This window comes from Pelecanus crispus, chromosome 2 (assembly GCF_030463565.1).
Source record: "Pelecanus crispus isolate bPelCri1 chromosome 2, bPelCri1.pri, whole genome shotgun sequence".
NCBI lineage: Eukaryota > Metazoa > Chordata > Aves > Pelecaniformes > Pelecanidae > Pelecanus > Pelecanus crispus.
The window spans coordinates 19,924,171-20,068,349 of NC_134644.1; the positions used below are offsets into that span (position 1 = coordinate 19,924,171).

The following is a 144,179-nucleotide window of genomic DNA, read 5'->3' on the forward strand; positions in this document are numbered from 1 at the left end:
AGAGGAGGCTCAGGGGGCACCTCATGACAGTTCTCCAGTACATAAATGGTGGCTAGAAAGAGGACAGAGGCTCTCTCTTCATAAGGAGCCACAACAAGGGGAAATGGGTACAAGCTGCACCAAGAGAAGTTTCATCTTGATATAAGAAATAAATTTTTCACAGTCAGAACACTCCATCACTGGAACAACCTCCCCAGGGATGTTGTAGAGTCCCCATCGCTGGAGGTTTTTAAGACTTGACTGGGCAGGGTGCTAGATAATCTCATCTAGGCTCCCCTTCCCCCAAAAGGTTGGACTAGATGATGTTTTGAGATCCCTTCCAACCTGGGCTGTTCTATGATTCTGTGAAAATAAAAATAAAAAATTATTTTCAAGAGTTACTGCAGAAATAGTGAATGAGGATTGAGCAGAGAAAAGAACTAGAAAGGTCCTAAAAAGGCATCCAAGAAAGGCAGAATCTAGAAAGCTGTTGTGTGGCACCTTTGTAGTCAGCTACCTTTTAATTTTATTGTATAATGTATTCACTGCGGCAAATGCACATCGTGCTTGGGTCTTTTACCTTACACTGGAAGAAATTACAATTTTTTAAAATAGTTTGCTAGTTCTTCACCTCTAATGTGGCAGAAAGTACAAGCAGACACACAGAGGAAGATAGGGGATATGGGAACAGTTCAAAGCCCCAGATGAGTCCTGATACCTGGGATATGTTGCCTCTTGAAGAGGCAAAAAATATTACCAATTACCACCTCTCTTGCCAATACTTTTCCTATTTGAATCTTGGTGGGAACCTCCCATAGCTACACATCCTCACATCTGATGACTCTTAGCTCTTTACCTGTAACTGCATGCCACTCAAAACTTGCCAATACACCATTTTACCATTTCTCTTAACGTGCAATATAGTTATACTTCATGTCCTTACCAAATATAATCTACAGTTAGCAGAATAAGTTTGTCCGTAACCACATGATCTCCTAGGGCACTCTTTTTTTTTTTTTTTGATGCAAAAAAACAATAAACAGCCTGTCATTAGCAGAAACAGACTGCTAACATAGATCTATTTTAGGTTACACAATGAATACCTCTGACACTATCACACTTTCCAGACACTGGAAATTCATCCTTCACTTTCCTTGATGAGATGCCAAGTACTTTGGGAAGCTTCTTTCTTACACTAATTCATGCAAAGCATGAATAGAATAGAATAGGATGTCAAGGAAATTAATTTAAGAAAAATATGAAAACAGAAGTAATTAGAACAAGAAACCTATATGGATGACCTCTAAGATAAAACTTATATTCTGAAAACTTAGAACACAAGAAATAAATGTAAATAAATCGTGAAGTCTGGTTCTTATTTAAGGATACTGCTGCTTCTACCAGCAAATTCTTCTATAGCATTAAAAAAGGATTCTAAAGTTGGAAGTTCAAATATAAAACATCTGGGAAAGAGACTACAACACACTGGAGGAAGAGTCACATCTCAAAAATTATTAAAAATATTGAATGAAGGATCCTATTTTACACAGGAAAATATCTGGGAGGAAAAAAACACCCAAAAACCAAAATAACCAGATTTTTTTACATAAATGCTGGCCTCGCAATACATAAAAAATATTATACTAGATAACATACCACTAAACTGAATGGTTCAAGGATTAACAATACAAGTATACTTCAATCTTTGTAATGAAATCAACCATCATTAGTAAAATACGAACATCATTACAATATCTTATTACATTACATTTCAGTGCCCTAAGTGAAGTGAGTTAAACTAATCACCTACTGACCAAATGATCACATCATTCTTGCAACAAAACAAGAGTTATTAGCTTCAGAAAGGTCAGACTTCATTATCTTGCTCCTTCCATGGAGAATGCTCCAGGCTTGTGAAGGAGACAGCACTTCCAGAAAAGCTCGCACTACTGCTATCTCTACTATGTATGACCTGCAAAAAAGCATTCCAATCTTTCATACACTCATTTCACAACCCTTCACTACCACTAGAAATCTCACACGCATTACTTACAAATACTGTTGAAAACTTGACAAATGAGTATAACACTGCGGACGTTATGCTGTGGACTGGACACAGGCCAGATGAATCATGACTTTATTAAAACATGCAGCTTGTTAATTGACACAGTGGACATGTGATCAGTTAATCAGAAAACTTTCATAAAATGATTTTGAATTAAGGTTTCTATGTGGGACATCAGCATACTCATATCAGCAGCACAGACCTGGTGATCCTCATTTCCCTTCTTTTTCAGGGTCTCTAATAGGCCCCAGTGGACTGGGGGCAGAGGGCTGTAAGAACTCAGCAAGTGAAGCTGACTTAATGGATTCTGGTTTATTTCTGCAATCCTCAAGGCCCTCAAGATAGCAGGTGCAAACTTAGAATAATGAGCCGTAGACGAAATAATAATTGGGCAAGTTCTATCTTGTAATCGATCTGCAACTACTTTAGCAACAGCTGTGTGCGTATCCAAAATATATCCTGTAGTAGTGTATACAGAGTGAATGGCAGCTAGACAGTCCTCCTCAGAGCACCATCCAGCCACCACGTCCTGCTGAAGCTTTTCAAGAAGATCTTTCCGTAGCTGGAAGCGGCCCTGATTTTCCAGCTGGTTATATAATTGTGTCACCAGTTGTCCATCCTCGCTAGCAATCAGATGCAAGTATCGCTCGAGATTGGAGGACTTCAAAATATCCACTGCTGGTGAAAAAGTGGGAATTAATTTTCTTCCCCTCAAATCATAAACACCTGTTCTTATGAAGTCAGTCAAAACATTGTTTTCATTGGAAGCACAAATACATTTTCTAATAGGAATGCCCATCATTTTAGCATACAAAGCGGCTAATATGTTGCCAAAGTTTCCTGTAGGAATGCAAACATCTACAGGGCTTCCAAAAGGAATAATATCTTGATGAACAAGATCAAGGTATGCAGAGGCATGATAAACTATCTGAGGAAGCAGTCGTGCCCAGTTTATGGAGTTTGCTGCAGCTAAAGCTGTTCCGTATTCTACTGTAAGAAAGCCAGTATAATCAGAATTAGTAAAGATTTGCTTTATAGCTGTCTGGCAAAAATCAAAATCAGATTTGACACCTACTGACCAGGCATTTTCTTTCTGACAGCCAATCATCTGTGATTTTTGAATTGGGCTTACTCCATCCTCAGGAAAAAAATTCATCACAGCAATTCTCTGTTTGTCAGTGTCATGGAGACGACTAAAGCCATCTAGGACAGCACTCCCCGTGTCACCAGAAGTAGCTACCAGAACCAAGTAATTGCAGCTTCTGGGAATGCAGTATGCAAATATATGTGGCACCATCTGTAATGCAAAATCTTTAAATGATGCTGTTGGTCCGTGAAACAACTCAAGGAGAAACTGATTGCCCACCAGATGCCTAACTGGGGCAATTTTAGAACAAGTAAAGTTTTCTCCATAAGCAGTTCCAATAATTTCTGCCAGCTTAGAAGCAGGAATATCAGCAGGATGTATGCATCTTTCGAGTATCACCTGGGCTCTTTCAATATAAGTTGCTTCTATTAGGCTTTGCCATTCTCCAGCAGTGAATTTTGGAAGTCCTCTCTCAGGAACAAAGAGTCCTCCATCAGGGGCTAAGCCCTCAGTAACGACGTCACTGAAATATTTACAAGAGTCTTTTTCCATACTCCTTCCAGACCTACTAGACCTAGTTGAAATGAAAGTTTCCAGTTCTGAGTTTTGGTATCTCTTCACAGCATCAAGTACCTTTTCTGCTACAACCTCTGCTGCAACATCCCCTCCACAAAGAACACGGACGTCATACCACCTTTTGTAGAACTGCTTCCTAAACTGAAGTATGTCCTTGAGAGAAATACCAGGAGACTGGCCCACGATGCGATCCACTTTCATTGATTTCAGCCTGCTCATAATGACTGTTGTGGGCACATCCAGATATACAACTATTCCATTTTTCTTCATATGCTGCATGCCAGCAGAATGCATTGGATTGGACCCAGTAAGGGAAATGACACTTCCAGATGCTGAAAACTTCAACAGGGCTTTTCCTTCCTCCTCTAAAAATTGCTCATTACCAACATCCTGCAGTTTTTCCGACACACTCATGTTCCAGGTTGTTTCAAGGACATCGTCATCTATGTCTATGACAGGGCAATCTAGCTTCTGAGCTACTATTCTCCCAACCGTTGTTTTCCCAGCACCCGGAGGTCCCATCAGGATAATATTTTTGTTTCCAACAAGAGAATGGCTTGAGAACCATGACTTCCATATCTGTGCAAATGCAACAGGTCTTGAAAGCATGAGTTTAAACATGCTAGAAAGACTGGTTTGAGTTATTAGTCTTAAAGGCTGATACTGAACAACATGAAACATCTTCTTCTGCTGGGTTGTTGGGGGTTTTTTTCCAAGCCAACTTGACAATCCACTTAATTGCTTCAAAAGGAAAAAAACCCAGTAATTAGTCCTTCAGCAAACATCTAGGAAAAAAACTAAATTCAAATTCAGAAATTCAGAAAAAGAATTCAAACACAAATCCAGTCATGACTTCATCAGTGCCAGGGAGGTATGTTTCAGAATAAGATTAATTCCCCCTCTCCTGCATAGCTTCAGCTCACTTCCACTGTGTGGTGGTGCAGCCCCCCACCCCGGGCCACCCTGAGATCCCAGGATATGACCAAGATAACTACAACAGGGCTTAAGTGCCGCGACTTGGCTATCAGACACTCCCTGTCCACACCTGGGCCATCTGCTGCCTGAATTGTATACCACAATGACTCAGCACGAATTGTGGCCAGAACGTAAAGTACTGTCCAAAGCCAATCATCTCGAGATCCTACAGAGAGAGATCCAAAAGGGAGACCTTTTGAGCTCTCCGGGACTGCAGCGGGCTGTGTGACCCAATATCTCCCCCTGAGCTGGGACGCCTCTCAGGGCAGATTTCGCGAGGACTGAAGGATCATCTGTCAACGATTTCATGAGGACTCAAAGGCCTGATTGCACGAGGTTCACCGACCGTCCGCTGATGAATGCTGGCACATAGAAGTGAGTAATTCATGAGACTCAGGAAAAGGGAAATTTTAATCACGGGTTAAGCTCGGGCGGGGTGGGGGTGCAATTTAACTCAGAACTGTTTGTCTGTCTGTGTGTGCATGATTTGATTTAGAGCTGTTTGTGGTCTGTCTGTGTGTGATTTGATTTAAACCCCATCTGTGTGTGCAACCCTGCTGTAAGTTTCGGGTGACCCTTGCCATCCTCGAATATTTAACTAAGTCACTACTTTGATTGTAACAAATTCCATGAAATTGCTGTTTTAAATTGGCTGATGCTTAAGTGCTGTTAAGAATTATACAACCTAATTCTGTGATCTACCTACAATATACTAACAAATCCCAAATTACTGCTAAACCAAAGCCATGTAAAAAACCATATTCGTGACACACTGACAAATCCAACTTCAAACAGTCCATGTCCTCAGGGTAAACAAAGACATCCAAACCTAACACTACAATACTATTTGCAAATAATATTGTTTATAGGAATTAATAAACAATTAGCTTTTCCTCTAGTAGACTTACTTTTAAGTATGCATTTACAAATAATGATTAACTAAATTACCTTCCTTCTTGTAATGAAAATGTTAACAAAATATCCATTTTTCCCACCTCCCAAGATGCCTTTGATTTCTTATATTGTCCTTCTAAAAAAAAAAAATAAATGCAAGACAGACTCAAATACACAGAAAACTCACAGACTTGTGCAACAGCAAGGCTGGAAGAGCTGCATCCAATTCTCTTCTGAAGGGATGGCAAACCAAGTAAGTCATTTGTGAAGAACTCCTGTAACGGAACTGTATTAAGTGTAGTTTGTGTAAAGTAAGAGAGAGAGGAAACACATGAAGATGCTCTACCCTCAAAAAAAACCTAAAAACCCCAAAACAGTAGGATAGTTGGATCTCCAACAACGATTAAGCAAGAAGCTCTCAAGATGGTATTTTGTTTTCTTAGAGTAATCAACACCAGTATCAGCATGAATTGCAGCACGATTTGTTCATGTTTAGGGCAAAGGGGGAAGAACTTTGAAAATATCCATAAAGGAACGACGAGGGGGCAGAAATCAGCACAAATTTGCACAGAAAATCGCTACGGAGTCATTTTTCATTTTAGGTTGGCAAACAAGTATCACTTTGTTATTGTTATTTATTCATTGTTCATGACTAAAAATGCTTAAAGAAAAGTAACACTGAACTTCCTTTTAGGAAATTAATGAAATTTAGATGTAAAAATCCAACTTGGTGCTTACTCATCAAGTCTAAAAAAATATATACTTTTTTATATATATATATTTGCAATATATATAAAATCAGCATGTTTTAGAAATTATTACTTTTAGTTGCTATAGTGTGCAGTACAAAGAGATGGTTCACTAAGCTGCAAGTTGTACTTCTTTTTTTCTCTCCTGGCACTGTAACACGTAACCAAAACGGCAATCAGCAACTTCTAATAACTACATTTAGAGACTCAATCTAGCTGCTAGCACCCTAGCATTTGCTTTGCAATGTTTATTAAATTTTTTTTAGTTTATATATCAGCTACTTTTACCAGTGAAAAAAAAATTTAATGAGAAAGTGTTTTCCCACATTAATCAAGAAAGACTAAACAAAACAATTAAAGGAATTCACTAAAGGCTAAGTTCCAAATCCTTCAATTTTTCTGTGCCTTTTCTCTAGATGGTCTCCAGTCCAACAGCCTTTTATCACTGTGGAGAGCAAAAGGAGGCCTGGAACTGCAGTAGAAGGTAGGTGAGCACCAAATGGGAACTGCGTCATCTTCCAAAGACCTACTCATGATTAACCCATGTTTACAGTCATCACACCAGTCCTTTAAGACCCTGCTGTTCCCCACCGGTGTGCATAATATCAAATGACTCCAGAGACACAGGTCACAAACTTCAAAAATGACACAGAAGCTCAAGTTTTGTAAGAGCAAACCACAAAACCAAAGACTCTTCACTTCCAGATGCTCCTTGCTCTAGATTCTGCTCTGTGTTCCCCGGTCTGTCTTTTACACTCTACTTTCTCTACCAAACTATTAGCATACGTTACAAAGTCAAAGCACTTCTAGTTCTTTAAATCTTTGCATTTGTTCAGCTCTGTAAGGAGAGATGAGCTTGCAAACAGTTAAGTCCCTGTGTTTGCACCCAGTGCTGTGACATGATGAACATGCTGAAATGACAAGGCATACATCAGAGTAAAGATGGGCATATCACACTGTGCATTTTTTTCCCCACTCCTTGTAAAGTAGAAGGGAACGGTCATGTGTAGAAACAATATAAGGTTTTTGTAATAGTTATTAAAAAGAAAAGACAATCTGTGAAGAGCAGTTGTAATATTCAGTACCATTATAAAGCTGTGCCACTGTACTGTACCAGTAACGCACTCCAGTGAATGCAAACATACAGAGCTACAGGGCCAGAAAGAGGTATTTGTATTACACGTCCAGATAAAAATAAGTTAAGTTCAGTATTTTAAAAATTTTAGAGACAATATTTTAGCAATTTTATTTCCTGAATGTAAGAATCACTTCCTGTGTTATGTATGAACTAAGGGAGTACAAACCATGCCAAGCATAGTGGCCTGCCTACCATGTCCAGTTGCACTACAGATTCACTTTGAGGTGCAGTCACTCAGTACATGCTACACAGCTGCTGCACATAACATCTGGATTGCTTTATGAATCTAGGCCACAGGGACTTAAATCCCCCCCCCTCCAAAGTACAGGTGTAGACAAGGAAGGAACTAGACCCAGATTTCTCTACTTACAAGCTTACCATGTTTACATGAAGTTACAAGCAGTCTATGGTATCGTTTGAAATCAACTTGGTTAACCTGGTGCAAAAATTTGCAGGGAATTTCTTTATTCATCTGCTCAATCAGTTTAATCTATTCCAGTATAATTCAATTTTGCACCCATATAAAGTACATACACACAGAAGCTTGCAACCATTAAATTCGGCTGTTTCTTTGAAACCATTTTTTATTCAATTGGCCAAACCTTACTGTAAAAACAGCTCGGATAAGACTATATATCTCGTAGAGTTCACCAGTCTAGTTAGAACACCAAACCAGCCAACTTTAAATATAGCCAGTTCTCCCAAAAGAGTGGTTTTGGGGATTTTTTTTTAAGCAGAGCTTGCATCCATACCTCTAACGAAATTTTAAGTTTTGACAATACACCTTGACCCTTCACTTGGACTGCTGACAGCACCTACGTATCATCAGCAAATACCCGCAGTGCTAACAACCACTGCTGCTGTCAAGAGCGATAGTGAAAACCGAGCTTTGTGACTGGTATAAACACAAGTTTGCAGCAACGTAAGGTAAGGCTGAAATTCAGTAACCAAACAAGTCAGTGGCAGCTTGTAGCTGCCAAAGACCTCAAGGTAGGTCCAGACTGATAATTATCATGTTTCAAAACTGTTAACACAGGACAACTTCCATTTGACTTTTCTCAGAGCTGTTATGCAGAGACAAAACCCCAAATAATCCCAAACTAAACCATTCAATTTCAGCTGTCCCACGATCATCCCACAGACCAAGAACCTGCAAAGGTTCCCGCCTCACCGTTTCGACGCCCCGAAGGTGTCAAAGCGCCGGTGGGAAGAGGGGAGGGGGCTGGGCCGGGCCGCACCGGGGCAACGCGACACCACAGAGCCGGGTCGGCCGCGCCCGCCCGGCCAGGGCAGCCCCGGGCTCCCACCTCCCCTCGGGCGCGGCGGCGACCCGACCCGACCCTGCCCTGCCCTGCCCTGTCTCCGCGGCCCAGCAGGGCCCGGCTCGGCTCGGCTCGGCTCGGCCCGGCTCCCCCCGCCCTCAGGCGCCCTCAGCGCGGCGCGCGCGCACGTACCGGCGGGGGCGGCGCCAGCTGCCACAGGTACGGCGCGCGCCCCACGCGCCCCACGCGCCCCCAGCCTCACCCCACCCCCCCAACGCGCACGCGCAGCCGCCTGTCCCGCCCCGCCCCCCTGGCGGCTCCGCCCAGAGCGGCGACGCACGCGTAGGGAAGCCGCCCGGCGCGCCCTGAGTCGGCCCGGGTGGGCTTCACCCGCGCGAAGTGCGCCTGCGCGCCTCCCCGCGCTGCTGGGGGCGACTGCGCCTGCGCCGCCGCTCGTGGCCCTAGCGCCTACCGACAGCGGCGCGCTGCCGGAGGGGGGCGGAACCTACGCCATCACGCTTCCGGTCCCTCACGGCGCTGTTACCTAGCAACAGGTTTCCCCAGTAACCGCGGAGACAACAGCCTGCGGGCCCGCGCTTGCCTCGGCGGCGGCGCCGCCCACCCGAGCGGGGGGCGGGCGGGAGGGAGCCGTTGTCTGAGGCGGGCCGAGGGCGAAGAGGGAGGAACGCGAGGTGCCCTCGGGGAGGTGGGCGCTTCCCCGCGTCCGGGGGCCCTCGGCCGGAGGATGATGGCGCAGCGTGCCCAGGAGAGCATCTATAACCTCCTGCCGCGCCTGGAGGAGAAGCCTGCCAAACCTCCCAGGTATGTGGGTGTGACTGCCGCTTGCAGACACGGTGACTAGTTCTGGCAAGGCAATAAATCTTACGGGCAACAGGTATTAAAAAAAAAAAAAAATCTAGTTTTTGCGTAGTTATTGCTCCTCCTAATGAGTCACTAACTAACATCTGAGGGTTTACAGCCTGTTCCGTGAGCTGATGATTCAGTTTGGTATCTTCGATGCCATCTTGTTCATCGACAAAGAATTTACAAAGCACTCTTTCCACGCAGAGGAATTACATGACATCTTTGTTATTTGCACTTAAAACAATTTGTCAGTGAACATCTGAAAAGTTGGGGATTTTAAAATTTTTTCTCAGTGCCACACTTCCGTTCTTTTCAAGTGTCAGGCGTGCCTTCTGACATTGTTTCTTTTGCTTGTCTTTCTTACCCCTTACCTTAAAAACATTAAAAATGCCTTTTGCCCCCCTAGTATTATTCCTTTGAGAGCTTTTGTAAAGTTATAATTTGATAATTATGCAAACATATGTTGTTTTCTCAGGTCCTTATTATTTTATATGAAAGAAAACTGCTACAGTTAGCATTTTCAGTCAAAAGATAACATAGGTCATAACTCAATAGCGTTAAAATGAGTAGAAATATTAGTGACACTCCTTAGAACAAAGATAGTTATCCCCTTTCAGGTAAGAGGTTCAGACTTGTGAGAGTCCTAGTTCTGAAACTTTTCCTTGTAAAAATAGATAATACATCTTTTTTTGTTTCCAATGTGAATGAAAGATTTGGCAGACAGAGGAAAGTGAAATGACAGCACAGTAAGGCATGCAGCACACTAAATCCATTCCTGTCTTAATACCATTCAGGGATTTAGACACTGCATGACCATCGGGTTCAGTTTAGGCAAGGGGTTCCTTAGGTTGAATGCCATCTGATAAATCCCCTTCTGATCTCATTGACTTCTGTTGTCAACCTACTTCCTGCTTTGGTTTGCAATGTGCCAAATATCAGCTGGTAACAACAGTGTCGAACCTGGTTAATAGCATGATCTGACCAGTTTTAACTAATGCATACAAAATCTAGGGTCTTTTTTCTCAAAGGAAATCATATATATATTTCAGTCTCAACTGACCAGGTGCTACTCATGAAACCAAGGCAAGCATCCTCATTTTCCCCAACTTTGACGTCCCAAGATGACATCTAAAGAATAGTAACTGTCGTCTTACAAATATTGTCTTTTCTTCCCTTGCCAAATAATGAATGGATTAAGATTCCCAAGTCCCCTGTAACCGTGTTTTCTTCCTTGCAATCCTCTCTAACCCTATGTTATTGGTGTATGACAGCATTTAGCCACTTTCTTGGCCTGAAAAGTCACTGAAAAAATACAACTGCCACATCTCTCTGTCCAAAGGAATGCCTATAGCTGTCTACAAAAGACATCTTTAAAAGACAACTGTAAACATTATGCCAATATGTAATAAACTCAGTACTTTCTCCTTCACTTTCTTGTTCAAGACTGTGTGAACCCTACTAGGTTAAACTCCTCATAAAGTCACTACCTTTCCCTACTGTGTGGCTACAATGCCACTCCTAGCAAATGGTGAGGAACGCAGTAATTTATGAATGTGGTGGGTTTCTGCCTATGTCTATGGCTGTTTGTCATGAATTTAACAGAAAAAGTAAATAAAATCTCATTCATTACAATTGGGGTATTTCTGGAATTATATACAATCCTATGTACATAATCTTTCTGATTTTGGAGACCAAATCTCCAGAACACAAAGTAACTCCACATTTTTAGTGAAGTCCTCTTACATTTTCTAACGTTATGATCAAGTACAAATACATGTATCGGACATTTGCAGCTCATATACAAAAGCCTTTATCAGTGTTGCTACTATGACTCCCATTCACTGCCCCAGCATTACATCGTTTCTTTCATCCTTTTTCAGTAGTTCTGTAAAATACGTTGCATTATATGTAAATTTTTTGTTCTTTTTTTCCTTACCTGAATACATGGTACAGTTTTTTCATAAACACTTACGTTTTTTCTGTGAAAGAGAAGCACAACTGTTCAGCAGTCTAATTTATGTCTACCATAAATTAATACGACATGTTTCCTAAAGATGGACAGATTTTAAAAGGTACAACAAGGAGCCTTAGCTTCAGGAACAGCAAGTTCTGCTCCTTCAGGAAAACATCTGTGACAGCTCAGTCCTTCAGAGAGAGGCAAGATGCCAGTCATCAGCTAATGATTGGAGAACACATTTGCATACTTTTGATTAAAGTAGAAGTTACAGTGTCATATGCAACATTACACCAAAACAGCAGTGTGTGCATACCATGTGCATACAGCTTTTCATATTTGAGCCCTTACTGATTTTCACATTAGCCATTTCAGTTAGTGCCAAAACCACCACTGATTACAATAGTTCAGGATCGTAGTTTGGATCTGTGTAATACAAGAAATATACAGTTTGCTGTGCTATTTCAGAGCAGTAATCCATCTCATCTGATCTCTTATAATAATCTGTAACAGATGGTTCAACAGGAACATTGAGACAATGATACACTGGACAGTAATAGGATAAACTGATGATCAAGGACATTCTGTCCAACTCTCAACTACATTTGACATGTTTTCGGAAGCATGAGGTTTTATATACCTCTAAAATATGTTTCATCCCATAGAATGAAGCAGCGAATGTTCTCATTAATACAGGTCTTGTCTTTTTTTGAAGCCAACTGAGCTTTTCCTTAGATATGTTCGATTGCTGTGTTATGTAAGGCCCTACACTGTACTGCAACTGCAGCTTCTGAAATGGCCAAGATACATTGGCATTTGCCTCTTTCCCATACTACAGACTTTCAAATACAGAAAATCCAGCAAAATAGGTTCATGATTACTGTTTTCCTGTAGATGCTCAACAGCTGTGTATTTTGGATGCGTTTTGGAACAAAAGAAATAGCCTTAAAAAAAACTTTTCAAAATCGAGTTAGTTAAAAAATTAAGACCAAAGTGTGCAATGCATAACCTCATAAAAATAATAAATTCACATTTCTGTTAGAGTTTTAGTAAGCAACACTAAAAGCAGTTTATTTTCAAAATGTAGGTTTTGTTGCATTTCAAAATACCTGTTTTCAGTATTTATATGAACAGTGCACCCAGGAACCATTTCCCAAAATCTGGCAGTACTGAAGAAGGAAGAAGCTAACTTCAGAATCAGGTACAACTTGTCAGTGCAGAGCTGGCTTTAGCCTCAGTATGGAGGTTGTATGAATGATGGCCTTTATTTGGGAGAGAGTACAAAACAAAATAGCTTAGGCTTTTGGCATGAACTACTGCAAAAATGTATATTCTTTGAAGAAGTATTTTTAATAATTTTCTGACCTTTAACTTCTTTATGGCTATTTTTTAATGTCTAAGGTATATATCCACATTTAGACCATCTGTGAAATGTGAAGTAGCGAAAAATAAAGCTCAGTGGAAAACTATGGGACCAGCAAAAGTTGCAGTGCCATCTCCAAAAAACTTTCTGCAGAAACATTCAAAGGAACCCAAGCTACCAGCAAGTAAGTGTAGACATTAAATACATAAAATGTAATGCATTTTTTTTAATTTTAAAATGATAATATTAATGTTGAAAGTAACAGCTAGTTATGGAGAATCAATTTTTTTAAAAAAATTAGAATAATTTTTGTATGCTGGGGCAGTTTCCATTGTTCCTTTTATAGTATCTATGATACCAAAATTATTTCTCTGTTTTACAAAAACGTTTCTTATTTATTGTGTAAAATACTGAAACAAGCAACAAGGGAATTACATATGTGATTAGAAAATACAGTAAGCATTTACTGTCATGTGGTACAAAACCAGCTGAAATACAAAGAAAAATTATACCTCTTTTGGCTGCAGCTATTCAGATGTTGAAGATATGTTGACGATATGTTCTATCCTGCTGATATTTCAGTTTGTAATGATGTAGTTTAGATTTGTATGCCATTCTTTTCTGCAACTGATCATTAATATTAAAGTAAATAATATGAATGGGGATATTAAAAGTGAACTAATTGTTTTCAATGCTTGAAGAGATATGGGAAAAGCATGTGTGTGCTTCTTGTATGTTGGTTATAACATAAGCTTTTACTCTTCAGCACTCATTGTTGGCTCTTAATCCCATAGCATTAAATTGGCTGGCAGTGTTCAAAGCTTAAAATTTTTTTGAGAGCTGCATGTCACAGAAATAAGAAAATTGGAATATTTTGTTGCAAAATGCATTCTATCTTTGGGCACAAACCATAATTCTGGGTATAAGGAGTTGAAAGTTCTGATGTTCAGCCTCATGGCCGGTTCTGCAAGGGTGGAGTGACCTTCTTAGTGCTGCTGGAGTTCTAAGTACATTGCTGTCAGAATTTGTAATTGAGTTCTAAAGTTTCAGCTTGAAATTGGTTTTAGCCTGGAAAAATAGAAAAGCTTAACGTACAGTATTAAAAAAAAAAAAAAAAGCTGTCTAAGAGAATGTAGGAGTCGAGCATGCAAATTTGCATGGCACATGCAAATGGCTTTAGCACTGAAAATATAGGCTGTCCCAGGAGGCTTTGGAGGTTTAACGCCTGAGGCAATATGGATTATTAGAACCGTAAGGTATGCTTTGGTCCCAGAGGTCCTGTAGGCATCCGGGGTCATTTTTACATTAAGTCTTCACTTTTTCAGGAAATCTGAACAGCGTTCAGTATACTGGAATGTAATACTGCATGACATCTGAGCATGAATGCTTCCAAGCTCAAGACCTTGTTAAATTACCACACTAGTGTTTTAGATGGGCATAGGAAAGAAGGCTGATTCACGTATAATTTGGAGCAGTCCGTAAGATCCCTTTTAAGTACTTGCATTATAAAATTAGTGTTATCCAATTCAAATTTGCTATATATTGAGATACAGCACTCTGACCCATTTTTCTCAGACAAGCAGCTCACAATATTTCTATTTTAACTTGTTGATTCGGGGCTTCATAATAGCAATATGTGCTTGGGTGTTTGCGTTTGGAGTCAATGTACCAGAGCCTCAAAATGACTATGACACATCATAGCTTTGATCCAGACTAGTAACTTCATTGCCGTGATTAGATCGTAACAGATCTTGAGAAGGAACTGTTATCATTAACTCAGAAAGTTCTTGTATCTTTGTTGGATGGAATTTCGTACCTACCTCAGAGAAGTTACACTGCTCAATCACCTCTTTAGAGCATGGCACTTTCATCACTTGGAATTTAACCAGTTATCAGTTGTCTAAGTGGGATTATGGCATTCTCTTTATGGTATCTGTGCTGCCTTCAAAGCTGGGTTTGATCCAACTAGCTAAAAAATAGATTGCAAGGACAGAACAGAAAGATTAATTTTTTTTCCCTAAAGTCTGGGATAGTGTCATTCTTTTAGAGTCTGATTACTCCCCACTTCCTTACAAAAGGTATGTTTCTTAACCTTCAGCTGAATCTTGTTGTATTACTGTGCTCTGGCATTCATTTTAACCAAGCTTGGTTGCTGGCTCCAGAAGAAGTGGGGGCTCCCAAAACGGCAAGTGTGCACCGGTGTACTGCAGATAAGGGTGAGCCAGTGCTCACTGAGAAGCTTCAGAAATCTTGTTTCCAAAAGGACATCCTAAAAGAAATAGATTTAAGTCTATGTGTCCTACAGTACTAAGTTATGGCAAGCTATCAGGCTGCAAAAACAAAACCCAGGAAAGCACTGGTTCATGGGGTCAGTATCAGGAAACCAGCTCTTGTCACATGTGACATGACAGTTATTTTCTGCCAAAGAAGAACATGAACTCAGACAACCTGAATGAAATCATTATCTCTGATAATGACTGTGAGTTAGAGTTATATCTAGTGGGAAGTATGGTGGGAAATGAATTGTCTTTCATCACTCACCTGAAGCAAGACTACTCAGGAGACTACTGACTTTCTGTTGGTGCCTTGGAGAAAAGATTGCACTAAAAAGTAAGAGTTTCTATATTCTCTGGAGAAAGGATTGTGAGAAGTTGTTTATGAGTGTTAGGGAGCACCAAGAGCAAGGCTTTTCCCTAAGGGGAGGTGAGGCAGAAATAGAGGGCAGCCACAATACAGGCTGGGCAAATGACTGCACCAACAGGGTGCAGTCCCACCACACCAGAGGCAGGCAAGCAGAGCAGGTGGTGATGAAAATGTGTCCTGTCAATGGCCTAGAGACCACCAGGCAAGATGGGGTAACGGGCCAGGTCCATCCACTGATTCCACACAGCTCTTCAGGAATAGGACTTGGGGCAGGCATGGCTGAGACAGCTCAGCCGGGCACTGACAGCCCAGGGCTGAGCTGAAATGGGGTTCCTGAGCCCAGGGGTATGGGGTGGATGCCCCAGGTGAGACTCGGCAGGGCCATTAATGCCTAAGGGCCCTGACAACAAGCATCTCTAGTAAAAGTAGTTTAACTACATTTGAAAAAAGTCCTGTACTACTACAGTTAAGAGGAAATGAGTGGCATATTATAAGGCAAACCCATCTAAACCAACATAGAATTTCCTAGGTTATGAAACTTCTGTTATGCCAAACAAACATATTTATTTTTATCATAGTACATTCCCAGTCAATTCTTTCATTGTAGATACAGTTGGTTTCTATTTTTATGTAATTTTGTACGCAACTTTTCCCTTTTGAAAAATGTAGTGACGTTAAATTGCAAAGCTCTTCATGGTTATTGCTGAGAATGTTTACTTGCTCAATTCACAGGAAAAAAAGAACAGGATAGTAAGAAATTGCCTGCATTGTCAGTGCCACGGAGGACAGATCACCCAGTTATGGGAATTCAGAGTAAAAAGAATTTTATAAATACAAATGCAGTTGCTGCTATCACAGGATTGCCTAAAAAGCCTCAACCTGTTTATGTTGATAGAAGACAGGGAGATAAATATCTGCTTGAAACTTCAGGACTTGTTCCAAAATATATTAAAAAAAAGGTAAGTTTTATTAAATTATAGTGGAAACACTAGTAGCAATGCCTATTTTAGGTTCTCTATTGCATTCTCCTTTGAAATGTTTATGATTCTTTTTGAGATGTTTAGATACCACTGCTGTTTGTGGTAGACCTTTGAAATTCATCAAGGAGAAATCACTGGCACTGGAGTTGTGCTTTGCCTTTGCTCTGTATTGATTTGCTTATGCTCTCAGCAAAAAATTGGCAGAATGATGCTGCTAAAGCAATAGCATATGTGTTGCATTGGGAACCCAGGGAGTATCTAATGGGGAGACGAATGAAGTTCTGTAATGAATGAATGCCGGCTCTTCAGGAAAGACAGGCAGGGAAGAAGAGGAGAGGTTGCCCTTTGGATGAAGGAGCTGTTCAAATATGTGGAGCTCTTCTATGGAATTGGTTGAACTTGTGGGTCAGGATCAGAGTTAAGCGTCAAAAGCATGTTTGTGGGGTTGTGAGGTTGCAAAAAGAAATTGAAGTGAGTTGTTTATGCATTTTGCTCAGGCTACAATGACAATCACGTTTGATACTTCTAAGAACACAGTGATTTAAGATTTTATTGCTCAGTGGCACAAAATCAGGTGAGGAACTGGGTGAAATCTCTTTAAGCAACTTGAGGAAATCTTAAGATCACAGTGCAGCTTCTTACAGAAGACTTCACCCTCCTTGGTATCTACTGAAAGGACAACACAATGGGATGAAAGCAATCCCAAAAGGTTCCTGGAGCATGTCAGCAACAGCTTCTTAACATGGACGGTGGATAAGCCAACCAGTGGTCATGCTCTTCTGGTTCTGCTACTTACAAATGAGGAAGAACTGGTCAGAGTTGTGATAATCAACAGTAGTCTTGGTTGCACAGGCCATGAAGTAGTTCAAGATCCCCTCCTCCTCAGGGAGGCAGGCAGTAGTGTACAGACCCTGTACTTAAGGAGAGCAAACATCAGCTCATTCAGGGAACTAGTAGGTAGGACCCCATGGGAGACAGCTCTGAAAAGCAAAGGAGCTTAAGAGAGCTGGCATGCCTTTAAGGACAACCTCCTCCAAGCACAAGAACAGTCCATTCCACTACTGAGGAAAACAAGATGTATCAGGAGTCTGGCTTATCTAAATCTTATCTGCTCATGACAGAACATTATGCAGAGAGAGACATGACATAACTCATGACAGAGAAAATGCAAAAAAGTAAACCTGCAGCCCTTGCAGTACCTTTGCATGGCTAAACATATACATAAACAATGCTAGTTGTACCGCTACCCAACAGTAAAAGATTTGTGAATCATTTAGCGTTTGGTAGAAAGTAGACAGACTCTGGTACCTTCTGGCAGAGCTAGATAGGCTTCATTTTACAAAGGATAAGGCAAAATAGATGTGTTCCCCCAAGTACATCTGGGATATTCAGAAATTGTTTTTCCTCCCAGAAACACAGTTTTGCCACATCCAATATGGGACAGTTTATCACTCCTAACTAGTCCAATTTTCATGTATGTCTTAACACTATTTACTCTCTTCTGTGGCATGCAATGTTCAGCAAAAATCAGGATACAGGAAGACCTTTCAAAGAAAGTATCTAAGGACTGTGTTTCAGAACCTAGAATACAACACCGTATAAAAATGTAAAATAGCTTGCTGTCATTAACAGGTTTCAAACTCCTCACTCAACCATCAGTTCTTATAAATAGACATTTTGGTTTTTAGATTCTGTTGTCTTCCAAGGTTGCAAAAAGAAATTGAAGTGAGTTGTTTATGCATTTTGCTCAGGCTACAAAGACAATCACGTTTGATACTTCTAAGAACACAGTGATTTAAGATTTTATTGCTCAGTGGCACAAAATTCCATTTCAAGCTGTCTTTGCAAATGTAATATACTATGGATGACAGGTATGTCTGTTTCCTTCTTAAAAGCACGTATAAGAAACTTCTTCCTTACCTTTATAGGATTATGGTGTTACACCAAAATATGTAACACGGAGAAATGAAGAAATGAGGAGAGCTCAGAAAGAATATGAGGCCAGTATCTTGGAGCATCTCAAGAAAAGAGCCATGAAACAGCTATCTGATGAAGAAAGGAGAAGTCTCCTGCAGGTGTGTATTTTGATTTAGTGTAATTAGTAACGTGTACAAAAGATTAATAAAGTAATGTAAGTCTACATAAATAATAAAAGTACACTAGATTTTTAAAGTGAGGCAAATGAGTTAGCTACTTTTTCACTAGATGGAGCTGTAGAACAGTTGTAAACTGAATTGAAGGGAGCTGATTTAGCTACAGTTTCAGTCCAGTTTTACAAGTACTTCAATTCTGTCAGATTCCTATTCCCCCTTAATGACTTGGCATTTCAGTGAAACTTCAACGGAATGCAGAAAATCACCTGTATGGATTTAGTGACAGTTCTGACTCTCTACTTGTGAATCATGGAAAAATCCAATTTTTTTTTCCTGATGCGTAACATTGCCACTTTTATTGGCAGTTTCTGTCTTCACATTGTGACCTCACTGACTAAAGCATGAGGTCATGCTTTAAATTGTGGCAAAACCAGAAAACAGAATTAAATTGCAGTATATTTGTAGAACTATGACTGGACAAATTGTATTTTGTCAAGCTGTTTTGGATAATGTCTTTCATACAGTTTTTATTGCACAAGATTTTTCTAAAGAGAAATAATACCATAAAAGAAGTAGAGTGGAAAAAAGACATTTTAAAAGTACATCCAGTCCTTGAACTGGAATTTCTTGTGACCAAATTTTAGCCAAATTTCCTATAAAAATGAGGCTTACATTACTGTGATATGGGTTTATCAGTCTGTCCCTTAATAACTTGATCTTAGCAGCCACCTGAAACAAATTAGAAGGTGGATGGACATCTCCAAGATGCTAAATTCCCACAAAAAAAGCCAGCAGAATATCTAGAGAGAAAACACGGTGTCTAACTCACTTGCAAAGATTAACTGGTTAATCAGAAAGATCCAAAATAGCTAGCTAGCACTATTGTCTCGTGCTTATGCAGCAAGCAGTAGAAGCTAGGAAGGAGTGTGGGAGAGAGGTGAGGGTATTGCATTGACAGAAATATAAAGAACATAACAGCAAGGTTGAAGAATAAGGTATTTTTATGGTGGGAAAGGCATGGGACGAGCTGATGGTCCAGCAAGTTAACTGCGCAGCAAAAATATATGTGGAAAAAGGCATGAGTTCAGCTGCTCACAGTTCTGCATTTAGTTTGATTAAAAATATGTTCTATATATTTAAAATACAAGGGTGCACTGAAATATTTTTTAATTGAAAAGTTTTTAGATTGTTTTTATTAACTTAGTATTTTCTTTTAGATTTATCAAAAAAGTTTGCTCTTTTGTGGGCCAGATTACTTATACAGTTATATTGTCAGGAGGAATTAGTGTCCCCAGGGTATGTGGCTTCTGCCCAGTGCTCAGCTGTAGACATATGGGAATTCCTGCCTTTTAAAATAATTGACATTGCTAGTGAACACATGTGCACTATCTGATTTGAAAGAATATGTGGCAATAGATGTCTGAGAACAAAAGCAAGCCTCATGAACTTATGAAAATAAAGGGAAATAATTTGTGCCAACATTTTTTTAACTCTCCATTATTCTTACTCTGGTTGGGATTTTATGAGAATAAAAGAGTATGTTGACAAATGCAGTACTTATTTCTTACTGATCCAGCATGTATTAGTATTCCTTATACAGAATTAGATACTTGGTTTATGATCTAGCCCCTAGTCCATAGCAATAGTGGTCAGCATATTGCATTGCTGTCGGAGGAGCTGTGAGGGAGATTTTTATGTAGGGAGTCATGATCTGCTTTTGATCTCTCCACTCTGTAGGGATAGAGTAAATTGTGACAAGTGCATGCTCTAATGTGTTTTAAAACTCACTGTTTTCAATGATTTCCAAACCAGTTTTTACTAATGTACACAAAGAATAATTACTTAAAAGACGCTATGAATGACTATTCTATAAAAGTTTTGGAAATACTGTATTTATTTCCATGACTATGTAATTTGTAAACTATACCTTACACCTGGTAGACTAGGAGCTTTATTTAAGTACTCTACAGCCTTGGATTGCAAAGCCAAGCAGCATTACAAGACAGTAAATAAATAGGCTTGTTGCTCTTAGTTTCACATGTTGAGGTAGGGTTTTTAAATTGATCTAGATATTTGTATATGAAGATTGTTGGTGTAACCTTTATGGATAACACTTAGATGCTTAATACGAATATGCAAAAAGCATGAATTGCTATGCAATAAATACACTGCTTTGAATCAGTAAAATATTAGTTCATATTAAAAAGTATGTTTTTCTTAGCATTGACAGGGAGAGGTCATTTTTTCTGTTAAATCAATTCATACAGTAGACAAAATCAGACAAGTTTTTAAGCACAAGAGTCCTTGAGTTCTGAAATAGAAGCAACAATCTTCAAAGCTAAATATGTATTAAGAATAATTCCTCTAAATTTAACATCAGTATGTTAATCAACTAGCCAATCTGGGAGAAAAGGTGCTTAACAATAGTGGAGAAGAAGGACATGAGGTTGGAAATGACAGTGTGCCATAAAATCAGTGTGTCAGCTGAATCCGGTTTTAGTTGTGGAGGAGAGTTGAAAACTTTAGTTTCCAAGAGAGTAACTTCAGTTCTTCATTTCCTTGTATAGCAGCATTCAAGAGAGGTACCAGTTACTGAAATTATTGTTGACAGAGTCAGTGACAGCTAGGTTTTCTAGTCCAAATGATAAGTTGCCTATAGATGTTATTGTAAATGTAGATTAGGAAAGGAATGCAATTATTTAGAATTTTTTCAAATTAGTTCATAGAAGTTAAAATATTGTGGGATCAGTTTGGTGTCTGTGGTCTGAGCAAAGTCTCAATTACGAATAATGAAGCTGGTGGTGAGATGAACTGAAACTGCTGCTGAATTTTGGCTGGAGTGCCAAGTATTGGTACTCTTGTGATTACTTAATGTAGGTAACACCACTGTGTGTGATGTGGTGGTATCTGTGGTAGCCAGGTTGCTGTTTATGGGGAAGTGGTTTCTGTAGCGCAGTTTATAAAATATTTCCTGTTGCATTTTGGATAAAAGGAGGCATTTGAGTGATATGAGTTTTGAGGCAGCTTGTATGAATCCTAGTAGTTCCTCAGTGAACATTCAAGCATTAGAGACAAAGTTGCCTACCTGTGGATCATTGAAAGCATAGAAAGTCTCTTATATAGAAGAAGGAAGAGTCACTCTTCATTTACCTTGTGCAGTTTTTCTTGAAGATACTGAGGACTGGAAAGGAAGTGTACAGGCTTCCTTGAGTTCCTGCTAGGCTACAGAGTTGACTGTTAGTGACATTGACATACTTTTTTTCAGTTTAGCATTTTTGTAGCTCATCCTTCATTGGCTAGTTTAATTATTGTTCTGTTGCCTCTTAAAGACTAATTTTTTCTCCCCAAGGCACAGAGTTTTTTAAAGACTATTCCTTATATTGCATCTGAATGAGTCAAAATTATTTCTGTTGCTTTGATTTTTAAGCATTTAACTAATTTGGTCCAATTAAGATGATTAAAGATTATCTATATAATTATCTATTATTTTAACGCTGCAGTGACACATCAAATGCAATATTAACAAAAAACCCTAAGTAGTTTATGTGCATATTATTCCTAATGAAGTAAGCTTTTCTCATGTATTTCCTTTTCATGTAATTGCACTAGGGACTGAAAAAGAACTGGGAGGAAGTGTATCATGAATTTCAGGGTCTTTCAGTAGAAATAGACACCATACCCAAGAAGTTATATAAAGAAAAGCTGGAATCACAGATGAAACAACTGGAGCATGATATAGAAGTAATTGAGAAGCACAAAGTTATCTACATTGCAAATGAGTAAGGACTGTTTTTCAGATATTGCCTCTTTCCTCCTTTTCTTTTACTCTATCCCTACATCTCCAAGAACCGCCCCCCTAAATTCTCAGAAGAAATTGACACCGCCAACTATTCAGAAGGAAATATTCAACTAATATAAGTATGTAGCTTCTTAGGAAAGTTGTTACATATAGTTCTCATCTGTATAATTCACAAAATGTTTTGAAGTAAAATTCTTAATTAAACCTTGAGTATAAAAACATGAATTTAGTCTTATTCTCTGTATCTTTATTAACTGCTAAGATCTCTATAAACATCATACAAAAAGCATAAAAAATACTGTTTCATATGTTTGGAGCACTTCTTTCCTTGCATAGCCAAAACAAAGTGAAATAATTGGCTGCTGAAGACAGCTTGGTAAATATAACTTCAGGGTGGGATGGCTTCTGGACTAGTTATTAAAGAGCTGTTGCACTTTGATTAAAAGCTTGAGCAACTGTATTTCTAAACAGCTTGGCTTCTGCATAACATTTTGTGTACTCATTTTTTGTTACCAAACCCAATTTTTATAGTGGAAGCTCACAATAATACAGACTTCATGCAATACAGATACCATATATACCTTGCTGTGTGTGTTTATGTATAAATAATTGTGTAATACTATAGTAAATCTACAACTAAAGTAGAAAAATGTGTTTTGATTGCTATTATGTGTGTAATGTTAGAATGAAAGCAATATACTAGGCATGTGAGTCAAGATCTAGGCAGAAATTATATCAGCACACTATATTGCAATTATTTGCATAAAAAGAAAAATTGTTTTTCTTTCCTACTGCTTAACCTTTGCTTCAGAACATGGCTCTTTCTGTACAGTATCAATCATTACCACTAGCAGCTGTTGTGACATCATAGTATCTGACATCGGCAGAGGATGAAGTAGAAAATTTCAAACGAACTATTAAAAGCCAAATTTGCACGTACATTAAGTTCCTTTCATAAATTTGTCAGGGTTTTAAAGACTTCACAGTGATTCTAGGCTATATTTCTTGTGCATCTTAAACTTGTCTATGACATACACTAGGAAAGTGTGGGCGAGCAGGAACGTGTGTTTTGTTCTTTGTAACTTATTGTTAAGCAATCATGTTTATTTTTGAAAGGTATAAGCTGGAAGAAAGCTGTGGTTTTGTAAAATACAAATTTCATTTACTGTTTACTCAAACGAATGACTTATACTGTTTTTTTTAACAAAACCACACGAATTATAAGCACTTAATAACATGTCATGTTATCTCCTAGTGAAGTACAAGATGCCTTTCTTAAGAAATGCAATATAATGAAACATGGCTGTTTCTTGTGGCTTAAAATAAAAAACTAGATTTGACTCCCAAACAGCATGCATTCCCACTGCCTCACTCTTAGCTTTTAGTTACTTGCAGATCATTTGGCTGAATTAGGCTGAGGATCTGGATTTGTTTCTTCCGTTTATCATCAGTGCTAACTTTATGGAAATGCAAAGTAGGTGATGGCCTGTCACAAAATTTGGGACAAGCAACTAGGCCACACTTGGAAACATTCATCATTCACCAATAATAATGACTTCTTTTTAAAATTGTCAGAAGGATATTAGTGTATTATTGGGAAGTTAGGAAGTGAACGGGAAGGGATGCAAGGAGTATTCTGGCTTAACAGGAGAGGGAGAGACTAAAGCCAGCGCACTTCTGTAGCTGAGTGGGCTGTCACTAGTGTCTTTCAACAGTACTGTGGGGTTTTTTGCATAAACCTCATATAGCGTTCTGCAGGTAGCTCTGCTGCCCACGGGATGTTCCCCTCCTGATACATGTGAATAGCTCCTGTCATCCTATGGGGAGCTTGTAACTCTTTCCATCTACTTTGATGTGTATTCCATGTGACCTACCAACGCTTCTGATTGTGGAAAAAATATATTATAATGAAAATCATTGAAAATACACACAGAAGGATAACATTCTTACCCTTTAACTCTCTCTGGGAAATTTGACAAAATAAATTTACAGAATCCAAAGAATGTAACTCTGTATTTATATGTTCAAGAGATGCCAATAATTGAAGGTGTAATGTTCATGAATCAACTAATGTTCTGTCCACAGCCTAAAAGGTAGCATTAGCAGTTTAAACGTTCTCTAAATTCACTAGTCAATTACTGATAATCAATGAAATAAGGAGAAAGAAAATCATCAAAATGTTTCTTGTACTTCATAATTATTTTATCACACTGGTATTTTTAAGTGGGCAGTATTAAATTGGATAACCATCACAAAACACATGCTAAACGCGGGATGAATGCTCTGTTGGTCAGTAAGAGTTGCATTGCCACAATCTGAAAATATTTCCTGTTGGAAGTTGTGCATGACAAAACTGTGTATCTATTTTTTAAAAATAGCAACATGAAATTATGATAAATATCTCACTGGCTGTTCATCAGAATGAAACTATTTATATCCAGGAAGGAAGGGATCAGATACGGTATCGTCACAAACACAGGGAGTTCCTGATTGTACGGCTCTGATAGAGCTGCCTTGAGCGAGCATCAGATCTGACAGGAGCATATGGGCTCCATGTGGCTGCCCTCAAAGCACGGTGGCTTCTTGGGCTCTGCAGGCATTCCTGGGGACTAAGTCTGGGACGGTTCCTGAAAATCTTCCTTGCTGAGGGGTAACCTCATTCCCCTCATGAAATAGTATGGGCAAGATTCTGTGGGAGAAATAATATGGGAGAAATTCCTCACTGATTTAATCTTCTTTAGTCTCTGTATGTGGCTTTTATTATAGGAGGGGCACGTGCTGGCCCTTTGTATATTTTTGTGAAAAACTGGTGTCACCAACTGCTGCCGTGATTACTGCCACAAAGCTAAAATTCAGTCCTTTCACTGGCATACGTTTCAGGGAAAACAACATATCTAAGCGTTTCAGCCCTGATGAAGGCAGACATCTTTCAGACAGGAAAACTTCACATATATGCAGATTAATGGGAGTCCTAGATAAATGCTAGTCCTAGTCAACGCTTTCATCCTCGGCTTTATGATGCTTATAACATTAATAATATAATTACAGGAGAGACAGGTGGCGAAGCCTATTATTAAGGTTGCCTGACATTTCCCATAGCCAGGGAAACCAGCTGCTGAGCTCTGTGGCTGACAGGGATCACCCACCCCAGTAAGCAGAGGCGTACGGAGCCTGACCGCGCTGAGGAGGACTGGCCTTTTCTCCCCATGAGTGGACATCCGAGGTAGCAACGTATGCTTCACTGCTGAATGCCTAGATTGTATTTTTTTTTTTTCATTCTGCCTTGATCTTGCTCTAGGTCCTTTTTGTTTTGTAAACAAAATGTCAGTAAATTCAGGGTTTTTATCCTCCAGGCTAAGCAGTGGCATTATGGTAGGGATACAGGGTGAGTTGAGTTTCTTGTTCGGGTTTTTTTCTTGCTGTTTCAAGGGTGCTGAGGTAAATGTGACTTCCATTTTGCCAAGTTATAAAGAACACACTTAATTTTTTTTTTTTCTAGACTGTACCTCCACAGAGGGTTGTAGACAAGCAGGCATAGCCAAATAGTAGATTACATTCGTGTCAGCTGGTCTTGTTGATGCTGCTATGAGGATGAACTTTGGTCACAGTACTAGCCTGTGTTGTTAATTCGTTATTCCATCCTGCCTCCACATTGTCTCCACAGCATGGAGATGTTCACACAAACATGCACACATTGGAGTCATTTTGTCTTCAAATCCTTCCTCATCTGTTCCTCTGCAATGGTGCCCACCAAAAATTTAACAACAGCTGAGCTGCTGCTGAGCTGAGATTAGGGTTTATCTCACTGACCCATGTGGTTCCCTTGAACTCCCCTGGCACTGCAGCCAGTTGTTTCTTGTCTTAGGCTTAGATTGTAAGTTATCTGTGGAGTGGATCATCTTTTTCTCTCTTTGCTTAGTGTCTGACACAATAAAATTTTTGTTTGTAAGTAGAGCTCCTACGTGCTTATAATAATAATAAATATGATAATTGGGGATGAATTAAGGCCATGCAATAAAGGGAACGGATTCAAGTTGTTTACTAAAAGGATCTGTTTTCCAACAACCCTCATCTCATTTGTTTCAGCAACTGGAAAGTAGGAGTCGAAGGAAGAGAAATGAGATTTAAAGCACTTAACCTATTCCCTGGAGCAATATGATTTATTCATGTCTTTGTCGTAGAATGTTTTTGAAATGCAATGGTAAATGACTTATACCTGGCTTTTTTACTGGTAGCCATTAATATGGCATTTCTCATTTTTGGGGTTCCTTCTGCAATTTGAGCCCATATGTTTTAAATACAGGATATGTGTGCTTAAGTTAGAAGCTATGCTTTGAACCTAGGCAAAACTATATAATAGCTTGAAAGCTATTGTGTCAAACTGGTCACTCAAAATGAATGAGATTAATGTTTCATTTACTCTTGCTAGGTGAGAGCCCCCATATGGAAAATTCAGGTGACTCAATCCTCTAATTCCCGGAGCTACTGTAAAGATAGACAAGTACCTCTAGACCTGTTCCCGCATTGCTTTGAGGGCTGTATTAAAGCTAAGGACACAATGTAATAATTCTCTCTTCAGAGGAAACAAATTCAGTAGTGTTCAACATCTGGCCCCAAGCACTGCACAATGAGGAAACAACCGCTGTTTTGCTGTTCGCTGGAGAGAATGGTCCGTCTTTTACACAACCGATAAAATAAGCAAATGGCCTAAATCCAGCATTCCAGCGCCCTCAGGGAGCAGGCCATTCTGTGCAGCGACAGAGCTCAGGGGTTGGCCGGCCATGAACATTTAGCGTGCCTACGCTACAGGAGAACTTGCTGGACCAGATTCTGCTTTTCAATACACTTTTGTTACTGCACTGTTTATTCTAGGCAAGCTGTGAAGTATACAAAATTACATCAAAGACGACTGAGCTATTTTGGGGGGAAAAAAATGTCTTTAAACTGTTATTCGTTTACTTGCTTAAAGCACCCAGAATTCTTTTGTTTTGCAGATTTTCCCAGTTTGCTGTAGTTTATTAAAAAAAAAAGAAAAAAGAGGGATGAAGCCAAGTGAACAACCTCCTTTAAAAAGAAAACAAACTCTAACAGTTAAATTAATTTCATTGGATGTTACTCACTATATATGTACAACTCCCTGACTAGTTTTCAAGGCCGTGCGTGATGAATTTGTCATAGGATATGATGTGAGCAGCATCTCTTGAAAATAATGCTTTATCATTCAAATGTCAATACTTCTCAACAGCTCTTTAGGGGAAATATTTGCATGATATTATGGGGGAAATAAAGTTTATTCTAGTATTAAAGAACAAAAGGAAATTTTTGTTTGTATTTATTTTGGCTACAAAGAACTCTGTATTAATAACATGAACCTGAAAAGCAGAAGGAGTATCTTCAGGAGCCAGGAAATTGCAAAGTGAAGCTCTCGCTGCTCTAGTCTGGCACAGTGAGATTAATAACAAACAAAAATGTAGTTTTGTATTAAAGATGTTTATCATGGACCAAATAAGTCAAAGCCCAGAATTCTGTCAAGCAGTGCCTAACACTGATTTAAAGATCATAAAAAATTAAAAACCAGACTAACATCTTGAATGACAGCTTTTAGGCATTTTCTTGGTATCAAAATTATCATAGTTAATTTTCAAAGCATAAGTCAGCCTCGTAGACTCAGTACAGGTTAACTGTGATTGATAGCTAAATGCTCTGAGTTTTGCTCATGGATGTTAGATGCTGCAATTGCTTTAAAGCTGAACTTTCCAATTCCCCAAGGTGCTAATTCTGCTGAAATTGAAGGTGGACAGAAGCTAGATTCTGGCTTGCAGTGCCACTCCATCGCCTGCACAGTACAGCAGTCACAAAGGGGAAGTATAGTATCTATACTACTGTATATCGTAGGATGCTACCTAGCCCTGCCTAACTGGACAGCTTTTCCTACAGTCTCCCTAGGTTCTTGAATGTAGGGGAATGGTCTGAAAAACTGCTTCATAGAAGTTCTCCCAGATGTCTGTAACTTTGTCTAGCATATATGTTCTGCCGTACTCAGGGTCTTCAGCAGCCACCCTATGGACTAGGTAACTGCCTCAGGGAATGCAAAAGAATGCAAAATTCTGCAATATATTAAAGCTGGAGATGAAAACAATTTAGAATTGCTTTCAACATGCCCTGAAGTACTGTATCTGTTAGACTTCTATTTTTAATATTCTCTTCAGTGACCATTTTACCCAAAAATGTCTTTCTCTGCAACAACGAGGGGGGGTTCGCTTGCCTTGTAAGCACTAAGAAATGCAGGTTTATGCTTGATAAGATTGTTTACAATTTTGCTGTTCACATATCAGCTGCAGCAACAGGCAGAACCAGAATAAGAGCTCTTACTTCATCCTCTAATTGGCAAGCTGCTACCTAGGTAAGCCATACCTCTTGAAATATTCTGGACTTTCATGCTTTTCTTGTCTATTTTTGGTGTTTACATATTAAACTGAGTTGTCAAATGTTTGTTGTTACTTCTTGGGAGGAGAATACATAATGACGTTGCAAAGTTACCTGTTACGTAACTGCATGATAATGTTTGTCTTGGACTGCTTTCTTGATATATCCCTGCCCCCAACCTTCTATTTTCACTATTTCTTTACATTAGAGTTGTGAAAGGGTGGATACTATATGTTCTGCTTTTATCAGTAACAGGGTAAGAGAGGAAAAGATATGTAACTGAAATTATAAAGTTCGTTCTGTAAAGGTCCAAGATATAAATACATTCACAAGCGATTTGCATATAATTCTTAACCCTGCTTTGTTTCTCTGTGTGTCGCTTCTTCCATCTGCTCCTTTATGTCTTTTGGCTATGTGTCCAGACCTACGCGGACCTACTTGTAAGTATGATCTACCCTATTTTCTTTGTTCTTTCCCCCCTTGATCATTTCCCATGGTTGTGTATCTAAAAGTGTTTATTGTTTTCCTCCTATTTTTAGTTTATAAACAAACAGCTAAACAAGGTAATAGGAAAGTTTTTCAGAATGCTTAGTCTTTTTCACAGTTAAGACTATGATATCATCATGTTTTAAATAATCATATTTTGGTCCTAATTGAAAAAGATTCTGAAAATCTACTCTAAATTCATTCATTCTATACCCATTAAAAAAAAAAGTAAACATTCAGTAAGTGCATATACCTCCACAGCAAAATCCTTAGCAGCTTCATTTCCATCATGCACAAAGAACCTGAGTAATTCTAGTTTCTATTAATTCTGTGGGTTTACAGAACCATGAATTTGTCTCATTTCCAACAAAACTAAAAAATGTATTACATTTTATGCCACTGAAAAATCTTACATGGAGAAGAGCACTTTGTGGATTGGACCAGTGGCTGCTGATAGCAGCACTACCCTTCAAACTGTACCCAAGCTAAATTTAGCTCGTTTTTCATTTGCATATTCTTATTTATTGTTATTAGCGAGACGTGACAGTTCATTACACTTCTTAAGTGAGCCCTGTAAAATTGTTGGAAGAGAAGAATACCAAAAGGAAGACTTGACAAAACACAGTCATCCAATCTTGTCAGGAAGAATAAACATTTCCTGTTTAAGTTTTTCAGCACAATGCCAGAGGAATATTTTTTAGTATCTTGTTCATGTTAATCTTTTCCAAATCGTTAAGCTTCTGTCTGTGGTGTAGTTAGAACAATCTCTTGTATTCCAGTGGTCTGATAAAGAATGTGGTTAAAAAAGACAGAAAGCTGTAATAGTAACCCAACTAGTCCAAAAAGTAGAAGAAACCAGTACTCATACAGCAGTGAAAAGTTAATCTGAGCTTCTAGCTGTAATCCAAATAGCTTCAGAACTATAGAGCCCAGTTTTGTGACGTTTATGCAACAGCAGCTTTATCTGTAACACGGTGGTAACTGAATGAGATTGTTTTAGGGTGAGTGTGGGCTTTAGAAGGGGTTCTTGCCCACCTCCAAGCAAGAAGAATCTTCAAATCTTGAAAAGTGATTGTGGATACAAATCAGTAGCATTTAGTCCCAAAGTTTAGATGCAACATTAGACTTACTTTCTCAATAGTGGTATGAAATGTTGACATGCAATTGAAATGCAAAAGTATTTAGGCATTTTGCCCACTATCAAAATCTCCTATATATTTTACAAAAATATTTTTATTTACTTTATGTAGATTTGTACAAATCTGTATATGCTGTTTATCAAATTCACTACTTTTTATTGTTTATTTTAAAGCACTGTGAACAGGAACTATTTTTTTCCAGCATACCTCAATCTTCATACAGAGGCATCACCTCAGAGGCAGACATATTCTGGAGTTGGCCTCTGTCACTTTGTAAACCTGGTCTTCTGCTCTTTCAGACATGTTGTCAATTGTAGCGATAGCTCTTCTAAGAGTAGTTCCTTAATCCACCAAAAAGCAAACACATCTGGCTTCATACAAGAAACAAAGCATTTATCACAAGATAATTTTCCATTGCTTTAGTACTTAGCCAGACTTTAATTGGTGAGTCATTTATAGAAGCCTTCTTAACACCAGATTCCTAAGCTATTCATTGTCCTACCAGCTCTAATGTAAGTGCGCTAACAGGATGCACCTAAAAAACAGCCCACGCTGGACACCAAACTCCTAGTGTAGACACACCCATGGTGCTCTCTGGATTCATCTGTTGTGACTTGTGACCTACAAGTCTCAACGACTACCTTCTAGAAAGCAGTGTACCAAATTGAAATGTCTTCCTACTTGGTTTGTAAGAGCCCCTCAGGTATCACTGAGCATTTCATTATGCCCAGGACTCTCCTAAAAACTTTTTGTTCTAATAGTTTCTAGTATAGGAATGGCAGAATTCTACCAGTTGTATATTTAACAGATAAATACTGTAAACTATTACCAACTTTCACTTCTAGGAAAGTGGAATACTTTCCCAAAAGCTGCAATTTTACCCACAGTGGACTGAGAGGCTGTTAGCATTTTTCCCAAAAGACAGGATACAAGAAGAATAGAGCGAGTCAAAATTTGAACTTCTTACACGGATAGATAAAGGCAGACAATGATCAGAGCAACCCAAGAGAAGCAGCAAGCTCCTTCTCACCTGTGAGGCTGTGAAAACAAAATATTATTAATAATTTTTACAGAATGGGAAGGAGGGTGGCACAAGGCAGCATGGTTCCTGATCTGTTCTTGTACTGGACAGACAGCATGAGAAACATGGAGGTGGGCTGAAGGCACTGGGACCACACCACTTGCTCCAGCATGCACACAGGGCTTGGGAAGAAGGAGCACCAGTTCAGAAGGCAGAGAAGACGGACAGCAACATTAATGAATTATTGGAAGTTTGCTTTCTGGCATCCTATTCCCGCCCCCCCACCTCCGGAGTGTTAAGAAAAAAAACTGTTGTGTATTTAAACCACACCAGCTTAATCCAATCTGCAAACTCGTTCATCACCTCCGTCCAAACCTTCCCAGCGGGATGCCCCCATCCCGCCAGCCTGTCGGGGCCGGCCGTACCTGCGCCTGGAGCAGCTTCCCCCTCGCACCCCACTTCGCAGGCAAGGCCGACCCGCCCGCAGACAGCGCTGAGCCCCACGCACTGCTCCCCGCACGCCTGGCCCATGGCTTTACCTGCAGCTTAGCCTATGCCTTACAGTCCCTGTTCCCTCTCCTCACCAGAGACCTTCAGCAGTTAAGCTTATCTCGCCATGGCATAAGCAAAGCTGATGGGTGCCTGCCCGGTGAGCTCTGTTCCCCGGGGAGGCGGGGGGCCCGGCCGCAAGCACAGGGGTGCAGCCCCCGCCCCCGCCGGGCGCCAGGCCCCTCGCCGCCCCCTCCGCCGCGGCCCGCCGGGCAGCAGCTGCCGGCGCAGCCCGGCCCCCGGCGCGGCTCCAGCCCCGCTCCCCCGGCCGGCGCAGCCCCGCCCCGCCGCAGCCCCTCGGGCGGGCGCGGAGGAAGATGGCCGGGCCGGGCGGGAGCAGCGCGGCGGCGCGGAGCGCTGGAGGCCGCGGCGTTGTGGTAAATGCAAGCGGCGCCCGGCCCGCCCCGGCCGCTCGCCCCCCGCGGTGCGCGATCCCCCCCCCCCCCGCCGCCCCTTCCACCCCTCCGCCGCCATGCGCTGCCGCAGACCCCGCGCCGCCCGCCCCTCAGCGCGGCTCCCCCGCGGCTCTGCCTCCCCCGGCGCTTTCTGCCAGCCCCCCGCGCCTGCCCGGCCCTTCCCTGCCGGGCCCCGGCCTCCACCCCGAGGCCGCCGCCAGCCCCCGCCCGCCCCTCGCCTCCTTCCTGCCCTGTGAGGGTCCCCGCTCGCTGCGGGCTCCGCCGGCCGGCGCTTGGGCCGCGTCCCCTCACCCTGCTCTCGCCCCCGCGCCTGCGCTGCCTCAGCCGCAGCCGCCGTCCCCGGGGCTGCCGGGGGAGGGGTGCGGTGCCCGGCCCGCGGCGGGAGGGTGCGTGTCGGGCCCCCGGGCCAGAGGCAGGCGGGCCGGCCGGCTCCCCAGGCTGCGCCGGGCTGTTGGCTTCCACCCTGAAAATACGGTCCCGAATTACCGCGGGCGGCGGCCGCGGCTGTGCCTTTCACCGGGTTGCTTGTGTAATTGGGGTCAGGGGCCCCAGGGGTCCCGACGTGTCCGGCTCCCGCCGCAATGCCTCGAGGCCTTGGAGGATCTGGGAGCGCTGTGGAAGCTGGCTGCCAGGCTGCCCCTCGTTCTTCTGAGGCGGGAAAAGCCCCGGACTGTGGCAGTGAGTTTTGCATACCTGTGGGGCTGAATCAATTATGCAAAAAAAAAAAGAACGAATATGCTCCTTGTGAGGGACAAACCAGCTCCTCCTGTGAAGCAGATACCATCACTGCCACGACCTTAGGTGTGTTCTGACTTTATTGTGCCGTTGGGGTTGTAAGCGAGTTGCAGAACAGCGGCCCAGGTTGTGGCGCGGAGCTGGGGGCTCTGTGTAGGCGGCAGCTGCGCCCTGCCCATGCCAGTGTCCCCTCCGTCCCCCTTCCAGAGAAACCCCTCGCTGTCTGTTCGAGCACCGCCTGAAGCCACCCTGCATCAACCACCTCTCCCGACACCTGTGTCCTAAATGACATTTTTAAAGTGGGTGACTGTGTGTAGTGCCAAAGCAACGTGAGGATGTTGCAAAGGAGGAGATGAGCGCTCGTGACGGCGTTCTGCTGTCCTGATTTGATTTCTTCCGCTTGCAACACACAAATGTGCGCAAGCGCCCCCCAAAAAGCCAACCAAAAGTAAGGCCAGTGCAGTATGATTTAAATTTACAAAAGCTGGACTTTGCTTGATGCTCGCCCCCTTATTTTATACCAAAACAGAATCCAAACTGTTGTTACTTCGGAGTACTGTGCTCAAAGCTCGTGTGTACTCACTTCACCACACACCAAAACCAGCAGCGTTCTTCCAAAGGCGTTGCAATTGAACGTCTCCAGCTTCTCTCCTAGGCCTCAAGGGAATGCTTTTGGGTATTGCCATGTGTTTGTATTCCTTTTTGTATACATTCACATCAGCTTTTTAAAGAGCTACTAAAGAATTTCTGCTGGGCTGCTTGAACGTGCCAAGCCTGAACTTTAAAAATAGCTCTTTCTTTCACTGTAGGACTTTTTTTTCCACACTTGTGTACCAATATATTTAGTATATACAGTTGAATACTGTCTTTTTATTGAAACAATCACAAATATTTCCTTCATATTTTCAAGGGCTAAAGCCAGAACTATATAGAAGTTGAGTTTAATCTGGGGCAGATATTTTTTGATGCTTAGCTATTAAACTGAGGCTAATTGCACTTTTTTTTTTTTTCTTAAATTCACAAGTAGAATACTCATAGAAATTTACAGTTACTTGAAAATTGTGCTATAGCATAATGCGGTGAATAGCTTTAGGGTAAATGAGAATTCCTGAGCCTTATTGTTGGGAAGTGCCTGCTTAAAAGAAAGAAGAATATGAAATAGGCTTCTTATATTAGAAAAATAATTAATTAGAAAATACGTGTGAATTTAATCTTATTTGTCAAATGCCAGTGAGCATTTGTAAATGAGAATTTCTATATTATTGCAAAGTGATGCAGTTTATGTTCTTTTATTCAAGAGAACCAGATGGATAGATAGGAGAATCAAAATTTCATCTTGATCCTGTTTCATAAAGGACTTATTGTAACCTGAGTAAAAGCTATTGGTTTGTATGAATTCTGACGCAGTTTCCATCCATTTAGTTTGGTCTTCTGCATCACACTGAAAACAATTTGACGAGAATGCATAAGTAAGCAATACTGACAAGGGTTCTTAGTGGGTGTTTATAGTACTGATGCAATTTAAAGCACTATCTGAAATTGTTTCATTTTATGTTAAAATGCTTTTGAACAAAACCATGCCAGACAGTTCATTGCTACAAAATGTTTAAAAAGTGTCAGCCACCCCTGTGTACTGAAAGTGAAGATGGGAAAATAGGCTTCCCAGGCCTTCTGCAGCAGCGTTTTTGGAGCAAGATTTGCCTCTAACTAAAAACCTTGCCAAGGAGGATATTCATAATCTCCTGTTTCTATGGAAATGAGGAACATAACTAAGTAACTTTTTTCTTTTGTGTCGTTTCAAGGCTTGTGTAAGTCAGAGGAAAAGCTTTAATTGATGCCAGTGATCTCCAAGTCATGCTCTTTATGGGCAAATGTTCAGTTGTAGTTACCAACAAATAACTTTTTTTGATACAGAAACTGCTGGGCAGAGTTAAGAAAACACAACAGCTGAGGTGTCTGTAGCTGTCAATGAATATGCAAAAAAACCCCAACCAACCAAAAATCCATGAGGCAGAACACCATTTCAGTACAACATAAGGCAGGGCTATGCCTAAGTTCAAGGAGACTAGATGTGGAGGAACAGCCCAACATCAGATATGTTGTGTTAGCCTAGATATGTTTGAGACATGGTTTATTGCTCTACTACAGGAAATTGTAAGCAGAGGTTAGTTTCAGTGATGGTCCTTAAAGGCTATATTTAGCAGAAATGCCATTAAGACATGCGCTTCACAAAGGTAATTTTCTCATCGTTTATCCTTCTACTCAAGGTTCATGTGGCCAAGCTGTAGAAAGAAGCAAGACAATATGTGCCTTGAGGAACATGCTTGTAAAGAAAACCTATTAGGTGTTGCTTTTTATCCTGAACCAATGTTGAAGCAAAGCTTTGTAATGATTCCAAGACACCTTGTGAACCCGCAGGTCTCATCTTTCATAAGGAATTGTGAAAATTGTTGGTTTGGAGTTTGTTTAGTTCTTGTGCTGATGACTTTGCATCTTCATAGCTTTCTGAAGCCTTTAGCTGTTGGCTGATTTTTGCCCTACTTAATTTCTACTGCCATTGTGTGCTGTGGGTTCTCCTAATTGTTATATTCTGGTACTTGTGAAACTAACATATATCAAATTTGTAAAATATTTTTTCTGTAAATGTATGGATTTACAGACTAGCTGATAGTGAGGTGAGATGCAAATATTTTGTAATCACTTACCTTTGATGACATCTAGATTAAGAACCTCACCTTTGGCAAGAAGTACAGTCTTCCACTGATTTGTACAGATACCTTCCATGGACCACATGATTTATTCTCCCTATGTGTTGTTTCATCTGTAGAATATTTATTTATTTATGTGCGACTTTAAAATACCTCTAAACCAGAAATGTGCAATTTTAATGTATGATTTTGTGACTTTTAATCCCACTGTCTGAATCTCCCATTGGAGAATCCCTTCTTACTGGTAATCTTATGTTTGCATTTCGAGTTTGAAAGTAGTAAGAAATTTAAGACTTGCCAGTAGTTTAGTATTAAACAGTTTCTCTTTCTATCTAGTTGTTTGTAATTTCAGGTGAAATTTCCCACGTTGTGTGGGGAAAAAACTGTAGCATTTGATTTCTGAGGTACACTGAGAAGAAAAATAATTAATAGGAAAAGTGAAATAGTAAATTATAACTGGAAGAGAGTATGTCATATGATTAATTCAGCCAGTAGAGTATACTAGAACACTGATTTTATATCAGCTAGATATTGTCAGACACCAGAAAGTATTCTTAACAGTACTATTTGATATTCAGATTTCAGACAACTGGCCCGGTTACAGTCTGGACTTGTTCACTTATCCTCAGCACTACTATGGAGATCTGGAATATGTGCTCATACCTCATGGCATTATTGTTGACAGGTATGTGTAGTCTGAATCTTACTAAATAAATTCTTTGGTCAATAGTATTATTCTTTTTTATAAAGCCTGTCATCCACAGACAGTGTGTATATAACATTTGTCCTAAAATATTATATTAGCAATTATAAAAATACTTTAATTTATTTAATTTGGAAAGTATAAAAGTGCTTGAAGGTTAGGAAATGCTAGACTTGTGGTTGCCTTTGCAACTGCCTAATTTCTTTCACCTAATTTCTGATTTGGGTATTGAATGAGACAGGGATCCCACAAAAAGGAGAGTGTGATCATATAGTGAAATTGGCATTGGAATGTAAATTACAAGAGAGCTGAACTGAAGGTGAAAGGGCAGGTACAAATCTTTTGTATATAGTTATACTTGAATGTCCCACCTGCAGTCTAACCATCCTGTGGTTTTAATACAAAAAGGAGAAGAAACTGTGTTCAAATATGTACAACTTTGGCAACTCCCTAGTACAAAGTATTAATGCTGATAAACTTAATGCTTCCTGACTGCACTATTGACTTCTGCCATTCAGCACCACCGAAAAGTGTGTCGTGGACTGTTTGGGTCCAGATGCTAGGTTTGGATGGTGGCACTGGGAAAGCTTGATCATCCCTCATTCCTTACCTTATAGGAGTTCCCATGTGCTCTCAGTGTAGGCATTTGATGGTGCTTTGGTATTCGTGGTAGTCCAGCTCAGTGTTCATGCTCAGTTATTATTTTGACATGCTGTTAAAAATCTTATGAAAAAATTACAAAATGGAAATTTTCAACAGTGTATTTATTGGGAATATCTGAATGGAATTTCATGGGACATTTTCAGCCTCCAGCTTTCTACCTACCACATTTAAACAGACAGTTGTAAATACTGAAATTGTTGGAGCTCCTTGAAAGAAGACTGTAAACATCCATCATAAGGAAGAGTTATGACTCCTGTATTTGTTTTTAAACACAAGCTTTCTTTCATTGTGTTTTCAGTTACTATTGTGTTGAATTTTTCATCTCTTTTGGTTAGGGTCAACTGACTTTTAATTCCTCTTTTTTAAATAAATACATTACAACTTCAGTTCTCATATAATTCAATATAAATTTGTTTGAACTAAGCATTGAACTCCAGTGTTGTTGTTTTAATTCAGCAGAATTAACTCCACTGTTTTTTCTTATTCCAGCAGAAAAGACTGATTCTGTTCTAATGGAAAAGGACGCAGAACTGAATATATTGTGATCATGCAAAATTTTCATGTAGGAAGGAGGCTCAGCACTTGAGAAAATTCTCTTGTCAGTTGGTAGCAATTAAATACAGGTTAAAAAACTGTATGTTTTTATTTAGAAATTGAAATTGGTACATTTTTGTCTATGCTGGAGTTCATACTCTTAAAATACAAAGTGGTCTTTGCAATTTTTGGAAATTTCAGCTGCTCAAACAATCTGAGGGAGAATATAAAGAAAATTAAAATCACCAGAGAAATGTTTCTTCCTAATGAGAGGTTTTCACCATTATGCTCAGACTTGTTAAAAGATGATAAAAGACTATTTTACTAATCTTCAGTAAAGTGAGTGAAAGTCTTTTACTAATCTTCATTCTTAAATCAGTAAAAGGAATTATATATTTGAGGTCAAACAATGATCTAATGATATCTACCAGTTTTCAAATCTAAAAAATACTAATTGCTGCTATATGGAATTTACTTGAGCATTACAAATACAAAGATGTGAAAATGAAGCAACACCTTTTGCTCATAACTAGTATATTATCTTCAATTTAGAGCTTACTCTTCTCTGGTACATGCACACGTGTAGATTTCATTCAAGTTCAATGTATTTATGTAGTAGCAAATGGATTCCCATATTACAGTGGGTAGAGAAAAAAAATTGTGAAACATGTAATCATAAAAGACATGGGATAAATTATAGGATTATTTAATAAATTGCATCCTGTCAGGAAGTCCACTCTCATTGAAACTACTGATCTAATTCAGAGAGCTATCAAAAAATTTTCCAGCGAAAGCATTTACAGAAAAGAAAGCACTGAGTTGTTTTTCTGCAAAACATCAAACAACATTGTTCAGTTTTCTGTTGATACGTGCTTTATATCTAGAAATGACCTGGTACCCTGTTTTAGATCTACCTTGTTCTTTAGAAAGCAAAGCTACTTAAGATAAGCATGCATGTTTACTATTTTTATCTTGAAAATTTATGTACTATTGTATGGCAGAAATGTGTATCTTTTGGTTTCAATCATCTGCCACATTGTGTTTGCAATGCAGAATTGTCAAAGAGAAGACAGATGTGGGAACCCTACAATTCCGGCTTAACTGGAGCATAACCTTGATTATTCTCATGTGTGTGACCTTGAACAAGTCACTTAAGCTCTTCTTTTTTGCTGTGTGAAATAGTGATAATGCACAGTCTTTTGAAAATTTTGATTAATGCTATATTTCTTTATGGTATTTGTGTATATTTTTATTAAAATTGTAGGGGTAGTGTCTTCCAAAGCCTATCAGTGTGAAATATTTCTAATAATTCTCTTCCCTATCTTTCACTTAATTTATTATTCTTGCATAGTAACTAATGTAAGTTAGGGGATTGTACAGGGATATTGTATATTGATGTTTCCTGTGAGGTAAAACTGAAGGCTAAGTTGCATTCTTTACTCCAAAGTCTCCGAAATGCTTATGAATTCGACATATGCTGAGATGTGTTACTCCCTTTCCTATAACTGGGGAATTTATGCATTTAAGGTTAACGAGTTTGATTCACATGCTTTGCATCTTGCATCCATCACTTTATATCTGCTTACTGTGAACTTGATCCAAACCCAGCCAAGCGAAGTCAAGACACTTAAACAGACTGTCAGTCAAGCTATATACTTACCATAGTCTTTCTTTGTAACCACATGGAAAGCATACCATGAACTTAGAGAATCTGCATCTAATGTTATTTTATCCTTATTTTTTTTTTTTTTTTCCCCAGGACAGAACGATTGGCCAAAGATATTATGCAAGACATTGGAGACAACGATATTGTAGTTCTCTGTGTCCTCAAAGGTGGCTACAAGTTCTGTGCTGACCTTGTGGAGCACATTAAAAATCTCAGCAGAAATTCAGAAAGGTTCATCTCCATGAAAGTCGATTTTGTTAGACTGAAAAGTTACCACGTAAGTCAACAACTTATTTATGTAGATTATGGTTGTATGTTCATAATAAATAGTGGACTTTTGTAAATGGGAAATTTCCTCCCCACCCCCCTACAAATTTTAAGAAAAACAGTGTGAAAAGTAGTTTTGTTTGAAAAACCTGTGAGGTTTTTCCAAAATATTTGCTCATGTCCCTTTATACTTTATGGATAGTATGAATGAGGATATGAAGCATCCTCAAGCTGTATTTTTTTATTTAGTCTGTCTTCATTCTTGGACAGAAAATTATTCAAGTTTCCATCATGTAAAATGTCAGCGTGTTGTTTGTTCTCAAAATCCTGAACAGTTCTGTCAAGTTTATTTCATGTTACTTCATTTTCTACCCTCCACCCCACCCCCACATAGTTTGGCATAACTGCAAGATAATAAATCTATGTCTTATCCTACATGTTTAATGCTAAGTAAATGAAATGCTTTCATCTTCATAACATGCAGTTTACATAGTTTACAAGGTTTACATAGCAAAATATACCACTAGATGATGATAGTATTTTATAAGAAAACTAAATAAGCCATTGAACCAAATCCAGTGTTGAAGTAAGGATCAAGAATTCCTGTTATCTTCAGAGGAAATTATGCAATAATGATTCATTTGTTTCAGTGATGCAATGATGGTGAGATGACCGGCCTTTTTTTTTGGAATGTGTGATTACAATTTCTATTTGCATGAACTATACATTTTTTTTCCACCTTGCAGTTCACACTCCATGGTGAGGGAGCATTTCTAGAAGTAAGTTGTCCTAGAAATGTCTAAGTACACTAAATAAATGGAGTGATAATACAGTTGCTCTCTGAGCACAAATGCAATTTGCTGAGTCCAGTAGTTCCCATGATAACACTACATCCTTTCCACAGACAGAGGTTGGTTGGTTGGTTGGTTGGCATTTTGCTCTTACCCTAGTGACCATAAACTTCCTAACTTTCACAAATCCAGTCTGAATTTTTTCCATCATGGAAGAGATGTGGATGAGAGCCTTTTGTAGCCATTTGGTTAGGATTTGGTCTCGGGACTTCTCTTTCAAGAATTAGTCAGGTCTATGAAGGACGTGTAATACTAATGTTGTACAATTTCTAGCTATTTAGCAGTATTACAGAACTAATTAATAAAGTAGAATACAATGTTTGTCTCACATAAGGGCACATGGAAATTATACTCAAATTTTTTTGGTGTAGTAATGATAGCACTTCAATAATACTGCTTGGTGAATAGTGGAATTACTTAAACTGGTTTTTATTTTGCACCTGGCATACAGGTAATGCACATGCTTTTCCTATTGGGTTATCTCTTATCCAATATGAAGATACCCTGGTTCTAAAATTTCTTTCCTTGGTGACAAGTCAACTCTTACTAGCCATACTAACCCATAATGAATGAGTGGCAGGAGATGTATACTGCAAAAGTGTGGAAATCTTCATATCATTGCTTAGGAAATAAAATAAAAGCATGTTATATCAAGCTGAAACTGCAAGACAAATTTTGTTATGCAAGGATGCAATTATCAAGACTAAGTCCTAGATGATCCTAGCATTTAGTGGCTTTGCATATTTTGGATCTTAGCCTCATGCATTAGCAGGAAGGTAGCACCTTTCCTAGAACTAGTGCTTGTACCTAGTTTTTAGAAAATAAATCCTTTTTTTCTTATAAGTGCTTCCAAACAGGTGTCATGTATTTAGAGCCTGAAGCTATGCGTGATTTAGTGCTTGGGAGAGTGCTTCATATCTGCCTGGTCTTGAGAAGCTGAATGACACTGCAGTATAAATTTGAAATTACATTAATATTGGTAGATTTGTTCCATGAGATATACATAAATGTAATGCTTACTGAAGTACCAGTACCACTACCTGCCATTCTTTGTGTTTTGAGTTATCATTGTGTCCTGTCCAATTGCAGGTTTTAGAGAACATACCCTTGTCAACATAGCCATGGTCAGAACACTTGAGGAACTAGCTGTTACTCGTTTGAGTGACTCTTTATCCCAGCCTTATATGAGACTCGCAAATCCCCCGTGTCCGTTTATTCTGTAATAACATACCTCTCATAGTGTTTTACACTTTAATCAGAGGCAAGTAATTACAGTTTTAGAGGTAAGATTTCTTTGCTTCCCTTTGCCTTTTCTGTTCCACTTTCTATTAAGACTTACTACTGCTCTCAACTGATTTTTCTCTCTGTTTATCCTTTTTTCATTTTATAGACACTGTTGTTCTCACATTATTTATCCTGCTTCCTTTTACTAACTGTTCTCTGTTTCTCTCCTAAAGGGAGTCCTGCTGCTTTCAATATACTTCCTTCAGATAAGTCTCCCTTCCCCCCTCCAGCTGTTTAAATCCAGCAACTAATTTCACCTCAAACTCATGGAATTTTTGAATTGTCTCATTCCAACATCCATACTGAAAGGTTAGTCAATTTTTAGAGGTTGTAATTTAAAGTGGGATTTCTTGGTTTAATCATGTAGCAAAAATGGGCTGTAATTGTGGCCCAAAGTCAGATCTTGGCATCAGTGAAAGTGCATCTTAACTGCAAAGTATCAGCAGAAAATGTATTTTGATGTCTGGCGTACGGACATGATCACCTTTCAAATAAAAGGAGATTGCAAATATGACCAGCTTTACATGGCTCTTTGTTTTTCAAACCTGTCATCATATTCCAGAATTTAGACACTTAATTAAGATGTTAAAAACTGCTTTCATATTAAGTAGCTGGAAGTTGGGCATGTAAATTCTTTTTTAGACTTCTTCATACAGATGAATTGATTTAAAAAAAAAAAAAAAGTACATTTAGATTCTCTGGATATTAATGAGATGAGGGGCTGTTTGTACTTCCAGAATCAGGATGATTTTATCAGGTTTGCAGAGCATTGACATATGTGCCTAAGCCTGGATATTTTTATGAGAAAACCTGCTGTGTTTTTCAAATGGTGTCTTAGTTTCATTATCTCAAATTGGCATGTCAGATTACTGAATTTAGTATATATATAGGTAAAGTGGGAAAATACCATTTATTTATTATTTTCAGAGGAAACAAAGTAGAATCCAACTTAGGAAACTGTAGCTTAAAAATAATGTGGTTATACAGTATACTCTACAGACATCGGTATTAGTTCTTAGACCTTTGATTGATAGAATTCCTGCAACTGGAACTGGAGGTGCAGCCTTGTCTGAAAGCATGTTTTTACTTCCTCTAGAAATCAAACTGTGTTTTTCCATTTCTTTAGTTTTGGGGTTTTTTTTCACTAGAATGCTAAAATGATACAGTAGAGAAAAGTTTATACATGTGGACAGAAACTTACAGGCTTAGGTGTAGATCAATAAATAAAAAATTAGGTGTGTTTAATTGTAAACGAAGTTTATATCTGTAAATCCATAAATATACCATTTACAAAGAAACACTTGATAACATTGTTATAACTCAGATTTTGAAGGCTTCTTAATCACTAAGAATGATATTTAAAACAATTATGGAAAGGAAAAGAATGGTGGTTGGAAGATACATGGATAGTTTTCATCCATAGAAATACGATAAACTCTTTGGAGAATGCCATTTCTTGTAGACTTACAAGTGACACGATATACTTGCTCTCATTTTAATTTTGTGTATTTAAATGAGTTCAAAATAAGGAGATTGTTTAAGTGGGGATTTGATTAGAGGCTGTGTGGTGACTTTACAAGCTTCTAGCATGGCAGGCAAATTAAAAGAAAGCACCAAGGTGAGAGTTAGAAAATATGATTTCAGAAATAAACAGATATGGAAGTATCGTGTAAACTTAAGGGTAAGAGTCAGGAAGTAGATGGAGAGGAAAATAAAATCTAATGATCAAAATTTCAATGAGAAGCAGCAGCTCTGAGTTTTAAGAGGCAGAGAGCAGAAAACATACACTTTTTTCAACGAATTCAAGTCCAGTGAGGCAGTAAGTATAGTGGGTAGACAAGGAAGCACTAGAAGAGTCCTCACATGAAATGGAAAGCTGCATGCCAAGTTTTAGGAGAAAACAATGTATTGTGGAAACACTAACATAAGAACATATAGAATTTGGCAGATGTTAAGTTCTTAGATGTTAAGTTCTAAGACATTGGATTTTAATGTAACATAAGTTAGGAACAGTGGAATTGACTGCAGAGATTTTTGAGTTCAAAACTAGATGAATAAAATTTAATATATTCAGTTTTCACCATAATTAATTTTTTCCTGAGTGATCACTCCTCCACAGGGAATCAGAGCTCTGAAGTTGAAAAGAGGTGAGTTTCAGATTGATAGAAGAATTCAAAATTATTTTCAGAAACATGATAGGTTGAAGTCAAGGATGAAAAGTAATGGAGGAAGAAGTTGGGCTGGGGGGTGTCATCCAAGGAGAATATGACACCAGCAGGAGAGGTAAGAAACATGGATCCAGAAATTCTTTAATATGTTTGTGATATTGATAACTTTAGCAGATTAAAGAACTAATTAGGAAGAATCCAGAGGGACGTATAACAGAGGAAGGAGGAAGGTGTTTTACTAGGGTGTTTACAAATTAATGGATAGCACTAGACAACAAAGAATGTTTACGGATGAACAAAAAGAGAGAGTGAAGGAATAGAAGGGCGTGGATGTCATGAAGAGAAGGGCTGAATGGCATATGTTTTAGTAAAAAAAACATAGCATGAGAACCATACCAGAAGAGTAGACTGTTCATGAACAATAATTAGAGCTTCTTTTTGTTCAGTGTGGAAGAGACAATTTAGGACAGGCTGATAAAGGTAAAGGTTGAATTAGAGCTTGAGACGGAAGAGGATGTTCTGGCTCATCAAGTCTAATCCCCTACTAATAGATGCATCAATATCACCTAATCCTGTTCCATGGGTATGCCAAATGTGATCTTTAAACCAAAGCTCAATTTTTAAGTGGAATTGGAAAAATTAAGTGGAGCAGTAGAGGAAGTATGCTCCATCTGTAGACTTTCTTGAGAAGTTCTCAGCAACCTGTCAGTAGAAGAGAAAGTAAATTAATGTGAATTAAGACTTCTTTAGTGGACAGATGATGGAAGCTAAAAATTGAAAGAATCATGCTAAGTGTTGTTGAAACTGGTGGTGGGGGCTGGTGGAAAAGAGGTAAAACACCACAGACTTTTATTAGGCCGACCAGTGTGCTTTCTACGTGCATTGCTACCTGTTCTTGTGAAAAGTTTAGTATTCCCATATTGTTATCCATAGCTATCTATTTAATTCTCTTCATTATTGTATTTTACAAAGTAAGTATGATAGTAAACCTCATGTGCTGGGGAAAGGCAAGTGAATCTCGGTGGCATAGGTTTTTTTTCAGTGAGAACCATGGTGAGCTAAACTAGGAGAGAGAGTGATACTTTTCCTTAAGATTTTTGTGATTTCTTTGGTAATTTCTGCGTGGACTAAAGTGGCAGAAGACCGGTCATCTCTGTTATTTTGAAATTGCGCAATGCACTTCTGAAAGACCATAGTAGATGAATTGTTGATTATTACAGATTATTACAGAATATTGATCTGGTTTACATACAGTATCTGAATTGCAGATTCTAGAAGTGCGTTTTTCATCTTCTGGTGTCAAGAAGATATTGTTGAAAATCATCCTGAGAAATACAAATGAACTTCAAAGGAATGTTGCTTGCTAGTCACTTGGAGGAAACTTCTAGAGGATTATGTGGATTTGGTCAATTCATGTAATTCTTTAAAATTAATACATTATTTATGGTTTCCAGAACATAACTAATACAAAAAGTGACCTCTGAATTGCAATCCATGCACAATGGTTGCATTGAAGTTTGTTCACAAACAAATCCATTGATATGATCTGTTTCCTCTTCAGCCTCCAGTGCTTTGAAATATATTTACAACTATTGGTTATTAATCTTGGCACAAACAGCACCATTAGTGCTACAAAATTCCAAAAGCAAGCAAAAAACCAAGCATTGTTTAGTAGAAATCTGAGTGGTTTTGCTACATGAAGCCATCTCAGGAAATAGTTTTGCTAAATCTCTCTACTGTAGGAGTAAGGAAACAGAGGGATTTTATAATAAGTAAGTTGAAAGCTGGTTGGTAAATGTAGCAAAATAGTTTATTTCTCTGCCATGTAGCTTTACTCCTCATACACCATTCTTAAATACTTAACATCATAAAAACACAACAGCATGAGGCATCAGACTATAATCAAAGCAGAGAATGGTGTAAAATGTACGTTCCTGCTTTGCATAATAACTTATTCAGTATAATTTTACTGTATGGAACTCGGGGTTTTTTTAAATCAGTATGAACTCTACATCTGAAAACAGTATGTTGTAATCCTGACCCTGAAAAGCAAGTAATTTTAAAATGTTTTTATTTATTTAACAACACAAAAGAAACAACTAAGTGTATTGCTTGCATTTAATGTGCATCCTGAGATGAAGGAGAATCCACATTAGCTTTTGTCCTTACAGGTTTTCTTTTGGGCAGGTTGTAAGCTCCGGTTGTAAGCTCCCTTTATTTTGCTTCATGCACACAGTTTAGCTGATGACCGTGTCATCTTCTTGATGCTGAGTAGGCATGGAAGAATTATGAATTGGAGCCTACCGGGTAGAATGAATTCCTGTCAACTTTAAGGCTGTGGTGGATTGACCCTGGCTGGGTGCCAGGTGCCCACCAAAGCCGCTCTGTCACTCCCCTCCTCAACTGGACAGGGGAAAGAAAAAATAACAAAAAGCTTGTGGGTCGAGATAAGGACGGGGAGAGATCAGTCACCAATTACCATCATGGGCAAAACCAACTCAACTTGGGGAAATTAGCTTAATTTATTACCAATCAAATCGGAGTAGGGTAATGAGAAAACTAAATCTTAAAACACCTTCCTCCCCACACCTCCCTTCTTCCCAGGCTTAACTTCTCCCGATTTTCTCTACCTCCTCCCCCGGCACGGTGCAGGGGGATGGGGAATGGGGGTTGCGGTCAGTTCATCACACGCTGTCTCTGCTGCTCCTTCCTCCTCAGGGGAGGACTCCTCACACTCTTCCCGTGCTCCAGCGTGGGGTCCCTCCCACGGCAGACAGTCCTCCACGAACTTCTCCAACGTGGGTCCTTCCCACGGGCTACAGTTCTTCACGAACTGTTCCAGCGTGGGTCCCTCCCACGGGGTGCAGCCCTTCAGGAGCAGCCTGCTCCAGCGTGGGTCCCCCACGGGGTCACAAGCCCTGCCAGCAAACCTGCTCCAGCCTGGGCTCCTCTCGCTCCATGGGCCCACAGGTCCTGCTAGGAGCCTGCTCCAGTGCAGGCTTCCCACGGGGTCACAGCCTCCTTGGGGCACATCCCCCTGCTCTGGCGTGGGGTCCTCCCTGGGTGCAGGTGGATCTCTGCTCCCCGTGGGCCTCCATGGGTGCAGGGGCACAGCTGCCTCACCAGGGGCTGCACCAGGGGTGCAGGGGAATCTCTGCTGCAGTGCCTGGAGCACCTCCTGCCCTCCTGCTGCACTGGCCTTGGGGTCTGCAGAGTTGTTTCTCTCACATATGCTCACTCCTCTTTCTGGCTGCAGTTGCACAGGGTTTTTTTTCCCCTTCTTAAATACGTTATCCCAGAGGCGCTACCACCATCACTGATGTGCTCGGCGTTGGGCAGCAGTGGGTCCATCTTGTGGCCGGCTGGCATTGGCTCTGTCAGACATGGGGAAAGCTTCTGGCAGCTTCTCACAGCCTCCCCACTACCAAAACCTTGCCACAGAAACCCAGTACAAAGGCCAAATTCTGCAATAATTTCACAGGATTTCCAAATTATCTGTGAATTATCAATTTGACATGCAAATAAGTACCTTCAGTGTAGGCAAAATGTGGTTTATGTATTAATTTGGAGAGAGGTTGTGCGTGTACTAGCCATTCAAAAACTAAAATACACTCTTTTAACCTTTTTCAGATGCATGGCTTGCAGTCAGCACCGTAGACAGTGAACACCTGTACAGAGAATTTTGCAGCATGATATACTTTTAGAAGTTAATGGGTGACAAAAATATGACATTAATTTAGTCCACAGAAGCTACCAGTGTCAAGGATATAGACCTTAAAGTTGTTGCTGTTCTGAAAAATGTGTTCTAGTGATTGTAGACGGTGCTGCCAAATAGATGTCCTATGGGCGAGTTAAACAGGAGAAATTTGGGACTAGAAGTCTACTCCTAGAATTGCAAAAGGGATTTTATCCCTGTGTACTTTTCAACATCTATGAATGGATAAAATGGCATTTGCATCCTGAAGTAGTAGTATCTTTTTGAGTGAAAGCTCTGTGAAATGCTCAAACCTGCTAAAACTAGGAGTAAAAGGTCCTTTACAGTTCCAAGCCAAAGATACTCTGAAGTCTTAACCAGGCACTGATGCTATCTCTGTATCTCTGATTCTTCAGTTATTTCCTGAAACTTAATAAGACCTGAGATGGTTACGAAGGTGATAAACAGTGGAAACAGATCATATTTTGTGTGGATAGAATGTTTGGAGATGCTACAATTCACAGTCCTAACGGTGTCCAAATGTTCATTTTCCAAGCGTTGACTTGTTTAAAAATAGAATACTTTTCATGAAAGAAACAAAAAACACTTCTACATGCAGCAGTGTCTTACTGCAAAATGTCAGCCTCAGAGACACTAAAGCTTTTCATAGAAATAGCTGAAAATGTGTTAGTAGCGGAAGTTGTCCCAAAAGCTTATTCTTGCAACTAGCTGATGAATTTTTTTTAAGAAATTTACAAAAATGTAATGAGAACAGCAGCCTCACTGGTTGGATTATGGCTGGTGTTATTAGAGTAACAGCATGAATCAGGCAACTTTGGGAATAAACTCTCCTGCCAGATTCATCTGTACATCAGGTACAGATAGACAGTGGTTTGGTGTGAAAACTAAGACTCTGGAAATGGGTCTCTCTTCTGATTGCCTGTGCGCTGGCTGGAACGATGACAGTCTCTGGTTCAATTCCTCAGCGACTGCGGTGCCCTCCTGCCAGCCACACTTGCCAGCTCAGCTGCTTCGGAGCGCTTCCTAACCTGTCGCAGCCCGGATGAGACCGGTTACCAGCGAGTTCCTATTTGAATGACTTCAGCTTGCTGGATTCATTTTTTTCTGACCCAGATGCATGCACGCATCTCAGCCGGCCAGTAGCCCCTGCCAGAGGGAGAGTTACAAGCAGCTGGGGACAGCTTGTGGGCAGTAACTTCTTTAATCAGCACAGCTCCTGCTGGAAAAAGAAGTCTGCCCATAGTCAGGGGATCCTCGTCACCAAGGGCGCAGCACGGCAAGCCTCAGACCCCCCTCTTCTTTGTCTGAGAGATGCTCCTCAGAGGTGTCAGAAGGAGCATGGATATTTCAATCCTAATTGTTTTTGAGAACCAACCTACTTTTCATAGTGTTCTAAGGCAAGCTGGAGAAGGCTGTACTGTATGTAATAAAATGTGACCTTAAAATTCAGTGTTGTGGAACTTCTCAGGTCTGGAAGCAGCTGCTCTCCTTTCTAGGCATCTACAGCTTCCATTTAATGTGACGGCAGAGTTGTGAGATATAAGAGCTTAAATTCATCACTTGCTCAAGGCTGTCTTGAGTGTAAGGAGGAACAAAGTGTTTCTGATTTAAGTTATTTTAATTAAAACACACAGTATTTTCCTGTTGGACACCGCTTAGGGGCTTGGAGTGTTACTAATAATATAAGTAGGCGTTAATTTGTGGGCATAGTTCAGGAAAGGTCGTAATAAGCCTATCATACAGTCAGTTTATCAAGTTTATCTGTAATGTAAAACTTACTCATAGAGGGATTATCTCTGTAACTGTATGCATCAGATAACACACCTACACACCACTTAAATATGTTAGCACCATCTGAATCCTTAGTGATTTTTTTTAAGTATGAGTAAGTGTTTCAGTGACTCACATATAAAAGATTTGGGGGAACCAAACAGCTCAGCCGGGGGAGAATTGAGTAGGAAGCGGCCTGATTGCCATGGGGACAGAACGAGAACAGATGTGGCAGTGAAGGCAGAGTGGTACTGAGCTGTGCCACAGCTCTCCAGCAATATCAAAATATCGGTTTAAGGCATTTATGGGGCATGTTAAAGCAAGTAATTACTTGCCTTGTCAAGATACTTTTCATTTTTATCTATTGTTCCGCTTAGGTATTACCTTCCTTTATAGTGATTTGTGATTTTTAGCTGTGGAATTCTTTTTTCTAACCGACAAAATTTTACAGTTTTCCTGTATTATGGGTTGGTACTCTGGTCTTCTGGACTTCAGATCTAATGCAAACTCCACAAGAGGTATTTTCTAATCTTTCTGGAGCAATTTGTCTTCCCAAGGGTCACATTTTTCTAACAAGCTGTAATGTTTTCTTTTGAAAAATGTTTTCCAATTTGAAATAAATGTTTCAGATTACAGTATGTTACAGAGGGTACAGCTACTATGTATAAAAGGAGTTTTAGATCTGAAGTTCATTTTTCTTAAGTTTTTTTAATATGGTTTTTTTGTGAGCTTAAATGTTTGGTATTTTTAAGCAATCCAGGTTTCTGGAACATCTTAACATTTGGGACCATGCATGTTTTTAAAATTGGTCGGTTTTAGAACAGATTCAAAGCATCAAGGGATTTCATTAAAAGCATTCAAGAGATCATCTTTTCAAGGAGTTAGATTCTAAAGTTCCCCTGGATACAATATTTGTTGTAAAGCAGTGGTTTGTTACAAAGCCTAAAAAATTGAAGTTTAGTCTTTGTAAAATATTTTGTTTCATATTCTGCCAAAAATGCAGCAAGCTACTACTAAATTATGACATTTGCAGCAATACTGTATGTCATCGTTAGGAGAGACTATAGTCTGTATTTTCAATCTGCCTCACAGATTTTTACAGTGACAGGGAGATAGGCTCTTACGTATAAGAAAGGTCCAGAATGTAATGGTTGCTAATCCTGTTGTACAAATAAGATCTGACAAGTTAGAAAGTACCATGACATCTTTATGCACTGGAAAAAGATCACCTTGATTACTTATTTGGATGCTAATAATACCATTTAGTGTGTGGTTTTTTTATATTAAGATCTGAAATGGGGCAAAATTAATTAAAAGAAGCCGGAGGGTTCTAATTTTCCCAAGGAATTCTATGACTCTCTTTTACTGGCATCTTTTAAATGCTGTTTCTTAAAACAGATCATAGCATTTGTGATGTTCCTGCAGTGCCACACCCCAGGGGTGCTGTAAGGCATAAAACAAAAAGGTTACTTTAAAGGAATATAGCAATAACAAGAAGTATTGTTTTATTGCAGTGCTTATCTGTGTGACAAATACAAAATTCTTTTCCCTCCTCATTTGATAGACAGAATATTTAAATAGAGAAGGGATACTATAAAATAACCTTGCAAGAAAACTCACAAAGGATATGCATGTTGTCAAAAGTTTCCAAGTTGTCACTAGCCAAGGGACTAAACATAGTGGTATGAAAGAGAGCGCTACTGAGAGCTGTGAGAGTCAATGATACACTAGACTCCAGATTGCTGGAAGGGACTAAGCATTTGAGGTTTTTATCAGTCTCACCTTTTGTGAATTTGCTTACACCTATCTATCTGTTTTCTCAGCCTGTGGCTATTTGACAAATTTGAAAATTATTCTCCTACCTTCCTTTTATCACCAAATCCTAGGAACTGCTGATAGTCAGGGTCAGAAGGTTAGTACTTTGTGCTTAGTCTAGAGAAAGCTGTTTTCTCTTGTGCTTGCAGAACCCACCAAGGGCCAGGGTTTTTAGTATGGAGCTACAGATTTTTCACAATGTTCATTTACTTTTGTTCATTACTTTACAACACAATTAAAAAAATGGGGCAAGATGGTACATATGGATCTAGTAGTGTCCCAGCTGGCATGCTGAGATCCTCTGTTGATGCTGGGAAACAGGACTTCCAGTTCCGCAGCTGTAATGCTCATGCATTTAATGCTAAAAAATAATTGGGTAAAAGACAGAAACTCCACTTAACATGGAGTTGAACCCAAACTGACCTTTTCCTAACTAAGTCTAGGAAACAACTTTTCCTAGTTGGACATAGCATGCTTGATGTCCTTTATGGTTTTTGCATTACCGTAGCATAGTAACAGGAGGAAGATTTTCCCTACACTCTTTAGCTTATGGTGGTCTTCTGAGAGCTGAGGAAGAAAAGAAGCCCAAGTCTCCTATTCCAAGAGTGTGGGCATGTATTACATTATTATCACAAAAGGTGGACACCCTTAGTAATGCCTCCTGGCAGCCCAAAATAAGTACCTGAGTAGGATTATGGCGTTTCTGGAGAGTATGCTTCCTAACTTCTTGTTTTGCCTGTAAGTTTTAAATTTTATGTGCCTCTCATCTCTGGAGGCAACGTATGTGGTCTGAACCTCACGTCACATGACTGAACAGCCCTATGAAATTGCTAGTACCTTTCCTCATAGAATCGCAGAATCGTTTAGGTTGGGAAAGACCTTTAAGATCATCCAGTCCAACCATTAACCCAACGCTACCAAGTCCACCACTAAACCAGTTCAGGGTAGAGTAGTAATTTCATGTTTCCTGGCTTGGTGGCTGTATTTTTTTTTAATGCAAGTAAAAACTAGGAATCATTAAGGTTGGAAAGGACCTCTAAGATCATCAGTCCAACCATTAACCCAACACCACCATGCCCACTAAACCGTGTCCCAAAGTGCCCCATCTACCCATTTTTTGAACACTTCCAGGGATGGTGACTCCACCACCTCTCTGGGCAGCCTGTTCTAATGCTTGACCACTCTTTCTGTGAAGAAATTTTTCCCAGTATCCAATCTAAACCTCCCCTGACGCAGCTTGAGGCCATTTCCTCTTGTCCTATCGCTAACTACTAATCATCCTGGAACATATGCAGATTTTATTTCTATGTTTTAAATATTATTTTACAGAATAAAAAGAAGTTATAGTACAAGGAAACCTCAGACTACACTCTGTGGAAACTAACCTGAGTTTTGAGGATATATTGTGTTTCTGATTTATATATGATTCAAAACATTTGGTATCACATGTTCTTAATTTCAGTTCTTGCAGATCTTTTGAAGTGTACAGGTGCTGTTTGTGCTCTATGGTTACATGTGGTGCTGCAATCTTACTGCCTCATTCTTAAACAAAATAACCCACTGAACCAATACCAAGCAAATATATAAAACTTAATTGCTAAACCAGAAAGGAAAATATGAAATAATTTATTGTCTATAAACCTTATTAGCCAAGTTAACTGGTCTAAATTCTGCTGCAATTTACAACAGTTTGGCCCTTTTCCTGTGGAGTTACTTCATGTTTATGCCAATAAAACTGAAATCATATCTCTGTTTAGAGATTTTAAGGAAAGTTTTACCCGCAATAAAACTACAGAGGTAGATCATGTATGCAGTCATGTTTTTAGAAGATTTTCTGTATTTGAGAATATTTGAACTATCTTTATTCGGTATATCTACAGAACTTACTAATAGGTGGAAATATCGTTGAACACATGCTTCCAGCAAATTAAAAGAGTGTAAAGAATTTACAGCTTTTCATATTTGCCCCTAGCAAATATGTTCTTAGTTGCAGGTATAATCTGTATTAACCTGTGTTAACTGCATTAACACTGCATGTGAGTTCACCTTTGTTGATGTCTGAGAGTACACAAAAGAGAGATCAATTCTTAATGCCTTGACCAAGAAGGGAAAAGCTTCAATGGCAGTTTATGCTTCATTAGATACCAGAGGATCTCCATGGAAGCAACTCCTATAGGGGATGAATTTTCTAGTATCTATTTCAAGATACCTTACCTTCTTTGGATTAAACACAGAGAAGGCTCGCAGGAGTCCTAGCACACAAGAAATTACTGAATGTATGAACAGATGACTGTAAACAATCCAGCTTACTAAATTTAACAACTTACTGTTGCCCTGAGAGTTGTTGAAGCTGAATGATCTGCGTTGCTTTTACAGCAGGGAAGAAACATACACGTGTGTTATCACAGGTCAGCTGATAAGGAGTACCTTGCTGTCAGTAAGTACAATGTTTGTCTTTCTCTGTCCAAAGCCAACTTCCTCATTGCAGAGCTCTGGCCTTCCCTGGAACTGGATAGACTAGCCTGAATTTGAAGCACTTCCAAACCTGTGTGATGGAGCTTTTCATTAAGGAATAACAACACGGAAGAAAAAGAATAAAAAAAAGTGAAATCTTCGAATTAGTTATATTGTAGATCTAATCATAGAGAAGTAAAATATGTCTTACACTGTAGTAACTGGAGCTCTGATAGATATACCTACACCAGCTTAAAATTTACTATCTCAGGTTATCCTGGCAATAGCAATAAGGCAGATCTCAGTGCAGCACAGTCAGTGGTGTGGTTACCAAGCAGCTCAGGAAGGCAGCTTTAAAGCTAACAGATATACGAAACCATCAGTGCTTCAGTGCAAATGTACCTTTACTGTGCCTGTGGGATAGGTGATGTTCTGACAGTGGGTGTATGCCAGTTTACTGTATTTGATTTCTAGTTGGTTCAGCATTGTTGGCTTGTTTGCAAGGTATTCAAAGCACTTCCTACAAATATATCAGTGACCTGGCACTTCATTATTTTGAATGTGGGTGTGCCGTGGAGGTTGCAGTCTGCCTTTGGTATACATTTGATTCTGGGGAAGGGAAGGCATGCTTTCCAGTTTTTACTGGGAAGTGATCTATATTGTTCCCACTCATTTGCTCAAGTCTCCAGCTTAACACTACTTACTAGTTGTCCTATGAATGTTGCTACTTAAGCCTGGATAGTCCTTCTAGTTGCCTGCCATGAAAACCATGCCAGTCTGTGTTCTGACCTACACTCTTGAGGTCCTTTGTTCTTAGCTGTTGTTCTTTAGAGGAGAAACCCAAAATGGTATCAGTTCAAGTCTATGTTGCTTGTAAGTACAGCATCTTATGTCCACTGATGTTCTTCTTACTTCTGCTGATATACTGAGGATAATTTCATAGCCTATACTTTATATATCAATTTGACTTTACCTAATAGTCAAAATAGGTTAACAGATGATGTAGATACCATAGTGACACTTCTCCGACCAACATATTCATATATTGAAGTACATCTCAGGAGGCAGGCTGCGAAGCAATTAAGTTTCATACTAGGGTGTCAGCAACCAAACTAGGACATCAAAATTTTCATTTTAATTATTATGTTCATGACTGAGATGGTAGAGCATGGTCATGTAGCAAAAGGTATCATAATTATTCAACAGTATATAAATTCAAAGCAGAAGTCTTCATAATTGCAGATGCATCTATCTAAGCTCTGCCAACACCTGCAATTAATTTCTGCAATACTATTTTTTAGGCACAGAAAGCTTGGTTATATTATGAATCAGTTTGCTGCAGCTATGTCACATAGAAGTAATAATTTTCTATTTCAAAGTTGTGTGAGAGACATTGCTTCTGTGGTTTCATTTTTGAAAGTTAACTGGAAAGTAATTTCTTGTCATATCTGCTCTGTTTTCTTCTGAGCATTATGTTTTTTCTTAACTGAAAAACATATCTCTAATATGTGTTAATTTTTATGCCACAGTATACAGTTCTGCTTGGGTTTTCTGTCATTTTCAATTTCTGTTGCAGCAGTGTATTGTAGCCATGTCTCTGAAAACATATATCCATTTCACAAGTCATTTGCATCCATGTGGTGTTTCAAAGTCTCCGCTTTACTGTATGAACTACCAAGAATTTTGTTCAAATCCTCATCATTCATTAACTTGATAAATGTCTTCTCCCCTTTGGCTTTAATGCCATCCACCTTGTTTGCTCAGTGCCATTCAAAATGTAGGTGTTCAGATCACCTTCGAAGTTACTGTTAGTGTAGCATACCCAGTTGCTATCCTTCCTCCAGTATCAAGTGCAAGTTACTGTTTTATTGAGGTTCGTTGAGACTCCATTCTTGATGGTCATGAACGCCACACACATAAAATCTGATTGTTTTCATTATTGAGTGGGTAAACCCTATAGGTAAATTTATATTTCTGCTCCAAGAACTTTAGAGTGTAGAGCCCTATTAATCATCCAGTGTAATGTTTTTGTAAAAAACCTGTGAAGACTGGTTGCTAATATTTTTTTCATTACTTAAATTGGAAGAAATATTAGATTGGTTGTATCTTTTGAAATCGCTCCTCAAATATATTTCACCTAGATTAAAATGAAACCTTTGAGTAAACATGCAAGCAAATTATCCTGGAGTGGTACCAAGGAGAATTGTGTTAAATGTTTGTGTAAGCCAGAGCCTGAGTGGATAGTTCAGGATGTTACTAATGGAAAATAGTCAAGATCATTGCTTCTTATGTGCCTGTGGTAAATGCAATTGAAAATAATTTCTTTCTAAGTGCTCGGTGAGGTTTTTAGGAAGAAAATACTCATCTGTCCTGGTTTCAGCTGGGATAGAGTTAATTTTCTTCCTAGTAGCAGGCATAGTGCTGTGTTTTGGATTTAGTAGGAGAAGAATGTTGATAACACACTGATGTTTTTAGTTGTTGCTGAGTACTGCTTATGCTAGTCAAGGACTTTTCAGCTTCCCATGCTCTGCCAGGTGCACAAGAAGCTGGGAGGGGGCACAGCCAGGATAGTTGATCCAAACTGACCAAAGGGCTATTCCATACCATATGATGTCATGCTCAGTATATAAACTGGGGGGGGTTGGCCGGGGAGCAGCGATTGCTGCTCGGGAACTGTCTGGGTATCGGTCGGTGGGTGGTGAGCAATTGCATTGTGCATCACTTGCTTTGTATATTATTATTGTTATTATCATTATTATATTATTATCATTACTATTTTACTTCAATTATTAAACTGTTCTTATCTCAACCCAGGAGTGTTTCTCACTCCTACTCCTCTGATTCTGTCCCCCATCCCATCGGGGCAGGGGGAGTGAGCGAGCGGCTGCGTGGTGCTTAGTTGCTGGCTGGGGCTAAACCACAACATCATCTCATCTCTTAAGCTCGGATTCATCTCACCTAACTTCAGATTTCTCACAGTTAGATGTCTAGGTGTAAGTTATTTGCTGTAGATTTCCCATATGGTGAAATAGATGATTTATGTGATCTGTCTTGGTTTTGATTATGAAGGGAGCCCAGGATGCATAGATTTAGATGTCTTAACTTTCAGATACCTAAATTAGGAACAGAGTAATCCTGTCTTTAATGAAGACATTTCAAGGTCATGAATCACCCCTATGAGAACAGAAGCAGCATAGCTCACGTGCAGTTAATGACAGTCTTAACAGAAAATAAAGATGAGGCCAAAGTGAATGTGGAGACTGAACTCTGTCAAACCTATTGGTGAAGGCGTGCTTGGGTCTTGCTTTTCAAACTCTGCCAGTTGTGGGTATGTCAGAAACTTTACAGGCAATAATTCCGTCCTAACCATTTCACTTTGCCATTAGGGAAAGGATAAGGGAAGCCTTAGAGATGCTCTGTGTTCAATGGCTTGAGGTTCCAAGGGACAAATGAAAGTGACAGTCTGTCAGTCACTTCTTTTTGGTCAAAACCTTCCTGGAAAACCCAGTTGTAGGAGATGGGATGATGATGCCAAGTGAGAGAGCTGTCCTCATGGGAATCCTCAGGTTGGTGGATCTGCTGTATCACCCAGGTGGCAGAAAGCAAAGTAGAATAGGCCTGATGGTCACATCCTTCTTTTGCTAAGAGTTTCCCTGATTAATTTTGGGAAAAAAAGGCAATCACATTTTTTTTAAGAAATTCCATATGAACTCTGCAGACTATGACAACTAGATGTGTGATAATGACCATATTTCCATATTTCATAATTTAGTTATGCATTTAAATTATGTTAGAGCTACTTTTTTTGCCATGATTAGAGAATCTTTGTTTCACTGAGCCCAGTATTAATGTACTCCAGATTCTGTTTCTTTAGAAGAGTAACAGATGTTCACAGTTTGGTGCAATTTTCAGATGAGCAATGCTGTTTATAAGAAATTTTCCTGAGACCACCCAACTCATTTCACTTGTAACTTGAACTATGTCCAAGTGTTGATCTCAGGAGATGTAAAAGAGATTTAATAATTCTGTGCCCCACCCAGTTCAAAAGACATGACTTAGTATAGATGGAATTTAAATATCTATACTTCCAATCAACATAGAAAGTCAGTTTTATTTTGCACACCGTGAAAAATGGAGGTGGAAATAGCAACATTCTTGCTTTCATTCATGAAATATTCATAGGATCTGAAGATGTATATTGAGAAGGTCTGAATGAAATAGAATTATAAACCAAAGATGAACAGGTGAAAAAGCACAACACAGCAAGTAAAAACAAAGAAAATCGAGATTTATCCTGGAAAATGCAGATTTATTAAACACAGAAAAAACCCAGAAATGCAGTATTAAATACAGCTTGGGATGAGGTGTAGAGGTGCGACACAATCCATCGTGTCTTATTAGAAACAGCTGCAATAAATTTTGTGTGCATTAACCAAAACATGGTGTGATTTTGATACGTCTCTATCCGGGACATTATATTTAGTGTCAAGCATTTAACAGCAAAAATTGTGTTGATAGGGTTTAGGGATGTTAGAAAGGAAGTATTGAGGAACTTTGGGTGATAGGAAGTGAACCTTTAATTCATGTCTCTGCATTTATAAGAAGTCCCAGAGACTCAATCATATCAGTTTTGTCAAGGTATGGAACAAGTCCCAAAGGAAAAAAGAAGCTCTGAATGACTTGAGACCATGAAAATGAAAAAAGCAGTTCGGAATTGACAGTAATTGGTACTGAATGAGGTAGATTTTTTTTCTTTCCTGACACTTATTGTACTTTATACTTAATATTTAGTGCAGTGTTATTTTGAGATTATAAACTGAGAACTCAGAAAAAAGCATTGAGAGGTTCCTATGGCAACCATAGTGTGCACATTATCTATAGGAACATTATGATTACAGTAATGTGACATCGTGGCATTCAGTCGTGCTGTTTGGCAGGTATGTATTTTACAATATGAGTTAATTGATGAATGTAGAGATAGTTATAAATGGCATTAAAATCAGTGATCTGATTTTTTTGTTGTTGTTGTTTTTGCAAGAGAATTGTTGTACTGCACGATGCAAGTAATTTCTTTAAATTTCTTGAAAGCACCTTGGCTGGAGGGTTCTGAGCTGCATTTTTCTATATGGTTTTTAGGCGTAGTGTATACTCAGCCCTGTCCTCTGACAGCAATTGTTCTCCAGTCAGAACATGAGGATTTTCATAATTGTGTGCAGCTGTGTCACAACAGCCAATGTGTGAATACGCAGATTGACGGGATGCTGTGATCCCCCGGCTCTCAGTGGCTTTTGTGTTTGCTTAACTGCTTGCCAGCAATGAAGATGCTATTTCAGCATCTTCCTTTCAGCTGGAGCCAGAAATACCAAATGCAAAGGAAACAGTGCTGCTGTGAAGACTGCTGAAAGAGATGTTTTATAGTTAAAAATAAATAAATTCATTAATCGTTGCACCTCACATCTTTTTTTCCCTCTCTTTTTCAACTAGCAACTAAGGGCAAACTGCCTCTTCAGTGATTCTTGTGTGTTGGTTGTTAATGAAATTCCAGACTTTCTCATTTGGAAATGAAAAAATATTTTGTCACTGCCTTGGTTACACATGCCATGGTAGATATTAGAAACTATCAGCTTTTTATAGTCTTATAATAATCTTGACCTGAATATGTCCCTGACTTTTGAAGAGTGACCTGTCTTGCTCTACAAAAAAAGGCTTATGCTTTTAAGCCTGAACTTAAAATCCTCTCTATCTCCACTTTTTATTTAGTTTTAAGATACTCTTCTGAGGAAATCAGTTGCTTGCTTTGGGTTTTTTTTTTCTTGTTTTTCTTTACAAAAATAAGAGAAATGTTGAAACGTATATTAGAAAACATATGGGATGTAACCTTCATTCCTGCTCTAGCTCTGTTTCCCAGGAAACGAATAAGAGCAGCATGAAAAGGATCTAAAGCTCCTAGATCCGGTGCAGAAAAAAGTGAAGGCAGGTCTAAAAACCGTCTTTTAAGGCAATGACTGCTAAGGACCTCTTACAAAGCTGTGGTGTGAGAATTTTTGGGGGAGTGGAGTCTGAGCAAAAGGGGAGCCTTTTGGTGGGTCTGCAGTATGCAAACCTGGAGAAATTATCATCCGGGCAATTCTGCAACCTTTACTTACAGTTCCTCAGCAAGGCTGTATTAATTCAGACAATCCATTCCCATGGGGACCACAAATTGTTCCCGGGATTGTCAGATTGCTTGTGATCAAGTGGCTGCAAAGGTGCCTTGGAGGTCTCTGGATTTTTGCCACCTGGGCTGTGAGCGTGGGCAGATGCAGTCTCCATCTGCACAGGCGTGCAGCTGTAACCGTGCCACATGGCAGGCACGTGTGTGCTACCTCTGCTGGTGCTGCTTTTTGAGGGGAAGAGGAGCTATAAACCCCTTAGCCCAGTATATCCTCGCCTACCTTATAAGTCCCGCTGTCCCATTATTTGTTTGTGGAAAAACACTTGACTTCAGAGCACTGGATTTATGAAATAAAAGCAAAGTATTCAAGTATTGCATTTTTGTCAGTTGTTTATAATGATAAAGCTTCCTGATGTTACTAGTAAACTCCAGTGTCATGTTGTGGTACTGCAGCTATTATTAAAATTCGACTAACGCTGTCTTCCTATGGGGGATTAGATTAGCACATGCACCAATCTGGCAAAAAACCCACATTAACTATACTTAGTTTTGCTCTTGCTTTCTCTGGAAAGTTCATATAACCTGGCCATGACTGTGTATTTTTTAATTTGCTACCTTCTTTAAGGCCTCTTTTGTCTTCCCTTAAAAGTAGGGCTTCCGTATGTCTCCCTCATGTGATCTTAACTTTGCATGCTGCTGGTAATGAATTTGAACTAGAACTGGCTGAGAATTTTCCATCAGAATGAGTTTCAACTAGAAATGTCTGTAAAATAAATTTATGAAAAAAGGAAGTTTTACTGATTTTTTTTGAAAAAATACCTTTTCTAATAGGAAAATCAAAGCATACTACTCTGTTGCATTTAGTTCGACCTGATTGACAGTATTTTATTTTACAAAATTGACCTCAAGGATTTTGTCTTTTGAGTTAGTTGAAAAAGCAAAACCAAAACTCTTGAAACTGTATGGCATACTGAAACTATTCTTGATAACAAGTGATAATTTTTGCAAAACTTTTTTCCCCCGAAAAAAATACTAAGTGAATTTCTTCAAAAATAGCTGGGCTCTCTGTGTGAGTGACAGATGTAAGCACATTTTGCCTGTGTTTCTAAAGACTTCCAAAAAAAGAATGTGCTTACAGGTGTTTGGTCAAGTGTTGAGATGCTCCTGTCCTTCCATTGTGAAAGGGACAAATACATTACTCAACGCTTATCATACTAAGAAATAGCAAGCGAGGGAACATTATTTATTTTAAAGAGAAAGATGCAACTCTTTCTAGTTCAGTAAAGCCTGGAGCTTGATGCTAGCTTAAATACAACCAGGAGATGATAGACGCCACAGGAACAAGTGAGAGTGTGGTTTTGTCATACACCAATACTAACGAGCATTAGAAAATATTGGTAACAAAGACTGTGAAAGATCAAAAAAAAGTTAACATGTTTATACTTTTATTTTATACAGTTATATCCAGCTTCAAAGTTTTGTCTTTCTTCTTTCAGAATGATCAGTCAATGCAAGATATGCAGATAATGGGAGGAGATGATCTTTCAAAGCTGACTGGGAAGGTTTGTTAATTTTAAATTTAAGAAAGAAAATACATCCACTAAAACCTCTTGAGAATAGCTGTGTAATTTTGTGCATGGACTGTCAGATACTAATACTGGAATCAAAGAAATTCATTAATCTCTCTTAAATTGCTGTAATGCCATTGCTTTCAGACTGCAGATGCCCGAGAAGGTCAGAATGTAGCCCCTCCATCCTAGTGTAGGGATTTCCCAATAGTTATACATGTACCATCAGTGAGATTGTGGGCAAAATTTGTGCTGGAATGCTTCCGCTGAGCTTGTTTATGTCTTGGAGCTTTGTTTTTTCTGCCTTCGATGGGTGCATGCACGCAAACTGCATGTTGAGTAACCCTGTCGAATTCAGCATATGAGGAATTTAATACAATTTTGGCTACTGCACAAAGTTCAGTTGTGGAACCTTTCACTCAGATAATCAAATAGGATTTTTGTTATTTCAGCATCAGGCTGGCTGTGTGACTGAATTTGCTTTGCACTATGCTTGAACATTGTGGTAATGAAAGAGAGTGGTTTGAGTCAGTGAAAAGGCTATTTTCATCCAACCATGGTAATACAAAGCAGTACTTTGAAGAGGAAGGAAGGCTGATTTCATTAGGCAAACGGTCTATGTGGAAAATGGTCAGAAATGGATTCTTTACTAATGCATTAAGGCAACATAATACTTACCTTGTTATTTGTACTGTACGTGCAGTTACTCTTTTATTAGCTGGCACTAAGTAATACCAGTTTCTTCAAAGCACTCAAATGTAGCACTAGGAAACTCATTTGTTTTGTTATACCATAGCACACAAGAAAGAGAAAAACTTAACTTTAAATATTTCATTAATATTAAATAGGTTTTGATGCAACCAGAACTTAAATGAAAATAATGCTGTTAGAATATTTTAGCGATATGTATGTCTTCAATTTGCACTTCTAAATACTCCTGCTGGGTGTTTGTTTCCAAATTATCACTGAAGCATTAATCATGTTCTCGGGAAATATTAATTCATTTGCTACTTTCTAATATTCAAACACTGGAGCTACCTGTTTTGCTATGATGAATTTGCATCTGTTTCTCTACCTCACAGGCAGAACTGGCAGTGCACCTATTCATCTTACCTAACATTTCTCTTTCCCATATAGTGCAAACACTTTCTAAGCTGCCAGACCCAGCTCCCCTTCCCCATCTTCCAGTCCAAAATTTTCTTGATGAATGGTTTCAGTTATTAATACCTTTCCCAGACATAATCTTTCTAGTATCATTTGAATTCACTGGGACAAAACATTCTTTTCTTTCGCAGGACTTTTGCATGTTTGTGTGTGTCCACATGTGTATGACAGAGAAGGAAAATTTCACCCCAAGTAGTTCTGCTCTTTCCCAAAATGAAGTAAATTGGGTGTTTATACTGAAAATCCTGGTGACCTTTTTCTCATTGGCACGGCCCTCCTGTTCCCAGGTATGGAACAGGACATAAAATTTGGCTGTTGGGAGGCTAGTTGATACTTGGGGAGAAGACTGAACAGCAAAATAGTTTAAGATTGCTATGTAAGGAGCCTGGGATCTTGGGTAGGCATGAAGGGGCTGGTTTGGGAAGGAAGGTGGTTGCTGATCCGGAAGGGAGCCCCGTGCTGGAAGCTGGGTGTGGAGAGGCTGAAGCAGAGCAGGAAGGGAGGGCTGGGAGTGCTAGGGGAGCAAACCTGCTGAAAGGGTGCATTTGGCAGTTGTTTGTATGTGTGGTTGTCTGTGACACAGCTGATGTATGAATAATTAAATAGCATTTTCACTATAACACATGAGAATGGGGCTTCCTTAAGACTTATGTTACTGAAAAGCTGGGATGCAAAGCTTGAGCTCAAATGTTCGTACTTACATGTTTAATGTTGGATATATGAAGGAGTGGCCTATGTCTATGGATGCCAACTCTTCCATCTGTTGTTGACTTAAGCAATTAGTGCAACTATTCAGCACATTTTACTAATCAGCCATTTGCAGACTGATTCAGAGCCTCCTACAGTCAATGTAAATCTTTCCTTGAAATGTTTTTTAGTACCTTAGTTTAGCTGTTGGCTTTTAAAACTGCTGGCTTTAGTAACCATTCTAATTCATTGAGTGAATTAGTGGAAAACTTACTGATAGAATTTAACTTCCCTACTTCTAAGTGAGCTGGGTGCTTCTTCTGTCTGCTTGGAGTACCTATTAAGAAAAGATTGTAGTTATATTGAAAAATTAATATGCCAGGTTAAGTCCCATTAATTTAGTGATCATGAAGGTGTTTTCAAAGGTGCCAGCATGGGTTTGGAATGTAAGTTCCATTAAGTTTCTGTGAAGTTCAAAAGCATCAATAACATAAACAGTTTTGAAACCTGCAGACAAAATATCCTGAGATTTTGATCTTAAGGTGCTCTTCATTAAGTAATAATACCTGGAACCTCAGCTAGTCTATAATCTTAGTGAACAATTAAATCATTTCCATGCATTACTTTTTATTGGGAAAAAGTATTCCTGAGTATATTCATTAACATGCTGTTCTGTAAGAATGTTTTTTTCTGAGAAAGCTTAAACAAAGCAAAAAATTTTAAAATATCATTAAAAAGAGGCTGTTAAGGATAATAGCTCTTCAGAAGGAAGAATATCTCCTCTGTACTTCTCTACAATATGCTTTTGTTTATAAAAATATTATAAGCCTGCGAAAAATGTATAAAGACCCAAACCATGAAAAAGAGAAATATTCTGAGAGAGAGGAGAGTTAGCATACAGACCCAAACTGTTACCTGAAGAAAATCATCCACAATTGGAAATTCTTCTTCTGTGAAGGTCACAGAGGCAAGAATGAAGATTTCCATGGCATGAATCATTAATAGAGGTACTTGAAGAATGACTCCTGATACAGCTTAAGACTCTAATGCTTTGTAACTATTCATTTCTATGCAGAAAAAAAAAGAATTTCAAAATCTCTCCTTTAATAAGTGCTGAACATAAAATTTCTTGGTAGCTGATTTCATAGTTAAGTAGCTGCTTAGTTTTCAGTTACTTTAAAGCTGAAATACTTGTTTGGGTAAAAATTATCATTAATGTTTGTAAAGAGGAATAAATTTTGAAAATGGGGAGATAATTAATAACTGTCCAGAAAACTAGAGGAACTGTTTCAAAGCAAGATGGCTATGAAAATTTATGAGATGAGGTGAAAGAACAAATAATATAACCCTGTTTAGTATTAATACCGTATTCATACTGTATAATACTGTAAAAAACTGTAACATTTTAAAAGTATTTGTGGCATTTAAACAAAGTAAACTGTAAAACATCCAGAAACTTCAGTAGATTCAGCTGTATCAGAGTTGTGAGTTATCACTGCCATTTACCTTTTATACTTGTGTGTGTGTGTGTATTTTGTCCCAAGAGCTTTGGAGCTGGTTATGTAGTCCAAAGTCTCTACTGACAGGAATCATTCTGTATATCACTGCATATGCAATATGTCCTGTAACCTTTCAAAAAAGCTCCTGTACCACTTTGACTTGTCTCCTTGCAAATGAGACAAGTTAGACAAAATCATAACTTAGTTTATACCATTTTGCAATTAAATACTTACTACAGTTGTATAATGTATGTGATGTCAAAATTAGATCCATGTATTTTTGTCATCATCACTATTACTACATAACTTAGAATGTGAGCAAAATTAGTCATTCTTATTTGTTGGTTAATAAGAACTTCTAATGAAAACAAAGTAGTTATGTAGTTAGTATGATACAATTATGGAGCCAGTGAATTGCAGATATTCCATTTGTCTGTAATATGGATCAATGCTATGTTCTTTATGAAGGACTATTCCCCTTGTTCATCTTAAGTACCTCTTGTTAATAGCCAGTGCTTTTGGCATTTTCTGAGAAGTGTAGAAGGTAATAAATAGTGATCAAGAAAAAAAGTGAATGTCTTACATTCTCTCTGTACTTCATTGTGTTAGTTTAAGCCCTCCATCACTACTCTGGTGCTCTCCTAAAACGACTGATCACCTCATATCAAAAAGAGGTTTCACTCAGAGGAAGATATCCACCACACAGCACTCCTCACTTCCTTCTGGCAGGATTTGTGCTATAAAATCTCCAAATTTTCTTTATATGTCTCACCTAAATCAATTTAGCCACTGCCTGCCATTTTTTTGCCCCACTTGTCATATGGGAAGATGTTCCAGGAACATAATGCAATCTCACTTTCTTTTCTTATGCCTCTCATTTCTTCTCTTATTTTACAGAACCATTTTCTCTGCATGTCATAGGTTCTAACAACAGGTCTGAGAGCTGTTTCTCTAGCATTCTCCTAAATATGTTAGCATTTCAGTATTTAATAAACATACATGTGGCAGCTGTGTAACACAAAGCTTTATTCTCTAGATTTAAAATACATATTATCCTCTCCTTCACCATTCCAAGTTTGTTTCTCAGAATTCTGTTGGTTCTATACTTACTATTTTTTTTTTCTCCTTCAGTATTCACTGCCTTGACTAATGTTGTGCTTTCTCTCCCTTTATGCATTCCTTTCTGTAATAATACCCATAAATTTGCAGAAAAAAATAATGTCATTCTCTTTAGAACATTATGTACATGAGAGACTATTTATATGACAGTAAAGGTATACAAAATCCTCTATACACTTCTGCAATAGTCATGTTCCCCACTCATCTCTCCATCTTACTGTATTCCTATCAGACGTATCTTTTCTTTTAGGCTTTTGTATCTTTTACAAATATGCCTTCTTCTGTGGAATTGGATATATAAAAGAACTCACCGTTTACAGCAACTATGTATTCATGCGTACTTTATAAGCAGGTATAACTAACAATATGTTACATGTATCCCCAAATAGTTTAAGAATAGTTCTATCCAAGGAGAGAGGAGGGAACTCAGGACACCAGTGGGGGCTCGAAGATAAAAGTATTTCCATCATTCCCAATTTCCATGTATTTTCTCCACTTGTAAGACCACCATTACCACTATATTAAATAGAATGAAAGGTCTGTCTAGGCTTGTATCATGTCTTCAGCAGCAGACAACTGGAATTTTGTTAGCGAAAGGATATATGAAACACAGCAAGAACAGAGACTTCCAAAATCCAAGTTACATCTGGACTATAATTTTGAATACATTCAGTGCTAGAACTGTTATCCATGTCTGTGTCATCTCTTTGTAACTCCAGCTACGCCTCTAGTCCCACAAGATCCTATAGCAAGGAGTTTCATATTTAAGTAGCATGTGAAAAAGTTCTTCTTTCTTTTAAGCTTGCTGCCTGCTTACCTTCAATGAGCTTTACAAGACTTAGGTAAATCTGCCTTTTTGAATTACTTCCTTAAAAAATTCTGCAAATCTTGCCACATTAAGGTTAATTTTCTTTTTTTTTTTTTTTTCCAGTACAGTTATTTGGCCTGATCACAAACAGAGCTTTGTTTAGAGGTTCCTGTATTTTAAGGTCCAAAAGCACCATTATATTCTTGTCTGAACTTCCGGGTAATTAGATTGAAGGGTCCCAAATGATAATTTCTTCACTGTGCCTACAGTTTCTCTTTTGAGTTACCAACTATTTTGATTTAAAGACTTGATGGAGAAGCCTCCATACTTCAGGCGTTTTTACTAACAGTCAACTGTCATCACTGCTAAAATAGTGAACCTAATTTTCTCTTCTGAATTTGGATAGCATTTTGCCTTTCACTGTTGCCTTTTTTAATACCTTTGCCTACTAGATTGAGCAGCTTGCCATTCTCAAATTTATATTGCCATATGGTTGCATATTTGCCTATCATCCAGTCATTACTTAAGCTTCTTTTAGATAAACTAATACATTGGGAGCCTGCTGTAAAGTACTGGCATACTGTAGGATGTAAATGAGACAAGGTTTGAAGGTAGGATTAATAACAGGAAATTAATACTAGGCAATTGATATAGTTGGAAGAAACAAAATTTCAAGCATGCAGATCCTTCTGTTGGTCTGAACAGAATCAGCAAACTTCAAGCTAAGTACAGATTGGGGGAAACTCTTAATTTTAACCTAATGTGGTAATCAGACAATTTGAGAGAAAAAAGTGATTGCTCTTCATGATCACCTGCCCTATGACCAAAGGGGCAGATAAAACTGTTAAGAATTCCTCTGAGCTAAAATAAGAGAGCAAATTATCAGCTGTGGAACACTGATAAATGAGTTGGAGGTCAGCTGCAGTAGAAGACTGTAATGTGCTGTAAAGCCAGTATTTTATTGAGTCCGTGCTTTCTAGTGCATACAGCAGTTCTGAATTTTTGTTCCCAGGCTAAGCTGTTGAAGGTTTTTTGTGGACTCTTTGAGGTTGTGTGCTGAAAAGTCAAAGTTCTTTTGTGAAAAATGTTCTCCCACTGGGAGCTGGGCTGTTAATTAAATAAAAGCTATTACTTCCTGCTACAAACCTTACTTCACTGTAAGGTGTTTTTTCCGGGTCTCAAATAATTCTTCTTCCCTCAGCCTTAAGTTCTTTCTGTTTTTTGGGTATTTTAACAGCTATTTTAAAAAACGTGTGTCTATGTTATTCTCTTGATTTTATGCTGAAACATTTAAGGAGAAAATACCCTCCTTGTGTACATACCTGATTTTCTTGCTCTGCATGCAAGGGCTGTGTTTGTCCTCTTAGCTGTAGTATTGCATTAAGTATGGTTGTTTATTTGATTACTTAAGTAGAGTTTCTGCTTTCCAGGATATACTCCCCCTTTCTAAATTGGCAACTTAGCATTTTACCTTGTTAAAATTTTACATTTTATGTGAATTCAGAGACAGCCTTTCCCTCAAATTCTCATTCAGCACTAATTTCAAAGCACTGCTATTTTGTAGCATTTTTTCCTTTGAAATCAGTCTTCTAAATGGAACATAAAATCAAAATCTGGAAAAAATTGTTATTCTTTTCCAGGAAGGTGAAAAATAGTTTCCATAGCACTTACTACTGTCAGGCAGGAGGCATACATGATCTCTTTACTCTGCTTGGTCTTGTTAGCTGACATTGTTCCATTTATTACTGACCTGTGGGAAGGTAAACAATAGAAATGTATTGACTCAGTGCTGGAGTATTTTTCAGCTTATTACAAGTCAAGATTTTTCTTACATGTATTATAATGACAACCTACTTTCTTGCCATGTATAAGCTCATGTGGCTTTGAAAAGCAGTAAACTACAGATTTTCAATTTTTGCAGGTTTCCAGTCCATTATTAAAAATTTTTAAATTTACAGATACATTGAAATGTATTATAAAAGTGAAAATGTGTCTCTTTAACATGAGAGACAAATTCACATGGAATGCAGGGATTAGAAATTATTTCTTCTTCATTTTACATAATACTAATATTGTCAAAAACCTCCTGCTTTTTCCAGATGTCCCAAGTCATGCTGCTATGAACCATTTCTACTACTGTCTAAAAAAGGATATAAGAGCACAAATTTTATTTTTGTGTAGATCCAGTTCACACCACAAATATTCTTTCCGCTCAGTGCAAATGTCCATGTGCAAAGTCACAAGTTGTATGCTCCCTGATCACACAAAATGGGAGTATTTTAAACTCCACAGCACCCCTTTGCATTTAAAAACACGGTTAGAGTACAATTTTAGGGCCAGTGCTCTTTAATGTTTTTATAAATGATCTGCACGCTGGAACTGAATGTACATTAAGTAAGTTTGCCAATGACACTAAACCAGAAGGAGCTGCGGACTCCCTCAAGGGTAGAGAGGCCTTACAGAGAGATCTGGATAGGCTAGAGAGCTGGGCAGCCACCAACCATATGAAATTTAACAAGAGCAAGCGCCGGATTCTTCACCTGGGATGGGGCAATCCTGGTTATATGTACAAATTGGAGGACGAGAGGCTGGAGAACAGCCCTACAGAAAGAGATCTCGGGGGTTTGGGTTGACGGCAAGTTGAATATGAGTCAACGGTGTGCCCTGGCAGCCAAAAAGGGCCAGTCATGCCCTGGGGTGCATCGAGCACAGCATATAGCTAGCTGGTCAAGGGAGGTGATTGTCCCACTCTACACTGCAGTGGTGCATACTGTGTGCAGTTTTGGGCACCTCAATATAAGAAGGACATCAAACTCTTAGAGTGTGTCCAGAGGAGGGCGACCAAGATGGTGAACAGTCTCGAGGGCAAGACTTATGAGGAGTGGCTGAGGTCACTTGGTTTCTTCTGCTTGGAGAAGAGGAGGCTGAGGGGTGCCCTCATCGCAGTCTGCAACTTCCTCAAGAGGAGCAGCAGAGGGGGAGGTGCTGGTCTGCTCTCTCTGGTGACCAGCAACAGGACATGAGGAAATGGAATGAAGCTGCATCAGGGGAAGTTCAGACTGGACATTAGGAAAAGGTTCCTCACTGAGAGGGTGGTCAGTCACTGGAACAGGCTCCCCAGGGAAGCGGTCACGGCACCAAGCCTGTCAGAGTTCAAGGAGCATCTGGACAACGCTCTTAGTCACATGGTTTAATGTTAGGTAGTCCTGCAACAAGCAGGGAGTTGGACTTGATGATCCTTATGGGTCCCTTCCCACTTGAGATATTCTATGATTCTATATTGCACCAGCCTATTTCCTGCTAGCTGCTCGGTAGAAACAGCTGTAAACATAGGATGAATCACAGTCATCCATGTCTATCAGCTCCCAACCATCGCTCTGATACATCAGCAATGAAAGCTGCTGATTCTCTTGCAATGACTCAGTAGAAAGGTGTTTCAATCTCCGAGAGTTCAGCCACCGCCCCTTCTTTATCTGGACTACATAAGAAATCTTTCCAGGACATATTTTAAAAAGCTGACTGTTCTCTGTGTCTCACTATAAGATATATTAGCACCGTTATTAGATTTCTGGACATACTTCACAGACTGTATTGGTGAAGATGGCTATACTCTGAAATTAAGCCATCTTCAATCTAGTCAACATGTCAGTAAGTATTCCTATTTCCTGTTCTCCAAGCTCCAAAAATAGACAGAAAATATCAAATGCGTGCCAGAAGGCTGGATTACTTTTCTTTTCATGTGGTTTCCTCCTCTGCAATTGCTTCAGATATATCTGAAAGGACAAAACAGTCTTGATCTATGTGGTGCAGGAGCTTCAAACATGTGTACTTGAAAAAAGATCTTTTCTTCAGTGTCTTTTAGCTTCCTATCGTTTGTCCAGCTATCAGTTACTGCTGTAGCACCACAAGCTGATGAGTTTCACCAGTCTCCTGCCCACCAGCTCACAGGTGGATTTCATGGTGAAGCTGAATGAGGTCTTTCAACTGTGACCTTTTGCAAGATATGCTGGATGCAGCCAGCTGTGCATTGAGGATGATGGTGACATTACTGGTAATGTACCAATCTGTTGGATCCATTATGTTCTTCTTTTATCTTCTTCTATCCATCTGCTCAAGGATAAGCTAATCCATTTCAACCAGTTTTAGTTACACATCACCACTATCTAGTCTTGGATACTGTATATCAAAACATTTCTTGGCAGTTTGTTCCTCTGCTACTCTGCTATGCCATTTCTTTTCTGGAACCCTTCTATCAGTAGCCTGCTTCAACAGGAGAAAGGTAGGGGATAGGCAGCAATATATTCAGTTTCCCAGCACATCATGTCATTTTGTAGGAGATGGTTTCTGGTACCAGAGGGTGGCAAACCATTTGGAATGCCTTCAGTCATAAGCAAAAGTTAAGTATGATGACTTTAGTCACAGTAACCCTGCCTAATCAAAACAGGGTTTAATGTATCACTCTCAACAATCAGGATGTCTGCTTATTTATATATACAAAATGTTTTCATATCTAAATGTTTTATAGTGGCTTTTCCACTACAAAGTCCTTACATACAGGATTTCTCCATAGCACAGAAAATGCCCATCAATGTTTTGGAAATAAAGAGAATGTGCATAATACAAAACAGAATCTGTGTTTCCTGACCTAGACAACTGCCTGATTAAAGGGTCTTTCAAAGGACCAAATCTCCCAATGCATATCATTTGCAGCTGTTGGACTCCTTGACTCTGACAGAAGAGGTTATTCTTACAGAACATTGGTCAGGCAATTTCAGAGTCCACCAGTATCCTTCCTTCTCAAGTTAGTCAGTAAATATGAGGTCTTACACTTCAGCTGAAGTCATGTGCAGGTGACTATCATCCTTGTGGTCAGATGAACCCTTCAGGCATGTCTGGATCCATGTTAATCTTCTTTCCTTCATATGAGTCACTTGTGATAAGGAAATGTAGACAAGATTAAATTTCTATTAGGCGGATGTATAACTGGTTGGAAAGCTGTTCTCAAGAAACAGTTAATTATGCTTCACTGTCAGACTGGATGCATTAAAGCATGCTCTCCAGGGACTATACAATATTTAATTCATGATTTAAAAGGTGGAATTAGTATTTAATGCTAGTGATACTACCTGGAAAAATACTACAATAAAGTATTATGATCTTAAGAAATTATTTTAAGAATTTGGTTCAAAGAATGACATGTAATGACAATAAAGATGAATACTGACTTCTATGTTTATATAGAAGTAATCTTTTGCATAAATGCAAGTGAGGAAGGTCTGACTAAGCAACAGTTCTGAACTGGAGACAATAGGTGGATCACAAGTTGCCCATGAGACAACAGCGTACCTTTATAAAAGATGTAACTGTTGTACTGGAATATATAGAAAAGAGGATTATTTGTAAAGCATACAAAGTGGTTCTTTTATTCTTCTTGACACTGGGAAAGGCTTCTTTCTGGTTTGGGGCACCGCAACTGGAGAAGGATTCTGACCAAACGGACAAGTTCCAGAGGAGAACAAGGAATGATCAGAAAGCTAGAAAATATAACTTGTGAGAAAATGTTGAATAAATAGGGGTTGTTTAATCTGAAGAAGGGGAAACTGAGGAAATAATCTGTCTTCAAATATAGAAGAAGTTAAAAAGAGAAGAAAATAAAGCTTTTCCTATGTCCTCTGCAAAACAAGTTCAGGCCAAATAGCAACAGACATTTTCTAACTGTATTTTTGCTCTTAGATAATGAGGCACTGAGACACATTGCCTGGGAAAGTTCTGAAGTCCTCATCATGTTCAAGAACAGTTAAATCAGATATCTGTGAGGGATGGTTTTAAGTTGATTCTTTGGGCCAACAGAATAGTCTTGACCTTTCATGGTCTCCTCAGCCCCATTTTCTATTAATGTCCATGATTTTTTTCTCACAAGTTAATTAGTAAGGTCTGCTCCTCCCTATTGGTTTAATCTCAATTCCATAGCCAGGGAGGATCTTGTCCCCTCATTCTGTCTCATTTTATGATTTCCACTTGTGAGTAAGCAAGAGAATCCCTATTGCTGCTCATGATAGGATAGCTGAAGCAGCTGTGGTAGGAAAGAAACATATTTGTCTATCAATGAAATGTCCCAGGACTATGCTTTTCTCTCAATCTGTCACCGCCCTGTGTGCACTAATAGGCCTTAGTGGCCATGACCTGTGTCACTTGGGGCCCCTACCCACACCTGTGGGCACAGGAGCCTCAGTTCAGCTCAACCCTGGCCTTTTAGTCCATGCCTGAGCTGTGCTGTATGGGTACCGATCTTCAGCTCTGCTACACCCGTGCCTGTACATTACTGCAGACGCTGATCCAGACCCAAACTCACAGACTGACTTCCCAGTTTAACCTCAGACCAGTCTCATCGCTATGGACCTGCCTGGAGATCAGTGGGCTGTGTTTGATCATGGTTACTCTCACTGGACCTGATCCCAACCTGTGACTGACAACCCAGCTTGACCTCAGATCTGCCTCATCACCATGAACTCACCTGATGGTACGCACTCTTTGTTGAACAAGTCTCAGCTCTGCCACTTGCCTCGCTGGGGCACTGTGGGGCTGGGCCCCGGCTGGCGAGGCCCCTGCACTGCCAGCTGTGTTCCTGCACTCAGCTCATGGCCACCCTTCACTCAAGGAGCAACCAGCCTTTGCTGCACCCTGACACAGTCTGCTGCTGCAGGACTTTGCAGCCCTCTGCCATGTCAGTTTTGCTATGTCCCATCTCATGCCATAGCTGCTGGAGAGGTCCTGTCACTGGAAGATCTGTGCTTTTTCTTTGGGAGGAAAGTTCTTGTCAACGATATGAAGGGCAGCAAGAGATGCACGAAACTGGCAGAATGGGTCAGGATGTCAGGCTGATGTCAGGTCAGCCTCTCTTACCAGGTGCCACTCGCAGTCATCCTGGACTGTCTGCTGGTACTAAAGGAGTTCGGTTCTGTCTTTAGTGCTGGTGAGGTTCTTTCCTTGTCAACCTTTCTGCTCTCTCCCTATATCATATTTATATATATATATGTGTGTGTGTGTATGTGTGTATACACACATAAATATTTACATGTATCGCCAGCTGTGCAAGTTCCCTGGGGTTAAACCATTAATCCTGCACATAATCTTCAGGTGTCCACTGACTGAATCAAGTGATTTGCTTATGCCTCAGACCCAGGTGTCCTGGGCTAGTCTTTGGAAGTGTTTTTCCTTGTTATGACTTCATCCAAGAAGCCAGATGAGAGCCAAACCCTTTTTGGATCCAAATGGCTTCCTTCAAGAAAATGTGTCCCTGCACCCCTGTCATAAGCTTCTCCTGAACATGATTTTGGTCTCTTTGTCTTATCTAGAGGACTGATATACTTCCATCCTGTCTTGAAGAAAGAAATCTCTAGAGGCAGGGCGTCTTTGGACTTTTGTTTTTAAGAGGCCTTTGACTTTTTACCTCCACAGGACTAGGTCTTTCAGATCCAGAGTTGTTTGTGTCAGCAGCTGAGAGGTTGAAAGTCAGGAGTGCCAAGCAGGATAACCACCAGTGAAACCTGTTATGAAAACACCAAAAAGGAGCCACCCTCCAGGATTAATACACATTCCACCGGAGCTCAGTCTAAATTAGTGGCTTTCTTGAGTGATATCTCCATTGCTGACATCTGCTGAACTACTACCGGGAGTTTCCTCCACACCTTTACCAAGTGTTTTGCCATTTCAGAAGCATCCAGGTATAATACAGTGTGTGGTAACATGTTTCTGCAGTGGTTGATGCATGAAGCATGCTGTGTCTCCCTACCAAGCACTGTGATTTTTAGGAGGAACTGCAGTGTGAATATAAATATGGCTAATCTATATTAAAAATTTCTGGTTTGAAGATTAAAAAAAGGATTTACATATCAGTTAATGAAACTGTCAAAGGTGTGCTGTTTATGAGCACACTCCCTTCACACACTCCTCCTGCATGGCGTCTGAGTCTTTCTCAGAACTCTCAACCTTGGGATGCTGTGATGGAAAAGGCATTTAGACAGTCTCCATGTTGTGTATGTATGTAGCATACAGTCTCCACTCTGTATGTAGCAAAGCCAACAAGCCTGCTAGAAAGGAAGTGGAATGTAAGCTAGTCTGGTGAATACTGCATGGATATGAAACTATCTGTCTCAAGGTTTTGCGGAACATACAATGTGCACATGCATGTAAGATGTATAAATAGATAGATAGATATAGGTATTTGTGAAATAACTTTCCTCCTGCTATTGCAGGTTTCACCTCAGGAAGTAGATCTTAATGCAAGATTGTAAGAGTCCATCCTTTTGAACATGCGTATGATAATGCCCACTAATAAATAGATTTTTATTTCTTCTAATAAGGACATTACTTCTCATTATTGCTTTTAATAGAAGAACACAAGTCATCTTAGATATTGTGATTCCTGGAACAGTGATAAACCATTTCAGCAAAAAGATTGGTCTGTGTGGTCGTGCTGTCATATGGCTTAACATCACTGCTCTTGACTGGACCACTTCCCTCCTCTTCAAGTATACTACTGATTTCAGCAGCCATATTTGAAGAGAAAGAAGGTTCTTCACAGTATGAGAATGGCCAGTGCAACTTGGCCTGTAATCCTTTACTGTGATGTTTCTGGGGGGGTAGGGGTGGGGAGGAAGAGCATTTATTTTAGTGAACTATAGGGTACACTGTAGTACATGGCTAGATACACTGGAATGAAGTGAAGCTCATCCCATTTGGATTTCTTCCATCTAATTTTATTTTCCAAAGCTACATACATTCTTGCACAAAGAGGATAATCTAGACAGAGCTGAATAAAGTCAAAGCCCCTGACTGCAGGGCTTGCTCTTATGGCTGGCTCTTTTTCAGGGCACAAAAATGAAACAGGAAACTCCTCCTGTCCTAACGTCTTGTACGTATGCACACGGACCTATCTATCTTCATTTCACTTTTTCAAACATTTGTTTCTTTTAGTTTGTGAATATTGTGTAATTGTATTCCTTTTTGTTTGTTTCTTTCAGAATGTTCTAATTGTGGAGGTAAGTTGGGTGCTTATGTCATATTGTACTTAGATGAAGTCACATAGTCAAGTCATGATTGTGTGTTCAGTTTCTAAAACCTGTCTGTGTTTACACTTCTTTAGCTGGGAGGTGGTGAAGAGGGAGAAGGGTTGATGTGCTTAATGACCTCTCAATCTTTTTGCAATTGCATGACAGATCAAACTACGTTGCTGCCGCTCTGATTGGTACTGTGCCTTGTGATACACAGGAGCCTTTGTTTTTGCATAATTTGATTTGTTCTTTCTATGGTTTCATCAACTCCTGTTCTGCAAGTTGTTCAGTTCTTTGGAGGACAGTGAATCACCTGCAGTGATGCCCTGCAATTCTCAGTTGCATGACTTTGAAATAGTAGCATAGCCCTGCACATGCTTTACAACTTCAGGGTGTTCACATGCTGGTTGAGAATGTCAGTCACTCTCTCAAGTCCTGGTGACTCCTGCTCCTTAGCATTGCATCCTGCAGCGTCCCCTGGGGAGGGCCCGTCACAGATACGTTGCTGATTTAAACCAACAGTGTTCAGTTGTAGAGGAAGAGAATGTGTCACCTCACTAGTGCTGCAAATTCTCTCTTAATTAATGTAGGTGATTCTCTTTTAAAATGTTGGAAAAGCAACCGGGATGGTTAGAGAGAAAAACGTCCGCAGCAAATTTTGTTGATGCTGTTAGATAGCTGGGGAGCAGAGACAAAGTGTGGCTAATGAAAAATCCACACCCACAGAGTTCAGGATCAACAGCTGCTCTCCATGTCACGGTCAGTTTTGTAGCCAGGTATCTACTGATCTCATTCAGATCAGGTTGGGTACAGCAGCTCCGGAGAATACTCATTTGTACTGGACTAATAAAACAGCAAATAGGGCAGATTTAGCCCTGACATGGAGAGATGTTGATGTACTGTAGCCTTGAGTAATAATATGAAAAGTCTGATCCCTGCAGCCTTGCAGTGCCCGGTAAAGTCATCTCCAGTTCTGTGTTATATCCCAAGTACTAGAAACATAGCTATTTTCAAGAGGAAGTAGACAGTCCTTTAACTCATTATTTTATGAGTAGAAAATGCTTGCTTCAAAGAGTGTGAGCTCTATGATAACCTTTTTTGGATGTGGCTGGGAAAAATACATAATTTCCACAAAATAAGAAGGTGGAACCGCTCAATCATTGTCCAGATTTCCTTTTTTCAGCTTTCCTTTGGTTTTTACTTACTCTGTTTTTCATGTTTTGTAAGGATATTGTTGGAACTGGAAGGACTATGAACGTTCTGCTTAATAATATAGAAAAATACAAGCCAAAAATGATTAAAGTGGCAAGGTGAGTAAAATGATCACAAAACTGAGTAATTAATTAGTCTAGCCCAACATATTTTCCAGTGGAGGTTCCCATTCTGAGATCCTGCTTTAATTCGATGCTGCAGTATGGCATGGGGAGCTCTGCAGAGGAGCTGCCTGAGTCGCTGAGAGGAGGGTGGAGGAAAGGAGAGGAAATGCTTTTGTATTGTTCTGCAGTGGCAATGACCCTTCAGCCATTTCAAGACTGGCACTGATGGACTTTGAAGGGGAACACGCCCATCTCTTCCCTGCCATCAGGACGTTGTCAGGAGGAGAAGCAGAACGAGAACAGTGATTCACATGGCTCGGAAGTTTTTTTTATAAAGGGAGTAGTTTTTATGCATGTTATTCAGGTAAATATCTAGATTTACACGGGTTTTATTTTGTTTTTAATTACAGTTTGTTGGTGAAAAGAACATCTCGGCCTGATGGGTACAGACCAGATTGTAAGTGTTTTTTGTGAAAATCTGTACGTGACAGGACAAGAAGTTACCACTGTTCTACCACTTGCCTTTCATATCATTCTATGGACTGCTAGAACCATTGTAAAATATCAGTTGTCAATGGGGCTATGAGCTGCAATGGAAGGATTTGTATAATTGTGGTTTGGAAAGCCTAGCCTCCTTATAGTCTGATGTTTTCTGCAGAGTACAAACTTTATAGGGAAGTTATGAAAGCGTTTAATTTTATCCATGAAAGGGGAGTGTTTTATCTTCTGTCTCTGACAAACTATATAGAAGAGAAAGTCCATTCCTTCCTTTTCCTTCCTCATTGCATCTCTTTGGAGGAGCTGCAGGATTCCATCTGAACATGAAAGGTGTTTTATTATGACCTAGTTATTCACAAATTTTACATTTTTATATCAGAACAACACTTTTTATTATTTTTTGAAAAGTATTATTGTTTAAAGGGTAAACAATGATATTATAATTAAATCCCACCCCCCAAAAAGCAAAAGATAAATTGGGCTTTTTAAACTTTCCTCTGCTGCTCTGTTTGTGTCACACCAGCACCACTTCTCTCTGAATTATTGGTACTTGTACTGTGCTATGATGAAGCCGTAAATGGAGCTATACCAAGCTATTGTCAATTTAGACTTATTAGAATAAATGATGTAATAACAGGTATGTGGCTAAATACTGAAAAGAATAGATCCGTCTAGAAGAGATTGACCAGTATTTGCTACTGAAGAAAGCTCTGGTCAGCTGAGCTGGGGAGGAGGGTAGAAGGAGAATAGGCAGGTGAGTACCAGGAGGCAGCATGAAGGGTCTTAATTTGGGATGTGGGGGAGAGGGAAACTTTATGAACCAAAAGTTACTCAGTGTTGGGCATGGCCCTGCAGTTTTAGCCCAATAATCTGAACCCAAACATTTTGTTGTACAACTTCTTATACAGTGGTATTTTTAACATTTAGAATTTAGTCCAGTAAATTAAAGTATACATTTGGCTGGATTCACTGATGTTAAACATATAAAAAATACAATAAAAATTACTTCATGAAGGGTAGCTTAATATTTTTATGTAATAACTTGTAAAATGAAACAGGTTTTATCCTTGTTTACTCATACTGTGATGAATTTTATAAAACATCAGAGATCTCTCTTGTAAATCAATGACAGTGCTGTGTCATTTCCTCACTTACCCAAATTTATGATTCCAAAGTGTCTATTACCCACAATTTTCAACAATTGAATAAACTCCTTACTAGAATACCTGTAAAATTTTTTATGCTGACCTATTTTTTTGTCCATAAGGTTGTGTTTTTCTCTAGTTACTTAGTGAACAATTTGGAAAGAGTCTGAACTTGTTTTATATAGTGCTGATGCTACACAGACCTTCACACTCAAAAAGATACGTGCCTAGGCTTAGCTTCAAGTGTGCGAGTTGTATGATTCAGCTACACTGTGTGCATTTACTTTGTTAAGCATGTCCATGAGTCTTCATAAGGCTGGGGCTTTAATTTAAGAAGCATTTGACATGTTTTGGTAGCATAATATGCAAAATAGTTTTTCCTATTCTCAGAAGAAAATATATAAATCTCTGAAAGTTACTTCTGAATTGAAATTGTACATTTTTTTCATCGTTAGTGTGATACTGGACAGTTGTCATCACACACGTATACCAATGGAGCTTCCAAGCATAGGCAGAATTTTTCAGTTCTGATTTTGGCTTCCTTCCACCACGTGTCTGTTGTGCCAGTGATAATTGTACACGACTCTCCTCTCCACTGACTATTCACATCTCTGCCACAAATAGTCAATGAGCGGGAACTGGTTATAGGGCTACTGCTGACCTTGATGTCTCAGAGTCAAAAGTAACATAACCTCAACTGACTACATATAGCTATAGTTCGCTTGTCAGAGAACCAACACGTGAATTTAAGGGCTATATAATTGCCTCTGATCTTGTATTGATGGTGCTTGTTATTTGTCTCAATACAGATTATGGATTTGAAATTCCAGATTTATTTGTGGTAGGTTATGCCTTAGACTACAACGAGCACTTCAGAGATCTAAACGTAAGTTTCTTTCAAAAAAAATAGTTAAAAAAATCACTGTTTTACTTTTCCAGCATGTCTTAAATACCCCATAATTTGCCTCCTCCCTGGGGCCTTAATGTCATGGTTGGGATCCTTTCAGTGAGTGTAGAACTCCCTGTGAAACCTCAAATAATCCAAAGGAGTCACTGCTCAGCACTGTGAACCGTTCCTTCCCATCTCTTCCCCCTAAGCGCAGAAGTCACACCTCTGCTACACTTCCATCTTCTGTGAGCCTAGGACTTCACAGGTCCACCATTCCCAGTATGTGCAGTGACAGCAGTAAAAAGTGAAGCAGCTACAGTTCACACAGGTTTGGACTGTTAACTGCTTTGTTTCCTGCCCCTTTTCTCAGCAAGATAATGATGGAAAAAAGATGCAAGCCTTGCCTTTGCTTCCTGTGGTACTCCCAGGGGTGGACCTCAAAGCTGGGAGTTGCAAGTGGGAAAACTTGCTGTAGCTAGAAAGTGAAATCAGAGTTCAATTCCAGGTCTCGGGAAAGGAAGGGGTAATGACAAGATCACTGGATTGGTCAAACAACAGTATTTCTGAACAATTCATTAATAATTAATAATGTAATCAACTATTGCAATCACTGTTATTTTTTTTCAGCACATATGTGTTATCAATGATCATGGCAAAGCAAAATACAGAGTCTGAAGCAGTAACAGCCTCACCTGAAGATCTGTAAGCTCAGTGAAGCAGAAATTTGACTATACTCCCTGAAGCATCTCCCAGAAGAGCGGTTCAACTAACTTGTGTTTCTTTCAACTCAATAAGGGGTTTACTCTAGAGATACTGATTAATATCTACAGAAGTGAGAGCTCTTATCTAAAATGTGAAGTAAAGGGCTTTTAAAGTTACTGCCTTTTTTAAGTATTAAAGTTGCCACATAAGCTGCCTTTTGACTAATAATTTGTCTGCCTCAAGTCTCATTGTGAATGCATCTTTTCTTCGGTCAGTCCATCATGCTACCCATTGCAATTCATGTACTTGACTGTGTTGCATGAGATCATTGAAAAGTGCCATTCTGTGCGTGAAGATTACTTTACAGAATTTTGTTGTCTTCAGCATCCCTTTTGCCTTGGTCAGATATGCTGCTGCCAAATTGAAAGCATTATTTTGATTTAATTCCACAATTCAAAAGTTTCAGCTGAAGCTGTACATTGTATGAGAGTACATTTCTAGCAGTTCATTACTGCCTCTTACCAACAGAAATTTTAATTTAATCAGAATGTGCTGAATTAAAGTGCTGGTACAAAATGAACCTTCACAAGACACTGTTGAAATTGGAAGATGTTATGGTTTTGGTATGTCATGTAGCCATAGATCTAACCTGTTTAATGTGCTGAACTGTAATCCAGACAAAACAATGCCGGGCGGGTTTCAATTTCTGTGTGGTATCCTCTTACTTCTACAGGACACAAACAAGTAAAAAATTAACATAGTGTTCTCCTGTGCATATATTAAACCTCATTAAACACAAAAGTGTAATGCTAATCAGACAATTTTTCAGTTATGATTTGATCTTTGTAGCATGTCTAAGTTGAGACTTTTTGTAACCATTTGTCATCTTTAAGAATACAGATCTGACAATGTTGGAGAAGACTTGTATAAAAAAAGAAAAAAATATATAGGAAAACACAGAAAACCAGTTAAGGCACGAATACTGTAGACTCTAGAGATTCCTCCCTTAATTTACATGCTGTATTAAGTTTGAAAAATTTAATTCTGTACTGTATGTAACTGTTCTCAACAACTACCCAAGGGAAGCCAATGCAAAGTAAGAAGCTGTGTATCAATAGCTTTGCTCTGAACTGTAAGAGGCAGATTGTTATTAGCTCCAGGTTCCTTTAAACTAATAAAGAAACGGTAAGAACCATTGTTACATTGCACAGTTGTTTATTTTCCTGCTTCAGCATATTTCGCACATCCCGTAAAAGCTCTTCAAAAATATGCATTTGACTGGTAATCTAAACATACCTTACGTATGTATCCTGTGGCCCCTTAGCTATTGTTACCTGGATAAAATCCATGATGTTAATGGAATGAAGAAGATCAAAGAATTATTGTGATTGCTAGAGAAATGCTTTAGCCCTCTCTTCTTTACTCTTAACCTATATTTTTTTAAGTGTTCTGTTGAAAAGCTTTCCCTCATAGAATAACTTTCTTCTGTTTTAGAGAAGAAAGCACACCCATACAGCCCCTGGAAGAAGCCGGTGAAAAGAGTTTCATCTCTTTTTCTTTTTTTCTGTAGCTGTCTCCTGGTTCACTAATAGTGTTGATTCCATGCCTTTAACTAAAAGGCCACAACATTTTTTCAGTTGTGGTTGCACCCTATGACCCACAAAGCAATGTATTTTTTTTGTAAATCAGATTAGCAACATCTGTTACTGAAGAGAGGATGTTCTTCATAATCTGTTATTTTTCTGGACATCGTGTTTATGTATTTGGTGGGCATCCATTTTTAGCTGAGTTTTTCTTCTCATGTATGCTTAACACCAGCGGCCTTTCCCTACTTGTTGAATACAAATTAACATGGGCAGTAATTTGGTTTAAAGTTACGTAAATGTTTAGCAGCCATCAGGTTTTAGACTTTATTCAGTTCATTCATGCTTACATCTGGTCCAATTCCAAAAGATCTGAAAGTGATTTTCTGGAGAGAAAGCCGAAGTAGGAAGAATAATTCCTACAACTTGGTTAACAGAGTATCATTTAGGATTTCAGGTTACAAACTATAGGTATGGTCTGAATATCTAGTAGTTTCTGCTTAAAAAATAGAATTGAAATAGTCTAAAAGGTCTGTAATTAAAATTTTTCTCCAATTCAGTTAGCTGTTGCATTCTTGTATTTATAGCTGAACAAAGTAGAAAATAGTGTCTGGTGTTTTGATTGCTTACCATTAGTGTTATATTTCCTGACCATATTATGTTAATCATCAAAGTTTTATTAATTAACTTCTATAATGTAAAATTCCAACATTTCCCCCCAAGATACAGTATTAACTGTATGTGATATTCAGCTGCAGAACAGTTTCTGATTTGTGAAAGTGTCAAATCATAAGGTTTATACGCAGTAAAATGCTTGACTTGGAGATGTACTTATGAGTCATCCTTATTGCTCTGTGGTGAGAACAACATTTATTTCAATAAAAATACTGGAGTTTTAAATTTTAATATTTCTTTATACTGAAGAAGGTAAAGGCCAAATCAACTTCTCTGCATATGTTTGCATTTTGATTTTCTCAGATAAAATAGCAGTGAAGATAAAATAGCAGTGAAAACCCCTATTGCAATAAAACTTGCTACACATGCACACTGTAATTAATTCTAGCTACCTAGAAAACTTTTAATTTTCAGTTTCAGTTAAAAAGGAGAATCTCAAAAGAAAAACATTACAGGGTAGCACAGCAAGAAATAGAGGGATCCTTGCCCTTTTGTAAAACCATCACATTTGGGAATGCTTTTCCCTTCTTTTACTTTTTAAAATGCTTTCCAAAAACTCCGATAGTCTACGTACAAAGATGAATGCAATATCGAAGTGTACTGTGAGAGGTATCTTAAATTCTTTTTCTCCTTAGATTGGAGGGAGAAATGTACCCATATAAGTTAACGTAAGGGTGTGTTACCGCAGTTCAGTCTTCCAAAAGTTAGCTGGGGCTGCACTCACCAGAGAGCACAAGGTAACTAAAGAGGAGGGGTCAGCCTCTTCCTGTGCTATTTCAGTGGTCCCCATTTGAAACCTCATAGGTGAGAGTGTCAGGTACTCCAACCACCCTCTCAACAAAATGCAAATCAAGTGGAAGGAAAATAAAAGCTTTCACCCTAATTTCATACACCTTTCACAATTATTCATTTAATGCTGTATGCCTTCCTCTGGCGAGTCAGCCACGCACGGCTATCTCAGTACTGAACCGATAGTGTTTGTACCACCAGAAAACGACTGCTGTTTGCCAGGGATGTTCAGAGCAGTGAGGAGCAGCACAACAACACGTGGCCAGCTAGAAAAGATTGATCACAAGCTATAAACTATACTGTGGGATTATTCTGTGGCGTTAAAAGGATAATTCTTTGTTAAGTAGGAGCAATATTCTGCACTTACCATAAATTACAAGAGGGGAAAGATAACCACAATGGAGAAGGGAGTGCTAACATATTGACAAAAGGCGGTCATTTATTTTGCAGATAACATGGAGAACGCCCAATATTTTTTAGAAGGGAAAAAGGGGACATCAGTTCTGGGTGAGGCTCTGTAAGCCCCTTAAAGGTTGTCAGCTATAGTTCAGGTACTTATTTGTGCTCTGTCATGAAGTACCGGCTGACTTTCTGTCGATAAACTAGTGCTTGGTTTCTTCATACCTTCACAGGAACACACGTATCCACAGCTGAACTTTTCACTGTTGCCAGTGGTTGTTTTGGAACACAAAGGGGGTTCCAAATCTGCAGAAACTTAGACTCAATTAGTTAAATACTTTGCTGTCATGCCATGTTCCTTCTGCTGCTGCATGGAGCAATGAACTACTGACAAACTACCGGAGTTTGCAGTACAGCAATTTATTTGTAAGAGAATTTATTTGTAAGAGAAAAGGGTTTGGATACCATTCAAAGGCTGACCTTTAGTTTGTTTCAGGGGTGGCATGAAAGATTTCTCCTTTTTTTTCTGTAGCAGAAAGAGACAAAAATGACTTGTAGTACTGTGATCTAGCAGTCTCTCTTAGACCTGCATGATTTGGCCTCTGATAATGGTAAGAAAATCTTGTTTCTAATCATGACACAAAATTTTATTACATTAAATCATTACTACACATGCTCCAAAATCCATTGGTCCTACTGTTAGTAAAGCTTTGTACATTTGTCGGCACTGTTAAGTCATGAGGTTATAGAAGGGACAACTCTATTGCTGGAAGATATATGTTACACCTTCATAGCTATTGGATTTGCATAGAAAAACATTGGAATTTAGCTAACATATTTTGGAAGCAATGCCAGAAATCAGAGTTATCTTGAAGTGCCTTTTCTCAGTAATTTTCCATTTTCCTAAACTATCAGAAGTATTAATCTCTTTTCTTCAGATTGCTTTTCTCCAGTTATGCCCTATCTTTATGTTGTGTTCTATACTGGTGTCTTTTAACCAAATTCTTGCCAGTCCTGTAGTTTTTAATGACACTCACAAATGTTTGTTGTTTTCCAGGAAAGCTAAGCCCTTGTTCTGAAATATTCAGGGGCAGATTTTTGAAGGGGCTTAAGCATCCAAGGAAATTTTATGGGATTGCACCTGCTTGGGTGGGTGCCTAGCTGCATCCTTCAGTGATTATGTACCTTTGACAAAAATTTTTTTGCCTAATCTGGATAGACTGGGAAAACATGCAATAAAGTAACTTGGAATGAAAACAGGAGGTACCAGAATAAAAAGGAGAGGCAAGTAGAATCGTAGAATCATAGAATCATAGAATCATAGAATGCTTTGGGTTGGAAGGGACCTTTAAAGGTTATCCAGCCCAACCCCCCTGCAATGAACAGGGACATCTTCAACTAGACCAGGTTGCTCAGAGCCCCGTCCAACCTGATCTTGAACGTTTCCAGGGATGGGCATCTACCACCTCTCTGGGTAACCTGTTCCAGTGCTTCACCACCCTCATTGGAAAAAATTGCTTCCTTATATCTAATCTAAATCTATTCTTCTTTAGTTTAAGACCATTACCCCTTGTCCAATCACAACAGGCCCTGCTAAAAAGTTTGTTGTCACCTTCCTTACAAGCCCCCTTTAAGTACTGAAAGGCCGCAATAAGGTCTCCCTGCAGCCTTCTCTTCTCCAGGCTGAACAACCCCAAATCTCTCAGCCTTTCTTCATAGGTGAGGTGTTCCATCCCTCTGATAATTTTTGTGGCCCTCCTCTGGACCCGCTCCAACAGGTCCATGTCCTTCTTGTGCTGAGGGCTCCAGAGCTGGACGCAGTACTCCAGGTGGGGTCTCACCAGAGCAGATAGAGGGGCAGAATCACCTCCCTCGACCTGCTGGCCACGCTGCTTTTGATGCAGCCCAGGATACGGTTGGCTTTCTGGGCTGTGAGTGCACATTGTCGGCTCATGTCCAGCTTTTCATCCACCATTACCCCCAAGTCCTTCTCCGCAGGGCTGCTCTCAATCCCTTCATCCCCCAGCCTGTATTGATACCGGGGGTTGCCCCATCCCAGGTGCAGGACCTTGCACTTGGCCTTGTTGCACCTCATGAGGCTGACACAGGCCCACCTCTCCAGCTTGTCCAGGTCCCTCTGGATGGCATCCCGTCCCTCAGGCATGTCAATCACACCACTCAGCTTGGTGTCGTACAATCGTGTCATTCTTTGATGTGGGCATGAATATCTCTTTGTCTTTCTGAATCATGCAAGTGTTGTTTAATTGATTTATTTGTTTGGGTTTTCATGAGAATTATTGTAGTAGTGTTTCTGCTTTTTCTTAGGAAATTTGGAATGCGGTGAGAGTGCTCAAAGTTTAGCTTTTGGAAATAATAGCTTGGCATAAACAATAGCACAGGGAGACAAAGAACAGACCACATACAAAGGAATATTCAACAGTAGCATGAGCAGCAGAAGAGTCAAGGAGGGTAAAAAATGAAGTGTCATTAAAAACTTTCAACTGTAGAGTATTGATTGGAATGGATCCACCAGTGAGTGTACAGGAAGGATATTAAAATCAGTTAAATATGACCTGCTGAATGAGTGTGGAGATGTAAGGCTTTCTGCTGAGAGCCAGTTTGGTCCTGGGCCCATTTGTGCCATATGGGAAAGAAAACCATAATAAACTGAAATTGTTTATCTTCCTCCAGAAGGCATTTCACATAATAACATGATGCTATTAACTGCATTCAAGCTTTTAACTACAAACACCCAAATTAAGCTTCCAGTACTATTTTGCCTAAGCTGTGTATGAGGCAGTCTCAGCTCTGTAAAGTCAATCTGAATGTCTCTGTGTCTTAATCAACCACATAGACACCTATGTTACTCCATCTGAATAGATCTCAGTGTTCTTACTAACAGTCTCTCTGTCTTATTTTCTGAGGTTTTTAGGTCTTCCCATCTCAGGCTTTACCCTATTCCTTAGATCTTTATTTCCATTTCTCCCAATTCCTCTTAGTCCATGTTGGGCAGAAACCAATTTACAAGCTCAGCAGGTGCTGGGAGCAAGGTGAAGGACGATCTGGAGACATGGCGCAAACACTGGTGAGCTCGCAACCCTCAGAGAAAACAAACCCCATGAACCACTGAGACACTCTACTTAGTGGCAATTACTGGTCTTTCATGGGAGATTTTAAGAAAAGTAGCAAATACGTAATTTAAGGAGGGGAAAAATCTCTGACTTGTGTCCAAAAGTATCAGAGTGGAGAAACTAGCTGGCTTGCAAGGCATGGAGAGAGGACTCCGTGTGCCACCACCATCGTCCAATGTGGTTTTGCTGGAGGAGGAATCAGCTATTGAGATGCAAATCAGCACAACAAACATCCTGCTTTGCTGCAGTATTTCTAGCTCCAGTACTCAGACAAGCACAGAAGAGGGTTTATCCAGGTCAGGTCTGGCACACAGCTGATTCTGTCAGGCCTCAGCCATATCTTGCAGCAGCCTAGCCAAAATACGCCTCAAAATATTTTGATATTTTCCCCACACGGGTCACAAGCTGGAGTCCAAAGCTAGCAAGTGTTTTCCTGATTATGTTCCATTTATTTATAGAAAGACAGTCAAATATAAGAAGACATTTCCTGTGCAGAAGAGAAGAAGGAAGTCAAGGCACGTCATGGCACTGCCCCAGGCTGATCTGAAGTCTTTGGTTGGGTGCAGACTTACCAGCGTTATTTTCCATCCCTTAAACTGTGTTTAGACTGTCTCAACTTTAGCAGGCTCTGAGACGTAAATTATTTTATGCAGAAGGACAACAGCATTTTGTGAAGTCAAAATAGGCTGTGAAAACTGTATACAAAGCTACTCGAGAAAGAAGGAGTGTGTGTTCTCTGTATTTGAATAGCAAACTAACACCATGGTGTACGGGCCCCATTCCCACAGAGAAACACAGACCAACTGAACACAGCTGCTCACACACCCCGAGTTAAGCCCCTACTGAGTCTTAGCAAGATTGGAGCCACAGTTTTTAGTTAGTATAGGTATACGCATGAAAATAGTATCATTTTCAATGTGGATGTTATTCCAAACAGTCCTTTAGCCTCCTTTAGTATAATGGCATTGGCCTAAAAATAGAAATGCTTCTACTATTGTTAACTACGAGAATTTAAATTTTTGGTACAACATTTAATACATTATTAAATAGCATGGAAATGCAGTTATGCGGTTCGTGGTCAGGCTCACCAAATGTTCATTTACCAATGTGGAGTCATGGCTGTTGAGGTAAATCTTCATTACCTGAGGAGAGAAAGACACATCATAGCTGTTCTCAGCCATCATTACACAGACTTTCCAAAGTTCATAATAAAAACAAGTCCCATTTCTAGTAAGAAAAAAAGAGTAGAATATAAAATCTTGTTTATGAATCATAACAATAAACATGGAGCACAACTGCTTTTTTCTGGTTTGTAGTTCACTTGCTCATGAATGCCAGAGCTTTCTTCCTTGAGGGTCCTCAGGGCCAAACCTGGTCTGCCTAAAGCCATCGTTTCATCTATGTCTGAACGCAGCCATTATCCTGACAGAGCAGATGGAACCTCTGCATCATCCACCTTAATTTGCTAAGAGAAACCCTTCCCCAGCCGAAGCACTTAAACCATGTAAAATTATTATATGTATTGCAGGAGTGGCCACAAAGCACTAGGTATCAGCTAAGCCTATGGAGTAAGACTTGGGCTGAACCAGGACAGGGATAGTGGTGTTTTACCCTGCTGTTTTTGGAAGGGTTGGGAGGATGAGGAGGACTGTCACAGTCTCTGGTTTACGCAGCAGCCAAAGCGCCTCGCCAGAAGCACAGTGCTCCGTCAGGACTGGGAGGCTCGCGTGGCAGAGAAGACGGCGATGCAGCTACCGATGTCATCTCCGGCATCCTGCCAAGGTCTCCTGGTATTTTCCGAGCTCAGCTGTCAATGTTAGAGCAGATGGGATCACAGTTTAAAACTGTAAAGATGTAGGAGTTAGCTTTTCCCCGAGAACAAGCTCTAAATAAAAAAATGACAAGTTAACTTCTTTAAACATCCCTGTCTTTCTCCCAGGGTTTGTGCTGCCCTCCCTGACTGCCAGGACTACCTTTACTCAGCTTCTTTCCAGAACCAGTTTTTCTCATCTCTGCTGACTCTCACTCTTGCCCCCAGATTGCTCTATAAATGTGTATTTTACACTCCAAAAATACCATTCCTGACTTACAATTCCCTTGCCAGCCCATGACTCCAACTGAAATAATTGGGTGGGTGGGAAGTATTTTGAAAATCAAGGAAGTAGGTGATTTCCATGTGTAGGTTTAATCAAAATTATAGTACCAAGATACTTGAAACACTAAGGCAACAAGGCCTGGCTAATGTCCTTTGCTGCTGTTGAGAGGAGCTGCTGCTTTCACTCCTTCAGACAGTCTTGATATATAGGGAAATGTGATGTGCCAGGAGATAGTACCATATTTATCCATAACATAACTAATAGCTAACAGATAAAGAGCTGCAAACTTAAAACAATTATTTTAAAATTCAGGGTTTGGAGGGGTTTGGGCTTTTTTTTAATTGTCCTCTGCTCTGACACACTTTGCAAAAGCCCTTTGCCAGCATATTTTCAAAAGTCTTCTAATTAACCATTCCAGGAAAACAAGCATTTATGATTTGACCTTTTCATCTAAGGTGAAAAATCCTGGGAAGTTGCCATCACTCTTCGAGTTAATTCAATGCAAAGTCATCATACCAAAATTGCTCTAAAAGTTAGTTTTAAAATATGCAATTAGGCATCCATGATTCACTGTCTGCCTTAATTGCTTTGTGAAAGACAAAAAGTAGTTCTTATTTATGTATAATATTCCTAGAATAATGATTGTTAGGAGAAATGTGGACATAGAAAACCAGCTCAAAATAAAAATCAGTATTTTTATCCCTGTTTGTAATAAAGTCTCAGCTAAAAGGTATTCTTCTACTTCCCGAATTCTCAGTTATTTTCCAGAGCTCTACCAGAACTTCTGTGTTCAGCACGTTAAGTCAGTCACAGGATTCCTGCTTGATTGCCTATTGAGTGTACTTCATTAGCTCTACCTTACTGACTTTAGAAATTATGTTTAAGGGAACCCTCACAAGTTTGGTTTTAACTAAGGATGCTCACTTTTCCTCCTTCCAACCAGTATGTTTCAAAGGTGGCATCCAGACTGCTCATCCAAATTAAATTTCTTTTTACTCTTCCTTGTGCTTTCCACAGCAGGTCCACTTGCCTTTTCCGATACATCTTGTGTGTGTTGATACTGCATCGCAGTGGTCCCATTTAAATGTTGAATTATTTCAGCAACCAGGAAATTGTTTTCTCTTGCTCCAGTGACATTTTATGGCACAATAAAGCAGCCTTAAAGTGAGAACAATGGGCTTTAGAGGAATATCCTTCATCATCTGAGCCCTTCTAGCCATGACAATAGCATAAAATATATGCTGGGCCTCATCTTAGTTCCTGGCCTAGATTTTTGTGGCAATGCCAGAGCTTGCCAATCTGCTTTTCCCAGTGCATTGCAATCATCAGTTACCTCAGCAACCCCAGGCTGGCTTTCCCTGACTCTCTGAACTGGGCAGGCTCCTGCACAAGCCTTACGCGGTGCCAAGATGCCGTAACCCCCACCTTGCTCCCACCCTCGGTACTTGTTTCGCACACAGGCGCAGCGTAATGCAGGATTACAGTCTGATGTCTCGTGCCTCTCCTGCTATTTTTAATTATTTGCAACACTTGGAGAAACTTCCAGAAGTCCTGCTTCTGGTTTTAGTCTTCTTCACCTGTGCACCAGCTCGCTCCTCTTTGTCTCTAGAGATCTGTCAGTCTTTTAAAAAACAAGAACCTTTTTTTCCTGACAAAGCCAGATTCTTGGCACATTCTTCCAGCATTCCTTTGAACAGCCAGTCAGCAAACAACAGCGCAAACACTCGCCTGCCCTCTCATTGTTTCCTGACCCTGATTTACGAGAGGTCAGCATGATAGATGTTTAAACTAACCACAGGTTCGGTTTATGCCAGGACACTCCATCTGAACTTTCATGTCATATTAATTGCAATTCCTTTAAATTCCATTGCAATCAAAATCAAAAGCAACAGTTGTATGCTTTCAGCACCTCCCACCCAAATATTGCATATCACTTGAGGCCAGATTCTACCCCTCTCCTTCTTTCTGGATATCATCTTCCCTTCTAGTATTCATACTTTCAAATCGCTCTTAAAAAACATTAAAGTTCATCTAATTGAGTGGACAGCCAAGTGTAGTGACATCCAAGAGCAAAGTGCTACTTTAGATAAGAGTGTTACAAGCTGGCCCTTTGCAGACATTTCTAAGCTGGCTTTCACAACATAAATATGTGATGTGGGCAAGCATACAGTCTTACATTTTCTATTTCAAAAATCGAGAAGTTACAGCCCTGATTTTAGAGATATGTATCAGGTATACTTTCAAGCTACTAGGGAGTGTGCCACAACAAATGAAAACAAACTGCTGTAGGAGCCGTAGTATTAATGCTTTTTCATATCCAGCAGTGGCATTGCACATGGCAGTCTTCTATTTAGCAGCAGCATCTTGAGGGGACACCCTTGTCACAGCACCAGCCAGTTGCCCTGGGGTTTAGCTACTCCACCCCTTGCCCAGTAGATCAACTCCTAGATCATACTCTGCTTGCTGCACCTTGGCCTCTTCCTAATACACCCCCTTTTTCCCTCACTGCATTTCTTTTACTGTCTTCCTTCATGTTTTGTTGTATTTTTAATTCTGCTTTGTCTTAATTTCACTGGAACTAGCAACCCTCTGCTGGGCTCTCAGACTCTGAAGGATCTGCTGTACTTCCTTTCTGGTCTCACAGGACTGCTGCTGAAGCTTCTGGCAGAATTTCTTGTAGCTTTTTTTTCCCCCAGACTCTACTGAAATAGCTGTTTGACTTTCCAGTAAGAGATGCTGCATTACTACCAGGAGCAGGTGGTTCTCATTTCAGGAATTTCAGTCAAGAAACCAAAGCATGTGACATCTTGTGAATCACAGATTCTTGCTTTCTGTCCTGACATTTCTCTTACCTTTTTGAGTTGAAGGCTGATCCTTAAAATGGATAACTAAGTGAAATTGCATACCACGCCACTACAGCCCAGCCAAATAATATCTAGACAAATGGCTTAGGTGGAGTCACTGCAAAATGCAGAATTAAAAAGATCACTAGTTTTTGGCCTATACAGTATTTTTATATTTGTACTATTCCTTTCCAGATGAAATAAAAATGACATAGCCTGACAAGTCCTAAGTCAGATCTATCAGCATAACTCCATATTTATTTTCTTTTTCACAAAGTTCAACCTGAGATCCTATTTGCCATTTTGCAGCCTTTCTTCACTCCTGCCTGAGAACTGGAGTGCTGGCAACCGCAACCAGCCATCAGGCGCTTCAGCTTGTTCCATGCTGTAGGGAAGTCAAACTGAAAATGTATCTTCTTAAACCTTATGATATGTCCAATGAGAAAAAATGTATAAGGCAAAAAAGCAGGAGGTCATAGAGGAAATTATTTTCTGAACATACTTTACAAAAGGTTATCTATGGTAAGAGAGGATATGGGGTTTAAACATCTAAAATTCAAAATCTGAATGTCTTACACATTTTAAAATATATCTTTGGGCTTGGAGGTATCTGGCTAGGGTCTATCTCTCTATTTGGTGTTATCTGAATTGAGCTAGTTGAATGGAGATTCTGCTGTCTCCAGATGAGTTCATCAAGTTTCTATCACTAGCCCATCACATAACAATAACTTTGCACTTAGCTTATGAAGATATGCCAGAGAATCTTCTTCTGCACCTCACTGCAGTCCAGACAGGCTGTAAGGCAATGCAGTGTCCCAGCAGTAGCCATGCCTGAACCCATAACAACTGGGGTTTTGTCCTACTTAGTATCTGAAAACATTCTTTATGTTTTCAGTTGTGTGCAAAGGACAAGAGCCCGGAGCTTGTGCGCATGCTATTTGAGCAGCCCTTGATAATGTCAGTGCCACAAGAGTTACAGTCATCATCCCTGATAAAAGTAATGTTCTCTTGCTGCTGCCTCAGTGGATTCACTGTGAAAGAGGAAATAGCGTACTATTTGCAGGTGCAAGGAGCAATGCTTCCCAAGGACACTTAAATCTCTCCTACCTTAAGAAACCTGTCCTTGATTCCACTTGCCTGTCCAGGTGCTCTTTCCTCCTTGCTGTGGGTCTGCTCCTTGAGCAGCACATCTACAATCGTTGCTCATAGTTTTCTTCTTCAGTTCTGACCTAGATCTTCCCCGATTTGGCTTCTGCCACCTGTGCTCCACTGAATCAGGGTGCTTAGCTCATGACTTCCATAAAGTTCAGAACTGGAGGTAAAAGGAGTCTTTCATTCTAATTTTAAACTGTCACTTTAAAAACGTTTTAAACTGTTGCTTGTAAAACTCAGGGGTTTTAAAGACAGGAGCTCATGGGGGAAGGAGAAAGAATAGTGAATCTCTCTCAGCAGCTTCCTTACGATGAAGGCTAACAAGGAACTGTCTGTTCTATTGATGCTGCGTTTCAGCCCAAGCTTCCGGAAAGCCCAGTTATCTCTTAAGGGTCCCACAAAAGCCTCTACTGATTTATTTCCAGCTCATACTACTGCTCCCTCCTCTGATCTGTCTCCTGCTTTCAAGATATTTTCTCAGGTTATTCTTCATGCTTTCATTTGTCTTCCACAATTCTGTTTCATCTTCCACATCTTTAATCCTTCTTACAAGGTGTTAAGGGGTCCTCATTCTCTTTTCAGCATTTCCTGCAAATTCAAGAAATAGCTGTTTTCAACCACCTTTTCTTCCCTCTCTGTGCTTTGCCTCTGAAGGATCTCACCATAACGACCATTTCGGCAGCTTTCTCCATGCTTATGATTCACCAGCCTTTCTACTTCAGATTTGTCATATTCTTTCCAAGAGAAAATTTTGACTTGTCTCTCTGGCACTAATTGCCATGCTACTGTCTGGTATTTCCTAAGCTGAGCTAGTGTAGCACCCACATTGAGATATTTTTGGTAATTTTTTTTAATGCCACTCCACTAAACACATTTTCTTGCAACTCTTTAGCTTCTGTGTCCTCTTATTATAGAAACCTGATTTTGGTTTCCCACATCCGTTACTCCCACCTCGTATAACATGTTCCCATAGTTCTGACACAGGTAGGAAAGAGCTGGTAGGTTTGTGTGGGGTCACGAGTCACTGTATCCTAAAAAACATGAGCAGGTTTCAGCTAGGTCTGGTGCATGGAAGTAGATTAAGTCTTGAAAACATCCTTTAAGACTACCTTGTACTATCCTTTGCTCATATTTTTTTATCTCCGCATTTTTATATACAATGCATTTATATATCTCTGAATAATACACAATCAAGCCTACCAGATTTTTCTAAAGACAACTGTACCCAACTGTGAAGGTGTAAACAGAAAAGAGAGTGACTGTGTGCTTAGTACTGACCGATGGGGAATAACTGGGAGTAATGAGATTAAACTGAACAAAGGAAAACCAGTGAAGGTTGAACATCAGGAAAATATCCTGGCCATGTCTATCAGACCATGGACTAATTTCCCACGGGAAGTGGTAGAAACTCCATCTCTTGAGTCATTTAAAATTAGACCAGATAAATCACTAAAAAACAGAGGGCTGGGAACAACCCAGTTGGAACTGGAAGGGGATGAACTAGATGGTTTTGAAAGACGGTTTTAGTCTGTTTCTCTTATGCTGAAATCAAATAACATGCCTTATTTAGGGTCTGTTCATGCAGGACTGCCAAACCTGCAGCTGCACTGAGTTCTCCTCATTATGGTCAGGTTGAAATGCTAATGTGACTCTAACTGATCATTTTTCTGTGTTGTGGTAATGTTACAGCTCAAGCCTGCTAGCGTAACCAGAGGAGTCCCCCTCGGGCCCTCCTCCTCCCCGTATTGCAGACATGGCTGGGGACTGTCATAGATTTTTCTGCCAAAATGCTTCTTTGTTTTGGACCGATTCCTCGTTATTTCCTCTACCACGTACCCTGTTGGGCTGAGCTCCCCTAGATGGCAGAGCTGAAGCAATTTAAAATGCAAAAATGCTTTATGCAGCCTTGCTGTAACAGGGACTGCCATAGACAGCCCACTAATTTCTTGAGAGCTACTTGCTAGGAACACCTTCTGTTGTCATGGTTCACTCTCTGCTGCATGTGAGAGATGGTCCAACTCCATGTACAGTTAATGCAGTTAGGATTTGGTCCCAAAAGGATATTGTTTCCCATAAACAATTCAAGTTTCCAGTTCTCAAAAACAGCAGGCCAAGAAAATGGTTCATTTATGCTTGTGTCTTTAGCAAACCCCCATGGTCCAGCTACACTGGCTTTTTGAAAAAAATCAGCTTTGATACAGTTGTGCAAATGCTTGGAAAAGCAATGAACGTGATGAGGCAAGCTCAGAGAAGTTACAAGTGACCTTCTTGTCCATTTACACTTTTCAAGCCTTCTGTTACGTAAAACTACGGGTTATCCCATTAGAAGCGTTAGTCCACACAGTTTTTCTTTCTGTCCACACACAGATGTTTTTCCTACTAATTGAATTCTACTGCAATGCATTTTTTTGGGTTGAAGCGCTGAAGAAAGCTGAACCCAAACTGGGTCATATTTTGAGGATTTCTGTTGAAATTACACACATAACTTTTTGTAAGTTTAAGGATCGGATAAAAATTATTTGACCCCTGTTACCTCCAGAACTGTTTTCATTTTCTACGGTTTGCAGAAGAGGACAACAGGTCAGGGGCTTTTTTTGTGTGTTATTTCTTTTTCAGCTGACCAGCTCCATGTGGTGTGTTGCATTTCTCAGCTGGTGAAAGGCTTTCTTTTTTTTTTTTTTGAGCTGCTGCTGGATTGGCATAAGGTGCCTGAGAGTTTCCCATCTTACAGTCAGAGACAAAGTAAATAAACTGATAATGGCTGTGTTAGATATATAGAGGGAAAAAGGAAATTACTTGGGAAGCAAGAAGATTGATCTGAATTATTTCAAGAGTCTCCTTTTCCTATGTATCTGAGCATCTAAGTTCAGGTAAGTAATGCAATCCAAATCAAGAGTTGTGAGTAGAGCATAGCAAAAAAAGAAATAATTTTACCTGTGTTGGTAAGTCATCAGTTCAGAAACAGGCTAACCCTCTTAGCTCTGAATTTGCACAGATTTACAGTTTATTCCTGAAGAATTTTCTTCTTATATCATGGTTATTCTGCTTGCACCCAGTCTTTTACTGATCATTTCCTTATTAATCCTTGTATCCGTTACACTCTCCATTATTTTAATCTCTTTTTTGCTAAGAGTTTTACCATTTCTAATTTCTTGCTCATCTTTGATTGTCTCCAGCTCAATTCACATTCACTTTACCTATTTTATCAACTTTTGCTTCCTCCCTTTATCTGTCTTATCTTTATAATTACTGTATATCTTTTTTGATTTTCCACAGTACAGCTTCACAGTATCAAATACTCATGTTGCAAAATTTCCCCTCATATAAAAATCAACAATAAGTTAGCTGGAAGTCATCCGCATTTCATTATATTTGGCAATGAGAAGTGCAGCTTTTAAAGAGCCTCCACCCTACAGCTGCATCTCATCATTGATCCATTTAAATGCACTAATCTAGCCAAAAGGCAAATGTTTCCCATTACAACCTGTCTCTAAGTGACATCTATGTGCTAGTTTAGGAATAGATCTTCATAACAGAACTACTTTGGAGGTAAAACAGGAAAAGATATTCTTCTGTTTCAGTGCTAAACACTTGCATGCTTTTAGCCTGAAATAAGTATGGAGCCATGTACTTCCATCCAGTTACATAGTGGATAAAATAAACATTGTGAGCGTTGCTCACTGAATACAAATTCTGTAATTACGGGTTACATGTATGACCAGTTAGGTGACTAGAAATTGGCTCCTACATTTGTAGGGATTTCTCCACAGAAAAGGAAAATTATGAAAAACTCTGAAGTTCGTAATGAACATAGGGTAGGATATCTAACATGCTACTAATATCCCAAAGGCCCTCAGCTATTTATAATGCTGATCATACCACTAGAGCTTCATGAAAGGAGTAATGAGGCCTGATCTGCCCACAGGCTAATACAAGAGTCTGTGAGATGGCTTTTTAGTTTGTTTGACTTCATTGACATAGTTATACTACTGGAAATCCTGCTAATCATGATGAAGTGTCTTAAAAAAAGAAAATGTCGGTTTTGCAGGTCCTGTGACACAGGAGCATTTTGATGTCAACCTCATAGAAAGCCGAAAAAGGGGTTTCTTACAATTAAGCAGGAAAAAAACCAGTATATTCAATACTATATGCATTATTTCACATATGCATATGTTGACATAACAATCAATATCCAGTACAGATTATCTTTCAGCCCTCATGCTGCCTTTGGACTTCTCCGCGGTCGGTGGGCTGCAGGACTCATCCCCAGCACTGCTCTGTTCCAATGGCTGTCACAGCAGAACTAGAGGGTTTTATAATGAGAGAGTGGGTAGCTGTAATTTTGGTACTCAGGAACTCGTGGGAGTCTGTTTCTTGATACCAAAGGCAAGTAGATAAAGGAGAACATACACCGAGAGATGCACAGGCTTTGGAGCACTTTGCAGGAGCTGCTACCAAGCGATCCACAAAGGCCATACCCAGCTACTTACATGTTCTGGCACCTTGTGAAATACTATGGTTTCTCTTGAAGGCCTTTCTCACTGCCAAATGCTTTTTTTGCATGTGTTAGATGGGTCCCTGAATAATAGTTTCTGCAGTGCTAACTCTCACAAAACTTAGATATTCTTGATCACACTGGCATCCAAAACTTCTTTTCTTCCCCTTTAATCCACAACTGTAGTCAGCAGCACCTTTGACCTCTGGTGTACCTTCCTATGCACTCAATCTTATGGTAGACAGACTATTAAAACCCTGAGTTGCATTTGTTTTCTGAATTAACATCCTGGCTGTGATAAACGTGGCAGTTCTTGGATAATAAAGTTATTGTTTCATGCTGTTTGCTGGCAGTATCAGGAGAGTAATTGCAGTGGTCTCAGTTCAATCACACACTGAAGGCTGTCTTTACAGCCACAAGGACTGAAAAAAAACCTGCTGTAGGGAGGCTTTGGTTCTCAGTCCCAGTTCCATGAAAGGGACACATCTCCAACTACTATCTTGTCCAGCAGTGAACAAGATAAGGATTTAGTCAGTCCTTGCTACAGAATAGTTTAGAGAATATCTGTACTGAAAATCTTTCTACGATGCTGACATACAGAACCGATCTCCAATGAACAAAAAACCCCCAACCCTTGTGAGAGTGTATACAGTGAAAAGACAAGATTTGAATTCAGTTTTAATGCATTTGGCAAACAGTATATCATGCTTAACTCTTCACCTCAGTAGAGGTCAAGTATATCATGTTTCAGTATTTTACTTTTCTCTAGACTTATACACAAGTCAGTTGTGAAACAGATCTTATAATAATTTCTTATGGTAGTGGACACCACTGCTCAATTCTTTATCACTATTAAATGAACTCAATTTCTCTGTCAATAAAAATGACATGTACTAGGCATATTGTTTCCAGGGTCACAACCATTCCTAGTATAGTCCGCAACAGACAGACTGCTAAGTTTTGTAACATGATGAATGAAACTAAACTGAAAATCAGTATTTTCTTTTACAGAAGCTTTCAAAACACAAGTCCTGGTGCCTTGCTCAGAGTAAAAAAATCCTTCCTTAGTAAAAGCAAACCTCCAATAATACAGATCTTGCAGCACAGTCACACCATTGCTCTCACCCCACAAAACAGCATGACAATTTATAAAGTGATAAGCCAAAGAATTAGGAAATAACTAATTAACATAATTTAAACATCTCAGTTAATATACTTGGTTAACAGCAATGCTACCAGGAGAAAAGTCCCCCTACACACTTGGATGAAAGCCTTACTGTTAACTCATGTCATACTTATTTCTTAAAATAGAAATAATTAATACTTGTATATGTGTGGTTATATAGAGCAGAATTGCACAGCTGTCCCCTGCTACTCATCAAAGCAATGCTGTTTTATATACAGGAATAAAGTGTTACTTTTATTGTAATTCTCACAGTACAAGGGTGGACAAAAAGGAAATGGGCTAATAATATGTCATTACAGTTACAGTAGTCTGGGCTCTCCCAGAAGTCTGTGAAGAGAAGTAAGAACCCTAAGAAGTTGATGCAAGCCATCTTACATAGTGGTATGAACATGTCTGATCAGCTTCTGTGTCTCTTCATTGACTATTTAGAGAGCCTAGCTGATCAGATCAAATGAATAATTTACAGATGGGTAAAATCAGGTGTCATGAATACCATCCTCAGTGTCTAGTGCACCTGGAGAGCACAAGGCAGGCAGAAAACTTCCTTTGCCTCAGGATGTTAGGGGGTTGTGTTATTAGGCATCCCGTTTGCCCAGAAAGAGTCCTGTTGCAGCCAGACTTGTAAGGATTTGCTTGTACCTGGAGCTAACAACAGTAGCCATGCTGGAACACCTTTATGCAGAACAAGAGAGAGCCCCTCATTCTTGTCTTCACAGTGAGCTACACTAGAGGTGAATAAGACATTCATATTTTTGAAAGAGAGTACCTGGCATATGCTTTGCCAATCCATTAACGTTTTCAATATTTCAGCAGTGCTCCTGCTCTGAATTGGAACCAAAAGCAAGTCTTTTCATTAAAAGCCAGAAGGAGAGAGGGAGTATGAGATCCATTTAATTAAAACTTTTCCAGCCAATATGCTAAGGAACGTTTAGATTCTGCACATACCTTATGCATAGTCAATGGAAATTTCATGAGCAGAGGCTGAAAAGGCTTGGAGGAAACTAATGTGAAATGAGCAAAGGCTACAATAGTCTAGACCATAGATTACAAGAATAAGGCTCTGGCATTTATCAGAGAAGAACCAAAATATTTAGCTACTAACTGGACCCACTGTCTGTGGCAAGTGAGCCCTGACACAGTTTTGAGGAACCTGCCAGTCTTCTCTGCACTGTGCCACGTTTGACAGTAATAAGGTGTTCCAGCAACGCTTCTGCAGAGGATGCTGCAAGGAGCCGTATCACGAACAATCCCCTTGCCCAGAAGTGCCAGTCTCCCTATAGCACGTATATCCTCCAGCTGGGTCAGTTGTTTCTATACCCTGTTTCAAAGCAGAATAGCATAAAAGATGGGGCACTACTTCATTAGTCCAGCAGTCTGTGAAATAACCATTTGGCTCTAGGTGTAGCTAAAGTAGGCAGCTGTTTGAGGTAGCTGTCTTCAAGAGACGCTAACACAGACTATCCTTTCCCAGTGATCCAAGCAGTGTGCCTCACTCTCTGCCCTCATCTTTGTTCTAGTAACAATATTGTCATGATCAAGAAGAGCATAATCCTCTGAGACAGAGTCAGAAAACATCTTGCAGGAGGAAAAGCCAAAAGATGACTGCTGCAGTGTTTCCACTCAGTTCATTCCCTTTGCTAAAGCAGCTAACTATTGGAAGGGGACTTGAGCTCTGCACAGCTGTTATTTACCCTGTTTTGAAATGCAGAAAGTTGCAGTAATCTGTTTATTTTCCTTTAACTCTTTTGTGCTTTGGAAGCATCACACAGTTCAAAAGGCAATATGACTAAATTTTAAGAAAATTATTGTGCTGGTGGCAGTGTTTTAACAACAGTTTCTTTGTAAAAGAAAATAAGTAAGGGAAAGCAGATTGAATAAACATAGAAGCTATCAACAGCACAAAGAAAGTCTTAGTGAATACAGAAGTTTGACAAATGATGACTGGTGCAAATCTTTGCTTTTTCTCTGGCTTTCATCAAGATTTCTCTAAAACTTAAGGATATCTCCAAAAGAGGAGCTTGACACATCACAAATGGAACGGAACCTGTTGCTCCTGCAGCTGGTCCTACAGGTCTGGGAATGAGAAGAGCAAACAGAAATATAGCATATCAAGGAGGAGGTTTCCCTTTAGATTTCTTTTTTATATTAGTCAGACCCAGTTATTAAGGCTAATTACCTTTACAGAAGTTGTATAATACTTGTGGCCCTCACCTCAGGCAGTTGTATAGTCCTGAAATCTAACAGTCCATCCCCATCTGATCAAAAGGAAAGACTACTCTTACTGTATCAAAAAGATTAAGCCCTGTCCTCAGACTTTGGGGAAAAATGCTTTGCATTACTGTAATCAGTTTGTTTAGTATTTTGCTTAGGGCTTAAGGACCGCCTTGAGACTTAAATTAACTTGGACTATCTCCCCTTGCCTCCCTTGTAACACTCTGGTCTAATCCTGCAAATGACCTTTGTGTGGACATACTTTGCATCCACATGGAGCCATTTGGAGTCTGGTGCATGTGAAACAGCACAATACTGCAGCAAAGAGTTCAAATATATCTAATGAGTTAAAATATTTGGCTGCTGCTTTCTTCTGGGAAAGCAGTTCTAAAATGAACATCTGAGGGTGTCTCAGCAGAAGACTGGGCTGAAAATATTCTGTAAACGTGGCTTTGTTCCTTAGCTCATTACTTTCATTTTGACTTCTCCCAGCATTATGTTACTGCTGATCGGATTTCTGGATTGATTTTTGTCTAGATTTGCAACTCTAAGTCCATTGCCGAACAGGGACAAACTGGTGGAGGGTGCTAACAATTAACTTAGTCACACCAGAAACATGTTATATTCAATGCTTTCTTCAGTCAGTTCAAAAGCATGTTTCTTCTTTATATACTACACTTTGCATAGGCAGTCAACATAGCCTGTTTACAGAAAATTAATAAGCGTTTCTCTTCATTAGTTGCAATAATTTACATGGATGGGTTTCTGTGGTTTCTTTTTCCGTACAGGCAGACAAGCCAGTTGGAACCTGAACCCAAGCCCAGGTGTCCCTAATTCCCACAGTTGTCTCTGTCGGTCTCTGAATCTAGAGCAGAATCACTCATTAGATAATATCTCTAACTCTGATAAGCCAGCATCTTCTGTAGAATCTGACATTTGTCCAAAGGGTTTGTAAAACACTGAAAGAGAATGAATCCAATATTTTCTTCTCCTTGAAAGCAGCATTCATAGACAATTCTTTCTCTGGAAGTAGGCTGTAGCTTGTGGGGGAATTTATAATACTTCTACTATAATATAATCCCAGAAAGCTATGGTGACAGTTTAGCTTTGTTAAAATACCAAACATATTCCTAATTCAGCCTCTTCTGGAGAATTCATACCATACAGACATAAATACAATCCAGCTTGCCTCACAGATTTTTTTTTTTTTTTTTTTTTTGGTGGGGGATGTCATGCTTTCCTGGATACTGTCTCCCCATTTTTTATCTCACTTTTGAAAAACCACAGCAGGAAGATGGGTGGTGGGAAAGCAGTGGGGAAAAAAAAAAAAGCCACTTTCAGAGCCTAGTCCCCATAAATAGTAATCAGCTTACAGGTTTAGAGACCTGCTGGCCTTTAGATGGCTCCTGCTGTCCCAGAGAGCATCTCTTGTGTCTCTCTCTTGAGTGAGAAGAGAGCTGAGCAGTAGTCAGTTGGCATAAGTAGCAGCACATGGAGTCAGGTTTAGAAGCCAGTAAGAGCTGAGTACCTGGTTTCTACAGGGTACCTGGTAGTGAGGTTCTGATGAGCTCAAAGTGAAGTAAAAGCTCCTTGGACAGGCTAGGCAAAATAGGAAAGCAGCAACTGATACACTGCTTTTGGGTGGAGCATGGCATTGTGCGAAGGAGGGAGGGTTCTGATGAAATCAATATATTCGTATGATATAAATGTATCATTTTTACTCCTGACCTTTTTCTCAGTGCCTGAAAGCTATCTTAATCCAGCCCCAGCTATAGAGGAAGATTTGTTAAATGGCAGGGCTCAGGAGAAAGCTGTCATACTTCATCCATCTAGAGGGAAGCTGTGGATAGTCAGAAGAAATACAAGACGGGTAGCCTGAATTTTGGAGACGGCTGTTAGCACCTCTGTGCTACTAAAACATGGTTTCACTAATCAGCGGATCAAGCTGCTGATTATGTGATAAAGCAAGGAGAGAGTGATAACGCTGTTGTCAATTCATCAACAGCTACTTCTACCTAAACTGTCAGTTCAGTAGTTAAACTAAACATTTTACAAAATAGGGCTGATTTATCACCTTGCAGTCAACAGCACAGAACCAAACACAGAGCTGTTATTTCAGTAGAGGAGCTAAGGTAACCCAGATTGTCATTTCACTTTTCTCTGCCATTCGAGCACTTAAGCCTTTTCTGTCACGGCCAATTTTAAAAAGATTGGTATATTCATTGTGTTGAACTCTTTTAAACCATGCGTGTGTGGGAAGGGAGGGTTTCTGAGGGAAAATGCTGCACATCTAATAGTCCCTGCTGGCTTTCTAAAACAAGTTAACATTGTTTGACCTAAAGTGAATAAACCCTCAGCAGAACTGAGGCTGATGACTTTATCTGTTAGACTCTGGCTCCTCTAATTTAAAACAAATGAAAGAATGTAGATAGTTTAAGTGAATGCAGAAGAGATGGGAGTGATATTTTTTTCTCCTAGACCTTTACAAAATTAGGAAATCTTGCTGTAAACAACAGGCATGGCATTTTCAGAAACAAGATGTTATTCCGCAGTGACAGTTTCCAACAGCAGAACATGAAAAACAAGAGGTTTGCTTTGCTATGGTTTCAGAGTGTTTCAGTAGGTTTTCATTGCTAGGAACCCAAGTTAAAAGTAAAGTGAGTTCTGCTGGGCTCCTCCTAGCCATAATCTTGCTTGCTCGAATTTTACACTGCAACTAATTCCCCTGGGCTCACTGAATTATACTTGAAATTGTTTTTGTCTCCGGCTGGATGATGGTAAATTCCTGCAGGCTTAAACAATTTTGTATTTCTTTAGAGAGTACCAAGTTTACTGTTGGAGCTGAAATACTAATGCCCCAAACCCACCAAAATGTATCAAACCCCAGACTCAGAAAAGCAGGCATGGTTGGTGTGAACAACGGAGGCTTATTGCTGTAGAAGTTACGCATCAGCCTGCCTTGGCGCACATCGGTAGCCTCACACGAACACCTCCAGGTCCAGTTCAGGGAGGCTATATGCAGGCACACATGGGAGCATGAATAAGTACGAAGTTAGGTTGTGAATTCACAAGACATCAGAAACTTTTCACTATCTCTGTTTTGGATACATTTCTCATGGAAGAATAACCTAACCCACCACTCGGTCATCCTTGCTCTGAGGGGAAATGAAATACCATGAGCCTCTTGCCAGAACACAGCTTCCTCCCTGGCAATGGATCAGTGATGCTGGCCTGGAGGAACAGTCATCTCGCTGTCAACTCCTGGTTTCTCCTTGTGCCTTGGACACTGTCACCCAGACTGCATGAGGAGCAGCATCCTGACAGAGGCAGCTCTCCCTTCAAACTTCAGCTTTGTTATATGAGAATACTACACCAAAGAGTGGAAGACACATCAGCTGAGACATTGGTTTTCATAGGGTAGCTAGCTGGTTCCCAAAAGTAGACAACTACCAGAAGCCAAATGGCTCCTTTCTCCCTAAAATCCAACAGGATAAGGACTAGATGCCCAGAATTCCACCCAAGCTATAACATTAGTCTCTGTTGGTACCCTTAAACCCGGAATGTATTTCGAGAGTATGCAGTTCATTGCCTCCTCTTCCAAACCCAAGGTTTTAGTCTGTGCACAGGCATACTCCTCTATCATTGTGGTCATGTCACACCTTCTCTTTGCAAAGGTGCTAGAGGCATATATACGCACTTGCATGCACGCATGCACACACACTTGCTCTGCCACTTAGGAGAACTTAAGGAGACAGGAAACAACAGCAACACGCAGCCTGGATTAAAAAAGAAAAAAAAAAATCTCTTTCAAGTAGCACTGAAAGGCAAGACCCAGTTTCCTGCCTCAGAGAAAGCCAACCCAAAACCATGATGCCTGGCAACCACCTCTCCCTCCATCCACCATCATCATTCCACAGCTGGTATGGGAGGAGACAGCCCAACTGTTTCTACACACATTTCAGGTCAGGACACCAGAGCCATTACTCACGCTGTGGGATAAGTTCTGTGGTCTCATGCTGCTACTGGAAACATGCTGAGGTGTCCTCAAAGCAGTGGGTGGGAAAGTTCTCCTGGCACAGGATAGGAAATAAGCTCAGGGAAGTCAGTGCCTGGTAGCTCCTGCATGGAAGGGGCAGTCATCTTCCCATGCACATCTCTACTCAATGGCCACAGTCTCATGATGCAGGTCCTGAAAGCATAGCCAGAAATATTCCTCACAGGTTCACCGAGCACACCCAGTAGCGATCTGCACCTCATGGTCCTGCACCTGCCACGTATTTATGCAACATCACACTTGAGCTGTCTCATTGTCTCAAGTCATTTACAGCTATGCCAAGCGGAAGGATGACAGGGGAAGGCAAGAGACTGCATTGCCCATCAGGCTGGTCAGCTTAGCGCTGGATGATGTTTTGAGGACACATGAGTCACCAGCAACACAATTCTGGTCTTAGAGAGAATCCCTTTCTCTTCTCCTCACCTGCATTCAGCAAGCCTGGTGATGCTGGCTCTGGTCTGCTTCAGTGCCCAAGCACTCACAGGAGACTATTTCCCCTTTGTGCAAACCCAGCACCTGCCTGCAGACTTGCCTTGTACCTGCTCTGCACACCCCATTATTCACAAGCACTGCTGGCAATCAACCTCATATCTCAGATTGGAGACCCTGCTATACATTTTTTCTATGCCTTAAATAAATTCTTTTTGTAGTATATGCATTTTCTTTTAAGTTTATCCACTTGCATTTTGTTCCAAGTGGTTAATCCTTCTCTGGATGTCTGAAGTATAGTCCTCTCATGTCCCATCTCATTTCTTGTGCCTTGATGGTCACCTCTTGCAAGGTCTGCTACTTTCTGTTGCTACCTCTCTGTTCACAGGATCTCTGGATGTCTCTGATGGATGGTCCTAAGCTGGCCACTGTTCCAGCTCACAGATGACACCTGAACACTGTCAAGGTGCACACCCCACCACACACCTTAAGCATCCTCCTTGGCTTTCTAGTAGGCAAATGCCTCCTTTTCACCACAACTTTAGAAAGGCAGAGATTTTCCCTGAGGGCTAAGTCCTGCAGAATACCGTATGCGCTTAAAATGGTGTTACTTCTAGGCGATATTGCCTAGCACCCTGTGATGGGTGGAGGCAGCATGAAAGAAGATTCAGGATGCCAAAATCTTCTCTTACTATGGATCCAGTGCCAGGTCTGGCTGCAATTCTCTTTGGCAGTGCTCTGGAGCACTTGAAAACCATCAGCATCCAGGGCCAAGTGAGGTAGGTGTGACCTCCTGTGAAGAGAATATTGAAATAAAAGAAAGGAGACACTTTGGTCAGAGTTCAGTGTATACACGGGAGCCAAGATGTAGGCATGGCAGCGATAACATTTATTTCTGTTGCCAGAGTGTAGCTGACAAGAACGTCTGTAGAGTGAGAGGGGAATATTGTGGTACAGTTACCAAGAAAACAGCCATCACCAGTGATATCTAGGATCAATAATGTACTAGAGCTGGACAGGAAACGGATGCCTGTATCATGACTGAATCACAGGAATCTCAGTGCAGAAAACTAAAGCAAATAGACTTGCAGACAACAGTCCTATTACTGTGTAGCTCTAGTCATGATTTCATGGCTGTTACCTGTCTAGGAAGGGACTGTCTACTAGCTGCAGTACCTTGGAAATACCAATTAATGAAAAATGTGTGTGGCATCATCCACTTCTCAATCTCCCATTCTGGGGAGAATCTAATGAATCGTTCTCATGCAGGGAACCCGTCAACATCCACAAGAGCAGGGAAGCTGTTAGCCTGATGCCAATCGGTGCTCTGGCCACGCGCTGAAGAGTCTGTAGCCAGGGTGCTCACAGTGGTGCTTGCAAACACTTTCAGGGAGGCAGTAGCATTCATTACCTCCAAAACAGAGGAGATTGCAGAGGTGTCCATGTTCAGCCTGAACATCTCAAAGCAGGCCCTGACCATAAGATTTAAGCAGCTGGGGTCTATGGTGGAAAGTGTTATCAGAATGGTCATTACCTCAGCAGCTCCTACAAGTGACAATTTCTGAGAGCAAACATCAGTACAAATATCTACCTGCTTAGAGGTATATCTCCTCCCACTCACTCTTCCTTTCATCCCCAAACTCAGGCCCTGTTAAACTTGGACCTTTTCCTACTCAACTTTTCGGACTTTCTAGTCTTCTCCTTATCCCAGCACAAAATACCCAAGATTTATTGCTATCACCCACTACTGCCTATCTAATCTACCCTGCCCAGGTGCTCCACACTAATGTAATCTAAAAAGTCCTGTAAGGAACCTGCTCTCACTTTAACTTCTGTTTCTCTCCACTCGTGTTGTTCTCTAACCCAAAGGCAGGGCATTTGGGGCCGGCTATGGCTGAGCCTCCTCACTGCTCAGGGCACCTCAGGTCTGACATATGGTGGGCTACAGGTGGTGAGAAAAGAGAGGGCCTCCAGGATGGCAGGGATGACAGAACTGCTTGCGAAGTGAGCTGCTTCACAGTGGGCTGGGCGCAGCTTAGATGTCTAAACACGTGTTGTACATGCAAGAGAAAGGCATGCTCCTGGGCCCTGCTAGAGGCAGATGTTAAGAACCATGTGGGAAGGAGGCAGGTACCTAAAACATATTTAATGTAATGAATTTCATTCCTCCAGTCTACTTGGCTGAGTGAATTTTGATGTCCACAATTTAGCCTCTAGAATTTCTATATTCTCAAGATATCAACATATTAATTCAGCAAATGATAGTTTAAGAAGCTAGAGCCTCATAATTGTGCCACCAGTGACCCAGCAGAATGGACAGAACGACTGAGCACACCTCAGCCCCTGGACTGCAGTGCAGGCTTAACTCTGCCTACCTCAGCAATTTAAATTTCAGCTGCTAGACTTTGCACTGAAGTGGCTGAGATGTGCTCAAAGATGTCTGCACTAGCTCTCCTGTGGGGATGATACTCTTTAGCAAGGAGTGATAATAAACAGTAGGATGGTGCTAACACTTTAAGCTGCTGCAGCTGTCTGCTAAGTGAATATGTGTCAACACCTTCAGACTGGAAGGTGAGAAAGTGAAATTATAGCTCTCAGTTACCCTAATTCTGCTTTTGCAACCTCTTTTATTAAATTACTTTCAAGGGTGGTTAAGGGATTCTGAGGTTTTGCTTGCATGTTATGAATCTGCGATAACGAGCATGTTTCTGAAAGCTTGCCTCCTTCTTTAAGTTTTTCTGTTGTAACTATGACACCATATTTAGAATGAAAAATTACAGCAGCATAGCCTTATACATGGAAGTCCTAAAAACACCCCAGCATCTCAAACAAAAACATCTGCCACAAAAAAGTAGAACACTGTGATTAAGAGGAAGAAAATGAAGTACACAGTTTAATAAAGATTTGCAAGTGTAAATATTCTTTTGATAATTACTCTTCTCAGAGTTAATAATAGCATCTATTTCCTCAGACTAGCTATGAAGTAATTTGTGATTCTAAGACCACATTTTCTTCTGTGATATTTTCATCTCCCTGTTATAGTTTGAAAGCTAAAGCTAGAAAAATTGATTGGCAATGTAATAAAAGTAAAAATGGAAGATTTGTCACTGTACTGATATAAAGAGACTTGATACATGCTAAATGATCACTCAGAGGCTACTTGTGATTTAATCTCTCTGAGACATTTTGTAAATCTGACAACTTTCTACATGGATATTAGTTATGATGCAAATTTAGATTTGGAGTCAGTATTGTGGCTCCTATAGAAAAAAAAATATTATTATCAATACATGGAAGTGATTTTATATACAACATGGATTTTTGATGATGTTCTGCAGATTGACACGCTGACTAAAGTGCAGAGAGCACTGTGCAGCTGAGCACACGGCTACCTGGGTTCTGTTTGATAACAGCTTCTGAACAGGAAGTGCCCTGACTGCTCCCCTTCTCCACCCTTCGAAAACCTCAAGAGATTTTAATTCTTGTCTTTTCACCTTCTTGACAACCATGGACCAGACCACATTAAAACAATTTGCTCAGGGGCTGGATGGCAAATAAGTCTTTAAATTCTGACAGTGAGAAATTATTAGGGAGCTAACAGGACCATCCTGTAGATTACCAGCTGGACAGCAGTATGCTTATTTAAAATATGTATATATAATCTCTGGTCCAGCTCAGGTTCAGCCACCAAGTAGTCTTTAACAACAGAAATTTATGAGGAACTCAAATTCTTCAGAAACTGAGGTTTTTAACTTATATACACCTAGTGAAATCCAGGGCAGCACACAGAATTGTTGGTAAGCACCTGAATCGGTGTGATAGGCCTCAAGTTGTAACACCCTTTTAAACTCAGCAGATGGGACCTTAGTTGACAAAAATCAGCATTTGGACCTTGAGACCCTTCCTCCAGCTACTGGATACAAGCTCTTTCCTCGGTTCTCTGGATCCCAATAGTCATACCTGCTGCTGCTATGAGTAGCTGACGGATAACAAGGCCAGTCACCTCTTTTCAGAGATCAATTAGAGTAGTAAAAAAACCCACCGCAACCCAAAACATTATTATTGTTTCGAGAGCAGAAACAAGACATGACCTCACTTCACACAAGACCTTTACCAACTCTTACAAATGCTTTTTCTTCGTTCCTTTTCACAGAGACCTCACTTGTCCAGCCTCTACGCTGAAAATCACCATTCTAGAAAAGGGGGGGAAAAAAAAATAAATCACACACTCCCATAACGATAGATGAAGTACAGAAAACGTTTTCGTTTACCACCGTCACGGAGACAGCAAAACCAACCTCCCCACGGGCCGAGGGCCGGCCGCAGGACTTCAGCCCGGCCCCGTCCCAGAGCCCCCGAGGGCGGCCGTGACCGCCGCCGTCCCGCCGGGGGAGCCCTGAGGAAGCCAGGTGCTGGCCGGAGCTGGCGGCCGAAGCGCTAAATCCTGAGTTAGGGCGGAAAAACTGAGAGTATTCCTGCGTGGACCCCCCACCCCCGAAGACGCGGGGCGGGGGGAAGCCAACGCCAAGGCCTGCCGCCTCAGGGCGTGCTGGCGGGCGGAGGCCGGTGGCAGGGTGCGGGCCCGGCGGGGCTCTGCGCTCGCCGACCGCAGGGCGGGTGCCCTGGAAGGCAGCCGGGAGCCAGTTCCTGCCCTCGCGGTGTCGTCTGAGGAGGTGGGTGGATTTTTTGGAGGGAACAGAAACCGCCAGCCGGGAGGCGGGGGAAGGGGGCAGGCTCCCCACCGGCCGAGGCAGCGGGACCGCCAGCGCCGGCAGCGCCTCGTCGCCGCCGTGGGGCTGAGGGTGCGGAACCCCGCGGGCCGCCGAGTAAGAGGGGCCCAGCGTGAGGGCCGGCGGGGCAATGCCGCCCGCCGCGGGGTCGCGCCGCCGGCCCGGGCTCGGCGGGCTGGGGGTGGTTGCTGCCCCTGCTCCTGTCAGAGCGGGAACCACCGCGGGGCGCTGGGGCGGACCCAGGGCCGACCCGGGGCCTTTCCGGGGCGGGGCGGGGGGGTAACGGGACGGGGGAAAAGGCCGGGGGGGGGGGGGGCTATGCTCGGGGGCCGCCGCCAAGGGGAAGGTGCCGCGCAGGGGTCGCGGTCGCCGGCGCGGGGGAGGCGGCTAAGCCGCCCAAACCCCCGCGCCTTCAGGAGGGCGCTGGCTGAAGCTCCTCGGCGCGCCCGCGGCTCCCCCTCACGCCGAGCCCGCTCCGGAGCGCAGCGAGCGGCCCCCGCCCGCGGCGGTGGGCGAGGCCGGTGCCCAGGTGGCCGGGGGAAGCGCGGCGGGCGCAGCTGGCGCGGCGCGATGGCCCCCAGCGCCGAGACGCCCTAATTGGCGGCGGCGGAGCTGGCAGCGGGGGGGCCGTGGCGGCCCCGAGCCGCCACCTGCTGCCGGGGCGAAACGGCGCGTCTGTGCGGAGGGAGGCCCGGGGGAGGGGCGGCGGGCGGGGCGCGGGCGCGGTGGTCTGATCGCGAACGGCTCCGGCGACGTCGACGGGGGGGAGGGAGCCGCCCGCAAGCGGGGCAGGCTCGCGTGAGAGACAAAAGCCCGGCTCCGCCGAACCGGGGGCTCGGCCTCGCCGCTGCCGGGGGGGGGGGGAGGGGGGCTCGGCCGTTGCCGCTTGCTAAGCGGAGTTTGTGCGTTTCCCGCCGCCCCCCGCCCGGTCGCACCGCTGGTGACGGCCGGGGCGAGGAGCGCGAACGGGCGGCGGCTTCCGCCCGGCTCGGGGAACGAGCGCCCTGCCCCGTCCTCCGCCAGTTGACCAAAGTTCGGCCGGGCGCCCGCGAGGAGCGGCCCGTCGCCCCCGCTCCCCCCGCGGCAGCGCTTCCCCGTCCCCGCTCCCTCCCGCGGCGCGCCAGCCCGTGTGTAGCGAGGGAGGAGGGAGCGGCGCCTCCTCCGCGCGGCTGGGGCGGTGGATAGGAGGAGCCGGAGGAAGAGGAAGATGACGAGCGGGTGCAATTAGCCTAACAAGGGACGGGTGGCGGAGGCGGCGGCAGCGGCCCCGTGCCGAGGACTGACACATCTGCTCTCTCTCTCTCTCCTCCTCCAGCCATGAAGGCAGAAGCCGGGGAGCGCAGCTGAAGCCCAGGGCTGTCCCGGCGCTCTTCCCTATGGCAGCTGCGTGAAGGGGCCGAGCCCCCTCCCCCGGCGGCGGGGCTGGCCTCGTCGCGTCGGGTGTGCGCGAGTGGCTCTGGTTCCCCCCTCCCCTCCCTTCCCTTCCCCGATGTGGGCTCCAGAGGATTTGCTCCTCCTTTGTAACCGGGAATGAAATAATGGCGACCCGGTGGGCAGCGGGGCCACCCGGCGGAGATGGAGACAACGAGCCCCCCCCGGGCGGCGGCGACGGCGCCGGCGGCCAGGTAGGAGCGGCGGGGGCGGGCGGGGCGCGGGGCTGCGCGTACGCGGCGGCGGGCAGGGCCGGGCCGGGCCGGGCGGCCGCCTCCCGCCGCGGGGAACGGCTTGGCTGGAGCGGGCTTAATGGCCGCCCCCTCTCTCCCTCCCTTCCTCCCTCCCTCTCCCTTCCTGCCCGCCCGCCCCGGAGTTGCTGGGAGTTGGACGCTGGGAGCGGTGCGGGCGTGCGGCTCCCCGGCAGCGGGAGGGGAGGGGAGGGGAGGGGGGGCTGCGCCCCGGCCGAGGGCTGGCCCCGCACTCGGGGCGTCGCTCCCGGGCCGGGAGGCGGGGGCGCCTTCGCCGCCTCACGGGCCGGGCGGCGGCTCCGCTTCCCGCCCCGCGGGGCGTTCGCCGTCCTCGCCCTCGGGGCGGCGGTTTCGGTGGGGTCCCCGCGTACCCCCCAGCCCCGCGGTCAGGTCGCGGCCGTGTCGCCCCCACGCTCAGCCTCTCCGCGTCGCCCCGGCGCCTGTCTGCACCGTCCCCAGGGACGGGAGCGCTTCGCTGGGCGGCACCGGGGTACGGCTTCGGGCCCCCCCCCCCCCCCCATCCCCGTCACACTCAAACCTTGGTCCTTTTTAGTAGAGATACGGGCCTGGCCTCTGCCTCCGTGTAGGCAGTACTTCCCACCCTTCTGCCGGCGTGCAGAGGCTTACATTAAACGCGTTTCTATCCATAGCATTTGTTGCTGGAAGGGTCCTCTGTGTGTTTAGTTTAAAAACTCCGTAGCATGCCCTATGGTGGCACCATTGCATGTTTGGACTTGCAACACAAGAGTTTTTAACACAGAACCGTGTCTGATGCTTCCTTCAGTGCTCCCTATTAATAGTAATGTCTGCAAAACAACTGTAACTTCACATCTAACCAAATATATGTAACAGCTTCAGTGGAGTTGTTCTAAGATCCGTCTTAAACTTTATCTACAAAGACAAAATTGCTTTTCTATTTCTCAGAGTTAGGACATGTTGCACCAAAGACAGAAAACTGACAAACCTGTGTAGGGCTGTGAAATGGATGCCTTTATATAGATGTTCCCCTTTTGTTTGTGAACATTGAAATATAGTAGAGTGATTTTAAATCTACAGAACTTAAAAATTAAAGTGTGGGTGGGTTTTGGTTTGGTTGTGTTGTGTTTTTTGGTGTTTTGTTTTGCTTTTTTTTTTTTTTTTAGGACACCGGGTTTTAGTTTATTGCTATCCTCAATTCACCCTTTTGCCTTGGTTTACAAGTGGCACATATGGTATTGTAAGATTTTCTGTACTGCCATAACCTCAATTAAGAGATTCACAGAGTCTCTTAAAGCAGGTGGGTTAGGTGAGGACAAAATGTGAGTCTTAAGTAAGAAAACAGAAGATGTTAAGATTTAAGACTGTGTGATAAATTACGATTCTTAATTTGTATGTAGATTTAATCATGCATTATTCTTGTTGATGTCCTTTCTAAAAACATAACTGAAAACAAGGCCATTTTTGGAGAATGTGTCCTTTAATACTGTTCAAATAGTGTGAGAAGAGGGGGGAAACCACGTCTTAAGTGTAAAAATGAAAATGTAACTGCTAGAAAACAGGCACTTACACTGATGATTGCCTTAATCACAGCAGGCCTGCCATAATCTTTGCTTGAACATAGATAGCCCACATGAAGGCCTAATCAAGGTTGCAATGCTTTCTAAGTTACTTTAGTGTACATATTGCTGCATGGCTTAAAGTTCAACTTACTTTCTTAGAACTTTTTTTCATAGACTGGTGTAAAATGCCAAGAGAGAGTGAGGATCTGTGGCTTGGGATCTGCTGTCTCAGTTCAGTTGATGGAAGAGTTAGTGTGTACAGTGCTTGGTGTGCTATAGGTGACCGGATCCCTTTAACTGACCCCTTGTATTGAAGAGTAAGAACTGCTTTTCTCTTGAAAAAAATCAGAAAACACCTTTAATGAAACACAATTATTATAAAAAAGGAATTTTAAGTGCAAAAAAAAAAGTTGCTGCAGTTGCAGGGTTTTGTAGTGTGCTAATATTGACATACAAGGTATTAGCACACTATCAATACATGCAAGGTATTGGGAAATTATTTATGTTTGGGGGACACTGTATCCCATATGGCATTTGCATTGTAATGCAATATTAACTCATCTGCATTTAATGTTTAGCTGTAGACCTATGTGCACAGCAGGTTGTCACAAGGAAGACTCCAGGCATAGCCCATGTTCATGATGGGCAAGCAAGTTGCAATACAAATTAGGATTTTCAACCAGTTAGTTTTCGAAAGGTACAGCTATAATCATCAAGGTTTGATCAAGAGCTGAAAAACTTGTCCTCTGGCTTCAAGATCAGTGGTCAGACAAAGGAAGGGAATGTCTGGCTGAGGAGCTAGTGCTTCTGTCTATCTTTGCATACAGAGCTGGCAGAATAGAGGATATGCAGTTTGTCTTCTTTAGGTAACGCATATGTTGGTTGATAATTGTTTTTTGTTTTGGATGCCTGTCTACTCTGATACTGCATTCCATTTGGTCATGCCTTGCTGTGGTGTCTATTTTTATTTTCACTTCATTTTTTTGTTTTCCCTTTGACACTGTACCTGGTGGTCTTTCTCACTTTAGCGCCCCTTCACTGAAACGATTGTTGAGAACAAAGATTGTGCATTCAGGCTTGCAGGCTCCAGTCTGAACTTACAGCGCCCGTTCAAAGGGACAGATCACATATTCTGGGCTCTTGGGGGAGCTGGCAGAGAGGGCCAGGGACTCTCAGGGCTGTTTGCCATTCTGTTTGAAATCTGACACACATTTGCAAATGGGTGCAAGAATTGATGAGTTTATGTTCATAAGAACAGATAAGTGAGAGCATGTTCTTTCTGGCTTTTAGATTAATAGGCATATACTATCTCTCTTTCATCAGGTTGTAGCAGTGTTTTGCTGGAGTGATTAAGCCCTGCTGAGGTACAGGCAGTACTACTTCAGTCACAACATCCTATCTACAGGCCTGTCCAGATTTGAGGCTGGAGCTGGCTTCCTCGTTAGTGTAAATTTAATCTCCCTTCCTCTGCCTAGAAAGGCACAACAAAATGTGGTTTTTTTGCTTTTCTGTTCCTGCTATTTCACATTTACTTTGAAAGAAATGCTAAATCTGTTTGTGGTATAGTTTACTGTTAATCTGTATTAAAATTAGATTCAAAATATTAAACATAGGATGAAAAAATAATAACCACAGCGTGTGTGGCTTTAAAAGCCAAATTTTTATTGTAAACAATACTGTTTCCTCGGTTTATGAATACTAAAAATACTTTATCAAATTTTATTGTTTGATATTTTTCTATTGGAACTGATTAGAGCACACATACATTTAGATATTGCAAAATTCTAATACTTTACTGCAAATTTGCATCAGGAGTGTGGGGTTTTGGGTGGCTTTGGTTTTGTGGGATTTTTTTTTTTTTAACAGCTGAGTTATTAGGAGTAGTTGACTGTCTTTAGAGATTCCTGACAGTTTCTGTATTTGGCAATAATTAGGAATGCATTTCCAAAGACTTCTATAAAGAACAGTCAGAGTTTATTTAGTACTTGCTTTGTAACTGCAAGTATTCAATTTCAAAATCTCACAATATCTTTACTCCTACACCTTACCAGAGAGCACAACTGTGTAAATGAAGAGAAGCCTCTGCTGGAAGGGTCAGGAACCAGAGAAGGGCAATGATGACACTAAAAATAGAAAACGATTTGCCTTCTCACTAACAATAATTAATAGATCGTTTACTATTTTAATAGCCCAGATGGGATGACATTGATAAACTTTGAGTGCTGACTTCCAGCTGTTATGTCTTGCTACTGTACAGGTACAAGCACTGAATTTTGATGCTGCATTTCAATCTTTATGGAATTATGCCTGTAAACATGTAAGCTGTTCTGGAACTCTATATTGTTGGAGATCAGTGCTTTTTCTATGCCTGATGCTTAGAGGACAGAAGGTTTAACCGTAATGTTATAAATCAGAATTAGAGAAATGCATTTGTAAGATTTTATATGCCAAATAATACACAATACCAACACCAAAGCTAGTCAGTAGAAGTGTATGTTACGGTGATAGAGAATTCTGCACAAACCTTGCATCAAGGGAGAATAAATTCGATATAAATACCAGTATTAGCAGGAGTTGTGGTTGCAGCTATTCAAAAAGCTTGAGTCAAAACCTGTTTAATCATGCAAGCGTGACACTGACTTTTGCTCTCATTTATGTCAGAGTAAGCCTGAGATAATTCGACATGGACCTCTTCCATGGGGAAATGTTACATATTTGGTAAGCGACAATATAAAGCAGCAAATGGTTCCTTCAAGAAAAGGAAGGGATCTGCTTTCAAATGTAGCTACATCTCATGGTTTTTGAAGTGAATTTTTGCTTCCCAAAAATACATCTTTGTTGATTGTACCACTTCAATAATTGTCTGGAAAAAAACCCAATTTTTGCAAGAGAAACCTGATGGACTGAAGAATATCTTGAACTGTATCAGTACAAAATAATTGCATTTATTGCATGTAGTATATGCATTGTAAGAGTGAACTCTTTTCTTTAACAGTTTCAACAAACATTGAGGCACTGAGTTAACTTTTTTCCTTGTATAAGCTGTTTTTAATAATTTCTTTTATTAAAATGTGAAAATAACCTATCTGCTACTTCAGACATAGTATTTCTTGTCTGTTGTATTTACTTGTATACACAAGAACCAATTGAGAGAATAGTTGGGCAAAGAGAAGGTATTTCATCTTATGCATTGTATGCATTTGTGATCTTGTCCCTCTTGTCATCTTCCTGTAGGTGGATGACCAAATGGTAGCTCGGCAGAACAGTATGGGCTCTTTTTTTTTTTTTTTTTTAAAATTTTGTGAATACATACGTATGTTGCTCTGTAGATGGTGATTAGAATACAAACATGCAACCTGTGAGTCTTACTAAGAGAAAAACTTTCTGTATCTCTTCATAAGGAAGTCTATGTAGCAGTGTTAGACTAACCTGTTAGGAATATGTACTGATGCTTTGTAGCTGGTGGGTAGGTTTTTTACTCTGATAACTGGAAGAAAAATTAAGGTTTTCTAGCATTCAGAGGTTGTGTGTTATTCTTCCTTGCAGTTGTTTGTATATTAAATTGCATAGGATAGGAAGCAGATACAAAAAAATTAGGAAATGATGTTAAATGAAAACAGATTTATTTCCTGTTGTTAACAGGGGTCATTGTTTTTAAAAAGCATGAGTTAGCCCTGGCATAAATGGTGAGGCTTCTAAATTGGCATTGAAACAGGCTGAATTGACAGTACTCTAGAATTGAGTCTGATCAGCTGTTAGGTATAACTCCAGAGTTGTAGAAGGCATCAGAGCCTATGATCTCATCCAATCCTTGAATTTAGGGCCTTGCTACAGAGGAAATGTTTGTCTGCCTACCGTAATAGGTAATATATGTATATATTCTAAATAATAAGTTGTGCCAAGCATAGTAGATAAACAGTGGATGAGAGTTACGCTGTCTGGTCAGATTGGTGGATGAATGGGAATAATCAGGTTACACTTTGCCTGTTTATTATACAGAATGTAGATTAATGTAAACACTGTGCATTTATCCTGTCCAAATCCTTCTTATGTCTTGTCATTTTTAATATTTTTGCAAAGACACTTCTGTGGTATTTTTTCCCTGTCGTAGTAGGTACATACAGTGGCAGTATAAGTGCAGCTGATGGGTGGGAACAGTGACATCAAACAGGCTTTGACAGTGTTCATATCAGAGGCTCAACACATCTTGTAAACCTGAAAGTACCTAATCTTACAGTTGCAAGGTGGGATAAACAGTTTTATGTATACAGTTCTTAAGTACGTAAAGATTATTTAATGGGAAGGCTTCCTCTGTTGTTTCTCTTTTTTTTTTTAAACCAGGGTGAAATGCATTTTTCTTTTATTCCAGTTACATGGGAACTCTAGCTGCTTCCTGAATTGTTGTTTACCATCTTGTATTAGTAATGGTGAAACAATTTTCTGAATTTACTGTTTTATCATTGCTGTCAGATTTGAAGAGAACTCTTCTGGGGAGATGATACTAGAGTTTAGATACTGGATCACTTGGTAATAGGAAAGTAAAAACTAGGTACAGCTATATGCTTTGTTCTCGGAATCTCTTTATTTGTACTGGGGGCTGGAACTACTGCATCTTTCTGATTTGGTATACCCCATTACTGTTTTGTATGTCATCAGTGAATTGCCTTCAGCAGGAAGTGTCGCTGCTTTGTATTTTCTGTTCTTGATTTTTGCATTGAAAACTTGCAGCTCAGAAAGTATTTACAAGTGAAGCACTGCGAGCTGTTGCTGCAGCTCTCTGAACAGCATGGTGTTTGAGAGAGCCTGATACAAACCATATTAGTAAATATTTGGTGCTGGGTATGAGAGGTTCTGTGTGGGCATTCTGGAAAAATGCAAACAGCTGTTTAGATTTTGACTCTGGCTTGCAACCATGAGCATACACCTTTGGGAGTGTAGGTAGTAGGCTTACTTTTGTTCTAAATTTCTTTATTTTCATTTGCCAGCAGCTGCTGCTTTGCTGAGAGTGAATGAGGTGCCTCCTTAGAGGACATGGCTAATTACAGATCGGTTGTTGGTGGAGGGGTGCACTTTGAGATAGACATTTTCTTTTATGTGTGTGTCATTTGCATAATGTGTTAGGACACACAGCATGGACTGCATTAAGCGCTAGCAAATACACTGTAGGGAATAATCTTGCACAGCCATCACTGGTCTGGCTGGATGACATAATCTTCCTTATTTTTAATTTTGAGGTTTGTACTTTTTGTTTGGAGGGTCATGGAGGAGAAAACAAATAGAAACCTTTAAATCTTACTGAGGAGAGCGTTTTTAAACACTTCTGAGTAACAGCTGCAGTTGGTACAAATCAGATGAAAAGAGAAACCTCAGCCTGTTTCTGAAATGATCTTGTATTTTTACTGATAGACATGTTAGTGTGCCCTCCTGCTTATATGCGTGCATACTTCTTTGTATACTTTAATGGAGTAGTATTTCTTACTGAAATTTAATTACAAATCATTCTTTTAAAGACTATTTTATTTTCTTATATTTTACTTTTTCATCTAAGTATAGGGGGCTTTTCATGTTAAGTTGATGAGAACATAAGAGAATGAACACCCCCATAATAATAATTAAAAAAAAAAAACCCAAAAGCTTCTTCAACTCCTTTAATGTTGGTGTTGAATATATAGATGTTCTCCACTTCACATATCTCTATGTTTTTTTCCCTAAGTGTGAGGGCAGAAAAGGCTAAAACAAAAACATTTCCTTGTGATGCAATTTAACACTTTGAAGTGAATAGGTGACTCAAGGGTACTACCTGTTCTGACCATGGGATGAACTAAAAGAGAATATTTAACTTCTCAGAAATCCCTTCCAGATCATTTGGCTTATGACAGACAGATTCAGTATACTCAGTCATATGTTCATGGCATTGAGGCAAACTTCTCAAGTTCAACAACCAAAACTGAGCTAAATGTACAACTTAAGTTGCATTTTTGTATTGGAAAACTTTACATGGACAGACACTGTTCAAAAACTATGGAGCTAAAGTCATGGGGATTTCAAAACTGTAAGACAGGTCAAGTTATTTTTGAGGAAAACACGACATTTTAACTTGTCCAAGGACTGCCCTGTTGTAATGGAACATGGAAGTGGTTGATTTCCTAAGAAACTTGACTGATATTTAAATACAATTCTTTAATTAAACTTAAAGTCTATTATAGTTTAGACACGTTTAAACTCATATGTCCTCAGTTTTAGAATGTTTAAAAGGGCCAGGATTCAGTCAGTGCTTGCAGGGGTGTGCAAAACTGTCAAAATCTCTTTGTGATGCAAGAATTGAGAACCGAAACATGTTGTTGTTTTGGCCAGCAAAAGCAGCAGATCTAGTATGTGCACCTCAAGCAGGTGGCTCTTACTACCCATAGGTTCTGACCTGTTTTTGTGTGATAAAGATCTGGTTAGGGTTATCTCAGAAAGGAATGCTGCGGTTTACATGTAACAAGCAGTCCCATTGCAGTTCATGCTTTGTTACTGTTGCTGTGCTTCTCTGCTCTCCAGTTTTGATGCAACTTTAATAGGGAGCCTGTGACTCTGGTGAAAAGTATTCCCATGTGTAGCCACAAACATTTCTTATTCATAAATGGTTGTAAAATCTTACTTGTTCCTTCTTGCATGCATTTAAAAATTTTATTATCCTCAATCACCATGGTAAAAGGTGAGTAAGTAAACTTTGCCCAGTGTAATCAATTTTCATGGCAATTTTACAGGCCTTCTGCTCTATTCTGTGTACGTGTGCTGTTTTCGTATGGGTCTGAATACAATCTTGCATTTTCTGTCTTTAGTTATGTTTTAAAAATTTGTAGGAGAAGTTGTTTTGGAGCTGCTTATGAGGTAGGATTTGAGCATGATCTCCTTTCTTGTCCTAAGGAAGGAATAATGAATGCCTTGTGTACTGCTCTTGGGGTATTAAAGTATCCCATCTTGCCAAATTAGCATTAATATGAAAGTTTGAAGAGAGAAACAAGTTTACATGAATAGTCTTCAATGTTTTTTGCAATCTGTGCATCTGAAGCAGATGCTGGAGTAATTCAGTAGCCATAAATATTTTGGCAAGCTGATGTTCTGATCCTGCTGTCATGGAGGTAATCTTACAAGCTCATTAATTGTGTCTCTCTTGTTCTCATTTTTAAAAAAATTAAAATGGTAAGTAGTATTACTGCTTTTTAAACATACTGCATACCTGACCAGAATGGTCCTTGTAGCTGACTTGGTGGAACAAAGGATTTTTCTGTATGCAAGTGTTACGAAACATGATGATGTATAATGGATGCAGGCCAATACTTGTAGCATTCATAGCCTATGTCCGTTAGGTGTTGTTTTTCATGACTTCTTTATAGATGGTTTTGAGTAATTTTCTCTCCGTTTACACTGTGACTGAGAACATGATTCAGCTGTGTATCTAAATAGGTCTGATAGCGTGGTGGGTTGACCCTGTCTGGATGCCAAGTGCCCACCAAAGCCGCTCTATTACTCCCTTTCTCAACTGGACAGGGGAGAGAAAATATAACGAAAAAGGCTCATGGGTTGAGATCAGGACAGGGAGGGCACTCAGCAATTAGTGTCACAGGCAAAACAGACTTGACTTGAGGAAAATCAGTTTATTGCCAATCAAAACTGAGTAGGAGAGAGGAGTGAGAACATGTGTAGGGTAGTAAGAAATAAAACTAAATCTTAAAACACCTTTTCCCCACCCCTCCCTTTTTCCTGGGTTCAACTTCACTCCCGGTTTTCTCTACCTCCTCCCCCCCCGAGCAACGCAGCAGAATGGGGGTTGCTGTCAGTTCATCACATACTGTCTCTGCTGCTCCTTCTGCCTCAGGGGAGAAGGACTCGCACTCTTCCCCTGCTCCACTGAGGGGTCCCACGCTTTCTGGTTTTTTTCATGAGTTAAATGGCAATGGAGAGGTAAAGTGCTTATTTTTCTATCTTCCTTTGTACAAAAGTTTTGCTTGCTGATGTTGTTATTCAGGTTAGTGGAGATGAGTTGTCTGTGAAGAAATGCAGATGGACCTTTCAATGTTCAGCAGTAGCTGATAAAAAACAAAACGAAAACTCAGGGTGCATAAATGGCAAGTAATATGTCACATATAAAATATTAAGAGGTAATGATTAACTAGGAGCTCATGGGTGAGGTATTAGCGTTGTGATAGGTAACTCTAAGGATTAAACAGCTTAATACTCGGTGGTGGTCAAAAAAGCAAACTGTCATCCGTTTCCTAATAATTTTGAACAGTAAATGTTCTTTGTCATGCCTCAATTTATAAATCCATAGTGCACTTGGAGCTGGTGTGTCTAGGTCTAGTTCTGTCGTTCCACCTTCATTTGCCCATTTCAGTAACAATATAGTAGAGCCAGAAAAGTCTCAGAGAAAGGGCAGCTATGCTAATTGTATATATGGAGTTGTTTCCCTACCAAAAACAACTAAGGAATCTAGGACTTGGCAGTTTGGGAAAGAGGAGACTGTGGAGATGGAGAGATGACTTTGAGATGTGGTAGCTTTCTCCATCTCTCTTGAATTTCTGTGGATCAGCTTTTTACTATCTACTGCAAGAAGTCAGGGTTGTCAAATGAGCATGGTGGAATGAGAACAAGCAAAAGGAGATGGCCCTTTGCATAAAAGTTAGTTGAGCTTTTTACTCTGCACCATAATATTTTGGAAGTCAAAAGTGTGTATGTAAGCTGAAGGATAACCTGGATGTGGTTTTGGAAAAGCAATACTTTTAGAGTTACTAAATAACCTTGTAGTGGAATTAATTATGGATTTGTGAGTAATTGAAGCTGGGAGGATATTATAGCGATGCTTGCTCTTGTGTTCTTTCCTAATTATCTGCAACTATCTGCATTTGGTAGCTGCTGGAGATGGACTTGGTGGACCTTTGATCTGATCTACAGGCGTTCTTATATGTTATGATGCTGATTACATGATAGCTTGTCAGGATTCCTCCTGCTTTCAGGGAGTTCTGTACTAAGCCTGCTGAAACAAGGCAGCTGTTTGCAGTCAGCAACAGGAAATGCAGTTTTTCAGATGTTCAGGACTAGGACCTATTTTTTGCTTTTTGAAGGCTCAGGCTAGGTATCAAACTTGGTCTTTCTTTTTGCTCGCTTTTGTAAAAGTTGCTATTAATTCTCGTTGCATCATATGGGTCTAATGTTCTCTGGCTTTGATAAGTGAAAATGAAATGCACAATTACCTGCTTTTGTGTTCACCACATCTCTTCCTCCATCCCCCCCCCAGTTGAAGGAGAAGGCAAGGTGATTGTGTGGCTTGTACATGGAACTTAAAATATGCTGTTGGAGTTCTCATTTCTTTTCTACTTGTTTGCCATCAGGTAGGTACTTTTTTTGTCTGTTGAATTGTTTTCTGCATTACTTCTTTTAGTGGACTGCATTATATTGCAAGACATTGCTTTATTCTTGATTCCAAGTCTTGCAAATACTGCAGCAGCAAAACTAGTAAATCCCTAAGAGCCAGTGGAAAACTTTCTTCTTCTGTGGTGAATTATGCTACTGGGTGTTTTGTTTGCCGCAGGGTAGTTTCCCTGCGGTTTCCCCTTACTCCTCTTCCACTCCAGTTCTGTGGTATCAGTTTAGGGAAAGGAAGTGGCACTTCGAGGAGCTACACAGCAAGCTACGTAGCTTCAAAGGCTGCTGCACCAGACTGGGTGGTGTACAGGTAGGGAAAGTACCAGAGGGAGAAGCTCTACCTGGCAAAAAGGAACTTTCCCCTTCACCAATCCTGAAAATCAGTTATCAAGAAGGTTAAAAAAAAAAAAAAAGTAAACTTTTACCTAAAGGACTGTGAAATGAGGTGGCCACAAAATAGTTTTGCTGGGTTGGATTTTTTGTCTGTTGTGGGTGGGCAGACTGACAATCCCCACCCTCCAAAATGAGCCCGTGCTGCTTTGCACTATTTTTAAAGCTAGGTCTAAAATGTTAAAAGGCATCTTGTGGCTAAGATGGTTTCTGCTCTTGTAATCAGTGATTCATGACTGAGAAACAAAATTCTTTAAGGTAAGTGAGTAGAGACAGTGGTAATACTAGACAGTTACTCAGCAAGGCGTGTACAGGGTAAACAGTTCTCACTGGTAAGTTTGTATGTAGAGAATCATTTTTTCCTCATTTCATTTAAACTGGGGAGTTGTAGAAACTTACGGAAAAAACCTTGCATTCAGTTTAAGACTTGCCTCCTAAAATTCAGTGATGCCTGATTTTCACAGACCCTGGTCTGAGTTTATTTGGGAAAAAGATTCTCTTCCCTCTTCCAACTCCCTCAGCATGTTAACCTTTATCCATTTAATGGCCAGTTGCCAGTGGCTTGAATTGTGAATGATGCAGCATCACTCAGTGATGTAATTGTTGTCTGTAGGCCTCCTTGCAGCTCGCAATGGGAACTTGAAGTTTGGAAATGGAATTTTATCTGTGTATTATGTTCTGTGTCTGCTGTGAGGAAGGTGAAACACAAACACCGCAATCATCTCTGTCTCATTTTGGAAGGGTGAATCATAATGTTTTAGTGTGGGGTTGTTTTCTTTTTTTTTGGTGGTGTGTTGGGGTTGGTGGGGTTTTTGGGAGGGTTTTTTGGTTTTGGTTTTTTTTTTTTTTTTCTTAATTTCAAGCCATTAATGCCACTGGATGAGTTGAGGGGAAGGTATTATGTGTGAGGTTAAGAGCAAGATTTGTGGGAGTGACTTGACCTTAAGTTCAGTTAATACTGTGGTCACTTCCACCACTTAGGTAGTCTGGCCTGGCAGATTTCCCTTTGCTTCTTGGGACCCAAGCTACCAAGAGCTTTCATTCCTTGGAATGCACTTGCAGTCTTCCCTACTTTTGTAAGTGAGAAAGCAGGGATTACAAGAATGTGTCCTCAACTGAGTATTACTAGCCTTTTCAACCCATGAGGAGCAGTGGTGGTTCTTCCCCTGTGTTCTATATCCCATGCTATAGGGGTTTTTTTGAGGAACTTGGTTTCTTCTTCTAGAGACTCTTATCATTTGGGAAAGGAATAGGACTAGTTGCATTTTAGAATGACTTATTACAGAAGGATCTTCCAATTAATTCTTACCCCTTAATAAAGCCTTTCCAGGATAGTTGCGCTTTCTTTCATAAGCCTGTTTTTTCACTGTTACCTTATTTTACGTATTGCTGTTACAAAGTGGTAGTAGAGGCTTTACTGTTCCATGACACTATTTTGTACTTTGTGTTCCATCCAGTTCCCAGAAGTTCCATTGTATTTATTGCTCAAATGACTGCAGTCCAGACTACTTTTTTTTTTAATTCTTAAGTGCAGAATTAGGATAGATGATTTCAGAAATTGGTAAAAAAATACGTGTAGGAAAACATTTTGTGATGGCTTATGTTAATAAAAGTGGGGGGTTTTTATAATTGCAAAAAAAAGTATTCACAGTCTAATTTAAACTACTCCAATAGGGGAAAAATGACATTTTTCCTGCTTCATCAAATACCCTGTATAAGTCCTTTCAGCTGAAGATTCTCATGGACTTCAGCAGGCTTTGGATCAGCAGTTCTAATAAACAAGCTTTCGGGGGGCAAAAAAAAAGGCCTTTAATTCTTGTGAAAACCAGTTGTGCCTATTCTATTACTGTTCTTTAAATAAAGCTGACTGCTTTTTGTATTCTCTGCTAGAATATAAGTAAACTTGCATCGTATACTTTCTGGAAACCTCCTTTTGGAGGAATCAGTGCCAGGTTTAAGCACAGATACCCCAAGAAACTAATATTTTCTTCAAGTATTAGAGTAAAAAGACTACAAGTTCTGTTTCTTTTTATGAACTATAAATAATATCTATATATAAACTATATATAAAAAACCTATATATAATATCTAAAACCTGACGTGCTCTTATATATGAAGTCACAAAATGAAAATATGAAGTGTGGTGTAAAAATAACAGCATTTGAAAATTAATTAAACACACAGTGGAAATAGATACATTTGTTTCAGGAACGAAAAGTTGATACTTTTCTCTAATTCCTCTATTCTTAGCCAAATTTCGCGGGTGGGGGGGGAGGGAAGCTTGTCTCTTTAAAGGAAGTCTGGGAAGAATAAGGACTGCTTTTTTGAATGTCTACAACTTGAAAGAGTTGTAGATACTTTTCCAAAAAGACTGCTTGCTCTAAACATAGTACAAATTGTGAATTTATAAACTGTAAATTTAATCTTAAAAAAAAAAAAAAAATTCTTGAGCATCTTTCTACAGTGAGTCATGGACTGAAGTATAATTATACTTCATTTAGTGTCTCATTCCAGCCTTAACAAAGTCTGCCTGTTTTAAGAGAATTACCTCTAACTGTTTTTTTGCAATTTTGAAACCAAGATTCTAATCTTGGCGAAGTAAAGCTCATAGAAGCCATATGTGCGAAGGGCACAGGTATCTCACCTGTAAATAACAGTGCATGGTTAAATGTACTGCCTAAGCAGTGAGCTGGAAAGTAAGAACATACTAATGCTCTGTTAAGAAACATTGCTTTTCTGTTTTTTTTTTAATTGCAGTTAAATTTTGGCTGTCCTTCTGCTGTGTGATCCTTTTGAAGGTCTTTGTAGTCAGTTGTGAAATATTTGAAGCATTTTTTTCTGCCTCCTGTTGGGCTTTGGATAATGAGGTAGATTACTGTGAACATACACCTTATTAAAGAACATAGTTATAAATTTGGTAAGTAGATTTTTGTATAGCCTGAACTTGACGTAAGAGGTAGTCAGAAGACAGTGCCCACAGCGGCAAAATACAGGGATCAGCTGATAACTAGCTGTGGTACAACGAAGATGCTTTTCTGTAGTATTCACAGGATTTCACACAGAGCCTGGAAACCACTGCTGTACCTGCTGCAGTTAGTCTTTGGTGTTAGATCTTTCTATGACTCAAGAGTTTCTGGCTCTCGGAGATCAATATCAAGGTGAATTTGTTCTTCTGTTTCCTCTTCCCTTCCCTATACACATGTGATTATATGTTGTAATTATAGATCCTGGGATTGCTGAAGCCAGAAGTTTGAGAAAAGGATGACAGTTGGATGAATAACATAGTTTGAGTAAAATTAGATGAGGATGGCAGAGAAGGAATGGATACACCTTTACACTTACCTTTAAAGGCTTGTGTGTGTGTTAGCAGAGAGTATGGCCAAGACTATATTGGACGTGAACCGCTAGGGAATGTTTGGGATTTGAGCTAGAATGTAATACTGTGCCAAAAAACAGTCTGAACCTGATTTGTCTGCAGCTACCATTTGTGTAGCTGCTGCATAATGCATTCTCACCATTGAAAATAAGGCGTGGAGTTAAAAACAGTTGTCACAGAATCAGTGAATCATTGAGGTTGTAAAGTGCTTCTGGAGATCATTTAGTTCAACCCTCCTGCTCAAAGCAAGGTCAGCTGGAGCAGGCTGCCTAAGACTGGGTCCAGGCTGGTTTTGACTCCTAAGGATGGCGACTCCACAGCTTTTCTGGGCCAAGGTGTTCAATGTGTGATCATGCTTGTAGTAAAAGGGGTTTTTTTTATGTTTAAATGAGATTTTCCTCTATTTCAGTGTGTGTCCACTGCCTCCTGTCACTTCATTTTTGGCACCACTGAGAGAGTCTGGCACCTTATTCTTCACCTCTCCCCCTGCTTCCCCCAAGGGTATTTAGGGGGAGACGTGAAGAATAAGGTGCCAGACTCTGGTATTTATACACATGGGTAAGTTTCTGCCCTGCCTCCCCCAAGCCTCTGCAGGCTAAAACAGTCTAAACTCTCTCAGCCTTTCCTTGTGTGACGATGCTTCAGTCCTTTAATCATATTTGTGGCCCCTCACTGGACTCACTTTGGTATGTCCATGTCTGTCCTATACTGGGGACCCAGGAACTGGACACACCACTCCAGATGTGATCTTGCTGGTGCTGAGTAAAAAGGAAGGGTCCCCTCCCTCAACCTGCTGGCTGTACTCTGCTTAATGGAGTCCAGCAGGCTGTTGGCTTTCCTTGCTGTGTTGGTGGATCACGTTCAACCTGTTGTCCGTATAGGAACCCTAGGGCCTTTTATGCAAAGCTGCTTTCCAGATGGTTGGCCCGAAGCCTGTTCTGGTGCTTCGGGTTATTCCTCCTCAGGTGCAGGACTTGATATTTCCCTTTGAATTTCATGACGTTCCGGTTTCTCCATTTCTCCAGCCTGTCAACATCTGCCTGAATGGTAGCATGCCCATCTGGTATATCAGCCATTCCTCCCAGTTTTGTATGATCTGCAAATTTGCTGAGGGTTTACTCTGTCCAGTTGTGCAGGACATCAGTGAAGAGGTTAGTCTTGGCCCTAGTATTGACCTCTGGGGCACGCCACCAGTGACTGGCCTCCAGCTGGACCTCTTGCTGTTGGTCATAACCCTTTCAGCCTGGCAGTTCAGCCAGTTTCCAGTTGAGTTCACTTTTCCATTTATCTAGCCCATACCTCATCAGCTTGTCCATAAGAACATTATGGAAGACAGTGTCAGAAGCCTTCCTGAAGTCAAGATAAACAACATCTGCTTATCTTCTCTCATCCACCAACCCAGTCAACTCCTTACAAATGGCTTCAGGTTCGTTAAGCATGTTTTCCTCTTCGTGAATCCACCTTCTTGTCCTTTGTGTGTTTGGAAGCCTTTCTTGTTGCCCTTCATGTCCCTTCCCAGATTGAAATCCAGGTGATCTTTGGCTTTCCTAACTGTATTGCTGCATGCTCAGACAGCATCTCTGTATTCCTCCTGGACCACCTTGGTCTTGCTTGCAATCCTTGTACGCTTCCATTTTACATTTGAGTTCAGTCAGAAGCGTCTTGTTCATCCGTGCAGGCCTCCTGCCACTTTTGCTTGATTTTTTGCACACTGGTATGGACCATTCTTGAGCTTGGAGGAGGAGATCCTTGAAAATCAATCAGCTTTCCTGGGACCCCTCTTCTTTCCAGGACAGTCTCCTGTGGGATTTTTCCAAGCTGATCCCTGAACAGTCCTGTTCTTCTGAAGTCTGGGGCTGTGATACTGCTATTTGGCTTTGTTCCCTTCTCTCAGGATCCTGAACTCCACCGTTCATGGTCACTGTAGCCAAGGTTCCCCCTGACCTTCACACCCCCAAGGGTTCTTCCTTGTCTATAAGTATAAGGTCCAGCAGATTGCCTCTTCCTTTTGGATCCTCAGTCACCTGTGTCAGGAAGTAACCCTACTGGATTGCCTGTGTCCTGCGGTCATGTTAATAAAATTATTATTAATAATAATATTTTTATTACTTTTATTACTTTCTGAATTGCTTTTGTACAAAGTAAAATGGGAACTGCCCTCACAGGCTGTTGGCCAGGAACTTATACAGGGGAATTAAATGCAGAGAAGAGCTTCATCAGGGGATTAATCTGTTTCATCATACAACAAAATTTAAATGCCAGGATATAAAATTGTTAAGAAAACCAGTGAAGAGGTTTGGTAAAGGACTATTAAATAAAACTGAAACGACAGCTTGCATTCCTGTTATTAAGTAACTTTTAGTTACTGTTTTATGCCTGTTGCATAATCTGGTTGAAAATAATTTGGTAAATTTTGCTGTATTCATCTCCAAGCTGCGTGTTAGTGGTGTGCATTGTCTTTTATCAGTGTGGTGATTTTTTTTTTTCTTTTTTAAATCGTGTCACTTGAAAGACAAGATTGGAAAATACATTGTCCTTTTACAGACATAGTAAAAAAGAAAGCAAAATCCTCCAGAAGAAAGCCACTTCTCTAGTACCAGATATTTTTGCATAGTCCTATTACTGTCACTTATGTAATGAAGAGCTTGGCATGTGCGTAGTGGAGTTTCATGATTGATAGGTCACAGTGTGCATGCTCGCACTTGGGACAAGGCTGGTAAAAGACATTCCTAAGATACACTGTGAACTGAATATGATACTAAGTGACTTTTTTTCTTAAGGATCAAGACCTGCTGTTGACTGAAAGAAGGTTGTGATGATACAAGGCAGACTTTCTTCTGAAATATAAGGAACTCTGAATTTAATTCATGTGACTTGCTGTTTGTTATATAGTCAGCCTGTAGTCTTCCACTAGTAACCCTCCTGCTTGTTTCTTGGTTTCTGCTAGTGTGATTTCACGCCCCACTTCTGCCCCCATATTCCACCCATTCAGCTATGCTTGTTTTTTCTTTAATTTCTTTTTGAATGTTGGAGTTTTCAATAATTTGTTTTGTAGGATTTTTTGGCTGTAATACTAAGACTCCCCTGAGCACTGACAGAAGTCTGATATCTGATACATCATGATTGATTTAGGACTTGTTAAAATGGTATGTTCTTCTTGAAACTGTAATTTCATTAGATTTTGCTGGCACATTAACTTCAAGCTTTGAATCTAGCTCTCGTAGACTGTCTAGAACTTTTTGATAGCATTTTGCGTGGTATTTTCCTTCATATACAGAAAATTGTTGGTGAGTGAACAGCTTTTTAGTGTGTTGAAGTATCCTGTCTCGGGTGGTTTTTATGTCCTGTTTCCTGGCTTTGTGCACCTGGATTTCTGGCTTACATTGTTTGATTCAGTCTTCAATTATTAGGAGTTTCTTTGAGATTAAGTGCTAGTGTATTTATTTTGTCTTTGCTAGGAGCCTTTAAGGGTGGGATGGTTTTTTTACGCCTTGTTTGTTTTGCATTGTAGTGCTGAACTTCTCAGTTAAAAACTAAAATAATAAAGAATCTTTGTTACCTCTATCCAGCTTTCACAGAAAGGGAGTCTTATTTATGACATATTTTGTCTTTTGTAATCAGAGGGAGGGTTTTTAACCTGTGACAAATATTACAGGTTTGCTTGTTCATGTCTATTAAGTGTTTGATTGCCTTTGTATGTTGTGCATCACTTCTGCTGTGCAGCCTGACAATGAGGACCACGAACATCCTCTCTGTCCCAGCTCATCTTGTCCTCTTCCTACTGAACCGTTACCTCCCCCATTGTCGGGGTTTCTTTCCGTTATTTAGTGTGTGGCAAAGACTTTCTCTTTTAATGGGTAAAAGACCTGAGAAAGGCCATGGAATTATATGCTGGTTTTGCAGCTCTAGAAGGTATGGCTCAAACAGGTCAATGAAGAAAAAATTGGTACTTGTTACTACTGTGAGTAACACTGGTGGTGAAATTGTTGTTGCTATACCTGTGTAGCATAGTAATATAGTTGGTCATACTTATTCTTCACAACATTTGCACTCCGTAGCTTTCAAGGCATGTTGGTGTCATTTCCCATCTTTTTGGTGCTATTGTGGTTCCTCCCAGAAGACAAGACTGTGCCCAGTTTCTGGCCCTCACTACAAGACAGGACACACTGGAGAGGGGGAAGGTGTTCAGGGGCTGGCGTGCCTGGCTGGAGGGGAGGGCAGGGGCCCCAGCTTTGCTCAGCCCAGAGCAGGGAAGGCTGAGGAGGCAGCTGGCTGGGGTCTTCAGCCGCTTGAAAGTGAAAGGACAAGAGGGAACAGTTGCATAAAGGGAAACTCCAGCTGAGTACAAGGAAAAAAAATTCTTGTTGAAGGTGGTTAAGCACTAGGACAGGTTCTGGTAGGTTCTGGAACCTTCCACTTTGGAGACTTTCAAGACTTGACTGGGCAAAGACCTCGACAGCCTTTTTATTAGTAGACTGCAGAGACAGTGATTAGAGCTGTCTGTTCTTTCTCTAAATAACCTTGTGTTTTGTTACATTGTAAAACCCATATTGGCATGTGCTTTCTAGTAGAAACAAGAGGTATTTCTTAAAATATTTATGCCAGGAGAGAACACCTATCTGATCCTGTAGAGTTTTTTTTTAAAAATTGGGAAATTGAATTAGATTCACTGCAGAACACTGAATTCTCTGTCACTCTTACCATTTGATTTTTTTCTTTGCCCCCCTGAGGCCCACCTGTATAGTATTTCATGAAGATAAAGTTTTTCAGTATAATCTAAACCTCAGCAGAATTGTGCTGCTTTGCACTAGTGGGGGCAGTGTCTATTTTAGAGATGAAGGTGTTTCAGGGATAAGAAAAAAATGACAGATGATTCATCTTGATCTTAAGTCTGTCTCAAGAACTTCAGTGTGATGACTGAAGAGGAGATGGCTTTTCGTTATCCAGCGTAAGTTTTGACTAGGGTGATGATTAGGTCAAATTTACAGTTCCTTTTTATCACCTAACTTTAGAGGATGAAGTTTTAGTAAGGAAAATTAGAAGAACATTAGAGTCAAGTTGACTTTCTCAGGAGCTATCTTTTCTATATGGCTGCTGTAGTAACTACCTTTTTGCAGGATCAGTACTCAAGTAAAGTGAAGGTATAAATCTGCTTTCTAGAGGTTTTTTTTTTTTTTCTTAGCTTATCCTTATGTTGTGGAGTTCCAGAAATCTTATTTTAAAATACATTCTTGGAAGCCTTTTGTGTTTCTCTCATTGTGCTTTAACTTTTTAGCTTAAATCACTCTCTTCTTATTCCTGAGATCTTGACAGGAGTAGGAAAGATGGATCCAAGATCAGCATGCTTCTGTGAATGATAAATCTTGATGGTAATGGTGGAGTTATGATTTAGGCCATTGTACCACTGATATCATGTTTGTCCTTCATTTATAAGTGAGATTACTTCAATGAATGCTATTATTGGTTTCAAAATAACATTAAAGCTACATGCATATTTTTGTACAGGGTTGGAGATGGGCTTGTGAATAGCTCTGAACTTGGTGGGGTGGAACCCTGTTGGCCAGAGTTTTGGTATGGCTCTGCTTATACCCTCTCATAATAGTGAGCACCCTAAAATATTTTTAAGGTAAAGAAAGTGAGATTTTGCACAATTTTCTCCTATATAGAAAGTTGATAGGAAAACAAAATTGTTAGCTTGAGTTAGAAGTTAAGGAAATATATCTCCAGTCCCTACTGACTAGAACAGCGTAAGTCCTTGCTTCTAGAATTAGTTTCAGATGAGGCTTTTTATTTATTCATTATTATGAATTGACCAGAGATTGCTACCACTCAGAAATGAGTTCCTTCTAGTCCCTAGGAAGTTTTTCTTCCATCTCCTCTGAGGCCTGGCTGTTTCTGGTGGTGTTTTTAGCAGTCTGTGGCTTTTAGTGACTTGTGGGCTTTCTGCCTTGTTGCCGCTACACTTTGGGGTTTTCTTCTGTTTGGGTTTTTTGGCGGGGGGCCGGGGGGGGGTGGGGTGGGGAAGGGAAGCTGGTGGGGTTTTTTTGTTGGTGTGTTTTGTTTTGTTTTCAAATACACTGCAGCATGCTTTCTCTGCCAGCATGTGCTCAGATGTTCCTTCCCAGAGAGCCCTGTCTTTTGCAGGGCTGAAGTGTTCACTGAAGGGTCAAGCAGTAAGCTGTTAGGTGGGCCAACGCCACCGCTTCTAGAGATGTTATGTAGGCTTGAGAGATCATTTGGAAAGTGAAATTTACTTGTCATGAAGTATTTTTTCTGCTGATGAATTCTGTGTGTTTTAGTTAACATGCTAATGCGAGCAAACTTCTGTTTTTTAAGATGCTGCCTACTTAGATGCTTCCCTACACTGAGGGAAGGTACAGCATTCTACTTGTCTGACCTTTCAGAGGATGTGCTGCCTTTTTTTTTTTTGAGTTTTTGAAGGATGAATTATGCCAGCAGCAAAGTGAGGTTTAAAAGTAGAATTATAAGTGACACATTATTACTAAGATCTGCTTAGAAACCATCCCTGTGGAGCTAAGTGTGTCAAGTCTGTGGTTTTTTGCAATCAGTGTATTTCCCTTTAGTGGTAACCACTAAAAATTACCCTGGGTTCACAGTGTAATTGAAATTTTGAGGCCAGAGGGTGAAGCCATTGACTTCCTCTGTAAATGTAATGGGGCAGTGCTTCTAGTTGAGGAAGAACAGGTCTTTACAATGCTACAGTAGTATTTTGCATACTGTTTGTTGTTGTCATAAAAAGTTTCTTTTATCCTGTGGTTAAGAAATAAAAAGGTTTTAAATTCCAGGGTATGAAAGAATTAAGTCTCATGTCAAGTCTCTTTCATGCCAGAAGTAATTGCCTGTTACATATGGACAAATTCAGACACCTGGCTTCTGCACTTCTGATCATGTAGGCACACATTATGGTAATGCTTAATTTGCTTTTCACATTCTGTCTAAAAATATGTTCAGCTTTCTGAACTCTCGAAATAAGTGGGATTTTGGATGTACTCCTTTCTTCAGCATAATATATTGCTGCTTGTAGCATCTGCCTGGTCCGTACTTTGCTGTTTTGAATTTCCTTACTGGATTCTTAGATCTCTCCATTGCTGAGATAGGAACCTGAGCTCCTCTCATTGTAAATGCCACTTCAGGAGCTATGCCCCATAAAGTGCGACACCACCTTTGCTGTGCCTGTGTTTTGTGAATTCAAGCTTTTGCTCTCTAGAAAAGCATGCTGCTTACTTTCTTCAGCTCTTTTGTTCTTCCTTACAGATATACAGAAAATGGGGGAAGTAGAATTTAATACACTGGAAAATGAATGTTGGTCAAAAAAAAATTGTTTATTGTTCCACCCGTACTCATATAATTTTTTGATGAGAATATGGCTGTAGGCCTTTTCTGACTTAATAATTTTCAGTTTCTATGGTTTTTTTTTTCCCCCTAAAGAATTCACATGAGCATTATAGGATTGAAAGGTATTAAAAACACTAGCCTATGGTTCTGCAAGTTTCTTCTTTGCTTCTGATGAGAAGGTCGCGATCTCTGCATTTCTGTAAGACAACTTGAGAATGATAATACTATAGGGTTATGGAAAAAGTATGGATAGAGTAGAGAATTGGTTTATTGTCAAAAAAAAGCTGTGGAATGTAGCTTGTGCAATAATAACTGCATGCTAAAGGAGTGGAAGGCCAGCACAGTTGAAAATGCAGGGCCTGTGTTCTTCAGGCAAAAAATACGGTAGGAAGCAGATGATGTAATGGAGCAAAGAAGTAAAAATTCTTGAATCTGATTTCTTTTGTGCATGCCATCAGTCTGCCCATCTGTTAGTTCCTCTACAGTTGCTCTTGAGCTCATTGGCCAATTTTGGTCGCATTTCAAGGCAAGAAAAACGTTTCAGAGAGAATGAAGTGCCTGGAAGTTTGGAGCAATTCAGTAGTGAGATGAAAGAGAAGCCCAGGTTAATGCTTCACACTGGGGGTGGGATGGAGTTCTGGTGGTCAGTCAGCACATGTGTGACTGCTGTCCAGCGAAAAACCTCGTTCTTTCCTTTATAGGGGATCTGATGGGAGGAAAGGAGATGAGGGGGAGATACAAGGTGTGTGAGACCAAAGTCAGTTCTACTACTCATGTAGCAACTTGATATGTTTAATTTGTTTTTAAAATAAACCAAAGCCTTCTTAGAATTCCTGAGCTCGCTGGAAAATATGTTAACTTCTTTTAAAATGCATTTTCTTTCAAGACAATCCACCTTTGGATGAATGAAGGCTTAGTGAAAGGGTAGAAACTTGCACAATGGTGGGGAAGAGCTTTGATCAAGCGCATGTATTTTATACAACAAAAAGTACTGGAAGCGATTAAAGTTAGCTTTGGAATACGTCAGATAACTGATCTGATAACACTGTTCGTGCAAAACTGGGCTTGGTCTACATGGAAAAAATGATGGAGAAACTGAAGGAAAATTTGGATTTTTGAATTTCTTCCAATTGCCTAAATTGCCTGGAGAGGTTACCAGATAGGTAGAGTTTATAGAGCTTAATCTTTGAGTTCTTTAAATACTAGAGTTTGAACCTCTGAAAACACAGCATATGGAAGAAGGGTTATAGGGTCTAAACTAAAATTTTATAAAATTGTATTTGTAAACTTGATGTACGGGGGGCAGGGGTGTTTGTGGTTTTGGGTTTGTTTTTTTTTTTCCTTTGTTTGTTTGAGGTACCTCAGCTTCATCTGAAGGGGTTTATGATGATAAATCCCATCAAAATTTGTTAGCCTAGCCTCTGGCACTGTGCAGCTTACTCAGATTTGGGGGCAGTCAGAGGAGAAAGCTAGACATAACAGTTACCAAGCTGTATTACTTAACAAGCTGTTTTTATTTAACTTGTCTTCACTTAGGAGTGACAAGTGGTGATACTTGTTCTTCTGCTGGGTTTTGTAGCTAGAGTGTGATAGGAGTTCTCTGTACTGCATTATGTTGGCTGTGATCAATACAACAAATTGTCTGACAGGTTTGAAAATCTGACCCATAGTAGCTTTATTTGGTAGCATATGTTAGCTACCATATTTATATTTTACCCACCTACAAAAGAAGAGTAGAAGTGCGGATGTGAAGAATGTTGTTCATTAGTAATCTAATGTCTTAGAATCTACATCCCCTGTCTATACATCTACAGGAAAAAAAATGTGCTAGTGAATGACTCTTGTTTCCTCCTTGGCAAGCGGTAGGTTTCCAGTCAATGGTGTTCTCTTAAGGACCCTCTTTCTATAAATTCCCTATCTATAGAGAGTGGTAATTTTTAAATGTTATGTTTTTAAAATTTGCGTGAAAGTAGGGGAGCTGCTGTAATACTTAAGAGTTAGGCTTCAAACTGCAGTGAGTAGTTCAGTGCTAATAAGGCTTCCAAGTGGCACCTTTCTCTGTAGCATTTGCATAACACTAAAAATGTGCGACTTCTACTCAAGCCTTAAATTTATGAGACCGCAGGTAGGAAAGGCATTTGGAAAGGCTCCTTTGAAGAGTACTTTGAGATCTGTCTTGGTGTGGAGGTGAAGTGGCCAAGGAGGGCATTCAGCATGCCTGGGCCTTGCCAGCTGGACTGTAGCTGCCTTCAAGGAGTTTGCTGTAAGAGCTTGGAGCTCTTGCTGCTATGGGAAACCTCTAGCGAGGTATGGAGGAATGTACCCACCAACTGCATATAATGTCCACTTACAGCTATTTGTGTGGGGTTTTTAGGACATCTGTACCATGACTGATCATTACCTGAATTTCAAGAGAGCTATTCTAAAAGAACCATACGTTTTCATTCTGAAATCTAACACCTTGAAGAACTAGCGCTCAGTATGGAGTTGTGTGCTCGTGTTTGAGTCTTTCTTACCCAGGTGTTGTTCTTTGTTAGAATGGAAGCAGAATGGACACGTAATGGCTTTTCTTTCTTGATGTGAAAATGTTGTATGCTTAATCATTATAGCACTAAAATTCCAGTCTCCTCTTCTGCCTTTTTAAGGATTTTTTTTTTCTACATGGCTACATTTGGAGCAATGAAAGAAGTTAAAATGATAGGATACTATAAAGATACAGGGAAAGGTAAGACTGTAGATAAATAGTGCAAAAATACCTTATGAACTAAGGTAATATCATTAAAAATAGTGCTCTGATAGTGCAGATGGCAAAGCTTGAAATTATGGAGACTGGCTATCTGCAAGGGTAAGTTACCATTACACATAAACATGTTTTTGTTACTCCAGTACACTCATGGAAAAAACCCTGTATGTTTAGAATAGCAAAATAAAGATGTTCTATGAAAAATAAGATAGTAATGCTACGTAGTACATTTTTCTAGCGTGCCAAAACTGATTTGCAGGGTTAGGTTTTTTCAGCTCAGTCAGTGATACTAGTTAAGTGAAAGAAGCGTTAGGAAATTCTTAATTGTAGTTAAGATTAGACCTCAGCTTTCTGTTGGAGCTTACCTTTCTGACTGACAGCTCTGTATGGTCCCTTTCGTGCTCTGCCAGTGGACTGCATTCCAGCTGAGGGGAGAGGAAGGCAGGGGAAGCAAAGGAGGTTATTATTTTGCTAGCTGAGGAACTCAAGTTGCTTCACAACATGCTCTGGTAATTTAATTTTAACGAAGATTTTATTTCCTCATTTTAGCTGGCTCTAGGAGGAGCTCAGCTAAACTAATGGCCTTTCAAGTGAGGCTTTCTTAACTTCAAAATCTGTACTTGGTGTTGAAGGACTTTCTGCTGTTAACCCTATGGAACATCAAAGTTGTATGTTAAAGTAGACCATCTAGTGAAGTCTTAAGAACCCACTATACTAATTAAAATATGAATATTTAATTGCAAATGTCTTGGTACTGAATAGTTCTTGTATTTACCAAGAGTAATAATTTTTAATTTTGGTTCTCTTCTTATAGTCTTAGCTCAGAGAAAGTAGGAATGCACCTTTGTTCTGATCAGGCTGGTGGAGTGTCTTCCTATGCAGCATGACACAGGAGTTGCTTTCTGGGATAGTCTTACAAGAAGCTCAGGCATTCTCGGTACACAAACAGTTCAGCCTTCTGAGCAGCCCCTGGTCTCAGTAAGAGGATACTGGGCTGTAAATTAAGGTACTTAAGTGTGTTCACACTTGGTGATTAGCTTTATCCAAATCTTGTATTTGGAGTTGCTAGATTATTGAGAAGACTTAACTGTATTATAATAGATTTGCTGTGTAGGTAAATGTCCCGGTACATTGAAAGGATGAACCTCCCTGCTCTCTGAGCTGATCATGGCTGCATCATTACCACTGTGTACCGTATGTCTTTGAGATGCACATGTAATTTAGACACAATTAGTAACGTAGCTTATAGTTGTTGTTTTTCATGAGGACAAATTCAGTGGTGGTAGTACATTATGGCAGCAATAAGCATTGCAGTATTTTTTTCATGTTTTAGTTGGACACGAAAAAATTACCACGGAGAGAAAGTTGAAATTAAGTCATGTTGCATTTCTTCTTTGAGTGGAGATGATGTCAAATAACCAGGTAAATAGTACTAATGTGATTTAAAATGCAGTTAACAAATACAGTTGTGTTTAGTTTTTCTTGGTTTTGCTTTTTCATCCTCTGTCGACATATAAGACTAACAATAGAATAAGTGAACACTGAAACAAAACTCATACAGTTGTGTGGACAATGGGTTAGACAAACAGGAATTTCCACGGGAGTGTACTGTCTGGTTTTTGTCATCCAGGAACTTGCAGGTGGAAACCAAGTGACCTGCTCTTGTGAGATGTTGAGCTGTAGGTAGTAGTGATGATGCTTGAGAACTTCTGCATTCTCATGAGTTTGATCTCATTAACACCATAAACGTTACAGAAGTGCTTAATGGTATCACAGAAGAATACTTAGTGTAAGAGTACATACTGCTTGTATGCCTTATTCAGTCCCCACTAAATTTGGCTGAGAATTTCTTAAATAGAACAGTGGTAGAAGCTTGCTTCTAGTTTCTAAAGATTGTCAGCTGCCTTAGTAGAGTTCAGTCTGGGAACTCGTATGCTGTTTTCTTTCTGTTACTCCACAAAAATAAATATACCGTACAAAATGATACTTTCCTGTAGCTGAAGTTAGTAGAAAGTCATTTCTTGGATACCTGATCGTTCTCTGAAACAAAGGAAGACATCTGTAACTGAATGGGTCAGATAAAGGGGAAGAGAAAATGCATCTTCTGTAACATCCTGAAGTTGGTTAGAGTAAGGAAACACCAAACTACTCCACTGAAAATGGCTGAGGCTAAAATCCAAGGAAGTGGGCAGTTCAGCTTCAGCTTAACTGATGAACTGGTAGCTCAAGAGAAAAGGAGTTTTCTCTCTGCCATGACTCAAACTAACTCTTGACAGATCAATATTGCTATACCATATCCCTCCTGGAAGCAAACAGGATGATGGAGAAATTGATGCAAGAGGATTTTTGAAGAGTTAGGGAGCCAAACTGATGAGTACCTCACTCTGCATGAGCCTTTAAAACGTTACTAGAACAGCGCTCTTTATATGATTCAGATACTGTAAATTTTTTTGCAGGGGGTGTGTGTGTGTGTTCACAGAATTAATCACAAAAATACATTGTTTGATTCATCTAATGAGCTTATATGTTGATTAAAAATATAAGTTGCATTCATGCAGAAGAAAAATGGTAGCTATGCTAATCTCAGTTATTTGTTTTTGCCATTAGTTTCTGATGGAAGAGTGGTAAGTCTTGTGTACTTCCTTGCTTTTTCGGTACTTGGACTACAAGGAGTCTGCTACAACTAGGAGAGTGTAGCAGACTGGTACGAACAGTTTAAACAGCTGAAATGGTACTGTGCCAGCTGTTCCAGAGTTGCATTTTTTTCCCCCTAAGGATATCTGTTGTGTTTCTAGTTCTATTAACTGTGTTGCATCTTACAAAGAAGTTGATACAGGGGGAAGGAAACACTCCAGATTTTTTTTTAATATGGAGAGAGATGTTTTTTGTATTTCCTTTTTTTTCCTTTTTTTAATGTTCATAGCTTTTTGTAACAATTCCATTGATAGGAAAGAATTCAGAATGGAAATCATATTTCAGCCTCTTCCTGCTCTTGACTTGGTTTGTAGGACCTTTTCTCATTGTCAGTCTTGTGAGCTGAGCAATAGAAATACTCGGTTTTTTTTTTTTTCAGACATGCTTTTCCTTTTGGTCTTGTGCACTTCTCGATTTCATTTAGTAAAACAAGCCAGACTTCCTCTGGAGCTTCACCATCATTATTATCAGTCTACACCTTGTTGGTAACCTCTGAAATGTATTTCAGTTGCCTTTTGAAATTCTTTTTGAAGTAATCACTGTGTACAGCTGTGGCTAATGGTAGCAAAGGGGATTGAGAGGTACTGCAAAAGGCTTCTACCTCTTCTATGTTTGGAACAACAAGGGTGAACAAAATCTTTTCCTTCCTCAGAGCTTGTAACTTCTGGTGGAAAATAATTGTTTTCCAGGTTTGAAAAACATCTTACGTGGAAGAAGGGAGGAACCAATGAAGATGCTATTTGTTGCTAGTGTGTGTGCATGCTTTTTTTTATTTTTGAAGTCATTAAAATGTCAGTACAAGGAAGAAAATACAAATTGCTCAGTGTAGAGTGCAGCAAAGCCTTTGTTGTTATATTGGACATTAGTGCTACTGAAATTCCTGTTACTGGCTCCAAGTGTGCTGATTTCTTAACTGGCTAGATCAAGTAACAACTAGGCTTGCTTGTAATGGGACTTTCTCAGTTCACTTGTGTTCTCAGTCCAGTCATCGTTTACTGCAGTACATTTTCCATGTGTGACTCCTGAAAGATAACCTTAGAGAGTCATTTTTATGCATTAGCGTATATGAAGATCTGTGGTGCCTTCTTACACAGGCATATTCTTTAATGATAACTTGACTAGAATTAGGTTAACGGGGAAAAAAACAGGTTTTCTTTAGTAAGGATATACTCTTTCAAAGAATGTGGTGCTATAGGTTCTGAAAGGCATCTTTTTGGGACACACTTAGTGTGTGCTGATGATGTGGTTGACCCCTGTGTACGGCTTGCGTATTTGCTCGTATACAAAAAGTATCTCGAGTCATTAGGAGATGGAAGCCCTTCTGTTCTGTGAGCATGAGCTGTGTTTTCTGTTTCAGAAAGCTCACTGCAGTTTTTAGACAGAAGTCTAGATACTTGAGGGGCATATTTTTTAGGAAAATCTTGCCTCTTCTCTACTGTTCCTTTTTAACCTTCCAGAGTTTGCATACAAGACTGACAGATTCTGAGAAATAATGAGTTGAGGAAGTTATGTTTCTGACCAGCTTTTAGCTTAATTACCTCAAAATATTAGGATCCCAAACCTGCAGTTTTTAACACCAGGAGAAAACACTAGACTTTGTGACAGGCGGTCTTTGAGAGACCATGATGCTTTGGATAGGTTCTTCCTTTTTTAGTTAATAAATTGCATAATTGAGCTTCAAGTTTATTGTATTCCTGGAATTTTAAGTGGTCTCTTCATTATTGTAGGGGGAGCAAAACTGACCAGCAGTAGAACTTCAAAACCTAGATGTCGTTGTCTTTTTTTTTTTTTTTAATCAAAGCTCAGTGTATGACAGGGAGCTCTTTGGACAGTTGGACATAGAGACCTTTGGAGCCTGCTAACATTGATACGTGTCCTCTGTCATTCTCTAGTTATGCAATGAGTGCATCTTTAAATGCTCTGTTGGCCTTTTTATACTCCAAATTGGAAATTCAGTGTGGAAGCCTTGCTTTTAAATTTTGGGCAAAACTTTATAAACTTTTAAAAAATTTAAAATATTCACAACACAAATTATTTTGGTTTTGTTTTTGTATTAAACTTTTTTCTTTAAGGAAGGCATTAGTAAATTGAGTGTTGAAGGCAAAAAGGGAAACCCTCTGTTTATTGTATGCCTGCTTTAAGGAGGTTCCATCAATTCTTGTGCACTTGCACGAGAATCTAAGCAGCATCTCCTAAGCATAGTTAACCATACTTAGGAGAAGTAAATAAGGTCTTCCAAAAAACATGTTAACAGTGAAGAAAGTAAGGTTAGAACAGAGGAGTGCTAAGCTAGTGGAATATGATTTAACCTTGTACCAGGAAGGAGATTGTCTCTTTTAAATGAGAACGCAGTTGTCAGGCTATCTGAAGATTATCAGGAACGGTTTTCAGTAATGGCAGATCAAATTTACAAGGACACAGTTTGACTTAGAGGAAAGTTTTGAGAAGAGTTTTAAGCAACAACTGCGACTTACTGTTGATGCTACTCTTGCAGCAGTTTCTGAGCTCCTCCTTTTATCTAAGGGACTTCAGTAAAGACTCAAGGTTGCAAGAACTTTGGTCCTCGCCTCATTCTATGTCTGCTGGAATTTACAAGTGTTTTGATACTGATGTTTGGTGGCAGCTGTCAGGCCAATACTCATTGTTTCTGAAAATGTTGTCCTACTGCTCTCTATTGTTGTTTATATTTTTATCTGCAGTATTTAGACACTTTTGCATGAATTGCAGTGGTACATAAGCACTGGCCAGATTGGAGGGGAAAAAAAAGATTTTGTTTTAAAATTTCCATAAAACAGTTTTGAAAATGAATGCTAAACAGTAACAGGTTGAGTTGCACAGATTTTATTCTGAGGTTTAACTGGCTCAATTTTTTTTTAAATATCATACTGTGTAGTAGGAGACTTTTAATATACTGTGTTGAATACTTTATTAGGAGTTTGAGTACTTCATAGGCAATAAATACTGAGTAATACTTTATGATCTTAAAGTAGATAATTGATAATGCAGCCAATCACTGCCAAATTGTACTAAAATACTGTTTAAGAACAACCTGGTTGATGTTGGTTTTAGTACAAAACAGCAGGCTTCTCTTAGTTTTCCAGATCTCCTTTCCCTTATTCCCTCCACCTTAGTTAGTTGATGATGGCATTTTTCCACAGTGCAGCTGATGTGCGGCAGGCTGCTTTTCCAGCTGTGTGTAGGCCGTCCCACATGTTCTGCCAGGATCCCTGCTGCCGGTCCTGCAGGGTGCCGGGTCCTTCCTTATTTCAGTGTTCCTGTCCTGGAGACTTCGCTGCCTCATTCTGCTCCAGCAGCTCTGCAGTAAACCCCTGCTCTGTAAGACCTTCCCAAACATCCTCCCTCTCCAAGATTTCTCAAGCTTGGATAGTTGTGATGTCTGTTGTGAGGAAGTGTATCTGTTCCACCTAGTGATAGTTGCTAGCTTCTAGCCCCTTGTCAGCACAGGCTGCTTCAGTGCAGACCGTTTAACTTCTATGAGGAGATTTTATTGTTTCAGTATCTTGAGCTTTTTAATCCCCTTCTTTAAGTGCTTTTTCTGAGGGTACGTTCATTTTGTGCCATGTTGCACTGATACTACTGTTCTCCCTTTTTCGTAAGTAGGTGTTATAATAGAGAATCTCTGCCATGTACATCTTAAAATGCATGAGAATAGATTTGTTGTACACAACTGTCTTACAAGTTTGCAGACTGCTCATATTGGAGAATAGGTTGGCTTGGACTCTGGCATTAATTCCCAGGGCCCTTGGGATGAGAAATTAGAACAAAAGTTTTTTGTTTGGTTAAAATGAATGAGGTCTTACTTGTATAACTGTTTCAAAGTTACAAGCTATTTGGCCACACCATTTGTTTGATCCTCATATACAAGTTTATTTCTAGGCCATTTTTATAGCACAGGTTTTCTTTCACATTTGAAGTACTTTTCAGTCATTTAGCTGTTACTGGACCAAAGGGTGAATTGGTGCCCTGTTCCTGCAGCCATAGTTCTCCATAGTTTCTCAAGATAGAAAAGCCTTTTGCATCTCACAGATGTTATTCCTTGAGGCAGAGCATGAGTGCTGATGCAAACAGAACACTACCCTTCTCATATGTGTCTCATCTCCTGTGCTATCCTTATCCTTCTCTTATTGAAGGAGTGGCTGAGCCTGGGAATGGGGGGACCGTTGAGGCCCTATTTTCTGTGGGGCTGTCTCTGCTCCTTCCTTGGCTTCAGGTAAGAATGTTTGGGTCCCTTCTTGTGTCACTGGAGAGATATTAGGGATCTCTAACACCTTCAATGAATAACACGTTCTAGTGTTAAATTACTTTGAGGTACAGCTGATAGACAAAACCGTGCCTGTCTTTCTGAAGTGTTTCTTAGTTAATTGTGGTGTTTAAACTGCAGATTATTGTAAGCTGTTTCTGTGACTGGTCTAATAGTTCATGTAATCATCAGATAAAATGTGTATGTTTCTGTGGAAACACGTTTCCTGTATTTCTGAATCTCACCTTTGAAGGGGAAGGGGGACCACAAGGTAGACAGTCAAGACACAGGTGAGGTGCATGCTGAAATAGGGTGGTTGTTCTCAGATTGCAAAAAAGAAATATGTAAAGGAAGAAAAACTTTTCCAGTATTTCTGTACTTTCTCAGGATCCCACTAATCTATTTCCCTATCAATAGGGCGGTTGTCATCATTCGTTGCAAAAGGCAGACAGCATTTCTGTGCAATGCTAACACTACTCTGATAGGTTTAAACGGGAGCCTGCTATTTAACAACCTGAAGTAGAGAAATCTATATAATTTTTATGAAAATTGTGAAGTTCTCTTG

At 40.2% G+C, this 144,179-nt stretch overlaps 3 protein-coding genes across 4 annotated transcripts; 2 read left to right on the forward strand and 1 right to left on the reverse strand.

Annotated features, from left to right (window-relative positions):
* Positions 1–2,168: 2,168 nt before the first annotated feature.
* THNSL1 (threonine synthase like 1) lies at positions 2,169–8,950 on the reverse strand. Of its 2 annotated transcripts, none has more exons than XM_075706334.1 (2): positions 8,918–8,950; positions 2,169–4,448 (listed from the first exon to the last, which is right to left on the reverse strand). In XM_075706334.1, exon 2 carries the CDS (start codon positions 4,386–4,388, stop codon positions 2,169–2,171), a length of 2,220 nt encoding a protein of 739 aa, XP_075562449.1. In that variant the 5' UTR covers positions 4,389–4,448; positions 8,918–8,950. The 2 variants fall into 2 exon arrangements, with proteins under 2 accessions (XP_075562449.1, XP_075562448.1); XM_075706333.1 differs by lacking the exon at positions 8,918–8,950 and adding an exon at positions 5,764–5,805.
* Positions 8,951–9,470: 520 nt separating this feature from the next.
* ENKUR (enkurin, TRPC channel interacting protein) lies at positions 9,471–22,405 on the forward strand. The gene is made up of 5 exons (XM_009491665.2): positions 9,471–9,547; positions 12,945–13,090; positions 16,282–16,508; positions 18,458–18,604; positions 22,232–22,405. Exons 1-5 carry the CDS (start codon positions 9,471–9,473, stop codon positions 22,403–22,405), a joined length of 771 nt encoding a protein of 256 aa, XP_009489940.1.
* Positions 22,406–32,359: 9,954 nt separating this feature from the next.
* Positions 32,360–80,366, forward strand: PRTFDC1 (phosphoribosyl transferase domain containing 1). Its single transcript, XM_075705712.1, has 9 exons — positions 32,360–32,419; positions 36,480–36,586; positions 39,561–39,744; positions 61,442–61,507; positions 75,814–75,831; positions 77,071–77,153; positions 77,570–77,616; positions 79,612–79,688; positions 80,319–80,366. Exons 1-9 carry the CDS (start codon positions 32,360–32,362, stop codon positions 80,364–80,366), a joined length of 690 nt encoding a protein of 229 aa, XP_075561827.1.
* Positions 80,367–144,179: the final 63,813 nt, after the last annotated feature.

What these genes read in the sequence shown, in the direction of transcription:
- THNSL1 (XM_075706334.1), bottom strand. Translation starts at nt 4,388, where the DNA reads ATGTTTCATGTTGTTCAGTATCAGCCTTTAAGACTAATAACTCAAACC.
- ENKUR (XM_009491665.2), top strand. Translation starts at nt 9,471, where the DNA reads ATGATGGCGCAGCGTGCCCAGGAGAGCATCTATAACCTCCTGCCGCGC. An exon ending in AAGCCTGCCAAACCTCCCAG is followed by an intron (nt 9,548 to 12,944) that starts GTATGTGGGTGT and finishes TTAATGTCTAAG; the next exon opens with GTATATATCCACATTTAGAC. An exon ending in CAAAATATATTAAAAAAAAG is followed by an intron (nt 16,509 to 18,457) that starts GTAAGTTTTATT and finishes TTACCTTTATAG; the next exon opens with GATTATGGTGTTACACCAAA.
- PRTFDC1 (XM_075705712.1), top strand. Translation starts at nt 32,360, where the DNA reads ATGGCCGGGCCGGGCGGGAGCAGCGCGGCGGCGCGGAGCGCTGGAGGC. An exon ending in TTAGACTGAAAAGTTACCAC is followed by an intron (nt 39,745 to 61,441) that starts GTAAGTCAACAA and finishes TTCTTCTTTCAG; the next exon opens with AATGATCAGTCAATGCAAGA. An exon ending in AGCACTTCAGAGATCTAAAC is followed by an intron (nt 79,689 to 80,318) that starts GTAAGTTTCTTT and finishes ATTTTTTTTCAG; the next exon opens with CACATATGTGTTATCAATGA.